The sequence below is a fragment of the Homalodisca vitripennis genome, unplaced genomic scaffold, assembly GCF_021130785.1.
Source record: "Homalodisca vitripennis isolate AUS2020 unplaced genomic scaffold, UT_GWSS_2.1 ScUCBcl_48;HRSCAF=789, whole genome shotgun sequence".
NCBI lineage: Eukaryota > Metazoa > Arthropoda > Insecta > Hemiptera > Cicadellidae > Homalodisca > Homalodisca vitripennis.
In genome coordinates this window covers 15157-159335 of record NW_025776176.1, presented here as the reverse complement: position 1 = coordinate 159335, position 144179 = coordinate 15157, and the positions used below count along the sequence as shown (strand labels likewise).

At 35.9% G+C, this 144179-nt stretch overlaps 3 protein-coding genes across 3 annotated transcripts; 1 reads left to right on the top strand and 2 right to left on the bottom strand.

Moving 5' to 3' along the window:
• Nucleotides 1-67622: 67622 nt before the first annotated feature.
• On the bottom strand, nucleotides 67623-68754 carry LOC124370220 (jerky protein homolog-like). The gene is made up of 2 exons (XM_046828509.1): nucleotides 68043-68754; nucleotides 67623-67841 (listed from the first exon to the last, which is right to left on the bottom strand). Exons 1-2 carry the CDS (start codon nucleotides 68711-68713, stop codon nucleotides 67634-67636), a joined length of 879 nt encoding a protein of 292 aa, XP_046684465.1. The 5' UTR covers nucleotides 68714-68754; the 3' UTR covers nucleotides 67623-67633.
• An 11280-nt stretch (nucleotides 68755-80034) lies between these two features.
• LOC124370221 (U11/U12 small nuclear ribonucleoprotein 65 kDa protein-like) lies at nucleotides 80035-127467 on the top strand. Its single transcript, XM_046828510.1, has 5 exons — nucleotides 80035-80173; nucleotides 98547-98809; nucleotides 109311-109649; nucleotides 117242-117389; nucleotides 127329-127467. The coding sequence occupies exons 2-5, from the start codon at nucleotides 98669-98671 to the stop codon at nucleotides 127421-127423; spliced, it is 723 nt and encodes a 240-aa protein (XP_046684466.1). The 5' UTR covers nucleotides 80035-80173; nucleotides 98547-98668; the 3' UTR covers nucleotides 127424-127467.
• Nucleotides 84028-84362, bottom strand: LOC124370222 (protein ZBED8-like). Its single transcript, XM_046828511.1, has one exon. It carries the CDS (start codon nucleotides 84344-84346, stop codon nucleotides 84119-84121), a length of 228 nt encoding a protein of 75 aa, XP_046684467.1. The 5' UTR covers nucleotides 84347-84362; the 3' UTR covers nucleotides 84028-84118.
• Nucleotides 127468-144179: the final 16712 nt, after the last annotated feature.

Genomic DNA, 144179 nt, shown 5'->3' with positions numbered 1-144179 from the left:
AAGACATATTTGGTCTTCTGGGGTGCCATGCTGCTGAATCCTCATACGGAGATCTGTGTGAATTCCATCCTTTTGAACTCTAGAAGCCATGTAGCCTTAGAGAGATCAAACGCCAGGTCTTTTAAGTATTTTCTGCGTAAATGTTTGCTGTTATTATTGCTACTGAGAATAATCTGAGAGTTGATTCCAGCAATATCTAGTAATGTAAAAAATATTCTCAGTGGCCATCTCTAGCTGATCCTAGACACTGAGTACTAACCTTTCATTTTGTCAGCGGTATCAACTCCACACGTTTATTGTGAACCGATGCTGAATAGATGATTCTCTCATAGCTCTAGGATTTTCTGTAGCCCAAACATGCATGTTATGGGAGTTGAAAACACCCTCTCTTGTAAAACTGGCTTCATCTGTCCACAATATTTTTTGAAAAAGTGATACTCTTCATTGTCTTTGTTTAGGAGCCATCGATAGAACGTTCTTCTCAAAGTCATTTTGTTCAAGTGATTGAACCAGGGTGAAATGGTACGGGTGAAACCTATTAGACTTTAAAACATTAGAAACTTTCCAACGAGAAAGGCCAGTAGCTGTAGCTAGCTGTCTAGTACTTTGTTCGGGATCATCCTCAACCCTCGCTAAAATATCTTCATCTGCATAAACATAATATTAGGACCTACCTCTCTTTTCAACTTATGGACAGATCCTGTTTCTGTTAAGCGCTGGTGGAGTCTGGAGAACACCTGTGAACTAGGAGTAACACGGTCAGGATAGCGAGCCCCGTACTTGCCCTGTAATGCTGATGTCGTTTCTGGACATGACCTACACATTCTAGTTTTTCAATTTGGTAGTCTGGGCCATAAGGTTTCAGCTGTGCAATAGTGGCGAAAGCTGCTGTATCGTCATCTCCAAGGTATTCATTGTATCGTATGTTATGCATTTGTTCAGAGCGCAAGAAAATATTTCGCACGCCAGCCACCTCCATGCCCCCACACGAGCCTGCATAATTTGCAGTACAATTTTGGCCACGTTGATTTTCTAATCTTTTTTGCATCTACAGGACTTGCTCAGAACTTCAACGTCAATAACTTTCCCTGTAGTGATGCTTATGCCTGTGAGCACACCATTCTGCGACGTGTGGCCACGCTTTTGCCAAGATCCATCAAACGCGACAGTCAGATTGCGCTCAACAGTTACTGGAGATTCATTTTCTTGGTTTTTTAAGTCTATAGCATCATTAGCAGCTTTTTTCATGCTAGCTAAACTTACCTCTTTGATTACATTACATAGAATTTTATTGAAGGGCTTGAATTCAGTAGGGCAAGGCAAGTTCATCATTCCGCAAAATAATTTTGAAGCTTGCTCTCCAAGGCCAATGCAGCGAAATGAATATGCCAATCTTACATTTATCTCAGCCTTACCTGTTTCAAGTATTTTACTGTTAGTGCCACATACACTTATACACCACAAACATTACATGTAAGTTCAATGTTTACACTCGGGCCTAAGCGTTTCCTAGCGATAATAGACATTCATCCACCGCACTGTGCACAAACACAAACTTTATTGATTAAATTTTCAATTGTTTGCAACTGTACAGTATTGAAACATTTAGAATCACACTTATATTATGTGTTTTCTGACAGGTTCTCACTTATTTTCTTACTCGATGTACTTGCCTTGGGAGTGTAACTAGTTCCAGGAGTAGGCCTAGGACCACTATCACCAGTTTCGTCATGTTGAACTATAACTATTTTGGGTTACCCCCAATTGTTACGTTTCATCACCACTCTATTCACAAATCTAGGCATATTTATAAACTATTATTATAGATTATAATTATCAAATTTATTAATAGTCAAAGTTTATACCGGTACATAACCTGTTTTCACTTCAATATCAACACACTGTAAACAGTAACACATGTAAACAATAATGAGAAGCTGAAAGCAATAACACATGACAAACAGGTATACCAACCAATCAAACCAGAATATTAATTTTGTACTATTTAAAATGAGTACTATATAAAGTTACAGCGTTGAAGAATGCAACTTAAAAAATGGTCTGGATTTTGGTTGCAGTACTTCACAAAATAATAATTAAAAAAAAAAACTACTCTTCGGAATTGCATAAATTTTGTCTTAAATTAAAGGTCATAAAATTTATATTAATATGCAATCAACATTTAAAAAAGTATTTTTCCCCTCCCAACACCCTTAAAAGATGTCCATGCTGCCTTCTTTTTTGTTTCCATTTTGTAACAAGAATTGGGATCTCTCATGAGTTTTCTAATGTCTGGTCCGACAAAGATTCCTTCCTTTAGCTTTGCCTCGGATAAATTAGGATACTGCTTACAAAGATATTTAAAACACTTCCCTTCTTTTGGCAGTGCCTTAACGAATTGTTTCATCAGCCCCAACGTAACGTGAAGTGGTGGGAGTAATACCTTTTTGGGATCCACAAGGCTTTTCCTCTCAACATTTTTAACCCCTACCTGTAAGGTTTTTCTTAGTGGCCAGACTTTTTTTAAGTAGTGTTATTTTCTGTCTCTACTGTCCTATTCACAGAGAAAGCAAGGTCACTTTGTATAGCCACTTTGTTGCCCAAGTAGCATTGAAATCACTTTTAAATCACCACATAGTGTCCATTTATGGTCCGGATAGCAGAGTTTATTTAAAACCAGTTCAAGGTTTTCATAACATTCTTTTAAGTGCACCGAGTGTCCAACTGGCACAGACGCATACTTTTTGCCATTGTGTAGAAGTACTGCTTTAAGGCTTCTTTTTGAAGAATCAATAAAAAGTCTCCACTCATCAGGAGGATATTCTATTTTGAAACATGCCATGAGGCCAGGAACATCACTGTAAATCACCAGATCACCTTCTTGAGAGAAGAAAGGTACAAACTTCATCTCCCTGGATCTATACCAAGAAAAAGATGTACCCGGAGCCAGCATATTTTTATATTTTAATCTAGATACTAAAATTTCTGCCGAGTTCTTAGGAAGACCTAGGTCTATAACTAAATCATTAAGTTCAGATTGTGAGAATGGAATGGGATCAGATGTGCCGGGATTCATCACTGTCTGCTTCACTATCACCTTGCTGATGCAATGGCTCATGGTCATCTAGAATATCATCCAAAGAATCTGGAGGAGAGGGTATTGGTACTCCAGGTCCATGAGGAACAGGGCGAATGGCGGATAGTATGTAAGGGTAAGAAATGTCCTTTTTGTTTTTCAAATTGAAACCTTGCACGTTACAAGATCAAAAGTAGCATTTATCACCATGATTTTTGGGCTCCCTCCAAACCATTGGTATTCCAAAACGTAAGGACTTTTTTTACCTTGAAACCATTGCCTCAGTTCTTCAGCACACACTGAGCAAACTGTGTGGGGCCCAAGACTTATCTTGATCGCCTAATTTTATACCAAAATAAGCAAAGTATACTTTTTCAACAAAATAATAAATGTTTCTTCGTTGCCTTTTAATAGTATAGTTACCACAAATGTAGCAGAAGCAATTTGGTGAGTTTATACATCCTCTAGTAGTCATTGTTCATAAATCAAAATCACAACACAAGAAAACAGTCACTACTCTAAAGCACTAGCAACAACAAGACGTGAACAGCCTAGAGTGAAAAGGTACTGTGAACTGAAGAACAATAGCAGGAGCTCACTGCTTGGTGATGGAGGGGAAGGGGCAGTGCGACAGACAGGCACTGACATGAAAGATACTCGCTCAATGAGTCAGTAGTAAGTGAATGGGGAGGGGGGAGGCAATGGACAAGCACCGACATGAAAATACTGCTGGTTTCTCCTAATTACTCTTTATTTTACGTATAGTATAACTTATGTAGTATAAAAACTGTTATGTAACTAAAAATACCTCATAGTATTTTTGTTATAATTTTAAAAAGAACTTTATGGGGATTCTAAAATCTCAAATTAAAACTCACTTAAATACTAAAAAAGTATAAAAATAGCTAAAACTAGACAAGCAGTTTGTTGAATAACTGTACGTGATGAAATTTTTCCACTATTTTCCCAAAAATCCGCGTTGAAAATACTATAAAAATCACTTATTGAAATTGATAAAATATTTATGTCGCAGACCTGTGTAGTTAGATAACGATTTATGGCCATGAAATAAATATAAAATTAGTTTTTGATAATCAAAATAGATTATTATGACACTAGTAAATTAATACTACGTTTAGATTACCCCTTTTTTGTTATAAATTGTCTTTTAACTGTTTTTCTGCATCCCGTGTTTTGGACATTTCAAAACACTAAAACGAACATATGCAGATCTAAACCTCAATAGTGTAGTGTATGATTGGAAAGCTTATGTAATGGCGCAGGTTTTTAAATATTTAGCTACCTTCTTGTATACAGGGTGTAGAAAAATAACCATAGACCAATATTTTTTTAAATTTTTAACAGATACTTAAATTTTAACCTTTGGAACTATTAACAATAGAGTTTTTATTATTGATCCTTTAAAATGTTCACTTATTCCTATTCAAAATGTAATGTAGAATACGAAAATTACGTCATTTACTCAAATCCGTTTACAGTTAGTTGAGAAATTGCTGTAATATGTTTAAAAACATGGTTATTTTAGAAAAAATTAAAATAATTCATTTTGAAGCCAATTTTTTTGACTTTAAACTCTTACATACATAATTACACTTCATTTACTTTGTAATTTCACCCAAAAAATTTTGTAACACCGAATGTCTAAAAAAAGCACTGTTTGAACAATTGAATTTTCACATAGAAATTATTTACTTACATATTACTAAGGTTGTTTTGATCTTTAGACCTATAGATTTGAAAAATTACTACTTTAAACGATATGTGATAATAATATGTTTTTATGATTTACAGTATAAAAAAGCCGTTTTACATTATTTTAACTTGGGCCTTCAATCTTTTTGCAGATAGTACATATGATACTTAGGTTTCACGTTTTCAAGAACTTAGAACTGGTAAATTATTATGGGAATATGTTGGAACGATATATATCTGGATATCTATCTGTGCCTTGGTGCAAAAAAGGCCGAAGTCCAACAACCTGATTTTTCACTACGGCTTGCACAAAATTTCTTCATTTGTTCAAACATTTACTGTGAAGTCAAATTGAAATATATTTAAATGAAATTTTCCACCTTAATATTAGTTTTATAACTGATATTTTTTATAATAACTAAGTGCTTGTAATATTTTCTTAAACATTTTTGTTTAGGACATTGGCCTGTCCTAAAAAGTTTTTCCTATATTAAGTTTTTCTTAATTTTGGTAATTATAAGTGTTTACAAAATTTGCGGAGATTGGCCCTGTAATTTTATAAAGATGTAAGATCTTCTACTTTTTCTTTTGACAAAGTAATTGGCGTATTATTGATGGGGACAACCCTACACCTTTGGGTATGCCGTAGCGTTTTTTTTTCTACTTATGTCCACACCTTGAACTCTTCAGATTCCTTAAACGATGATTTGTACAAATTTTGGTAAGAGTTTTCTTTGTTGTTCTCATATTTTAACCAATGAATAGAGTTCCAGTACACCCTTTCACCATCAATATTTTGGTTTCTGTGTACAAATTCAGTTTTAGACAATGACTTGAAATTTAAAAATTCAGTTTGTTCCATCTGAAATACTTCAATCTTTGGGGTGCATTCAATACATCTTATGAAATTGGACCAGTCCATTGGTATCTCTATACAAGTTGCTGTTCTTTTCCTAGATCTTTCAATGAGCGCATGCACACCGTCAGCTTCCATGTGTGTATGGCCCGGTACAAGAAACTTATGGTGGATCACAAGAGGATTGTTTCGTGCTTGTCGTTCCCTAACCGGAAGCAAAAATATTGAGCTCATAATGTTGTTTCTAGTTTGGCCTGGGCAACAATCACTGTAAAAAGATTATCTCTTTTACGTCATCTCCTAAAATCTCTTTTACATATTTGTAAATGCATGATCCAAGTTCCTGGCTGCCACGCATTGCTACAGTTTCATCCCACAAAAAACACATAGGTCTGGAAGGATTCGGGTGTATATTTCTGGTCTCATATAAAGTCAAATTATAGGTCCATAGTTGTCGTTTATAAAACGATACACCATTAACAAGACAAGGTGTCGGTAAACATTGTTCTAAGTCAAAAGATACCACTACAGTGTCAGAGTTTGTCTTTGATATGTCTTTATCAATCTTCTTTTGGTTATAAGCAGAATCAGCCATTTCTAAATGTTCATCTTTTAACTTCTGTGTATTTATTCTTTCTTCCCCTATTACCGATGATTTTATAATCATCTCATATTTCGGCCATTCCATAGTAACGGAGGTTACAGATGGACAGTTGAAAAGTGTGTTAAGTACTACTTACAATATGATGTTTGTATTCAAGTTTACCACACACAAAGAACTAAGTTAAATTTTTAATGCTATCTGATTTTTAATTGTATAGCCATTTTACATTCAGAGAAATCACTTTCCAAATGTGGTAACGGAGGTTACTCAGACAACTGTTCAATGTGTGTTTTGGTCCTTTCTAAGTGTCAACTCTGTGAATTTATAAAAGTTGCAAGCTTGCAAATTTTTTATCATGCTTTTTAAATATCAAGCAGCCCTGTTCAATTGTCAAATACGAGAGTTATTCCATAACTTAATTTTATTTTGATCCAGTTAAAGTAACGGAGGTTACTAGCAAAGGTAACGGAGGTTACTTGTCTGATTAGTGCTTCAATTTTGACCATTTTATGACAAATTTAGGGAAAATAAAAACATTAGACTCAGTAGAACTGACAATATTAATATATTATTTATAAAAACAGCATTTTTGCACCTTCAGTACATTAAATTAATTACAATTTACCTATACTGACCTAAGTACAGTTTGATGATTCTTCATTTCAAATATCTCATTGATTTTTTTATCAAAGGCATATAGAATTCTATTTCCTCTGATTAACATTTTTGGAGGCTTTAGAATTTTTATGATTTGCTCAAATTTAATGTACTTTGTGTCTTCCTCATCCATTATGAACACCTTTTTGTCGTGACCATACATCTTCATAAACATTACTAAAACTTCTCCTTCTTCCTCGCACACATTACTCTGACAAATACCTACATAATTAAAAACTTTACTGGTGATTTCACTCTTTATTTTCACAAGAATATAAGTGCCTGGATGGATATTGAGTGCACTTAGATCAAATTCAGATAAGTGCACTGATGGTCCTGGTTGGGGACCTTCATCAGCTGGTTGGAGTTCTTCATCACTCGAATATACATCTGAATATCTTAAATGTTCAGTCTCTGTATAATATTCATCATCACTTTCTTCAATATTTTCATCTTCAAAAACAGTGATTGCATGTAACTCAGAGTTTGCTGTACGACCAGCAAAAATGGAGGTTTTGTCACATTTTTCAAAAAAATGGAATGAGTTTAAACCTAACTTTGATTTCTTTTTTGCTGTTTGTTGATTTGATTTCGAAACTTAGTTTATCTATGACAGTTTCCCATCTCTCATTTAGTACAGTTTCATTTGTTTGGACATCTTCTTTAGGGACAAACAAAACTATGACATTCTTACAGCATTTAACAGCTTCTTCAAAGTATTCTTTAGCAGAATTTATGTGGAGGTTTTGTGACCTAACTTTATCCCAAATTGTATTCTTTATAACAGCTCCAACTCCATCTACCGCACCTTTACCATGGGATGCAGCAAAAGTAACCCATTCTATTGGGTTAACCAAAAACCCAAATCGTCTTCAAGGTAGCACAGATTTGAAACTGTAAATCTACTACGAAACTGACCTGCAGCATTGTCAGAAAAAAAGATTAGATTATGCACCATAGGGAATTCTTTTTTGATGACTTCTCCAATGACTCTTAAAAAAGTCCAAACAGCATACTTGCTGTGATTTAATTCATCACTGATGACTGCTACTGACTGTACTCTTCCTGCACTCCAAATGACACATGTAAAAATAGTTGCTTGTCTCTGTTTCCAGTGGGCACTTTGTATTTGGTTTTGCTCAATAAGAGTAGCATTTTCTGCAAAGTCAACTTGAACTACTGCTTGGTGGACATCTTCGTGTTTTTTTGCACAATTCAAAGTAGGCATGTTGGGCTCTTTTTATTAATGTATGCTCCTTAAAAACTGGAAGCTGCTTGTTTAGTTCTTTAATTAAACAATCAATTGACGACACCTTCTCACTGACTTGAAGAAAACCTTCAATTTCCTCCCACTTCTTCCATTTAACTTCCAAACTGTAATCTAAATCCTTTGGCAGAAAAATCTTTACATCATAGTTGCATTTCTTACATTGATTAAACATGCAATCTTCTTTTGATTGATCACAACACACTTTCTCTAACAAAGCATTGTAGCTTATTGGAAAATTTGTTGCAACTGATTTAATTGCATTTATTAAAAATGAAAAATTCAAATGTTTCTTACAAATGCAAACATTGTGTGGAGTTTGACTGGCTAGCAGAACAAATTTAGGTCTACAGCTAAAAAACTTTGACAAGCCTATTTCAATGTCTGGAAACTGCTTTGTAAATTCATAATGTGCTTCACGTATGTTCATCAGCATGTGTCGAATAGGAACCTTCCTTTTTCCCCTGTAACTTCGTCTTTAATAGACCTGACGTCTCTTTTTCCTGGGGCCTGTCTACTTATGATATCACTGCAGTAAAACTCTGCAACTTTCTTCTTAAGTCCATCTTCCTTCTTTAACTCTTTTTTGTTTTTGAATAGTTCTTTACATGTGTCTTTTAAGTGTAAACTCCTCTTAATCACTGCTTTAATTACTGCTTGTTGTTTACTTGGGCTTTTTGGTAAAGAACCAACAACTTTCTTTACAGCTTTGCCTAAACTTTGAGGAGTTCTGTAAACTACCTTTTTTGGTGTGTTTGAGCAATTTTGGTTTGTTATAAACTTCTTTTTCATTCTATGTCTTTGAACCTTAACTCTAGTCTTTTCTCGGTTAATTTCTCTTTCCTTTTCAGTCAAAGTTAGTTTATTTTTATGATAAGCCTGCTTTTTCCGTTCCCGATCTTTCAACAAACTTTCATTCCATTTTAACTTATCTTCTTCCTTCCTCTTCTTCCTCAACCTCGCCATTAGTTCCTTTTTTGAAATTGGAGCCATAATCTGAAAATTAAAATGATTAAATAGATTTGGCCAATTATTTTAGAAATGCATACTTCACAACTTTTGTTGCTTATTACAAGTAGGGCACTAACAACAAACAAGTGTTTCATTGTCAACAGTGTTTCGTTGCCACTGAGCTTATGTAGGGTGATGAGAACATTCTTGACAGTTTAAATATTATTTCTAATAAGGCAGACATGACACTATTAAATTTTAAACAGTGTGTAGTTAAGGATAGGCCTACCATAAAGTAGTTTTGTATTGTAAAATCACATTTGTTTAGTAAGAATCGGCTTGAAAACAAGTATAAGTAAAAATTAAATAAATCCCATTAAATGTGTGAGAAATCTATTGTGATGCTTCCCAACAGGCATGGTTTTGTAGTAGGTTTGTCAAGTAACAAGAAACAACATTACAACAATTTATTTTGTTTTGCAGATTACTTCTGAGTATTTTACTTCACTGATACCTGCTTAACCGTAACATAATGTAACCTCTGTTACCGCATTAAAACCATTTTTAATATCTTAAAAAAATATGTTTAAATGGTAACATAACCTCAATGTATATTCTTCTTTGCCCTGACAAAAACACAATAAACTAAATAATTTTAGTCAAGTTACATAAACTTTTCCTTCTTATTGGTAACAGAGGTTACATTAAACATTCAATAAGTTAATAGCTAAAAAATCAAATATGAAGCTTACCTTTTCTTCAAACTTTGAAGAACATACAGTCAAAGAACAGAGCTGCAGAATGAACAAGAACTATTAACAATGAATCAGCTGATTATACCTGTAAAAATATTTTTTACTTACTCATTTTTATAGTGTCTTGGGAGCAGACTTTTAGGAATGAAGTAACCTAAAATTATTTATAAAATCAAACAAAAAATATGTAAAAAATCACATATTCTAATTTTTTGGCTTCTTGACAATGTGTTAAATTAAAGAAAATGTGGGTAAATAAAACTTTTAATAATTTCATGTTGGTTGATGTTTTTATGGAATGGCCGTAATACAGAATTTATATTGATAAGTTATAGTTCTTCCTTTATTCCAGCTGTTGTTTGATTGATGGTATGTCAGATTAGCTACAGGCCTTATTATATCTCTGATTTACTTAATCACATTTTGGACCTTAGAAGTGATAAGTAATGATAAAAACAATGTACTATGTTGCAAACATGAAAATTGTCAATCAGGGACCAAAAATGCAAGTAAATAAAGTACATGATTTAATTGGTGCACACTTGAGATATTAGAGTTCCTAAAAATGTTGACTATTGGGTAACAAACATTATATACCTTAGGATTTGTAAGGAATCCCAGCGAGTTCTTCATTGAAGGATTACTTTTACTGGATGATCTCACTGTAGAGATTATCACAACCAATTTCTCTTTGCCCTGTAACTGGTGGACTGAGCCTACTTCGACTGATTTCCAGCCAAGAGAAGAGAATTTCTCACGGAATGTATTCACCTGTTAGACAAAAAAAGCAAATTTTGATGTTAAAAATAGAAATTTCATCAGTTTATCATACAAATTTTAATTAATATAATATTTTATATAATGTACAGTTCTAACGCCTTTTAAAGAAATAATATTTACGGCTTATTTGCAAGACGCTACAGGCACGGACACCAAGAGCCGACTGGAAGGTATACGGCTCCTCAAGGTCACTCACTAGTGCTGCCAACTTTAACTGGTTCAAAAAAGTAATATCACTGGGGTCCGAGCGGACTCCGCGCGACCACTGGAGTGATAAGTCTGTGGCGAATCACTTTTAAATTTATATTAACTTATTCATAATAGTTTTAAATTACATATAATAAACTATTCAAACAAAACAAGCAATAAATGAAAATTAAATATCCAGCAATAACAATGAAATATAAATATAACAAGAATCAACAATAAATATGTATAATTTACCAGACACCACAAATAATTAAATATATAATAAATACTGTACGCAAATAAATTAAGCACTGAGGTAATATGCACTTCTAACATCTATGGTTTGTGTTTCTAACATCTTCTAACTCCTGTGTGTTTTTAAAATTCTTGATGTCTAACTGCCACTGTTCATTCATAGGTATTATATGTTCAATCTGATATTTGGTAATTTTTATTGTTTTATTTTTATAGTTTAACTCCACGCAGTTCTGAAATAGGAATATGTTTCCTACCAATATTGGGCTGTTTAGATCAGGTGTCACGTAAAACGTGTCTTCAAGTATAACTTTGCCAATTTTTATGGCGATTTTGGTCGAGCCCAAAACTGTTAATGGTATACCGTTAGCCGATATCAACGAGGGTATGTTGCTAGTATTTAATTTTGTTTCACAAACTAGGTCTGCTCTAATAATGTTTATGTTACATCCTGTATCTATAATGCAGGGTACTGGATGTCGAGGGTTTGTGGTCAAGGCTACGTCTATTGTTAGGACAGGTATCTTTTTCGTGGTTTTATTTTCGCAATTAAATATGAGTTCATAAATATCCTCTAATAATAATGTTTTATTTTTCCTCGGTCTGTGTATCCTGTCTTGCGTTATTTCTTGCAAGTTAGTACAATCTATCATATTCTGTTTCTTCTGTTGCTCTATGTGATTTAAAATCTGTATAGTGTCTATCTCAATGGTTTCTTCCAATCCAGTATGTGTGTTTACCTCCCCCATTTTACTACAATCTGGGTCCTGTTTTACGTGCGCTACCCCCTTTAATACGCTAGGTTTTATCTGTCGTGTGAATTTTTCTGAGACTGCAAGGTTTCTTGTAAAGCTGGGTTTATTTATATTTGTTGTCCCCGAGGGGTTTGGTTCGCTTAGGGTTGGGGTTGGATTGAACACAGATTGAAGTTTTATGGTGTGTATAGGCTTTTGCATAATAGGTTGTTCAATTTCTTCCATCTTCTTTAAGGGTGGGAATTTTTGATTATAATCTATGGCTTTAAATATCACTTCTGGACTGGTCTTTCCAGGGGTTGATAGTGGTAGTACTTTGGGGTTAGTTGGAGTAAATGTCATAGACTTTATACATTTGTAAGTTTGTCGATTCCTTTGGTTAAGATCTATAGTGTTATTTGTTTTCGCTTTTAGTAAGGGGTAGTTCGGTAAGGGTTAGTATGACCTCTCCCTATTTCCCGTTTTTTTGTTGATTCTGTTTATAATAATTAGACTTGTAACATGATTCGATATTGTGGTTTGTTCGCTTGCAGTACCTGCAGAACAGCTCTTGTGTATTGTTGGTTTTAGGTGCCAAGCGGTTACTTTGGGGTTGAGAAGTTAATGAACGTTGCTCGAACCAACATTGTTCAGTGTTATGGTTGTCTTTACGGCAAATAGTGCAATACCTATTTTGTCTAGCAGGTTGTATTTGGGAATGGTTTTGTCTTCTCCTATCACTGAAGGTAACGTGTTTAATCATAGGTGGCCTTTGGGTTTGTTTGGGGTAGTTTGGGCTTTTTATATGTCTATTCTGGTGAGGACTAGGTGTTCTATCATATCTTGGCTTATATTTTGAGTTTTCATACGGGGATGGAGACCTTTCGTACCTGTGGTTATGATTTGAAATTTGGTTTGTAGTTAGGGTAGCTACTAAATTGGTTAGGGTGTTAACTTCTGTTTGTAGTTTATGGATGATGTTTTGTTCATATAAGGGTGTACTATAGGGTCTGTTTGCTGCAACCCTATTGTACCTTTCTTTGTTTTTCATTTGTGTTAGAACTAGCTGTTCTGTAATTTTTAAATTAGTCTCTAGATCACTTAAGGTGTCGTTTTTCAGGCCTATCACTCGTTCACAGATTTCTGGTTTTAGTCCCTGTATGATAAAATGTATAATTTGCTTGTCCTGTATTGTAGGGTCATATCTTCGGCATGTTGTTAATATATCTAAAAAAATAGGTTAGTGTTGGCTCGTTCTCTCCCTGTATTTTGTGTTCTAAAATCATTTGTAGACCCTGGGTTTGTGCTAATGGAGTGAAAGCCTCTATAAAACTTTTAGCAAGTTGGTCCCATTGTATGGCTTCCCCTCGTTGTTTTTGCTTGTAGTGTTTGAACCAAGTTAGTGCTGTGCCTGATAAATGCGCTGGGAATAAATTAACTTTAGTGTTATCTGTCCATCTGTTTGAAGTTGCTGCCACTAGGAATTTGTCTAAAAAATCTTGTGGATTTTCGCTTTGGAGACCTGTGTAAGTCCCAGCTGATATTAACGGTATGTTTTCCCCCATGGTTGCTGTGTTAGTCCTGTAAGGTAGTGTGAGTGGCTCGTAATGTTGTGCTAAAGTTGGGGGTGCTTGTGTCTTGATGTCCGCCTCAGGGTTATGTACTGTGTCATATAAATTAGTTCTCTGCGCTAGAAAATCCTCGATTGTAGCTAGATCCTTATAGTTTTCCCTTTCCTCTTCACTAAGGTGAGTCTTTTGTGTAGTTAAATTATTAAAGATGGTTTTAATATTAGGGTGACTTGCGCTTATACGTGTTAAGTTCTTAAGTGCCGCTAGGATAGGTCTGAGGTCCCCTACAGTGTCTGTGTCTCTAGATTGTATTCCATTTTTATTTAATATTTTTACTATGTCACTTTTGGAAGTCCTGTATGTGTCTAATGGTATTAAATCTTCATGTAGTATGGTTTCCATTTAATTATACATGTCCATTGACGTATCTAGTTAGTTTACTTGGCGTTACTCTAATTACGGGTTTGAAAATATTTTTGAGTTATTGGAAATTTAATTTGTCATCTAGGTAAATGAGTGGTTTGTCACTGAAGTAGGCTATTTTAGTTAAATACTTTCTTATGAATATTATTTAGTTCTAATTTATACCTAGCCTATGAAACTATGTGCTTGCCCATGTGAGGAATTTGAATGCCAATCGAGTTTTAGCGCCTCCACCATGTAAGGTTTTGTAGTTTGGTTTAGTTTAAGATTAAGGTTGTGACATATTATGAGCAAGGGTTGCTGTGAGAGGATTTAATAATAGGTTAGATTGGCAGTACAATACCCTCAAATGAACCAACACATATTTTATTTTGTGACAACATCTTATTAAATTGATTAAAAATTTTAATTAACAATTGATTGGGTCAACCGATATATTAAGCACAAATTTTAATACCTTAATACTTTGAAGACATATTTAATATTAAATTACTCATTACAATTTATTTTAAATTTAATTCATTATAACATTTACTAGTAATTTTGTAGTGTTGCAATAATTATGAGTTCATGGACAAACGTGAGAAACTTTCTTTTAAATAGCTAAACATTTACATGAATTTACATTTTCGAAATTGTGAACATTTAAACAGATATGGAATTGAAAATGATTAATGAACCCTAAAATATACTAAGTTCTTAAAATTACTTACATTTTATTCCACTTAACACTTATTACGCCTAGAGATATTTTTCCGCACACGAACACCAACACTAGCACTCCCGAACTTCAGTTTTCGAATTCCTGTCCTCGACTTCCTTGTTCTTCTTGAGATTCCTTCAGAAATCAGGACCAAACCAACCTCATGCTTATTAGTGAAATTATACCTAGTAATGCTATTATAAAATATGCTTATTATCATTTTGTTAGTATGGTTTTTATTTAACTGTATGTGAATGAAATTGTACTAACCTCAAACCGCATCCTAAGATAAGTTTTGGACACCGATAGTTGAAGTGTTCTGTTGACAATAAGTCAACAGTTGATTCCAGCATCGGTCTCTACTCAGTGTGCAGGGGTTCCCCACTACGATTAGCAGGGCTCTAGCACGTGTTACTGCCACATTAAATTGCTGCAACCAGAAAGCAGACATTGTCAGGAATTTTACAAATAATGATATGGAAAACTTACTTAAAACCATCATTCTAAGACATTTATTTAAACAGATTTCAAATATAAAACACAACTATTCGTTTGCAAGTTCAACCAATAATTGATCAAATATATTGTATGCCTTATAGGTGATTTGCATAAGCTATATTGTATTATTATAATTCATTAAAAGTTCACTTTTATGAACCTCATGTGTTTTAAGAGTAACTATCAAAGTTTGATGATTATTTCATCTGGTGCTCTGTAAAATAATACAGAATTTATATTGATAAGTTATAGTTCTTCCTTTATTCCAGCTGTTGTTTGATTGATGGTATGTCAGATTAGCTACAGGCCTTATTATATCTCTGATTTACTTAATCACATTCTGGACCTTAGAAGTGATAAGTAATGATAAAAACAATGTACTATGTTGCAAACATGAAAATTGTCAATCAGGGACCAAAAATGCAAGTAAATAAAGTACATGATTTAATTGGTGCACACTTGAGATATTAGAGTTCCTAAAAATGTTGACTATTGGGTAACAAACATTATATACCTTAGGATTTGTAAGGAATCCCAGCGAGTTCTTCATTGAAGGATTACTTTTACTGGATGATCTCACTGTAGAGATTATCACAACCAATTTCTCTTTGCCCTGGAACTGGTGGACTGAGCCTACTTCGACTGATTTCCAGCCTAAAGAAGAGAATTTCTCACGGAATGTATTCACCTGTTAGCCAAAAAAAGCAAATTTTGATGTTAAAAATAGAAATTTCATCAGTTTAGAGTAAGTTATAGAACTCAAAAGTCACTACACCCAAAAGTTGAAACAAGCTTACACAATTTTAGAGAGAATGTTGAAAAGAAAAATCCAAGGATACAAACAGAATGTTCAGTTGGCAGCACATACATTGTAACTAAGTTGCATGGTGAAAATTTAACTTATAAAATTTAATATCATGGTATATACTTACATTTTGGACTCTAAAGAAAAGAAATCTCAATACTAAATTCTCACACTATTGATAATTAATTAAAACATGTGTATTTGTTATGTTTACACACACACACACACACACGCACACACCCGTGGAATTTTTTCCCGAACTTCAGTTTTCGAATTCCCGTCCTCGACTTCCTTGTTCTTCAGTTTTGATGTTCTTCTCCCGCCAGCTCATGACCACGCCTCTTCCAAATCTCTCCATCATAATTGGTGAGTACCAGTTTTTCATATCAGCATGGCTGCCCCTTACATCGTCGCACGGTTTTTTATATATAAGCATTTCCGCTGCTTAAGCAAGGAATTTATTGCTAATAGACTGTACACTTAATGATTTGTTGATTTTAAAGTGGATACTGGGATGTCCACTTTCGAAATTGAGCGTCTTAGTATTTAGAAAGTGGTCACCCCATTAACTTTTTTAATATAGGTTATTTATAAAAGGAAAATTTTGCTAAAAAAATAATAGAATATAATAACTTATTCCAATAACTTATTTTGGCATTGAATGTAAACATAAACTGATAGTAACATAACATTAAAGTTCTTACCTGATGAAATGAAGAATCTGGTGTAAAGCTTACACTCTTCCACTCAACATCTTTTCCCTCCAAAACTTGCCAGCTGATTAAACTGAGTTTGGTGGATTTTTAAAGAAATCAAAGAATGTTGGAACGATGTTGTTGTTGGAACAACTGCCATATTTCTAAAAATACTTTAACAATAAGGATTAAAGTGTAATCCTGAAAGGTTAGGTGTCCACTTTCAATATACTTACCTTGCTTTAAGTATTAGTTCATATTATTAATTTGATTAATTAATGAATATTGTTTGGTAAATTGCTGAGCAACAACAATGCTTTAAAGTTTATTTATTTTAGTTTAACAAAAGGAACATACTTGAAATCTTATGTTTAACCCTTTTTGTGCCAGTTCAAAATTTATTGTCACTTTCAAGAATGCCGGATTTTTCAAATCGTTCTACTAAAGGATGCCAGGCCTTTTTAGCTATCTTGCTTGGTCTTCGTTAAAAAAGAAAATGGTTAAAATTACAAATATTGAGATATTTATCTAATATTTCTACCTGTTTGCAGAAAAAATAAATTTCCTTCCTAAAAACTATAAAACAAATCTCATTTTTCAATGTACAGTAATTTTAAAAACTAAAAAAATAAAAATATTTACTTGCATTATATAATTTTTTCTTTTCACATGAAAATGGGACTTTGAAAAAATATGTAAAACATTATATCGCTTGAAAGAGAAAATAAAACTAAACACAAACATGTAAAGTTTTTATTAATTTCTTGAAAACTGTATAAGTAACATTAAGTTTTTTAGAAATCTATATTTTAGTATTTTTGTGTGTTTTTTACACTAAATGGATACTCCTAAATAAATCCCTTAACATTTTGCACTGGACAATTAATTATTACTGATTGTCTAAAACAAAAATTTAATTTGAAACATATTTACATTTATTACATATTTGGGTTTAGAATTTTAGACCGTTGTAGACTCAAAATTGCATGCAGTAGTGGGTTGTAGAGTCGCATAGCATCAATAGCTTGACTCCCCAACGGTGATGGTTTTTGGCTGGTATGGGAGTAATTGGCTGTGAGTTTTTGTGACTACTATACTTTCATCAATGCTTATATATTGGTGCGGAATAAAATAATGTCTGGATAGACTGTTATAGTCTTGGAATAGTCAACTAATGGTTGAAACCTTAATGTAGGGTCATAATTTGGCTCCCTTGGACGTGCAAGATTTCTGGTGTCACATACATGGGAAAAAGTCAAAATTGCCTGGAAGCGGTTTTCGAGGCATTACACTCCCAAACCAAGACCTCCGCTGACAAGGGAGCGTTGACCTATAAAGAGCCATTGTGGATTTTTGGGTAATGCCCATATTGAGCAAAATGCCAGAAAAGCAAACATTTCTGCAACAGTAACATTTTTCCACTGTCGTAGCCTACTTGTGTTGGGTAAACAATGTAGATTTGCCTCAACAAACCTTCTGGCATACTTGCTTGTAAATTTAACACCGCAGTTAATCAAACCCAAAGTGAATAAAGTCTAAAGTACATGATAGGTGAAGAGTTTCGGGGGGGGGCAGTGTTTTACATCTGGTTGTTCACTGTATAAGAAGTTATGTGAAAATCCAGGGTCATTTTTCCTCAGTTACAGCTTGCCATACAGGCCTACCAGCATCAGTTTCTTGATCTTCCTCACTATGATGGTGATCAAACCTATCCTGATTTACTGTAGGCCTACCAGCAAGACTGTTCTGTTAGGTTGGGTAACTGACCTACAATCATCTTCGTCACTGCTGTTTGCAAAATCAAACAACGTTGGTCCTGATGTATTCTGACTAGGCCTACCTGTTGAAGTGGAAGACATAGTATCAGATTCATGCCATGGATCTTCATCAGTGTCGTCGATAATTGAGCTTTCAGCGGGCTCATCACGCAAAACACTATAAAAGTTATTGTTTGTTATCACTATGCCCCCCTAAGGTTACTGGACAACGATAATGGAAATATTGTTTGGAAAAATACGAAGCCATCATCAGCAATGTTTTGTAGGCGAATTAAACTTATTTTCATGAAAGAAAATGCTGAGTTAATTAGTCCTGAAGAACTGAAACTAAAATGCGACTTCGTAATTTATCTCGTTTTGAAATGCTTGTGGGTTCATAAAATGTTTCTATTGAATTTTCAATGTTGTTTACTATGTTATATTGTAATGTTATTTGCATTTTATCAGGTACAAATGCAACAGCTAGGTGTTACATTTGCAATGCAAAACCTACGGAGATGAACCATTCTTATATTGCCAAAAAACGTCTGGAAACTGAGAATTTCAACTTCGGTTCGTCAACTCTCCATCTCTGGATTTATTGTTCTGAATGCTTGTTACACATTGCTTACATATTCTCCTTCAAGAAATGGCAAGTAAAACATGAAAATAAAGAGTCTTAAAATTACTAAACGGAAAAATTCAGGTAGAATTTAAAAGTAAAATGGGACTAAATGTGGATAAGTCTAAACCTGGAAACGGCTCTTCCGATGATGTGAATGTCGCTAGGAGGTTATTTTTGGAAATACTGAAGTTCTGATAAAACTGGAATACGCCAAAACTGTCTTCTACTTTCTGGCATGAGAGATAAAGAGTTATTTTACTATGTCAACTTTCTTCTCCTCTTGAATGCCTCTTGCTGCCACCGCTTCAGGAGGGTAAATCTTACCAGACTTGGTAACTTTTGACTTCAAGTAAAATGCAACTCCTTGTAGTTCTCAGATAAATTTGTCTTGTAGTTAAGGTACAAGTTGCTCGTCTTGCTTTCCTTCATGTTTCATAGCTAGTTCGACCTGATGGTGGAATGAATCATCGGACATGAAGGAGTGTCCTTGTTCAAAGTACTTTATACACAGTTTTTCTAGTATTATATCAGGTGAGTTACCAATGTAATTCAAAAAAGTAATAAAGGCCCAACTCTTATTCAGGGCCGAGCAGTTGTCAAGCCACAACACCACATTCTTTACATCACGGTTCAGTTGAATAAAGCATGAAATGCACTTATTATGTCCTCTTTTTTACCTTCAGAAACTCCTTCGTGCCAAATTACAGAATTAGGCCGGTTTTTTGTGCCCTTACCCAAGGGCACAAAACTTTCATTAAACACAACGTCTTGTAAATACAACAACCTTAAATCCATCCAGTCGGGGCAGCTTCACCACTTTTTGGAGATCACCTGAATAATACACAGTAGACGTATCGTTATTACTTAGTTCTGAGTCCTTCTTATACTCCAGACGAGCTTTCTGATACCGATCCTTGTGGTTTTGATAGCTTTCACATTCATTGCAAGTTATGGCATTGTCACCATGACTTGATTTATGAATGCTAAACGACTCGCACTGCTCACATTCTTCGTTTCCTTGCTTTGTAAATGATATTTTCATGCTCTTCAGGATAGATCTGTACAAATCATAGGAAATATTAGTGGAATGCTTAGACTTGAAGTCTTCATGCATTTCCTTTATAGTTTTGTCACTTGGAAGATAACGAACATTTGGTGCATGCTCACGCATGTAGTGCGAAATCGCAGGATTGTAAGTCATAATGATATTGTATTATTAGGATCCGATCAAGCTTTTTTGGGTTTGGGGCACACCCACGCTTGACAATTTTTGATGCAACAACCTCTCTACCATTTAAAACTCCGGACAATTTAAATAAAGAACGTACTTCAAGTTTTCACAGCTTTGATATCGCCTTCATAAACGTGTAATTAACTACCCTTCTTGCCTAGCTGACTGAAAAGTTTGTTTCTATTCCCACCTTTTTTATAGCTAAAATTTGTTGCACAAACATTTCAGTGAATCCTAATAAATGTCTACTAAAATCCAAATCATTGGTTTCGCAGTACTAACGAAAGTGTTTGTTGTCTTGGATTTGTGTTTTTTCTTTGTGTCCTGTGAGTTTTATTCATCAGCAGATGCAGAAATATTCAAATCCCTATCGTTCCCCCTACTGTTCAGAGATACGTTTGTTATACGTTACATTAGGTAGGTTAGAAGATGAGATTGGGATATTGTTTTTTTTTCTTTTGTGACTCATCTTTTGTAAGATTTGGTAACAGTTAAAATGGAGATTCACAACAGTCGGTATTTAATATTGGGCGATTACGTACAAATTGTTTTAAGATATACATAAACTATACAAAATACATAATTATAAATACATAAAGATATTACAGAAAATAAAGCAACATTGTAGACATCATTTTCCATGCCCCCATATATGTGAATTAGTCTTCTATTTTTGGAAATGAGTGAAGTTGTTTCATTTTGTCACTAACTTGTGGATAGGGGCCATCGTGAGGATGACTATCTCTTTTCCTGGTTGTAGTTGTTTGGAATAAGTCGTCGAGCTCTTTGCACATGATGTGCACATCTTTGTCCTGAAACTATTGCTTCAATATTACATGACGCATTTCTGTAATGATGTAAGAACAATGTACAAAACATGCATGATATGGAAGTTTTATTCAATAATGTTACTTTAACAGACTTTAAAAATTGGTTCCTAAACCAGTCCAGATTCATCTGCCTCTTTTGAAACTGTTTACAACTAGATAGTTAGGAGGATTAGTGCAGTACTCTGCCTTTAACCCTTTCACCGCCATGACCTTTTTCAAAAAGTGTACCCAAAACCGCCAAGCATTTTATGTATAGTGTTACCCTAAACCGCCAAGCCCTAAAGGGGAAATTTGCAAGCTTTTGGTAAAATGCTTATTACTATGCACCATAACAAGATATCATTATAATTTTTGTTTTGTTTTGTTGCCAATGAAGTGGAGCACCGAAAAAAGTAAATAACATGGTATATCAGAAATTAAAAATAAAATTATAACCTTATTTTAAAATTTTTTTTTGTTTTTTAATTAGGTAATGTGGGGTTATTTTTTTATCACTATGAGACTGTCATTACCTTATAAAGTATCATTTCAAGAACATTTCCACTAATTTTTATAACAATATGTTTATAAATAAATTTTTAGAAGATTTTATATGTGAAACTGCGTTTTACGAGAAATTGGGAACAGTGAACATACAACAGAGTATTTTTGCTTTATATATGCAATTGTCATAATAGGTGCTTATATTTTTTACTTTAGTAAGACAACAATCAGAAAATACTGTGAATCCACAAAATTTAATTATATACAGGCCTAGTAAAAATATGGTACAGTAGTCTAACAGTGAATAAACAGTGTAATCCTATTTATGAAAAAAATGATCACTTACCAAACACAGAAACTCAGCACTCAGAACATCATGGTAGTTTTGATATTGTTTCAAACATAAGAAAATGATAAGTCCAATAAAAATTTTAGTAATTTTTAAGTAAAAACTAGAAAAAACTTCAAATATATACACTATGTACAAGTTATCACACAGGCTTACACTTTGCACTTGTGTAGAGGGATGCAGTCAAGATGAACTCCTAACTTGCAGTTCACACAAACTGTTTTTGACCGCCTTCTTTTGTTTTCTGGGTTATTCTTCCCACTGCAAACTGAGCATACTTTTTCCCTATTGCCTTCTAATTTTTCAACTCCAATTTTTTTTGCGGTGGGCCATCATCACCTCTTCTATTTTCATTTGCATCTTTTGCTTGTAACCATTCTTTCGCTAATCCTTCAATAACTGATATATTAAATTGGAGTCTTGAGACTGGATGGTCAGTATTAGTTTTATACAGGACATAGGCATTCAACAACATTCTTCCAAATACATTGAAGATGACCTTCTTCCAATGCTTCATTGTCTTCCGCTCATCCAGGTAAGTGTAGAGCATCTGGTCCGTACCGTCTATTCCCTCCATTCCATGGTTATATTGATAAACTATTTGTGGCTTTTTCCTTATAATAATTCTTGCACTTCTTCTGATGGTGTAGGAGACACTTTTAGCTTCAGAGTTGGTTGATAACAAAATAAATTGCTTTTTATTTGAAGCTTTCTCTGTGTAAGCCATCATTAGAATTGGTCCTTTCCTAATATAAGTCTTCTTTCCAACTTTGTATTTGCCCAAAAGTTGTTTAGGCATTCCCTTCCTATCTGTTCTTACTGTCCCAGTAACAAAAGTTAAATTCGAGTAGAGAAATCTGGATAGTTTTTTTGTTGTAAACAGGTTATCTAAATACAGGTGGTATCCTTTATTCAGGTAATTGCCCATCCTCATTAACTTTTCTACGACAGCATATCCTTGTCCAAACCTTTCCATCATCTCTCTGTCTTCTCTTTCCTGATATTTTGCACCTTTATAGCAGTAAAACTGGAGGCACTAATTAGTGGTTGCACAACACAAAACCCACAATTTAATCCCCCAACGATGGTGTTTTTTTTTTTAATGTACTGTGTTAGAGAATTTTTTTTGTACCTACAAGAGATTCATCAACAGATAACTTTTGGTAAGGAGTATAGTCCAATTTAAATAGCCTGTTTGCATGATCAATTATATATTGGAATCTTCCACAAGGATCATATTCAGGAGAGCCATATGGTGCAAGATGTGTAGGGTCTACCAAATGTAGAAACTTCAGAATAATCTCAAACCTGTTTCTACTGAACATTTTTCTAAACCATGAAGATTTTTGTGATGATGAAGAAAACCAATAGCTTTCAATGGTAGGCTTCCTAATGATGCCCATATTTATAATTGTTGCCAAGAATCCTTTTACTTCCTCAACAGTAAGGTTAACCCACTGTCTAAGCCGACTTTTAGGTGAGAGTGAGTTCTGACGGGAGTGAATGTAAGCCTGGGCATATTTGTTGGTTTCTGAAGTTATGGCATTTAAAAGACAATTGGTGAAGAATAAGTAAAAATATTGTAAGGGTGCAGAGTTGCGGGGAGGCCAGTGCCTGGGGCCAGATAATTTTGAAAAATGAAAGCTGTGGTTATATCCTGGATCGTGTTCGTCCTCCACATCATCCCAATCACTACTGTCTGGGCTAGGAGGATTAGGAGTCACATTATGTGCAGGCCTAGGACCACTGTTTGAAGCTCCACCTCTTCCAGGTCTAGGCCTACCCCTTTGGCCACCCCTTTGGCCACCCCTAGGCCTAGGTGTGTGTAACGTAATGTTGGCATTTGCATTAGGCACATCATTTTCACTGTCGGACAAGTCTGTACTAGAACTACTACTTAGTGTACGACCAACACGTTGAAGTGGGGTTTGGGCAAGGCCAGAAGGTCCAGCCACATTGAAATCATTACTACCAAAAGGTCTCTGAACAGGCAAAAATCCAGGACCAAGTCGAGTTTCAGGGGTAGGGTCGTAGTCGGGATCATCGTCTGTGTCATCAACTTCATCAGAGCTAGATCTACTTGATGAACTTTCCCTCAAAGAACACCGCATTTCATTTATAACACCGCAGTCAATCAAACCCAAAGTGAATAAAGTCTAAAGTACATGATAGGTGAAGAGTTTCGGGGGGGGCAGTGTTTTACATCTGGTTGTTCACTGTATAAGAAGTTATGTGAAAATCCAGGGTCATTTTCCTCAGTTACAGCTTGCCATACAGGCCTACCAGCATCAGTTTCTTGATCTTCCTCACTATTATGGTGATCAAACCTATCCTGATTTACTGTAGGCCTACCAGCAAGACTGTTCTGTTAGGTTGGGTAACTGACCTACAATCATCTTCGTCACTGCTGCTTGCAAAATCAAACAACGTTGGTCCTGATGTATTCTGACTAGGCCTACCTGTTGAAGTGGAAGACATAGTATCAGATTCATGCCATGGATCTTCATCAGTGTCATCGATAATTGAGCTTTCAGCGGGCTCATCACGCAAAACACTATAAAAGTTATTGTTTGTTATCACTATGCCCCCCTAAGGTTACTGGACAACGATAATGGAAATATTGTTTGGAAAAGTACGAAGCCATCATCAGCAATGTTTTCTAGGCGAATTAAACTTATTTTCATGAAAGAAAATGCTGACTTAATTAGTCCTGAAGAACTGAAACTAAAAGAGCGTCTTCGTAATTTATTTCGTTTTGAAATGCTTGTGGGTTCATACAATGTTTCTATTGAATTTTCAATGTTGTTTACTATGTTATATTGTAATGTTATTTACATTTTATCAGGTACAAATGCAACAGCTAGGTGTTACATTTGCAATGCAAAACCTACGGAGATGAACCATTCTTATATTGCCAAAAAACGTCTGGAAACTGAGAATTCAACTTCGGTTCGTCAACTCTCCATCTCTGGATTTATTGTTCTGAATGCTTGTTACACATTGCTTACATATTCTCCTTCAAGAAATGGCAAGTAAAACATGAAAATAAAGAGTATTTTGAAATTACTAAACGGAAAATTGAGATGGAATTTAAAAGTAAAATGGGACTAAATGTGGATAAGTCTAAACCTGAAAACGGATCTTATGATGATGTGAATGTCGCTAGGAGGTTTATTTTTGGAAATACTGAAGTTCTGATAAAACTGGAATACGCCAAAACTGTCTTCTACTTTCTGGCATGAGAGGTAAGAGTTTTTTTACTATGTCAAACGGTGCAAATGGTCGTACTCAATGACGGGTCGGCCACCTACATGTGCCCTAGGACCGGCGAAATTGATTTGTCGATATGCAGTCCGTGTTTGGGAACCAGGGTATACTGGTCCGTTCTTCCCGACCTGTCAGGGAGTGATCATGCGCCCATTATCACAGCCTTTCAATCGCTTCCTTCTGCTTTCGACAGGCCTCCAAGGTGGAAAATTCAGAAAGCGGAATGGAATGAATTTAGAAATAGCTTAAATCCTCTAACCAATAATACTCAAAATACTGACATTTTGATACTTCGATTATACAAAATTAAAACTGTCTAAAACATTATTTAAAAAAATTACTTTCAGAAGGGACAATATAAATAGAACTATAAACTAACGTAATTCCTCTACAAATGTGTGAAAATTATGGACACTGTGTCTTTACGGTTAAAATATACTTTATAGGGTATAGAAGATACATTACAGGAGGAAAATAAAAGAACGTAATTTTATTTATAGAATTTGATGAGTCACAAACTGTACGAATCACAATGTATCATATATAATAAGACTACTACATTTCCTGATTTTTATTATTTTGTTGACGAAGATGGCTGTGATTTTGGGCCTGAAGAGCTTGAAGACAGCCGTGAAGAGCTTGACAACGGGTGTGAAGAGGTTGTCGACGGTTGTGATGAGCTGGACCCCTGTAGACCAGTAGAGGGGTCTCCTGTACATGTCGGAGGCAGTGCTGCTGGAGTTTCACAGCCAACTCACATTTTAGTTGACAGTCGGCCATTGTTAGCTTACTGCAAGTGCTCTTACAGACCGTATTATTCACATATTGTGCGTTCTATACATACATATTTTCTTACATCTCTGATTGTAAGGAGTTCTCATGCAACTTACTAATAATAACCTTACTAATTTGTTTTTCATTGATCCTACAATAGTTCCGGTGACAGCGCTAGAACTGGCTCTTCACGGTGCTGAAGGTGCAAAAAACTGAAAATCTGTTACTGTACGTACAAAATTCAAAATTCAAATTATATCCTGCAGACCCCTCCGGCATGGCTTGCGGACCCCTGGGGGTCCGCGGACCACTTGCTGGGAACCACTGGTCTACAGGGGTCCAGCTTATAACAACCGTTGTCAAGCTCTTCACGGCCGTCTCTAAGCTCTTCAGGCCCAAAGTCACAGCCATCTTCATCAACAAAATAATAAAAATCAAGACATGTTATAGTCTTATTATATATCATACATTGTGATTCGTAAGGTTTGTGGCTCTATCATATTGTATTCTATAAATAAAATTACGTTCTTTTATTTTCCTCCTTTAATGTATCTTCTATACCCTATAAAATATATTTTAACCGTAAAGACACTATCCATAAAATATTATTAGTGTCCATAATTTTCACACATTTGTAGAGGAATTACGTTGGTTTATAGTTCTATTTATACTGTCCCTTCTGAAAGTAATTTTTTAAAATGTTTTAACAGTTTTAATTTCGTATAATCGAAGTATCAAAATACTATTTAAAACCTTATTATGAATTATAAATATGCTGATTTGGCAACTGGCAATCAAACAGTACAGTAAAGTTGCCTTATCTGGAGCTCTGTGCTTATGTATATGTATTAATACCCTAACATGTGTGACTGTGCTGGTTGCAATGACACTTTGCCTGAGGTTTTAGAATTTGCATTGTGTTAACATTATAAATCTTCACTACGTTTCGAATGTGGAAATATACTGGAATCGAGTGGAACAGACATGCAGTGAGTAATGGAAGTGTAACTTTTGTACAGGTAGGATCAATGGTTATAAAGAAACTAATTAGAGGTACAAAAAAACTATTTGACTGAAGTTTTACCACGTTTTGTTAACTTGATAACTGTATAATTATTTATATTCTTCTTAATTTTACTAATATAATTATGGTGGGCAGCGTACCAAATCTAAGTACTATTTCATGAAATATCATGATATAAGGTATTTCAAAATAACAGTGTTGAACTCTATAAGGTAAAACTAGGGACGTTAAAACGTTATTACAATGTTTGAACAGGAATTAAGATATCTATAATCAAAAGTAACAAACCCAGGGATTGATTATTAAATAATCATGGATAGTGAACTGTGATGTATAAAAATATGATAGCTAATGTACTTACACACTCCCCTACATACCCACACAAATATGTGAATTATATTTTCAATAATTTAAATTATTTCTTACCTCATTTCATATCTACGCTGATCTTCTTGCTTAGATCTGTTTCCGGATTAATCATTTCCTCCTCTTTCTTTTGATCCTCCACATTCTTTTTCCCCCATGTTTCTTTCTGGAACAGTCATACCAACAGGTAACACCGTATCACACTCAGCAGAACTATTGACCAGAAAATGAAACTTGGGTTCAGGAATGCACCTGGAGTATATACCGTGCAGATAAACTGAGCATATATTGAATGTCTAAAAAACGCACTGTTTTTGAATTATTGTACTATCACCTAGAAATTATTTAGTTACATATTACTTATGTCATTTTGAACTTTACGTAGATTTGAAACACTATTACTTAAAATTAAATGGTATGTGACAATAGTATTTGTACACACACACCCCGGGGGAGAAGCCAAACTCCTACCGGGCGCGTCCCCAGGTGGCGGATCGGGGGATGTCGTAACCGGTCGTAAGATCGGCGGATAAGGGTGAAATAAAATAGCCCTCGTGAACCAAATTAGGCATCGGAGCTGAAGAGTCACAGCTACCGTCCGTGTATCCTTGTGGGTTGGAGAAGGCTCGCTGTTTTTTTGGAGCAGAGGGCAAAAGTGAATTAAAATAGCTCTCGCGGAAAAAACAAAAACTCCCCTTCAGACATGAAGGGTTGGTCACACCATCTGATCATGGGTCACGTACGCAAGCGGATGTGGTGACACTGCTCGAAAGAGATGTGTGGCCGACTCATGTAGCGCAGCATGCGTGGTAACTCCCGGCATCTACGTGCCGCACCCAGGGGAGCAAGAGGGAGCCGATGAAGGATGAAGGTGGTTGGTCGGAGCGGATGCCGACCAATACAAATACAAATCCATATTTGTATTTACCTTTTTCTTTTTAATCACTCGAGTTTGATCCTCAAACCTTCGTTTTCTTCCTTTCTTAGGACGACCCTGTGTATCTCTTTCTGTGGAACTACTATCATTGCATTCCTCTTCCAGTTCATTGAGTAAGTTCACACCAACGTTATCAGAACAAGGGGCACAAATATCAGGCTTATCATTATGGCTTAACGCAGGAGAGCTTTGGACTATGTCATTTACAGAATCATTTAGAGTTGTTGTATTGCTGGACTGTTGGTCATTGTTTCTTAGAGCTTCATTCCACAAAGGAGTATCGTCATTATCAGGACAAGGGGCACAAATATCAGGTTTATCATTATAGTTTAACGCAGAAGAGCTTTGGACTATGTCATTTACAGAATCATTTAGAGTTGTTGTATTGCTGGACTGTTGGTCATTGTTTCCTAGAGCTTCATTCCACAAAGGAGTATCGTCATTATCAGGACAAGGGGCACAAATATCAGGTTTATCATTATGGTTTAACGCAGGAGAGCTTTGGACTATGTCATTTACAGAATCATTTAGAGTTGTTGTATTGCTGGACTGTTGGTCATTGTTTCCTAGAGCTTCATTCCACAAAGGAGTATCGTCATTATCAGGACAAGGGGCACAAATATCAGGTTTATTATTATGGCTTAACGCAGAAGAGCTTTGGACTATGTCATTTACAGAATCATTTAGAGTTGTTATTGCTGGACTGTTGGTCATTGTTTCCTAGAGCTTCATTCCACAAAGGAGTATCGTCATTATCAGGACAAGGGGCACAAATATCAGGTTTATCATTATGGTTTAACGCAGAAGAGCTTTGGACTATGTCATTTACAGAATCATTTAGAGTTGTTATTGCTGGACTGTTGGTCATTGTTTCCTTGTGGTTCATTCCACAAAGGAGTATCGTCATTAAATATAATATACTCATCAAGTACAAAGTATTCCGACTCTACTAGTTTCCTCAGTTCTTGGTCATCTATTTGTATTATAGTTGAGTCGTTTAATATGTTGTTATCACCATCATTACTAATTGAAGGGCTCAGGGAAGAAGGGGGCAAGTCAGTTTTTGTAGATTTTACAGGAAACTGATTTTTAAGTTTTAAGATCGAAATCTCTATATAAAATTTGAGTTTTCTTAATTTTTTTTAGATTCTTTATACAGTTTTATCTTAAATCTACAAAATTTTATAGGTTAGATTGTCTTACCTTCCTTGATTTTTTTAAAAATAACATAAATTGTTTATATAAACTCCATATTTACACGTTATAAAGGGGGTCATAGAAAATAAATGGATGTCCAGGGAAAAAAAGAGTTAAGTCATCTACTACACAAAGTGATTTTTTGTTAACACCTGTTTTAATTGTTAAAAAACTATTACAAACTAAATATTCATGACATTCTGCAACTTTCTCAGCTTCTCTACTTGTATGGCAAGTTTTCTAAGTACTCTCTAGCTTCTCTTTCGCAGAACCTGGACAAGTGCTTCACATCTTCATACTTTGCCTTGGGTATCGGTATCAAATCTATAAATGTAACAAAAACTGTAATGTAGAGATGTAAATTAATTACAATTCAATTTATATAAATGAATACAATTAATTACATTATTTTTATTTTATACAATTTTAATTTAACACTAACCATTTACATTGAAAAATCAAATGAGTGGGTCAGAATGTTTTCTAAATTATCCCTCCCTCTCCATATCCTACTCTTTATTATAATTTCTTATTACAAGAACATAGAAAAAATACAGTTCATAAAAAAAATAAAAATAATACTGTGTTAAATAGAATATTATTGTCGTTTTGTTGATTAAAGCACGATAACATTAGAGCCTTCACTCAACACACTTATTCTAATACTAAGCTTCTTAAATTAATAACGTTATAAGACCTACCTTCATATAGATAATCTGGAAGAATGAATTCGTTGTCTGCCAAGTTCCTTCGTTTTTTTCACTTGTCGGTTACAAACCACTGCAGAATCAAAATGCCCACTGTAGGAGCTTCGATGAAAGATGAAACGAGGATGAGTTCCAGTTATCTTAAGTTCTCTTATTGGCCTGGATTTGAAGGGGGCACTTGTTAACATACATGCTATTGAGAAGTCCAGACCAGTTCCGAAACATTGATTGCTTTACTTCTACAACGTCAAAGGGTCGAGGCTTAACCCTGGCTTGCCTGAACACATCTGCCCATTGGCTTGGTAGCTCGACTCTAGTCTTTTGCTTAATAACTCCCATATTCTTATCTGTCTCCATGTAGGAGTGACCTCTTATGGGGAAACAAAACAATGATTTCATCAAAATCTGTGTTTGCTCATGTACCAGTTGGTGAAGGAATCTAAAAACATTCCAGTTCTTGTTTTGCCCTCCACATGAATCGCAAAAAATGCGCAGTCGTCTAACATTGGGATCTAGAAAGTTATATACAAAATCGTGAATCATGGAGCAAACCTCGTCACTGCCTTTGCTACCAACAGTCTGTGGATACGTATAAAAAACGCTGGTTCCAGTGGATAAAATGTGAATGTTAAAGGTATAAACTGACAGCTGGCGTCTATAGTACACATCATTTTGTCGACAAGTTGGGGACTGGCAGATTTTTTTCTGGAAATCAAAGCAAATTGCCTCAAGGTCTTCATTTTTTCTGCTAATAAGCTTTGCAATCCTTTTTCGTTCATAGAACCTTTCAGCTTTTTTCTTATGAACTGTGTTCTCAATACGCAAGCGTTTTAGTTCAGTATCCTTTTGCTCTATTTGATCGGTGTCTGTATTTACATTTAAATGTAATTTTTCTGCTTCTAAGATTTTTTGATTTTGCAATGTACTCATCGCATGTGCCACAAGTGTCCATGCGGGGATAGCCAAATGATATATTAAATTCTGTGGAGAAAATTGTACGGTATGTTTTCATAGGACACTTTTATATTTTCATGCTTAATACAGAACATATCAAAACATTTTTTTTATGTTTAATTCTTCTGGTAAATATATTTTGTTGGACTGTGACAGGTTGTAGTGGCCTTTTCTGCCCTTGAAAGACCCTATATGTTCTACTATAGCTGTTTTGGCTTCTTCTGAAAGTTTATTAGGCCTTACATTGTGCTTAACCTCGTCCTCGGCCTTACCTTCTTTTTTAAGACCTCTTTGGAGGATTTGTAGTTTTTTTCTTTCCAATTCCGTGAATTGAACGAAATGCTTGCTGGCAAACCTGTACTTCCTTTACTGTTTCATCACACAAAAATCTGACTCTGTAAGAATAGGTTGCATCACGAAAATTAGCTTCATCTTCAGCTAAACGAGGGCGCCTGTTTTGTATTTGTTGCACAGAAATAAGCCCACAAAGATAAGTATTTTGTTCGTCAACAGAATTCATTAAATTAAAATTCAACAAAATACTTTTCCGGCAATGTTGTGGGACATTTTCAAAGCATTTGAGATGTTTTACATTGGCAATCAGGCCCTGGAGTATGGCTCTGAAGGTTCAACTTCTTATTCGCATCACTTAAACGTCCAAATTGTTTTCTCTTCTTCGTATTTTTTTTTCACTTCATTCACTGCACTATGCTCTTCATATTCACTTTCACTCTCCATTATTTCACCACAAAAGATTTTAAAAAACTGCAAAGAACACTATTACAACAGCAGAACATTAAAACATAACCTCAAAATCAACTACACTGACGGATCAATACTGGAGAACAATCAATATTACAGATACGAAAAGCCTGCAGACGATTTCCTGTTTACTTCGCCAGCTGGACTTGCCCCCTTCTTAGCCTGAAGCGCTCAGACTTACCTCCTTTATAACCTGTATGGATATTTTTTAAATACGATTTTAAACTAACTAGCCTCTTTCTTCTCCTGTATAATTTTAACACGAGGTAGCTACTTATCTGACCTATTCCGCTGGTATAGCAAACTAAAAAAAAAAAAAAAAAAAAATTGACTTGCCCCCTTCTTCCCCTGAGCCCTTCAATTATTAAAGAAATTCCATTAGGCCTACCTTCTTTTGATGTTTTTCCACATTACATTCTATGTTAATCACCTTCAGCTTTTCATCTTCAGCTTGATTACCCATAACCATAAATATCCCAAAGAGAGTTTTTATTTCTTCTGTACTGCAGTCTATCCACTGCCGCATCATAGACCTGCGTTTCAATTGGACTGAAGACAAATGCTGATGAGCATAACGGTTGGTTTCCTTTACTATGTGATCTATAATTTCGCCAGATAAAAATTGACTGAAAACGGACATTGGATCTGTTTTGTCTAAGTTAATCTGCAGGTTGGCAAGTCCAGTGAATGGGAATTCATCATTACTGACTTTGATGTCCCCCCAGTTATCAATAGGCCTACCTACTTCGGCTTTGTGCGTTGAGGCTGTTGAGTTGAAGACGATGGAGCAGTTTCTATTTGTCCCGGAATACCAATTATAATAGGATCGGACTCATTTTCAACACTGTGATTAACTAGTGTCAAGTCACTTATTGCATCACCGTCAGCAACACTTTCAAATTGTTCATTATCATTAATGTCTGAAAGTGCATCACCACTATCATCACTATTGTTGTCACTGGAAGGTACGTATTCACTGCCAGAGAACACGAAATCACTCAATTCAGACAAACTGTCATCACCTAAAGCTTCTTCGATATCACTTGAGTCCATTGTGAATGAGATTATGCACTATAACACTTGGTAAATGTCACGGCTAAACGCTCTATAAGCTTTCATGAACCTTTTGTTTACTTAAACATATGTTTCTCCCTCATTTGCCGCTAAAATTTCAAGAAATACAAACATGCATATTGTGCCTGGAGACAGAATAGTGGAGAAAACAAGTGGGTCATTTTAGACCCACTACGCTCTCTGAGAAACAAAGCATTCTTTAGGCGCGTCGTGGGTCAAATGTGACCCGCACAAAAAAACTCTACGTACACTGTACGTAATGCATATTTACGTAAATTAGTCACGGTACAATATTTATCTGTCCTACAACTTACGTTTTATGACATAAAAAAATTACGCATTTTCGACAACTTATAGTCATTTTTGCTACGTCGTTCTAAAAAATAGTCTATTTTTCGGTCGTCGCGAACTTGTTAACAATATCTTTTACAAAAGTTTCCTAACCTAATTTTGTAAGATGTCATTGTTACCTGTGAAGATGCCACTTCAGCTGACAATGCCATACGTAGGAGCTTTTCCCCTCTTGATTCTTCAATATTCATAGTACCTTCACTAAGTAAACTACATTTACAACTTTAAACTTAATATACAGTATTATTTTGATATAAAAACAAAACATAATGTACATAGATCTGTATCAAATGTTTACAAACACGTCCACTGTTTTGCAATGACAGACTAAACGACGACTTTGGTCTATAAATGCAAAATGATGTGGCTCTTGGTCTGCAATTGCTATTCTATACAGTACTTGGTCTATGACTGAAGAATACCGAAAGTGACTTAGAGCCAATGGCGCTTAGGTTAAAAAAAAAAAAAAAAAAAAAAAAAAAAAAAAAAAAAAAAAAAAAAAAAAATTGTTGCCATTGAGATACAAGTATAGTTTTTATATGAGAGAAGAGTTCCAAAATTTCCCCACCAGAATGCGTTCACATCTCAAATCTCCCTATATTGGCGCTTAGTTTACCATTGCATAACTGCATCCAATTATCTGTGAATAGATGATAATTTTTCTTCAATAATCTGCATTTGTTCATAATATGCAATAAAGCTTTTTATGTGAAGGCATCATCACTTCCACCAACCACGTATCCTTTGCAGCTCAGAATCATTTAAGCCTTAGATTATTCGATTTGGATTCAATGCCATTAGCATTATGATAATATAGACATAAATTGGAAGGTCCGCTGGAATAAACTAGTTTTTTGACATTTAACAATTTTGGGAACTCCATTTGTGTACTTTATTGTAAGGTCTTCACCATCCTTCACTCTCTTGTCCAGTTCTTCTCTATAAGTTTGTTGAAGTAGTTTCTCTCCATAAACGTTTTATCGCTGCTAAGAGATATATTTGGGAGGATAGGATCATCATTTGCCGTCCTGAAGTTTCTTAGTAAGTTCATAGCCATTTCACTCGATTTAAGAATTAATTTGATAGGAGGTGGACCACTTTGTGACCCTTTACCAAGGAGAAAATGGTAAAGGCGGAGATGACATTGTCTTGATTCAGAGAAGAGCTAGCTAAGATTTTCTTAATAAAAGCCTTGTCAAGAGACATTTTAGAGTCTCTAAAGCCGCTTTCAGTTATAGGGACATTGAAAACTACGATATTCCTAGCTCTTCTATTACGGTCATTTAATTTGCTCACCGAACAGTAATTCGGGTACCACCGCATCTTGATTAACTTTTTGAGAAAGCTGCTCAAACGAAATCCCCAAACTGGTAATTTTTTTCTTTAGTCTTCGTTATGCGGATTTCAAATTCTGACATTTGCTTAGAAAGCCTATCAACATTTTTTTACTACCTCATTTACCTCCAATTTCAAGTCATCCGTGGTAGGCAATGATGAATCTTTGGCAAGTAGATCAGCAACATTGCTAGACACCAAAGAGGGATTTTAAAGGTTTAATCACAATTCACACGATCACAGTTCCATTTATTTTTTTCATCTCTCTATAGTATTAGATAATCCGTTCTACTTATCTTCATACATTAAGGGTGAAACCAGAGAAAACACGGACCATCACAGTCGATTCCTTCATCAATAACAAGTTTACAGCAACAAGAACAAACCTCAGTCCGGATTCATGGCAATAATGACAGTAGAAAAGTTATACAGGGAGCGGCAAAATGATCTGACGGTTTAATAATGTAAACAACTCAAACGTTTAAAGTGGTACAAAGTGTTTTATTGCAGATTTCAGATTGGTATTTATGAACATTTATAAAAATAGCCAAAAAAGGGCGAGTTGATCCGTTTAAGATTTGATTATAACGTCTTTCAAATGATGTCCGTCTTTGGAGTTGCATTCTTCAATCTTGTACTGAAATTGTCAAACACTTTCAAAACATTAATGGGGAGAGGTTGGCTATTTCTTGGCGTATGGTTTCCTTCAGTTCGTCCAATGTGCGGGGTTTGTTTGTGTATACTCTAGATTTCAGCAGTCCCCACAAGAAGAAGTCACAGATGCTGAGATCCGGGGAGCGAGGTGGCCACGCAATGTCCCCGAAACGCGAGATGACTCGGCCACGAAACTTGCTTCTTAAGAAGTTTATTACCACATTGGCTGTGTGGGCAGTTGCGCCATCCTGCTGGAACCAAATTCTGTGGCGGTTGAAGCGATTTATGCGTATTTTGGGGATCAGGAAGTTTTTCAACATAGTCAGTTATCTTTGTGAATTGACGGTTACAGTTAGACCGTTCTCTTCAAAAATGTATGGGCCTATAACACAATTTTTTGTTACGCCACACCACACAGTGACCTTGGGACTGTGAAGAGGTCGTTCATGCAGTTCTTCTGGATTGTTTTCTGACCAATATCGGAAATTCTGTTTGTTAACATAACCATTCAAATGGAAATGAGTTTCGTCGCTCATAATGAGAATTTTTTCATCTGTAAGCAAATCAATCATTTGCTCTGAAAATTCAATGCGTTTTGCATAATCAGTGTGCTTCAACTGTTGCACGATAGCCATTTTGTACGGATGAAAGTGCAGGTCGTACCTTAATATTCTTCTTACCGAGCGGTCAGACATCTGCAGAGCTGCAGCTTGTTTACGTGCAGGCCGCCGAGGACTGGCTTCCACAGCTCCTCTCACTCTCTCGACGTTCTCTGGCGTCCGGGCTGACCTTGGACGGCCTGTTGATTTTCGTTTTAAAGCTGAACCGGTAGCTCTAAAGTTACCCACCCACAGCAAAATGGTGTTTCGAGTTGGCACTTTCCCTCTTAGAGCCACATTAACCCTCCGTTGGTCGCGCACTACTCCGTAACGCGGTTGGTCGCGGGTGAGCGCTGCGCTCACCAGCTGTATTTTCAGTTTAAATTTGGTAATATTTCGTTTTAATTATTTTTTGTTGTGTTTTTTTTATTTTCATTTGTACTTTATTTCGTATAACAGGTACATGTATTTTAATAATATGATACAATTTATTGCATCTAAACTACAATCTTTGATTACAGTAAAGCCTAGTAGTAACACCAATATTAATTACCCTTTTGTGTATTCTTGTTTCCATAAAAACAAGAACTTGTTTACTTACGTTTTAATTAGTATAAAGCGTAAGGGTGAAAAAAAACTAAATATAAGGTGGTTTCGCAACTTTACTAAAATACATAACTATCTTAGAGTCTACGACAAATGTATATCGTAAATTAAAGTTGACTTTAAAAAACACTTAATTTACTAGATTTAAATCAAAATTTAAAATTGTCCTACTCCATATCCTCCTCATCATCTGCCTCTTGCTCATTTGTGTGGCAGAAGCAACACATTGAAACCGTGTGTTCCCCACATATAGCGTTATGGCATTTCACACACCTCAATGAAGTCTTCCGGTTTTTCTTTTTTGGGCAATATACACACTTGACTCGTCCTGTAGGTTGTGCTTGAGGGGCAAGACGTATTTGGTCTTCTGGGGTGCCATGCTGCTGAATCCTCATACGGAGATCTGTGTGAATTCCATCCTTGAACTCTAGAAGCCATGTAGCCCTTAGAGAGATCAAACGCCAGGTCTTTTAAGTATTTTCTGCGTAAAAGTTTGCTGTTAATATTGCTACTGAAAATAATCTGAGAGTTGATTCCAGCAATATCTAGTAATGTAAAAAGTATTCTCAGTGGCCATCTCTAGCTGATCCTAGACACTGAGTACTAACCTTTCATTTTGTCAACGGTATCAACTCCACACGTTTATTGTGAACCGATGCTGAAAAGATGATTCTCTCATAGCTCTAGGATTTTCTGTAGCCCAAACATGCATGTTATGGGAGTTGAAAACACCCTCTCTTGTAAAACTGGCTTCATCTGTCCACAATGTTTTTTGAAAAAGTGATACTCTTCATTGTCTTTGTTTAGGAGCCATCGATAGAACGTTCTTCTCAAAGTCATTTGGTTCAAGTGATTGAACTAGGGTGAAATGGTACGGGTGAAACGTATTAGACTTTAAAACATTAGAAACTTTTCCAACGAGAAAGGCCAGTAGCTGTAGCTAGCTGTCTAATACTTTGTTCGGGATCATCCTCAACCCTCGCTGTTGTGTTACTAGTTCATTTCCCAAAGGAATGGAAACGAAGTAATTGTCCGTTGTTATATTTCGACCACTGTTTTTGATTTGTGATACTAATCTATGAACAACTGCACTTGGTGTGTTAGGGACTTGAAATGGCCCTTGGGGCTGTTTACACACATACGGCTTCATATTTGAGACATAGAACATACGCGCATCTGTTACTGCAAATATCTTAAGGCCATATATGGCAGGTTTCTTTGGCATGTATTGCCTAAATTTGCATTTCCCACGAAAACTTTCCAACATCTCATCAAGAGTTACGTACTCTCCCACTGAGTAACTATCCTTACATTTCTGTACAAACATATGGAACAAATCTCTGATCGGAGCAAATTTATCCACTGCTTTTTCGTGCCTGCAGAGTCTGAGCATTGTCAAATCTTAGGGCTCTTAGGAGGAAATATAATCTTTTATAGGGCATAATAAGACGAAAGAATTCTGGAGCTGTATTGTATGTTGCCCAAAGCTCTTCAAGAACGCGATGGGATGATGTCATCACTCCTGACATTCCAATAGTCAGCTAGACTGCAAACTGGAATTACTGTTTGAGGTTATCATTATGATTTTCTCAGAAGAAATATAAAGTGAGCGCCGCGCTCACCCCGCGACCAAAGGTGGGTTAAAACGTCTGCGGAACTGCCGCTGAACAGCAACAACACTAACGCCACTTTAAAAAAAAATGCTTCCACAACGAACGCACGGTGCTCAGCCGTCCACCGCTCCATTGCTACGAAAAATGTCCGCACGTAGGCTCTGCCACGCCCCTATCCCCACCACCCCCCACCACTCACTCGCTTGACAGCGCGGCAGCGAAAACCGTCAGATAATTTTGCCGCTCCCTGTATAAATAAACAATAAGATGATAATAACTGGTGTCACAGACTCTTGTCGACAATCTCAACAGGTAACGTGTACAATTTTTTTGTATTTACTTGAGTGAAATATTTTATATAGTACGGTATACCCATTAACAACAGAACTAAACGTATGCACCAGTAGCTACTCCGTGCACAAGTGGTAAACAAGTCGTTGTTATAGTACCAGTTGTATATTCAATATACAATAATGCATAGATATGTGTGATCTTAAAAGCTGTGGCAAGAAAAAAAAAATCGACGTGGTTGGTTGCTAAATGTCAGTCTATTTAAATTGACAGCTAATTTTATTGACGTTCTGAGGGGTAGGCTTCTTAGTGTTCTGGAAAATTACAATTTGTTTGTAAAATAATTGAAACAGAGAGTAAAGGTCAATCACAGTTCGAGCTAAATCCGGCCAGGTATGTTACTTGGATCACATAAGCAAAGTATACAGAAACTAGTTGAAAATGATCAGACGAGACAATCATCCATGCAGACAGCCGACGTGAAACTGGCCATAGATTCCATCCATAAAAAGAACGAGTACCGGGAACTAGTTCCTAAATGAATCCTAACCTAGTTCATCAACTCATACCTTACAAAATATATTTTTAATTAATAACGTGAAGATAAATACTACAAATAAAGATTTTAAATGAACAAACAGTACTTTTATGATAATAATCCCCTTTTATAGCGGCAATTTTCAAGACTATACTCAATTAAAAGGCAAGTTTTGAGAAACCCTATAAAAGGGCCCATACCTTAAAAACGTACGAACCGAATTTTGATAAAACTTTCTATACACACTCACTACATGGTCTACTATACTAAAATACAAGCATCATTCTTAGGCCACGCCTATTTCCGGAGCCACATCGATTTTACAGGCCAAGTGCTGACAAAAACCAATCTATGGACAGCCATATCTCAAAAACGTACGAGCCAATTTTGATAAAACTTTCTGTACACATTCACTACATGGTCTACTATACTAAAATACAAGCCTCATTCTTAGGCCACGCCTATTTCCGGAGGTACATCGATTTTACAACCACATTTGCTCCTCTCACAGGTTTCTTTCCCACAAATTTCACATAGTGGGTTTTTTGGTACGAGTCTAACATGTTAAAGCCACGAAAAACATGTCTTGTGTTCTTTAAAAGCAATGACGTATGGTTTTCCAAAACTGACTGCTATTTAAAATTGTACTTATGTAAAATTGAAATATTACCTTACGTTTAGTCTATTATTTGAAAGTGTTCACAGCTGTTGGTATAGATTATTTGAAATAATTAATTTGTTCAAAATAATTTATCAGTATCGATTGATTATATCGCTTATCGTACCCTACCCTTATTTAGGCTTTCCTACCTTTTATATCTACTGTAATAGTATCCTATACATTTATTTTCTTTGTTTAAGTTGAAATTTTGGCTAAAAGTTTGAAGTGGCTAAAGTAAATAATTACCAAACTTTCTAGTAGGCTAAAAAAAGAATTTCTATTTCCATTAAGCACTTTATATTGGACATGGAGAATATTTAACAAAATTATTAATGCGTTTTTAATTTTAGTGTACATCTTTTATGATTGTTTTAGGTTTGAGATGTAAAGTATAACAATAGACCTGTATCTGGCACAAATCCAACTCAAGTAGGCTACAATTACATTTTTAGTATATTTACAAGTATATCATTACATTGGTAACAAGGTTTATATATATACATATACAAAATGTGGGAGGAACTTAATAATTTACGTAAATCAGTTGCTCGTGTGAGACAAACACCAGTTAATGAGAAAATAAGTGTAATAACTGGAAAACTTGTCTTGAATAATGTTGGCGTAGAAGATATTTGCTCATGTAATGGCAATACTGAGGAAGCGAAAAAATGTGTTGGAGAGATTTTTAATTCTCTGCAAATTGTCAACACAAAAAAACATAGAAATAATTTGATAAGATTCATTAGAAAACATATAGATGAAATAAAGTGTAACATAATCAGACAGAAAAATAACATTTCGTCTAATGTAGAGCCAAATGCAGATGAGCAAGAAAACAAGTTTGCAGGATCATGTAATTCGTATTATGAGATTGAAAAATCAGGTAGTTCTTATGATTGCAATAATTTTACATTGGAAGGCAACGATGTACTACATTTTAGTACCACGTTGCCAGATACTTCAATTCAAAATAGTGTAAATCATTGTGAAGCGAGTCCTAAAAGCACACCTTGTCCTTTTAAATATGAAAATAAGACAAACAACGTTAAGATTAATCCAAACAAAGAGTTAAACAAAGTATGTTTAGAAATTGAAAACAACAAACCTAGATTACTCGACATGAAATCAGATCTAGAAGATAGATTACCGGTAACAGTTAATTTTAAGATTGAAAAAGAGGAAGATTTAAAACTAAACAAATCACTTCCAAAAACAAGACGAATCTTTAAAAACTGTAATAAACTAATTGGAAGTTTCTTGATAGATTCTCAGACTTGGTCAGCCATGAAGGATGATAAAGGAAGATTAATATCAACAGTGTATCCTAGCGTTATTACAAAAAGGTTCTTCCACATTAGTAAGGGCTGTGTAGTACAAATGCGTAATGTTAACTATTGTAAAAGAGAAAACAATACCATTTTATCTATGCTTATTGTGGTCACAATAATGACACAACATTCAAGTTAATGTGTTTGAAAGTTGTAAATTCAGACGATGTTCAATTTAAGGTTTATACATCTGTAGCTTCTTGTATCCACAATCAGAAGAAGACTAGAGAGTTTAGTGGAATTGATAGAGACAAAATAAAAAGTACTCTCTTAATGAAAAACCCAAAATCTGTTCGTTTGGATTGTATACAGAGTTGCAGATGTAGATGGATTGTTATTAAACAACATACAGGATGCCAAGTCTTGCTCTGTATTTAGGAAAGCAAGGTCAGAGGCTCTAGCCGCCAACGATCTAGACAATGATCCACTGATTGATCTAATGAAAATGGCAATGTTGCAAGCTGGGGATCAAGATCAGTATGTTCAGTTTGTTGGTAATCCTTTACATGTCATAATTTACAGTAAACAATTACTAAATTTAGCTATGAGGGCAATGAGACTAAGGAAAAAAAGCAAAAAAAAAAGAATTTGTAATGCATTTAGATGCTACATTTAGATGTACAGTAGTGCGTTATGAGCCCACCAAAGGTGAAAAGAAAAGAGTATTGTACTATGCACTGGTTTTCAGAATTTTAGACAATGTTCTCCCTGCTAGTGAATTTATAAGTAGTTCACACACAGCAGCAAGTATTGGTTTTTGGCTACTGCACTACAAACAGTTCCTTATTAACAATAATCAGTGGCCAATATGTAGTCGTGTAGTAGTAACAGATTTTAGTTGGGCTATAATAAATTCAGTTTTAATACAGTGGAATTGCATGAGTATGGTACCATATTTATTGGTTTGTCATGAGATAGTCAACAGTAAAACTGTTAAAAATACACCAACTGTAACATTGCAAATATGTGTGTCACATTTTGTTAAAATAATTGTTAAGGACATTCATCTTGCTTTATTCACTGTCATTCCTTCTCCGTCCTGGGTATGACGTTAAACTGCCCACACCCACCTAACCATTTCCTTCATTCCTACCCAATCCCCCTTCCAGGGTCTTATTAGTACCCGCTCTGTTCGACCGTTCCAGTACATGGCTCGCTGGGAGTGCTTAAGCCGGCACTAGGTGCCCTATCTGGTGTCGGTGAGAGCTGATGTGAGCTTGTCTCTGCCGAGGCGTAAGTCATGTACTGGTTCAGAAGCCAGCCACTTCGATGTCCTTGGTCAGGAAGTGTGTATTGAGCAGGAGTGTCGGAGCTCCTGCTGCAACGTGCGAGCCCAGGCCGTGCGAGCATACCCAGCCTGGTTAAACGAGTCAACACCGGGCCCCGGGGATCTGGGGTAGATTAACCTGGGCTCCCACGGGACCCAGTTTTATCGAGGGCGTGCCCGTTCCCGGTGTATCTCGGCCTGCACCCTTACACACGATGCGCTGGTTAAAATACCTATGGAAACCGAAACCACCCCAAAACTAGGGCAAAGTGTAGTAGCAAGAGATCAAAGTGATCTAGAGAAGAAACGACAGTTGTCTGACTCAGACTGTGAGCTTGATCAAAACAAGCAAAGAAAAACGGAAAATAAACAAACCGACGATGAGATAAATATGCCTACTCCCTTATTTCTTGTGCTAAGTCATAAGGAAGATGGAAAAACTTTGACTAAGGTGAGCCCGTTCCTTATCCACAAATCTTTAGTAGCCTGTGGAGGGCAACCTAAATCTACAAGGAAGCTGAGGAATGGAACTATCCTGGTGGAGGCTGCAAATTGCATCCAATCCAAGAAGTTCCTTAAAATGACGAGCTTTTTCGACCAGGTAGCGGTTACTGTCCAGCCACATGCCTCTCTGAACTCTTCCAAGGGAATCGTTTTCTGTCGAGACCTTATGGACTGCAGTGAAGAGGAAATAAAGGATGAGCTGCAGTGCGAGATGGTGACAGATGTGGTCAGGATTGTTCGGACCGAAAACGGGGTAAAGGTTCCTACCCCGGGTCTCATTATAAACCTTTGCAAAACCCCATCCACCAGAAACCATCAAAGCCGGATATTTGTCTTTGTCCGTGCGGCCCGTATTTTAAAAATCCCCAGCGGTGTTTCCGCTGCCAGAGGTTCGGGCACTCAAGTAAAGTGTGTTCGAACCCGGAGACGTGTTCCCGCTGTGGTGATGAAGGACACCAAGAGGAGGGGTGCAAAAATGAGACGCGATGCATAAATTGCAAGGGAAAACATCCGGCATATTCAAGAGAGTGTAATATTTTTAAAGAAGAAAGAGAAATATTAAAAATCATGACTATAGAAAAGCTTTCGTTTAACGAGGCGCGTAAAGAGTACAGGAGGAGGGTCGCCCCAACTCCAAAAAAAGGAGTTTCCTACTCTGAAGCTGTATCTGTCCCTGTTCAGGCCGCACAGTGTTCCTCATGTACAGTCTTGGAGGGTATGGTGCGTGCATTGACTGAGCAGGTGGCTGCTCTGGTTCAGCACCTCGCCGCAGGTGCTGGGGAACAGTCTGTGGTCCTGCCCAGTAAATCTCCTCGAGACTTTCAGACCTCATCTAAACCTAATGTACAGTCTTATGTTAAACCTTTATCAGGAGGTCTTACATACAGAGATAAAGTTCAGCAAAATTTGAAACCTGCCTTAAGTTTAGAAGAGAGAAAGAAATTGTCAGAAAAGCTTAAGAAGAATATTCAAAGTAAAGTCGATTAACAGGTCAAAAGCGCCTGTTAAGAATCTTAACACGTCATCATCTAAGTCATCTCAACTGTCCATCAATGATGATGGCACAGCTGAGGATCCTTTGGAGCTCCGGACGGAGTTCCAAACGTTAGGTGGAAACTTTTCGACCTGTAACAAAACAAAGAAAAAAAATCACTATGTAGTAAAGAAGTAAAATATTGCATGCATTATAATAATAAAATAAAATCATGCTTATTCAATGGAATATTAATGGTTTAAGAAGTCATTTAGAGGATTTAAAACTACTTATAAATACAAAAAGTATTGTATTTATTATTATTGACGATCTGCGTGATCTAATCACTCAGCTTCCCTCTCCGTTCTTGATTGTTGGCCGATTTTCAAACGCACATCATCGTTCCTGGGGTTCCAGTCATTGTAGTCAAAGGGGTAACATGCTTTCGGGGTTGTGGGATGAGGTGCAAACGGTCGTACTCAATGACGGGTCGGCCACCTACATGTGTCCTAGGACCGGCGTGTGGTCGGCAATTGATTTGTCGATATGCAGTCCGTGTTTGGGAACCAGGGTCCACTGGTCCGTTCTTCCCGACCTGTCGGGGAGTGACCATGCGCCCCATTACCGTAGCCTTTCAATCGCTTCCTTCTGCAATCGACAGGCCTCCAAGGTGGAAAATTCAGAAAGCGGATTGGAATGAATTTAGAAGTAGCTTAAATCCTCTAACCATTAATACACAAAATACTGACATTGAAATAATAACTGCATCGTTTACATCAGCTCTTCTGTCAGCGGCCGAATTGAGCATTCCCAAGTCCTCAGGGAAACAAAGTCACCACGCAGTTCCGTGGTGGTCAGAGGAATGTTCGAAGGCTCTAAAAGACCGTAGAAAATGTCTTAAGGTATTTAACAGACGTCCTACGGCACAAAATCTTGAAAATTACAGAAGATCGAGAGCAAAGGCAAGGCAAATTTTCAGGTTGAGTCGGCGACAGTCCTGGTTAGACTATATTGATAAAATAAAGAGAACTACTCCTACGTCTGATCTTTGGAAAAACTACGTTCAGTTTGCAGCAGGCCCTCTCCACCTTCCATAATTGGTCTAGAACGTCGTGGCGATATAGTGACAGATCCTCAAACAGTTGCCAACTTGTTTTCGGCTCACTTTGAGCAAGTTTCTAAGACGTCGTCATATTGCCTCGACTTTCAACATTTTAAAGCTGCTCAGGAAAGGTTGCCTATTAATTTAAATCGAAATAACGACTCCCCTTTAAACCTTCCCTTTACTATAAATGAACTCGATTTGTCCCTTAAGGCCACATCAAACTCCGCACCAGGTCCTGACAATATACATTATGCCATGTTGCGGAACCTGACGGAGGAAATTAAGAAAGACCTTTTAACGTTATATAACAGAATTTATTTAGAAAATATATTTCCTACATCTTGGCGTCGTTCACATATTATCGCTCTACATAAACCGGGCCAGGATAGAGCGTCTCCAAGTAGCTATCGGCCTATATCCCTTACTAGTTGCCTCTGCAAAGTCCTTGAAAGAATGGTCAATAGAAGGCTTGTGTGGTATTTGGAAAAAAAACAATCTTCTGGCGACTGCTCAGTGTGGATTTCGGCAGGGTAGGTCTACTGCTGACCATCTGTTGTGTTTGGAGACTTTCATCCTTAACTCTTTTATTCAAGGAAAACACTTAGCTGCTGTTTTCTTTGACCTGTCGAAAGCCTATGACACTGCATGGAGAAGGGGTATTGTAAATAAACTAATATCTTGGGGTGTTGGTAGTCACATGGTGGCATTCATAAATGGCTTTTTGTCTGACAGAACCATTCAAGTAAGACTCGGTAAAAACTCTTTCTGATCCTCTTGTTCAAGAAAATGGAATCCCGCAAGGAAGTGTGTTAAGCTGCACTCTGTTTACCATTGCAATAAATGAAATTGCATCGTACGTTATACCTCCTGTACGCTGTTCTTTGTTTGTAGACGATTTTGCTATTTTTATCTCGGCAAAGAAACTGTCTACATCTGAAAGAACTTTGCAGTTGACTATAAACCGGCTTGAACAGTGGTCTAGAGTAACGGGTTTTTCTTTTTCCCCATCGAAAACTAAGTGCATGGTCTTTTCTAGGCTCCAAACCATGGAGAAGCCAACACTAACTTTGATGGGACAGAGAATACCAAACGTCGAGGAAATAAAATTCCTGGGTCTCACGTTTGATACCCGGCTAACTTGGGTGCCTCACCTGAGAGACCTAAAAGATCGATGCATGAAACGCTTGAATATACTTAGAGCCCTTAGCGGAAACAAAATGGGGGAGCTGACAGGACGTGCATTCTCAGATTTTACAAAGCCACCATCCGTTCCTGTTTAGACTATGGATGTCAAGCATATGGGTCCGCAAGACCCAGTGCTCTAAAAATGCTTGACCCTGTCCATAATTCTGCCTTAAGACTGGCCACTGGAGCTTTTCGATCTTCTCCTATTAACAGTCTTCTTGCAGAAACAGGAGAACCTCCTCTTTCGCATAGACGGCAACAACTGTCCCTGAACTATGTTCACGCTCTTTCAGGGAAGCCAGACAACCCTGCATTTGAACCGGTCCTGCGAAATCCACTCTATAATTCTTTCCTAGCGAGACCAAATCTTCCTTCACCCTTAGGCGTTAGGGCCAAATCCTACGCTTATGAAATAGGGCTAAACAATTACCAGTTTAAAGTCGTTCATCAATGTGATATCCCACCCTGGAGCGTATCAATGCCAAAAATTATTTTAAATCTCTCTAGGTTTAAAAAAGTCTCCACTCCAGAAACTGTCTACCAACAAGAATTCCGTCAAATACTAGGCAGCCTCGCACCTTGCGATGTTGTCTATACTGACGGGTCAAAGGAACGTTGTAGAACTGGATGTGCTTTTGTCACCGGGGTAAGACGATACGGATTTCGTCTCCCCAACGACTCTTCCATTTTCACGGCTGAATTAACAGCCATCCAAAAGGCCCTAAATATAACTTTTCCTATGACAAAAAAATTGGTTATCTGCAGCGACTCCCTTAGTAGTATACAAGCCATCAGCGATATGTATTCCAAACACATTATCATCCGCGAAATATGGCACTCCTTGTCTTCCCTTCAGTCCGAAGGTGTTGCTGTCTTTCTTGTCTGGGTACCTGGACATATTGGAGTATCCGGAAACGAGCTGGCAGATAGAGGAGCTAAGGAAGCATTACAACTCCAGCCTTACACCGCACGGATGATTTCTTCCGACATTATCCCGGTAGTGAAGGGCAAACTGAAAGCCAAATGGAATAGCGAATGGCGGGCAGTCGTCAACAACAAGTTACGGCTTATTAAAGCGTTGGACTCTGGGAAACAGCGAACCGCCCGAGTCGTCGTGAGGAGGTTGTGTTGTGTCGCCTGCGGCTAGGCCACACGCTTCTCACACATGGCTTCCTCATGAGTAGAGATGATCCTCCGGTCTGCGACACATGTGACACTTCATTACTGTCAAACATGTGCTTGTTGACTGCCCTCGCTACTCGGTACATAGGCGCAACTCGAATCTGCCGGCTTCGTTGAACGATATTCTCTGTGATGACGAGACGGCAACTCAAAGACTACTATGTTTTCTAAATACAACGTCGCTGATTAATAAAATATAGTATTGTGTTAAGTTTATTTATTCTGATTATCCATTGTTGTTAATATTTATAAATTTTATTGTTTAATTTTTATCTATTATTACAGCTGCCAAATTAGCCCCTTTACAGCTACCTTGGTGGCAGTAAAATGTGTTAAGTTTTTATAGTTTATTTAATTAATGTTATGTACCTTGTCCTTATTTATGTTCTATTTATATTTTTAGCCTTTATATGGGTTATGACCTCTCTACAGTCTTTCCCTTGTTATATTTATTGTTATCTAGTTTTAAGTTTAAATTATTTACTCACCTAATTGTCGTAATTCGAGTTTTTGTTATCTACAATGTAATCTTTATGTACCTAATTGACACTACCAGATACGAGTAGGTGTCAATTCTTTCTTGAGGGCAATGATAACCTCAGCGTTTTTTGCCCCTTATAAAAAAAAAAAAAAAAAAAAAAAATGTCATTCCTTCTAAGAAAAAACATATTAAGGAATTAGTAATGCATGTTATGTGCTCAATTATAAATTGTTCTAGTTATAAAATTATAAAATCGACAATAAAACATGTACTTATTGTGTTACTAAGCAAAAATATGACACTCGAAGTTGGAAAAATCGTTAGTTGGTTTGTCTAAAGTATGTGACCCCTTACCATCTGTCGGAGACAATGGCTTTGAAGAAACTGATGATGCTGACATACATGAGTCTACTTCTGATGCAATATATCAACAGAGTCCTTTTTACAAAGACATGAAAGCAATTGAAACTGAAGTTCATACATTGCTGAACATCAAAGAGCTACCAAAAGAAGATGAGCCTAATTCTAAAGTTTTTGAAAACTTAGACAGCTCAGATTCCAATAAAAATATGAATAGTGATGATTCTACTACTCATGATAGTGCATCTACGACAGAAAACATATATTACAATTCTAAAATGGCAAATTTAATTATTAATAAATATTCACCGTACTTTCCCTTATGGTCTGGTTTGTTACTTCACACATCTACAGAGAATGTTTGTTCAGAAAGAATGAGCAACGGTCCTGTAGAGAAATGGTTTTTTCAACTAAAGCACATTATTCTGGCAGGGAACAAACGGCTAAGACCAAATAGATTTATTCGCATGTTTAGGGAACATGTTATGTCAATTTATAAAAAAACTATTATGGACATACCCAAAGAAAGATGTGCACGTGGTAAACGGAAACATAACAGTGACAAGAGAGACCCAGAATTGAAAAAGAAACAAAAATTGAAAAGCGAATCTGCTCTTCTATCAGGCACTAATTCAAATGTCATAGATTATCCTGAGAAACATGGATATTGTTGAGGAAACATGGCAAAGACGAGAAAGAAGACAAAAAACATTCTTTAACTCACGATATATTCAGCGAATAGACCAGCAAGAGGTTGTCATGTCTCAGTCACAAATAAACATAATTAAGAACAAAGTTCTGCCAAATGGTTTAATCGATGATCTTAATTTCTATGTGTCTTTGACTAATGGAGTCAACTACGCTGTTTGTATCTTGAAAGGTCCAATAAGTAAACATTATTTATACTTAGAAGATATGCTAATATTAAAATCAAACAAATGGATTACTTCAGATCTAATTGTAGGTGTTAGTTTTATGCTTCAGATTGCTTACCCACATACAAACAGCGTAGTGTTTCATGACAATGTTAGTACTAACGTTCTTGAGAAAAGCACAAATTGTGATAGAGACCACTTTGTTTTACAAAACTCTATAATTACAGAGAATACAACTAAATTGTTTTTTCCCGTTAACATTAGTGGTGTTCACTGGGTACTTGTTTATGCTAATATAAAAGAGAAAACATTTTCATACATAGATCCTATGGATGATACTGAAAATTTAACATTAGGCTTAAAGACTGTAGAAAAAAAGGACATTTGATAGATTAATTACATTTTTTGCGCATTTAACAGAACAAAACGTGGATAATGTAAACAAAGGATGAAGATTTGTCCAGTATACTCATCCAGTACAACACGATGGATATAGCTGTGGCGCATTTGTTATGTATTTTATAGAGCAGTTAATGACCAACGATAGCATTTCTGTTCAATCTTTTTCTCCAAACCGCTATAGAGCTTACCTTTACAAGAAATTGTTGCTCCACTCGGAAAGCATGATAAATATATGCTTGCAATGTAAAATGGAATTTACTTCCATAATACCACATGAGAAGGAAAGTGAAAGTGTTCAATACTCTGCATGTTCTAGATGGTATCACATATTACGACCAGGTTGTTTGTCTGATGATGTACCAAAAGATAGTAATATTTTAAATAAGTCAGATGTGAGAGTTTTCTGTGCCCTGTGTAGACAATACTGGAAAACTTACTTACAAAAATAATACATTGCTTGAAATTAGAAGGTTTTAGTAGTTAAGTACCAACATGTAATGGCTGCTCCTTGATTGCATGAAATCATCTGTGACCAATAATGTCAAGTTAGCGCCAACATGTAATGGCTGCTCCTTGATTGCATGAAATCATCTGTGACCAATAATGTCAAGTTAGCGCCAACATGTAATGGCTGCTCCTTGATTGCATGAAATCATCTGTGACCAATAATGTCAAGTTAGCGCCAACATGTAATGGCTGCTCCTTGATTGCATGAAATCATCTGTGACCAATAATGTCAAGTTAGCGCCAACATGTAATGGCTGCTCCTTGATTGCATGAAATCATATGTGACCAATAATGTCAAGTTAGCGCCAACATGTAATGGCTGCTCCTTGAACCAAGAGTCAAATATTGTAGAAGGTGAGTGACAAATACAAACAACACAGATGATGGGAGGTAAATTTGTTCGCGTCCGTGTAATGGTAAATATTCAGTAAAGGATAATTCATTGTACTTCAAATAAAAAAGTTTTACGTGTTTTACAATATCACTTTAAAGAAAGTAATTCTTAATCTCATTTCAATCATTGCATTTCTTTACCACTACACACGTGCCTCCTGGGTAATGCCAAATGAATAAAAAATACATAAAAGTTCTAAGATACCATATTCATATCCATAGATTGGTTTTTGTCAGCACTTGGCCTATAAAGTTATTGTGGCTCTGGAAATAGGCGCGGCCTAAGAATGAGGCTTGTATTTTAGTATAGTAGACCATGTAGTGAATGTGTACAGAACGTTTTATCAAAATTGGCTCGTACGTTTTTGAGATATGGCTGTCCATAGATTGGTTTTTTGTCAGCACTTGGCCAATAAAGTTATTGTGGCTCCGGAAATAGGCGCGGCCTAAGAATGAGGCTTGTATTTCATTATAGTAGACCATGTAGGGAATGTGTACAGAAAGTTTTATCAAAATTGGCTCGTACGTTTTTGAGATATGACTGTCCATAGATTGGTTTTTGTCAGCACTTGGCCTATAAAGTTATTGTGGCTCCGGAAATAGGCGTGGCCTAAGAATGAGGCTTGTATTTTAGTATGGTAGACCATGTAGTGAATTTGTACAGAAAGTTTGATCAAAATTGGCTCGTACGTTTTTGAGATATGGCCATCTATAGATTGGTATTTGTCCAAAAATAGGAGAGGTCTAAAATGAGGGTAGTAATATAATATAGTAGACCATGTATTGAACGTAATGTATGAAGTATAATCTATAGATATTTTTGTATTTGTTCTTTTTTTAATTATAAAATTTAATTTTAATAATATAATTTAATCCTGTACTGTTTGAACTGGCTCAGGACTAGTAGTTCAGGAACTAGGTCAGGAGTAGTTCATGAACCAGGTTAGGATTCAAGTCAGCGGATTAGTTCTTTTTATGGATGGAATCTATGTAGTGATGTGCCGAGTCGAATACTCTTTCAACTCGAGTAACTCGTATTCGAATACTTTACCTACTCGAGTCGTGACTCGAGTCAGCCGACTCGGATTCGCTATTCACATCCTCGGGTAGCGGACCTCCAGCCGACTCGTATTCACTATAATTAATTGTATTCAGTATTCACCCGACTCCTGCAATTCGTTGACCTGCACTGTTGAATGCGAGTAAAACAGAACTGATTCGCGATATTACTTGATTTTATATTCCATTTTTTAGAACCATTTATCTGAGTTAACACTGTATTATACATAACGTGGAGTTTGTAAAAAATAAAAAATACTTCTAGTTCACACTTGTATTTAATTCCTATAAAATACAATACTATATTAAAACTAACTATTTTAATTTTTATGTAATTTGGTGTAATATTTGGTATTGCATGTAAATTTAAAAATATATATATACACACACATCTTATTATGTCTTTTCCCTATGAATGGTATATGAATAATTAAACACATAAGATTACAATAGTGTAATATATTTAAGTATTACTATATTATACTATACGAGTATGTTGCACAACATTTCAATTGAATATAGACATCGTAAAAAACATATATCTAAGAAATAAAACAGTATCTTTTTATATTTGTAATAATGAATTGGATGAATAATTATAATATATATATATATATATATATATATATATATATATATATATATATATATATATAATATTATAATAATATAATATAAATATAATATAATAATAATATAATATAATACAAATGTAATATAATAATAATATAATATGATAAAAATGTAATATAATAATAATACAATATAATAATTATTTGTCACAGGTTAGTCTGTATTATACACTACACAGTTTAAACAGAATAGGTACATCCTACATTGAATTTGGTACTGTAGGCTTGCTCCAGCTGTTTAAGAATAAAATACTGTCCAATTTTTTAGGCAGTAGTCTGTTCCTGCGTTCATTGGCAACCATCCCAGCCTTAGAAAACAAACGTTCAGAAGGAACAGAAGTTGCAGGAATACACAAATACATTTGGGCTAGTTTATAAAGTGAAGGGAAAATGTGCTTCCTCTCTTCCCAAAACTGGAGTGGATTCGCTTTTTTTCTGTTCTAAATACGGTAGTTCTATATACTGATTTATCAATATTGTTGCTGAAGAAGTTGGCGTTTGAAAGGTGGTCAATTCAGCTACCTTTTTTTCAAAAGTTTCCCACAGATTGTCCTCTTCTGATTGCCTTGGCTCAGGTTGTGGTGGTAGGCTTTGTGTGTGAGGTTGTCTTGATTCGGGTTGGAGTTTGGTCAGTTCTTCAATTACCCACTTCTGAGCGTTTTGGGCATTGGATTCAACACCAAAGGCCTTTTTCTTAAAACGAGGATCCAGGAACGTTGCTTTGGCTGATGTCCTGTTATTTTCATAAACATTCAGTCTTTTGTCAATGACTTCAATTAGTGATGATTTTAGATGTTTACCTGCATCTGTTTGGGGGTTCTTTTTTATTAGTACACTTTGAAGTCCTCTTACTAATGGTATAACACTGGATAGTGTAGGGTAAGCTTCTCCGCACAAAAAATGTTGACATTTTTTCTATAGGCTGGAGTAAAGCAATGCAGTCGTCAATTATATCCCACTCAGAAGCATTTAGAGATGGTACAGGTGACTGTATAAGTGGCAGAGTAGCTGAAAGAGGAATTTTAACTTTGACCAACCGTTCCAACATAAATAAAGTTGCATTCCACCGAGTTGGGACATCTTGCTTCAATTTAAGCGTTTCTAGACCCATTTGATTTTGAATATCTATCAATTTATAGGAAGATTTAGCACTATGGTTGAAATGAGTCACAATTGAACGACATTTGCTGATAATTTTGATCAATTCATCATGTTTTAAATGATCATTTTCATCATTGCCCTTCGATATGCAATCCTTTAACGGCAAGATTTAATGTGTGCGCAACACAGTAGTGATTACGCAAATGTAAAATTTCTCTGACAGCCTTTTTAACATTGCTGGCATTATCAGTAACAACAGCGACAATTTTATGATGTACTTGCCACTCTTCTGCAATGTTTCTTATAGCGTTAGCTATGTTATCATATGTATGATCCAAGGGTAACTCAGAGGTAGATAACACGTTAGAATTTAACTTGGCATCAAGGATGAAATGACATGTTAAAGACATGTAACTTCTATTACTATCTGACGTCCAGATATCTGTTGTCAATGCAATATTTTCAACTGTTGCTAGTTTTTGTTTAAGGGCTTCTGAGCATACCTTATACCGTTCATCGAGTAATTTGGTCGATAACAGTTTTCTGCTTGGAAGAGTGTAGTCCGGGTTAAGTTTCTTAGTGTAGTTTTTGAAACCAACATTCTCTACTATAGGTAAAGGTGGTAATATGAGCCCCTACTTTCTTTTTTGTAAATAATAATTTTATTTTTTTATTTTTACCAAATTATTTGTGTTGGATTTCAACTAGAACATTTGGTGAATATATTTATAAATAATGCAGTCAATTAATTAAACATAAAGTGAAATAAAAAATAAAAAATCAAAACAAGACGTATTGTTAAAAAAAATTTCTGTGCTGGTATTATGAGCCCCTAAAGTAAATACATGGAAAAGAGTGTTAAAAATGACAGTCATACAAAAATATCCTATATGAAAATTGTATTTTATTAACAGAAAATATTTTATGGTCTGCAAAAGTCACAAACATACACATCTTTTTCAGCCCCAGCACAATCATTGTGTGCCCACATTTCACACATCATGCACTGGATCCACAGTTCTCCTCGATGATCGGCTGAGTAAAGTCCTTCACAAAACATACAGGGCGTATGCTCATCTCCGGGATTATCAACTCCCACAGGCATTTCCAAAAACTGACTCTCCGGAATTGACGGAGCAGTCCGATTCATCTGAGTCCTTGTCTCCGAAAATTTTCCGTTTTACAGACTTGACAGTGTTTTTTGTCTTTGTTGCAGACTGGATTTTTTCCTTTTTCCTTTTCTCTGATTCTTCTTTTTTAGCGTCAGTCAATTTCTTTTTTTCCGCTGCTTCTAGCAGAGCATTTTTGTAGGGTGATGATGTGACCAGAGCAGCTTTTGACGGTTTCGGTCCTTTGTTTGAAACTTTTTTCTTAGGTTTGGGTACAGGCCATATATCCTTTGGTGACACAGCAGTTGTCGAATGTTGTTGTTTTCCACATTCACCGGATGGACCTGCAAGGTCTAGGTCTTCAGTGGACGGTCGAAATAAGGTGGATGTGATGGGTTGTAGGTGGGCTTCGGTCTCGGGCGGGTTATCCTCACTTAGACTTTGGATAATCTCTTCAGGATCATCGACGTCCTCCTCTGAGTGTTCAAAGTTGTGTACCATTTGAGGCTGTGTCGGCTTTCTCTTTCTTGCTTGCAGTAGGGTTTCCATGTCGAATGTCTCTTCAGATGATGGTGCAAAGTCTGCAGCAGTGAAGACATTCCTGTTGCATGGATACAATCCGGTTGTTTTAAACCCATTCACAGCTATCGACCCTGTCTGGCAAGCTAGGTACGCTTGTCCTAGAAGCTCTGCAATGTCATAGGGTCCCACTCGTTTTTCGCCATGTCGAATATACCGGCGTATTTGTTCACTGTAGTGGTGTTTTAGTGGCCCCAGGAATGACTTGTCTAACGGTTGTAGCTTATGTGACGTGTGTGGGGGCAAACTAATGATTGATATGAAGTTATCCCTCGCAAGATTCACAATATCTATGTTTTTTGTGTGTGAGAGTTGTGACCATCTAGGATCAGAAGTACAGGATCTTCTTTTGTTGGCTTAGTCTTCTCAATAAAATGGCGTAGCCAGTCTGTAAAACAGGTTTGATTGTATCCACCCTGAAGGGTGGCACCTACCAATCGCCCCTGGTGGAGCACCTTTCATAAGCAGATCTGTCATGTTTTTTCTTGGGAAAATTAACATGGGCGGAATGAAAGTGCCCCCTGCGCTCATGCAACAGATGACAGTCACAAGAGAGCCTCTTTCAGCTGAGCTAAGAGCTCCCACTTGTCTCTTCCCCCGTAAACCAATCACTCTGGGAATTTTACTCTGAACCACAGATATCCCTGTCTCGTCGACATTGAAAACTCTGTCGGCTGGGTATTTGTGTTTCCTATACTCAGCTTCTAAGATGTCGAAGAAATTGTTTACTGCCTCTTCATTGAATCCATTTGCCCTTGAAAATGAAGTTGCTGAAGGTTTCAATACAGATAATACATCCTTGTGCCGCCTCATAAAATGGTCGAACCAAGCCCTACCAGCTAACCCCTCTGTTTTGAACGGATTTTTTATCCCGTTTCTTACACAAAGTTGGTAAGCTATTCTGCGAACATCTTGTCTGGTGAGACCGTAAAACTTGCTCTCCATCTGAAAGCAGGTACTCAACAAGCTCCATTTCCAGCTGGTCTCCCATTATAGTTTTCCTTCCCAGACGAGTGGCAGCTGCTTCTTCTGGTGGCTTGTCACCTCGAGCAAGTCTTTGCAGAGTCGGTCTTGGGACAGAAAATTTCTGAGAAGCCTTTTTCAATCCCATTTCTTTGTTCCTAATCGCATTTATTGCCATGACCATATCATCGGTATTCCAATTTTTTCTTTTAGGTTTAGGTGCCTTGCTTAAACTCTTTCGTGGCATCTGAAACAATAAAAGTAGGAACACAAGGTTGGTAGTGCATGTAATATGAGCCCCTTAAAGATGGGGCTCATATAACAGGCACAGAAGGGGGCTCATATTACCGACATCGCCATATTGAATTTCCTTCATCCATAATCTATCTTTGTTACTGTCTGAATTATTTATCACCCACAATAAATCAAAGCTTAAAACCTACTCTATTAGATTACTTAGCCTATTAGAGTTACTGCAATCGAATAGTAATCATAATTAATGGCTAAAAAGTACCTTTTTAAAGTTTCTTAGTTGAAGAAAATACGAACACCTGTTGCAACCACCAAACTATCATCAATAACTGAACCAGAGTGCTCTAGCGGCCTAAACAGGAACTTAATACAGTGTTTCCATCGATCCCCACTAGATTGCGTGCGCTGTATGACCAGATATATTGGGGGCTCATAATACCTACAGGGCTCATATTACCACCTTTACCTCTATCTGTAAGGGCTGATAATCTAAAACTATCATGTCTAACAAAGCGTCATCAACAGATTTTTGATTTATTTTGGTAGGTGCTACTAGTCTCATTTGTTTATGGCGTTTGCGTGGAGGTTCTGAATCAAAATTATCACAAGATATGTTGGTATCTTGTGTTTGTGTTCCACTAGTAGAAGCATCATTACTTACGGAATCAACCAAGGGACCTGCTGGAAGATTCGTGCTTGACTTCCTTGAAATTCCAGGAGATGGCTGTCTATCAGAGGTGTCCAAATACTGAACTGGATGTTTATTCTTTAGATGTGTTACTAAGTTAGATGTGTTTCCGAAATGTTTATAGGAAGATGAAACACAACTTACATTGCACTCGATTATCTGTAGTTTTCTTGTAAAACTCCCATACCACAGATTTTTTGTTGTACCGAGGCATAGTTAGATAGAATGAAAATTAATAATGGCTACAGATCACTTTCAAAACATCACTTAGGGTTATGAACAAAATGACTTATTCTGTCTGACAAGAGATGGATCGCGCTAAAAGTTCGGAGCGAGTCGGACGAGTTCGTAGCGAGTCGTAAGAGTTCGTAACGAGTCGGAGCGAGTCGGACGAGTTCGTAACGAGTCGGAGCGAGCCGGACGAGTTCGTACCGAGTCGTCCAATCTCGGGTTCCCTTTGGTTTGGGTGGGATAGTGATTAGTGAATAGAATACGAAATGCGAGTTGACTCTACTCGAATAGAACGGAATTGTCACTCGAGTGGAGTCTGACTCGAGTTGACCGAGTAGAACTATTCGACTCGTCACATCACTAAATCTATGGCCAGTTTCACATTGCCTGCAGACAAGCCGCCAAGTTGTATTGTGCTCTATTAACTTTCTTAGTAGTATCATATAGTGTTGAATGGCAAGTTATTATATCTTTCGTTGTAAAAAGTGGGCAATCTAATTGTTGATGGTTCTTACTCTCCTCTGTATCATCTTAGTTAATTAAAGGTAAGGTTTATTTCTTCAATAACCTCAAAAGACTATAAAGAAAGGGTGCCTTTTCCATCTCCAATACCTAAAGTTTATACATAAAGTCTTAAGGAGTGAATATTTATATAAGCTGGATGATGCATCCATTATTTGCTATAATTGTTTTGTAAATATAACAACCTTTGAGTACCAAAACAATCCTAACCTACACAGTACCTTTTGTAGGAGATGAAAATCCACACAAAAATCAAGACAATACTTGAATCACCACAATGTGATTAATCAGTCATAATATTCTTATTTGGTATTATGTAAATCTTTGGGGAAACATTATAAGTATTCAATGGTATGAAATGACAAGGGTGAAATTTCACACAATGACACGATGAGATGACTAAACCTTTGATAATATCAATCATAATTTTAATATATTCTACTCCTTCTGAAGAAAACTATAGATGATGGTCAACACATCATGAACCCTTTGACATGGTACATATTGTACCTGATAACTCCTACGGCGGCATTTTTTGTATAAATCTGGTACGATAACTGGTTCTAGTTTAGCCTACGTTATCTATAACGAAGAATAAGACTATCTCAAATCACTTTTATCAATTTCTCAAGTAGGCTAGTGTGTTTTTATTTGTAGGAAGAATTTTTTTAGGTGGTCATGATACATAATTGCACAATAACTGATGATATATTTTAAATTCTAGGTTAGCCTATATCTCAATAATTTGATCAATCTACAGGACCGAGGGGAATCAGGGTTTCTGCATGGGGTAGATATTTATTTTTTATTTGGGCCTATTTGTTAATTTATATTTTGTTTCTTGTGTAGTCCAGTTAGCCCCCGTGTATACCACTTATCTAACATCAGATAACATGATCTGAGCTCGAATGTAGGCTACTATTTCAATGACATTTTCTTTTTTTTTCCGTAAGTGCGGGTGGTGCCGAAGGCTATTTAAAAGTTTTTTTTAAGTTGAAATGTTGACGAATAATGTGAAGTAGCTAAATTAACCCATTTACCCAATAGGTTAACTTAGATATTTAGAACAAATGCAATGTCTTAGTTAATTTTGTCATATACTCATGATGTTTTAAGCGGCTTCAGTATAATAAGTGGCCACCAACACAATCGGATTGTTTTTTCGATCTTAAATATTGATATTATCGAATACGACATTTGACCTATTAATAGATATTCATAAGTAATCATTGCCAGCTTTCTTTCTTTAGACTAGTGACATCATTACCAAATGTTGCTAGTGATGTCAATACCAGCTGTTGTTATTTTTACTTGGCAGGAGAAGGTCAGTGATGACAGGCACAATGGCGATGAATATGCAGATATTGGCTCAAAATACATTTATGAACACTGATAAATGTTTTTAATGGTTACAAGATGATAACGTTGCTCCTTTAAATCTGAATTATCCAGTTTGTATTGACGAGATGAAAAACTTGAATTAAAGTTGAAAATAGAAGAAAAGTAAGAACAAGCATGACGCATCTAAAAACAATCTTTAGAAGACTTTTTGTTAATATTCTAAATTTGGGGTTATGAATATAATGAAAAATTGTGTAGCTACTATTTTAGTTTAAATCAAATAAACTATGACTATTAATTAATGTACTTTTGATGGCGTCAGTACCTGAAAATACCATTTTAGATTTGCTACAGTAATCATAAGTACTATGTGGCTTACTTAAACATTGTTTAAATATAGTTCAGCCATTCCATTGTGACGGACGGGACAAGCAGAGAGATAAATTTCCTTATAGTATCTATAAAAAAAAGTTATCATGCATTAAAACCTTCTGCAGTTTTTTCAGCATATCTTAAGCATTTTTTAAACTCACTTAAAAAAAATACTTTGAAATATAAATGAGTTACAGCATTTTTAAAGCGTGTGACGGACGGGACGTAATTTGGACACTACAGAAACTACACTAACTTTTACTACATTTTTCTGTGAATTGTACAATAATTATTTTTTTTAAATAATAGTATACGTTTTGTAAAGTTGTTTTTCTGGTAATCATGTGCTTTATATTCCATTTTAAAACTCTGTGTTACAACAACAAAATTCAAATTTAGCAGTTGACGTGTGACGGACGCAGCGACGTAACTAGGTTATTCAGCACCCGGGGCAAACACCTATTTTGGCGCCCCTCCCCCCCACCAATTGAACTGAAACTAATTCCTTATAACTCCTCTTAAAAAGTGTGGTGTGTCCATCGGTACCGGGTACGCTACATTAATACTATCTTGAATCTTGATCTTAAAATACTCAACCTCAAGTTCAAAGTATATAGGCCTAAATATATTTGGTAAATAATAGAATACGTATTTTCAAAAACAAATAGTTTATTTCAAAACAACACCATTTATACTAAAACACTTATGATAGTAAATTATGTAAAATATTGATTTAAACATTTAATTGTTCTTAGAATTTAACTTTTCGGGCTTTTCTTGCAGCAAATGTACTGACAATCTCACTGAAGCATAGTTTTGAGGCTACCTGGTGCTCAATGGAAATAATCCCTAGGTTTGTCAGCCTCTGTTGCCCTGTCAAATTCCGTAAATAATTTTTTATTATTTTAAGTTTACTAAAACTTCTTTCATTCGAAGCCACTGAAACCGGAATTTGCCTCCACTAGAAGGAGGAAAGAGATCCGTAAGGCAGTCATTATGTTTGGATATACATCCTCCATTTTTGTTCACACACAAAAATTTCAGAAGATCAATCGAATTGGCTGTTTGGATATTTGGTACTAAATCCAAACCATGGTATTTGAAACTTTCCACTTCAGTTGCCAATTCGTCTTTGTCCAAGTCTTCTTTATATTTGGAGGCTAATTCAATTGCTTTAGCCTTTAGGTCATCCCCACTCATTGTTCCAAAGCTAGCTCCGTTGAGAAAACCAAACAAATGATTTATGTTTTGAATAGAGTTGAATCTTTCTCTGAGTTCACAAAGAATGCGATCGACGATTTCTAATAGCTGCTGTTTGAAATTTCTTCTCTTCTGAGAATTCAGGTGCTTCATCTTCGGCATTCTCATCAAACATGCGCTTTTTTCTTCTCTTTCGAAACTACTTTGAAATGAGGATCAAGGCCAAGATTTGTTGCCATTTCTTTGGCTTCTTTCATTGCAGCGTTTGAATAGTTTGCCCTTTCCGAGTCTAGTTCAGAGATCAATCGACTGATGTGTTTGGCCGATCTATGTATGGTGATATTCTCCACTTGTAGGAGCTTGTTCACAATGTCAATGCGGGTCAATTGCTTGTACCAAAAACAGGAGAGAACTATAAACTCAAACTGCTTGACATTTTTCAAAAGATTAGCTGCTTCAGTTTTTGTTTCATCTGAGGTAGTTAGGCTGGTTCTGAGGTCATTTAAAGCATTTATAATTTTACCTAGATGCTTGTATATAACTTGTACAGCTTCCCTCTTAGTCGACCATCTGGTGTTACTTTGTAGTTTTAGAGATAGAGGGACATGTTTTAATAAAACCTCCCATCTATTGGTCGAGGAAGCAAAAAAATTGTACAAGCAGTTAAGAGTTCCAAAGTATGACTGTACCTCCCCTGACATACTAGCAGCATTTGCACCTACTAAATTTAAGGAATGAGCCGCGCAAGGCACAAAATAAGCCAGGTTGTTTTCGGCAAGAATCCTAGATTGGACGCCTTTGTATTTGCCAGCCATATTCGAACCATTGTCATAGCACTGGCCCCGGCAGTTCTTCAAATCTAAGCCATCTTTTTTGATTTTCTCTGAAATTTCTTGCGAAAGACCCAATCCAGTTTTTTCACCAACTTTTACAAAATCAATAAAACTCTCCACTACCTCCGGACCCTGTTCGGTGATTTTCACATAACGAAGGACTTGAGACATTTGCTCCAAATGACTTACGTCGGGAGTACAGTCAAACATAATTGAAAAGTATTTTGAAGCCTTGATGTCACAAAATATGTTTTCTCTGACTTTTCCTGCAATAATGTCTAAAAATTCATTCTGGATGAGCGGCGCGAAAAGTAACTGACTTGGCCTTTTTTATGGCGAAGAATGTGCTCTTTCAGAGGTGCATGGTAATGAGATACTAGTTCAATAGTGTTTCAAAAACCTACCGCATCTAGGGTCACTGAAATCCAGGTTTTCATTGGAGCCTCGTAATGGGCTGCCATCTTTTGCTAGGTGTAAGATTACATCAATGATAGCATACAAAACACCCTTCCAGTGTGCCTCTTCAAGTGCAATCATGTCTTGTAGTTCTTTGTCAATGCCAGAACGTTTACTTAAACTAGATTCTAAATTTTTCCAAGCACAAAAGCACTGTTTGTGATTTAAGGAGTTCTCATGCTCAGGAATCCGTTCACTCAATTTCTTCCACTGAGTGAACCCTTCATCTTTGGCTAAAGCAGAAATCTTATGTGGATGTTGATGTTCAGTGTGCGCGAAAAAAGTTTGCATGGGATACAATACAAGGAATTGTTTGATTTGCTATAGACTAGCCATGTTCGATGTACTTTTAAGCCATTAGGCATAATTTTTGTAAACCACTCTTTAGTCAACTGTCTCCCATCTCTTAAAGTATTGTTAAGATCAGGTTCTATTTTCCCTTCATTCAATAATCTCGATACGAGAAAACATCTGTCTGCATCCGAAATGGTATTAGGCCACTTCCCCGGATCTTTTAGATCAATAGATTTAGTAGACTCACCATGGGTTGGATCAGTTGTCAAACTCGTAGACGTACCATTATTATACTTTTGCTCCGGTTGAAACATCTCGATCTCTTCACCCTCGACGTCATCCTGGGTGACCGTTGGTACAACTGGAAGTTCTTCCAGCTGAAGATTTTCCGTACCAAGATTAGCATTAGTTGAAAACACGTCTTGGACTGCATCAGCTGATGACCCTCCATCTTCAAAAGTCGTACTTGTACTACAGCTGATTTCATCTGAAAAAATAAAAAATTCGAGTTACCTTCATTCGATTAAAATAATATTATTGGTATATTTGTCAATTTGTGGTAGAACTTAGCTGTTTAAATTGTGCCGTATTTATCTAAAAGCATAGTTTAACGCTAAATTAAACAATACTGCCGACAAAGCATCTCCTACTATACTATTTTTTTTAAATAAATTATGACGTTCTTAGTTCTTGGTTTAAAGCGAAATGTCGTCTTCAAGTGTGACGATGACTAGATTTGCTGCTTGTTAGCGTTTCTAAGAAATAGCTTAAGAAGAAGAAAGCTTAAACCCTGTGTTCAATTATATATTTTTTAAACACAGATTCATATCAATAGTACGCTGCTACAGTTACAGAAAAGTTAATTATGATATATTTTTAAGGTTTCAATAAGTTAATCATTAATCTGTATTAGTTAATAAATACAAAGTAACAAAGTACTGTATATCTATCTTACCTACCTTTACTGTTTGTTTCATTTAGCCATGATGATAGAAGAGACGAGGATTGATGTGCTTCTTTTTTTCTCTCTTTAGCTCTTTTGCGATTTTCCGCACCAGACAGTTTTTTCGACATGACTAATATTCACAAACACGAAAATAATATTGCTAGTAACACTCAAAGAAACAGCTCCGCAACCACTTTACGTGAACCGAACCACTGATGATGTATATAATGAAGTAGAAGTATGAACTATTGTCAACAATAGTAGTGCACAACTGCACAACATACGCAGTTAGTCTGTTAGTCAAGGTCAGGCCAGCGAGCATCGATGTGTTGTGTTTGTGGCAATGTGGCATGTGTGGTGCGGGTGAGAGGGATGGGGGAGCTGCGGGTGGGAAGCCGGGAGGGGAAGGAAGTGTCTGACGCCGCGCCGTCCTAGTGAGTCATTCCACAGATAACACAGTGTGCCCATACTCGTTCTGTACAAGTTCATGCAGACCGTAAACATGATTCGTAAATAGTCAGATAGCATTCATCATTTCACTTTGCATTTTCTTAGACTTAAATCAAATAAAAATAATAAATATAATGATTTTCTTTTGCAACACACCTCGCATTAAAAAAATATTTTCAACAATTTTTATTAGAAAAATCTGTGGCCGTGTTGGCGCCCCCCCAACAAACTTGCGCCCGGGGCACATGCCCCGCGTGCCCCCCCCTAGTTACGTCGCTGGACGGACGGGACAAAAGGTTACTTGTGTATAAAAACAACAAACAGTTACTTAATACACTTTTTTATTCATGAACACTTTTACTCAACTATTTAACTTAAATTTACTTACAACTAGAACCTGTTATAATTGAAATTAAATATTTACAAGGGTTTTTCATCTTACAGCTCGATTGACTTTGCAAACTTATAATAAATACTATTTCTCAATTCTTTTACTTCTGGCCCCTCAAAAAACTCCTTGTATTTCTGAAACAGACACTATGTATGTTTTAGAAGAGTCTATTTCAAATAGTTGGTCCTTGGTTTTAGTCTTCTGCACTAATCTCATGAACAAGACCTCCACGTTGTTGTCTTCTTCTACGCACCCCTGGGTTGTAGCCAAATACTTATGAGCTCTCTTCTGTTTACCTTCACTTACAAGTTCTACTAATATGTACTGTCCAGCTTCTATTTCATCTTTTTTTAAAGGTTTAGGTCTTAAATATGAGTCCTCATCTTCAGAACTATATACATCTAAATATTGGACCTTTTTATTTTCAGTGAGAAAGTCAGAATCTAAGGAATCTTCATCAGAAAGTTTTTCATTAATTGACTCATCATGACTGTTCCAAGACTCTGAGAGTTGAAGCTCTGATTTCACAGTATTTCCGGCTACAATACTTCCTGGGTAAAGTGTTGATGCCCGTAAATAATGCATTGATTGGACTTTAGGAATAGGTCTGACAGCTGCCCATCGAGACTCCAATAACTCTTGACACTCTTCAATATCTTTAACATCAACATACATCACTTTGATTTTGTTTGCCTCACACTGTTTTTGACAACACTCAAAAAACTCTTCAGCAGAAAGTAACTGTTGTGCGCCTGGATTTGACTTGTTCCCACACCATCCTTTTCACAGTGCCACCTACACCGTCCACTGCCCCCTTCCCATGAGAAGTGGCAAAGAAACACCATTCTCCAGTTACTTGGTAGTCCTTGTCCAGAAATGTCAGATTGGATAATGTATAACGATTTTTAAACTGGCCAGCACAGCCGTCTGAGAAAATCGCTACTTCCTCAATTTTGAACTGTTGTTTTAGATCACTTATTATTTTTTTAAGAAAATACCAAATTGAAAACTTGTCATGTGTAAGGTTATTGCTAATCAAAGCATAACATTGTTTTCCATTGGGAACCCATGCTACACCTGTAAAAATGGTTACAAGAGTGTTACTCCAGTGTGCACTCTGTATTTCGTCTTGTGCAATACAACTGTAGTTTTCAGCAAAGTCTATCTGTAAGACAGCTTCACCTTGTGTTGCATTTTTCTTTTTGTACTCAAAATACTCACTCTGTACGTTTTTTATGTAGCAATGCACTTTGAACTTTCCTAACATATTTTGTACCATTTCCATTGCTTCTCCAATAGTAGTCTCTACATATGTTATAACTGGTCGTTTATTTACCTCTCCCCACTGCTTAGAAAAGAAATTTGAGCCTCTAAATCTATATTCAAACTAAACTTAGTCAAGAAATTTGTATCTTTGCATTTGTTGCAAGACTCGGTCATACAGGCTTCACTTGTTATGTTACAACATATGGCGGCCAACAGTTCTTTACCTGTAGGTGGAAAACCTACAACAGCTTTAGACAATGATTCAGTAAGGAAATTAAAATTTGCATGTAGTTTGCAAACACATACATTATGTGGCATTTCTGAGCTCAAGCGTATATGAATTGGTCTTCTTAGAGAATAAAATTTTACTTTTTTTGATACCAATACCAGGATTTTCCTCAACAAACAAAGCGTACGCTTCTTTTACTGTCATAACCATATGTCGAATTTGCAATTTTTCTTTTTCACCTGAAACTTTGCTTTTGACTGTTTTGTAGTCTCTCTTTCCAGGAGCTTGTCTGCTGACTGTATCACTGCTGTAGAAAGCTATAACTTTTTCTTCAGTTTCCTTAGACAAAACCGTCTTTTTCTCTACATGTTCTTTAATAAAAAAGCGATCACTTTTTGGCAGCTGGAAGTTTTCATAAACTAGTTTTCTTACAACAGCAAGTTTTTTTGAAGGACCTTTTGGTAAAAATTTCTTTGCACGAACTACAGCCTTTCCTAGGCTTTGCCTGTTTGAAAAAGTTCCAAGTTCATTATTTTTATCACATACATGTTCTAGCTTTTCTTTTTGTTTTAACCTGTATTTTCTTTTTCTTTCAGTTTCCTTGCATCTTTTAAGTTTGAGTTCTTTCTTACCTGCACTTGTAGAACTAATTGTAACTAACTTTTCCTTGTCCTTAGCTCTCGATATTCGCTTTCTCTCTGCATCTTTCTTCAAACTCTTCTCCCAGGCTTCTTTATTCGTCTTCTTTTTTTTCTCTGCTTCGTTGTTTTTCGTAGTCTCGCCTTCTCTCTAGATTTTAAAAGCTCATTTGTCTCCATTTCCATAGATATCTGAAATCAACAAAAAACTCGTGTAGTTTTTAGAGTAAATAAATATTACAAGAATCACAATGTTTAGTTGACTGCAATATCGCAACAAGATGTCGCAAATATTCCATGACATTTTTTTGTAAGCCCATGTGCAAGGGCATTATCTGACTCTAAAACCCTTTATTAACATTAATGTTTAATATTTTGACATTTGGTGTGGGATCTTGTAGTTAATCAGCTCTTTTAGAAATTTTTTTAATCAGTCAAATTAATCAGCACAATGTTAATTAAATGCTACAAATAATATTTCACTGCATAAACAGTCTCAAAGCCTAATCAGTACTACAACTACAGTTCTAATTAAAACTAGGTGTAGGTATAACTTACAATCTACAAATAGTAGGGTGTCATAATATTTTGAAATTGGGAGAAATAAACTATTTTACATAAAATTAAAAAATAAGATTAGCCTAGATTCATCTCACAATGGCCTAGATAGGCCTAGTAACTTGTACATTCAAAAAGTAACATTAGTTAATAAATTTAAGTATTAACAACGAATTTAGGGCATGGGGTATAGAGATATTGCTAAAAAGTGTGACGGACGGGACAATTTTCAAAATTCAATAAAAACTAGAAACAGAACTAGAAAAATCTAAAAACTTTGAGGTTAGGCCGGGGTGCTTCAGTGAATAGAAGATTTGTTATTGAATCACACATTTTATTTTTAATAACTTGTAAAAATAAACTTACTTACCTTTATTGTGACGGACGGGACACTCAATCTCTTCTTCAAAACAAGTAAAAATCCATTACTATAAACGATAAAATGAGAATGAAAACTATATTTCTGAAATGTGCAGAAGAGCTGGTTTCCCTCCAAATAGTCAGCAAACTGAAATTGTGTCATATGGTTAGTGATTTTTTTGACTTTATTTCACCAATATCATCACCCTGTAGCAACCACAGAGTAACACCAAGTTTAACCACGGTAAAAACATGTTTAATTTTATTTGATAATGAAAAAAATGATTAGGTGTTGTTCAAATACTATTTTTATTTATTGTTAACTTAATTTAAATGTTGAAAAAAATTATTTTAGTTTTTACACTTATGTCTCTGTATTTGTGGAATGGCTGAGTTATTTTATACAATCAGAAACAAATACATTTATTTTACATATTAAAGTATAGCTTCGCCATAATATGTTTTTAAAAAGCATATAAAACTTAATTCAGTTTGCTTAAAATTAATGAATAAATATGAATAAATGAATAAATGATTTATTTCCATCAATAAAATAATTTTTAAAGTAACACTTTTATAACCCAGGAAATAATGCTGGTCAGTATCAAGTAAGCGACCAGCATGAAAAAAATATACATCTATTTAAAAAGAAATTAACAAATTTGTTATTTTCTAAGTACAGTAGAACCTCGGTTAACCGAGGTAATTGGGGACCCGAGGGTGGTACCTCGGATACGGCGAACCTCGGATAACACGGAACGTAACCTAAAAATCGTTACCGGGGCTAAAAATAGCTCAAGATATACTAAAACATGAACAAAAGTTATTAACTGAACTGTTGTTTAGTTTATTAGTACAAGAAATGTTATTAGTACGCAATAAAACGTGAGAGGAAACGGTAACACTCACAATACTAAACACTGTTTTAATATAACACTCAATTTATTGCACAACTGAATACGTATGATATAGGCTACACAATGTACAGAAGTTTAGTTACAGTACAGTATTCCTGTTTACAAAATTAAATCAAAGAAATGAAAATTAATTTACTGTACATTGTACAAAAAATAAACAAAGTAAGCTAATCTTTTTTCCCAAAGAAATCAGTTATTGTTTTTTGACTTAGATTAGAGGATCTTAGGCTAGCCGCCCTGTTGCGCCAGCGTCGCAGCCAAACTAAATCGTTTGTTGTTGCGGTTTCTTGTTGTTCAATGTATGCCAGTGCTCCCTCGATCGTTCTTAGACCTTCTGTATGTGATATTTTCTCAGTCGCCCCATCAGGTTCATCGCTGTAAAAAAAACTTTTGTTTTACGTAACCGTAACGCAATCAAAAGGCAGCAGTTGGAATTGGTATGAAATTAGTTTTGGATTGATGAATGGGCAACATTTAACTAAAGTGTAACAAATATACTGTAGTTGTGTTAAAAAATTGATGTTGGATTATGTTTTTATGTTAAAATTTTGCATAAATAAAAAATCAAAAACTTACTTGTCATCATCTTCTGGTTGGTTGAGCATCTGGATAATCACGTCATCAGTTAGGGCCTGATCCTCATCTCCATTGATCCATTCACTGATGTCCTCTGCACTGATGGGCTCAGCCACTGGAAGGTGGTTACAAAGATTCACAAGCTCTTCATTTTCAGGAGGACATGCTCTTGGCTGGTTTTCAGGAGCAGCTGTCTCTTGGCGGCTTGCCTTTTCAATTCCGAAAAGTTTGCGCCATGACCTTCTTATAGTGTCCTCCCTAACGTTATCCCAAGCTTCTGACACCCAGTAGACAACATCTTTCATTGTGATTAACTTGAGAGCATCAGTGACACCCAGCCCGTCCTCTAGCTTCTCCAGTAGATTTCTAAGCAGCCTCTTTTTGTAGTTTCGCTTAAAAGTTTCTAGAACTCCCTGGTCTAGAGGCTGGATGAGGGCAGTAACGTTTGGAGGCAAAAATAAGGCTCTAATGCCATCGCTGACTAGCTCATCAGCATCTGGATGGGACGAAGCGTTGTCAAGAATAAGAAGGGCCTTGCGAGGGAGTTTTTTTGTTCTCCAAGAAAGCTTCAACGACTGGAACGAATTCCTCAAAAAACCATTGTTTGAAAATCCGCGAGTCCATCCATGCGTTTTTCTGGTTTGTGTATGTGCTGGGAAATGTGTCCACATTAGTATTTTTAAAAGCACGTGGCTTTTTATACTTGCCTATTACAACTGGTTTGAGTTTCAAACTTCCTGCAGCATTGGCACATCCTAAAACTGTAACTCGATCTTTAGATTTCTTATACCCAGGAGCTGATGTTTCCTGCTGACTGGCTAAAGTTTTTGAGGGCAAACATTCTGAAGTTAAGGCCTGTCTCATCACAGTTGAATATTTGATCGGATGTAAGACCCTCACTCAAAATCAATTTTCTTATTTTTTCTTCAAAAACTGTCACATCAGTTTCATTACCTGAAAGTTTTTTCCCCCAGATATATTAAGTTGCCGCACTCCATAACGGTTCTTCCATCGCATTAACCACCCGGAACTAGCGGTAAAAGGTTCATCGCCATCGCCAAAAGATTTATGGAAATCTAGCGCTTTTGCCTGCAAAATAGGCCCACTTATTGGACTTCCCCTTGCTCTCATTTCCGAAAACCATAAGAATAAAGCCTCGGAAGTTTTTTCATACTCACACTTTTTAAACGTTTTTCTCTCTGAATTGCAATTGGAATTTAAGCTCTGAGCACCCCATTTTTCTAACTCAGCCCTCTTCCTCCTCCAATCTCCGACGGTAACCTCACCAACACCCAAGTCTTTAGCGACTGTTCTTATTGACTCACCATTGTCCAGACGACGAATCGCATTTAGTTTAGTCTCTAAGGACACAACGACACGTTTGCGTTTAGCACTCATTTACACCTACTGTAACTGCACTTAAACACACAATAAAAAAAACAGTGATAGACACTTGACTTGTAAAAGTAAACAAAGGACTGCCACTGAGACGAAATGGCGTCTTCGGGCAGACCGATGATGCACGAACACATCCGAGCTGAAGCTGTACACCAGGACAGCCCACTAGATGCGCAATAAGCTACGGAGTCGAATCGGGGTGGTGGGGAGAGCGAGTGGCTCAGTCGCGTCTCGGCATTGAAACAGTTCGCATTGGTCCGGCGGCGAGCGGTGGTGTCGGGTTACAACACCTGCAGCTGCTCTGGCGAGCGGTGTCGGGTGACAGTGCCGTATGCATTCGGCAAAGATAAGCGCTAAGCTACGCAAATATTTGGCCGAGGAAACACAACAGTTGCCAACAATTTACTGTACAGTAGTTTTAACGCATTGCAGGCTAGCGTGCGTATTGCGATAAAAGGAGCACCCAAACGCTCATTACTGTACGTAGTTTGTGCGTGTTTCTTTTGCTTTTTAAATAAAAAAAATCGTCCGAGGACGGCCTCGGTTAACCCGGAGTCTCGGTTAAGCGAGGCTCGGTTAACCGAGGTTCTACTGTATATTCTATTCTAAATTCTAAGTATAAAATTCTATTAAAAATTCTAAGTATATTTGTGTTTTGAAATACATTTAAAATTAAAATCATGTATTTCGTTACTAATTCTTTGTTTCACAAGCAGTTACGTTTATCCTTGAAAATTCGTCAGATAATTAAATGTTATTGTTTTTTTGTAATTATGTGAATGATATATTATATTTTAATTTGTAAGTTATATTAATATTTATACGTTAACTTCTAAGATTGAAAACAAGAAAAACCATATTGTTCTATGAAATATCTATACATTATTTTGTCCGACATTTTGTTTTTAGTCTTTTGACAGTTTGCTTTCAGTCTTTTGGGTAGTCATAAATATCGATGATTCGAATCATTGATAATCATAATTCAATTGTGTTGGTGACCGCTTATTTTACTGCAGCCTAATTTTTTCATATACTCATGATTTTTACACAAAAATACGTATAAAGAATTGCATAATGCATTCCTAGTAATTATTTTATTGTCAAATTATTTTACATGCATAGGCCCTACTAACATATTTGGAGGGGTTGGGACCATAGTGGTTTAAGTAAAAAATTGAAACTTTTCACGATGAAGAAGTTTGCGTTTACTGCAGTGTAAAATCCTGTGGGTATATTTTTTAAATTTTGTGGTATGAAACTCATACAATTATTACTAAATTTATTTTTTGTATTCATCACTTCTTATTTACTTTGGCTATGTTTAAAAATACGGATATATATTTAAAATATGACTTACGCCACTATGGCTTTTAATATTTTTGTAGTTTAGTTGTTTGACAAAAACAAATCTGATGTAAATATAGTATATTTTATTTACATTGTTAGAAAAATAGTTAAATACAAATACAAATTGGTATGGATAACTGTCTGAAGTCATTTTAATGGTTTTTTTTAGTTGTGTAATACAGTACACTATCAACATGGTTTCAGAATCTTTATACACTATCCGCTTCATCTTGATGGTCGTCTTCCTCATCATTAGGATTAGGCAATGGTCCAATGTCTTCCACCTCTTGTGAGGACTTGATGTTTCTAATAAAGAGGTGATGGATGGTGGGATGTACCTCAACAGGTACAGCATGTCCCTTTTCTTCAAATGATTTATTATTCGAGGACCATTGTACAACTTGTTTTGCACAATACTTTTCAAGTGAGCTGGGCGTCCAGCTTTTTGACTCTTCAAATTTAATTCATAAAAGAGCTCATCTTCCATTAGAGAATATTTGTAAAATATTGTCATTGGTTGGATTTTTCCTATACTGTTACAACCACTGCATCTTCATCCAATTTACATTGTCACCCTTGATATTTTTTTTTTTGTCTTGCAATATTTTTGACAAGAGCCTTACTGCTTTTAAAGTCATTCTCTTGCATTTTAAACAAGCATAAACTTGTTTTTTTTTCTTGCTGTCTGTATTGCCAAAGTCAGCATCATTCGGCAGGTAAGAATGGCCTGACACCATGAACATTTGATCTATTATGTCAACTTGGGTTCTCCTCTGTAATTTTCAACAATGTTAAGGCAACTGTTATATTCTTATTTTGTCCTGTGCAGTTGTCACTGTACAGCGTAACATGTTTTTCTTTGGTTAAGTCTAATGTGCTTATCAAGGCAAGAAGCTATCTCTTGGGAACCTCGGGAAGCGACTGTCTCATCCCACACATACATGTATGCTTGGTTAGAGGCTACTTAATTTATTCCCAAGTTGAAACAATACATATTTCTTCTATAGTATGCCTCAGATACAGTAAGTATGGGAAACAGGAGGGCTTTTTGTAAATAAAATGTAGCTGTTAAGATCTCAACATTGTTTTTTGATTTTTCTCTATCATCTCTGAGACTTTGACGTGCAATTTCTGCATCTTGTAAGTGTTTCGAGTGTTCATTTTGTAATCTAATTTTCTCATCTTCGACTGTTTCTATTGAGATCCTCTGTTTGAACCCATCACAAATTCTGCAAGTATCTTTTTCTTGTGGCATGAAAGTGCAAATTAAACTCTGTATTAAATACTAATCTGTAATAATGCTCTTTTTCAGGCTTAGTTTGGTTTGTTGTACACCATTTCACGTAAGCTGCATACATCTTACTAACATTGAGTTCTGGATTTAGATAATATCTGTTAGGGTTGTCTCGTATTCTATAATGACTTTGAAATTTTGGGAAAATATTCATGTGATCCATGATTAACTGTTTTTGAGCATTGGAAATTTTTGTACTAGGTTCATGTTTGCCTCTCAAATCTCCACCTGGAGAGAGAGACCTAATTTCACTTTTTTGAGTGCTCTAGCAAGTTTTCCCTCACTAATTTTGAAAAGTACCTAAAAAGAACTTCTTACACACTTTAACAGTGAGATCTTTTTTCTGCAAATGATACAAATTGGTAGTTCCTTTTCCTTCTCTTGAACTGTCCCTAGGACGTCTACTCTTGACAGCAACTTGATGAACTAAGCCACAAATGTATGCATTTTTGCTTCCCAAAGTCTGCAATTTCATAGAAAATATCAAATATATTCTTTCGCTCTTCTTCTGTCATCAACTTTGTGCACTCTTTTTTACATTTGCAATCAGTATGTCTAAAACATCTTACCTTGAACAATTTTCCCTTTTACATTAATGTAACACTTCCCTGAGTTACGGTTTCCTTTGGCAAGAGCTCTGTGTGATTCGTTCCGTTTCCTTTTTCTTGTTTTTGGACGCTGATGTGGTCCGTATTCTAGTACTGGTTCCTCTTCACCAATATTTTCAATCTTCTCTTCCCCATTCGAACTGCTCCCTGCAACAAGGTAATTCTTAGCACCCATACAATAAAATTATGTATGTGTTGTATTCCTGAAAACATTGTATGTAGATTGAAAAATAAATAGGCTAATCGTATGATGATTAAGTAGGCCTACATTAAGTTTTGAGTTAATTTGAGTTTGATTGCTGCTTTGAAATGCAAATATTGAAAACGTTCAGGTGGACATCAGTAGTAGATGCAAGTGTTAGGCTAATGCATAAACAAAAATGAACCTGGTTATAGGCTAAAGCCTTCAAATACTGACTACCTTATTAGAGGTTTTTGTGAAAAAACTCTTGTGTTGATAAATCACCTGGAGCTAAGTAGCATGCTAACTAGTTAGATATAGTTAACTAGTAAATATGTGAAATAAGCTTAACCCTTTTTAAAGTAATAGTATTTATATTATATTTAACATAACCTTAAAGTTTGGAATTCAGTAAACATTGTGTATTAAAGTGTTGTTGTGTACTTACCTGCATTGTTAATTTCCTCTTCTGGTGGAATATAATCAGAATCTGAATCACTGTTGTCACTATTCAGTATGTACTCAATGTCTTCTTCAGATATTACAGCCATCATCAAAAGTAAGACAACACAACCATTACATTAGACAACAAGAAATGTATCACCTGTTTAGATGCATAGTGGCACAAGTCAGACACACCACTATGTTTCTGAACGTTTATCATCTGTTTAGATTCATAGTGGCACACGTCAGACTTACACTACTATGTTTCTGAACGTTTATCATCTGTTTAGATTCATAGTGGCACACGTCAGACTTACACCACTATGTTTCTGAACGTTTATCATCTGTTTAGATTCATAGTGGCACACGTCAGACTTACACTACTATGTTTCTGAACGTTTATCATCTGTTTAGATTCATAGTGGCACACGTCAGACTTACACTACTATGTTTCTGAACGTTTATCATCTGTTTAGATTCATAGTGGCACACGTCAGACTTACACTACTATGTTTCTGAACGTTTATCATCTGTTTAGATTCATAGTGGCACACGTCAGACTTACACTACTATGTTTCTGAACGTTTATCATCTGTTTAGATTCATAGTGGCACAAGTCAGACACACCACTATGTTTCTGAACGTTTATCATCTGTTTAGATTCATAGTGGCACACGTCAGACTTACACTACTATGTTTCTGAACGTTTATCATCTGTTTAGATTCATAGTGGCACACGTCAGACTTACACTACTATGTTTCTGAACGTTTATCATCTGTTTAGATTCATAGTGGCACACGTCAGACTTACACTACTATGTTTCTGAACATTTTCATTATACGGGGTGTCTATAAAAGAACTCCGGGGTTTTAAGACAAAATATTTTAATAAAGTAAAAAACGTACATACATGTTTTATACATGATTAGAAAGCTTACATTTTCAAGATTTTTTAACAACTTAGTAAAGTTCAATGTGAGCTCCGTTAGTGGCACGGCACACGTCGAAACGGTATTCTACCTCTTCCCATGTCCTGGCGAGCATGTCTGGGGGAACGAACGCCACGCAATTCACTATTCGTTCCCTGAGATGGCGAACATTTCGAATTTTCTCCGCATAAACAAGATTCTTGATATGCCCCCAGAAGAAAAAGTCCAACGGAGTCATATCAGGGCTCCTTGGTGGCCATGGAATAGTTCCTTCCCTTCCAATCCACCTGTTACCGAAACGAGCGTCCAGTGACTCACGCACACGCAAACTGAAGTGTGGCGACGCCCCATCTTGTTGGAAGTAAACTAAACCTTTCTCCGCCTCAATGTCATCCAACTGAGGATAAACATACTCCTCTAACATGTCACAATAGACATCACCATTGATATTCCTTTCGGCAAAAATGAAGGGACCTATGACTCTGTCATGCATAAGAGCACACCAAACATTCACTTTGGGCGTGTCACGTTCGTACTCAATAAACTCATGGGGCGGCTGTGAACCCCAAATTCTGCAATTATGCCTGTTTACAGTTCCGTTCACATAAAAAGTAGCTTCATCACTAAAAACCACACTTTAAAAAAATCATTATCTTCATCAATTTTAGCCAGCATGGAAACAGAAAAGTCGAATCTCTTAACCTTGTCTGCTGGTTTGATATGGTGTAAAAGTTGAATCTTATAGGCAGTTAAACGAAGTCTTTTATGAATTACCTTATGGACTGTTGATCTTGGTAACCCCAATTCCAGACTGCGTCTTGTTACCGATTTCTTAGGGCTTCGAGTGCATGAAGCTCGGATTCTGTCTACATTCTCTTGAGACACACGCGGCCTACCCGGTGACTTTTGCTTCAAAACACTTCCTGTTTCCTTGAACGCACTTAACCACTGACGAATTGTTTTGTCTGTAGGCGGATCAACACCATAGCTACGTCGAAAGTTTCTTTGTACAGTAACAACAGAATTAGTTTCTATGAGCCAAATAACACACTGAGCCTTTTGTTGAGGGGTCGCCATAGCGCGGCAGTCCAGACGACACTGACTGCCTGCCGCAGCCGCTACGTCATTTCAAGGTCAACGCTCCGCAGTGCTGCCAACTGTTGAGAGAAACATTCCCAATTGGTATGAGTAAAACTCTTTGAGCTGCTTGTTTCAAAGGAATTGATCAAATGTTGCTATCTTTTATAGTTTTAAAAATATTAATTTTTTAAACCCCGGAGTTCTTTTATAGACACCCTGTATTGTTTAGAGCTAAAAAAAGGTACTGCTCTCTACTTTTAAATATTGCAACTATGACATAAACCACTATTGCACTAAGTAATTTAGCAGTTTCTTAACAGGAATCTGACTCTAACTCCAAACCACAAAAAAATTGACTTACACCACTATGGTTCCAACCCCTTCATTATCAACTGTAAAAACTCGTTTTGAGTAGGCCTAGGTAATAAAAAGTCATGTTCACTTATGTTGCAGGTTCTAACTTCCACTCAAGTAAGGTCTGTCTTCAAGCACCTTTTAAAGGCCTAAAAAAGGCTACACCAAGTGGCTGCAACAAATGCGTTGCATTTGGAGGCAAGCAGACGAATTTTATGTTGTGTTCTGCACACAATCTCAACACTTCACATGAAAAGTGGGTTGACAAGTTGTCACCTAACATGATCTTTGTCCCCTCCTTATTCTTTGCCCATGGCAAAACTATGGTTTTAAACCAATCGCTAAATGTGGCCTCGTCAATCCACCCGGTCTTCGATCGGTTGTGTCTTGCTCCAGGTGGACCTCCCATGACCCAAGTGTTATAAAGCCTCCATAAACACCTGTCCTCCATAAAGCCTGTCATAAACGTATGGAGGCAGTAGCTCACCAGAAGCAGTGCCAGCAAACATGATTGATACAGCACTTTTGGACGAATTCATGATTCTTTCGGGGTATTTTGTGCCCCTTTTAAAAATACATTTCTCCAAGCCCGGATCATCACTAAGGTTGGTCTCATCATAGTTCAGGATATGAGAGGCAGGTATGCCATCAGTAGTGGATTTTAAGTTATCAAAAAATGTTGATATGTCATCGTGGTTCACTTTCGCCCTCCTGAATGTGATATTCCGGCTCATCCGGAGTCTTAGTTCTGGATGTCTGCTCAAAAACCCATTTACCCATTCTTTGCCAGGAATGTTGTTTTTGAACAATGGGATAATATACGTCCTTCTTTTTCTAAATATAACCTAACATCTAATCTTAAATCTAACCTAGAGAACGGAAATCCCCATTCCGCAACCTTTTCGATGTGAGCACATATTACATCCTCCTCAGTATCATTGAACACTGGTTTTTACCGTGAGATCCAGTATATTTCCCGGATGAGTGGTCACTTAATGTGGATTTAGGGAGATTGTACTTTTTAGCAGCAGCTCTCACTGAAAGTTTTTTTTTGTCTTTTATTTCCTGTACGGCTTTGTTAATTAGTTCTAGTCTTTCTTTAGCGGCACTCATATTCACTAATTCACTTTAAAACTGAATTAAGTTAACTTATATAGCATAATAATAATAACTGAAAACTAAAAATAAATAGGATAAACACCAGTACGGGAAGCATATACTGTGCAAACGAAAATGTTAGGTTAACACAATGAAGTACTGAAGTGGAGAATTGGCGGTTAAAGTCGAGACAGTGAAATTGGCACTAAGAATATCGGCAAAGTCGATGTGTCCGAGTTAACCCTTAGCGAGCAACAAATAAATAACCAAAACTACTCCTAAGAGCCATACACCTTAAAAATAAAAAAATTTCCACATACCAAAACCAATTTTTTTTTATAATTCTTATAACATAAGAGGTAAAAAAACGACAAAATATATTTTTTTCACTCTTTATTGTTAATTTACAGCCAAAAAATGGTTAAAATCATAATTTCACTGAAAAAATTTAATTTTGGCATTCTATGTTTTCATATATAAAATTAACAATAGTTGAACACAATTATTGTTATATTTTACAAAAAACAAGGATATAGTTACTTGTATTTAGAGAAAATATAAAGAATATAGTAAAAAATGTATATATACAAATTAAATAAAAGCAATGAACTAAAAAAAAAAAACTTGACAATAAAGCCCTACATCACGATAGTAATACATAAACTACACTGCACATTGATCAAAAACATTGATTAACATCAAAATTGAAAAGATAAATACGCGGATCGAAAATGGAAGGGCGAATAAACATCTAACCTCACGGAAGACTACAGGCGGACTGAGTGCGCGTCAGTAGACGTCGTTGGCTCTGCGAGAGACTATGAACATCCGGCCGCCCGCTATTTTGTCGATCGAACAAGAGCCGTGACCTTCAAAATAGACACGAACGGTTGTCTCTTGTTTAGATAAACCTTGTTTAACAGTTTTTACTATGTTTGTTACCCAGAAATGCTTTTAAATAATATTAAAATAAAAAATTGATTTTGCGTCAATGGACGTCGTTGGCTTTTAGCGCTAGTTTAGGCATGACGTCTAGTAACGTCATTGGCTCGGTAAGGGTTAAGAATGGAATTTGTTTAAGTCCAATATTTTTTTTCTGTAATGAATTAAATCATAAAACCATCGATATGTTGGCTGTGATAAAGTAGGGAATCGAATAACATCATTCAGTTTCGATTAAATATCTTACTTTCGATGTTATAAGTTTTAGCCAGACAAAATTTTTTTTGCTGTCAAAACATTATGTTGGTCATACTAGTAGAGAATAATAACTAAACCAATGACAGCTACAGTGATTATACAGTTCTTTTGTACATTTCATAACAATTCAAGTGTGATATGTTGTAAAATGTTATGTTGACTAGTGATTTCACAAGAATTATTTTTAACGATCGTGGCAGGGCCGTCTGGGTGAACCACCCCTGTCCGGGTCAAGACGGTTTTACGGTATATCATTTTTCAAATTACAACTGCTTTTATGTCATGAGTGTTACCACATCACCAAAAATGAAGTTTTATTTCAAAACATTTTAGAGAATTTTTTATAAAATTCCACAAAGTATTTTTGGTACTTTCTGATTAAGCAGATGCCACCTGTTTAACGATTAAAAAAGTAGGTATATAAGTAAAATTGGATTATGAACACAAAAACTATACCTTTATTAAGTATTTTACAAAATTATAAACACTTGTTTATATTTGAGTATTCCAAAACTTGACAAGGTCAGTGAAAAGTGTGATAATAGCATTGGTGCTCACACCATAATATGGATTGGCACACCAGCAGAGTGTGCCAAAGTATTGGAGATAAGGAAGATAAAATGGAATCAAGAGTATACCTTGACGAAAGAGTTAAATTCCAAGAATTCATATCTACTGAATTTTTCTGAGAGTGTGAATTTATTTTCATATTAAATAACTAATGATTAATAATATTTCCACAGAGTAAAAGCAACGTAAAACCAAACGTTGGCAGTGAAAGTGTTAATCAATGTATGGGTAATCAAATATAAATGTTCCACATTGTACTTATTGGTGAAAAACCTTTAAGATACATAGTACAAATCTTTTATAATACTGAGATTTAAGAATTTGATGTTCACAGGTGAGATGGCATCGGTCCAGAGCTCTAAGGCTGGCAAGTATGCTCGACGAGGCATGCCTGAAGATGAGGCACCTGAGCATGTGGAATCTACGGGAGAACTCCTCATCAAACAGCTTGTGCAGAAACAAACCAACACTAATGTTACCTTACGGCAGTGAGTTTATATTAGTACTTCTTCTTCTAAGGGCCGGCCTATTGCCATGGACTTAAGTCTTAAGGGCCTTTTGTGCACCATATTAGTACTTGCTTAACTTAATACAAAAATAGTATGTTTTTTTGTTGATTTTAAATTAGAACCTTGATTTCCTGGTAGTGACACGCTGGCTATCATCTCGGATAGTAAGATATTAAGGTAATAGAAATAATGACACATACCAGCAATGAAACATTGCCAAAAGACAAGCTTCGTGGAACCAAAACTGAAGATGCTGAATATGTCACAGTCCAAATGTTAAATAGAGTACATAACTGATAATTCCTTAATGCACTCTTACACCTGATCTCGGAGACTTAAGTTCTTTTTCTTCTGTATTTTGTTGAATTTGTAAATAAAAAAAAACGTTTGGAAAGGTTTTATTAAAAAAAATTATTTATTATTTCATTACTATAAAATTTGAAGTACTTTGAGAATAAAAAAGCTTTTTAAAAACTTGTTCAAAAACATTTATCCTTTGGCGGCCTCTAAATCGTACACCTCTTCTACTTTTCTTTTTGAAAATCTAGATTTGGGTTTGTAAGAACTAATTGTGTGTTCTTTTAGGTTTGCAGAAAGCAACAGTACACAATAAAGCTACAATATTAAATCTTGAGACACATTTCTTTTCATAAATCAAACTAGTTTTGTATGAACACTGCACTCTGCACATGGTTACAAGTGTTACAGTTACTAGATTGAGCTACCTATTTCACTGACATGGTCCCTTTAAATATGCATGTGGATGGGCCCCAGTAAAACTGTCCAAAAAATCCGTTCTGAGTACGGGCCTCGCTGTAGCCATTAACAAATTAGTTCTCCAATAAAAATATTTTTTGTTTTAAGGCTAGTTGGAAACTGTACCGTTTTAATTTCAGACAATTACAACAGAAAAAGGAGTTTGAGCGAGGTGTTGGATTTGTGACATTGGATGAAATGGGTCTGGGTACGAGCAGTTTGCAAGAGTTTGAAGAGAAGCAGCGGAAGATCGAGAAGATGTTGGAGATGGAGAGGAGGGGGCAGGGCGAGGGAAAAGATGCGATCCTCACAGATTGAAGAACAACTGATTAAGGCATCTGGTGACTCACAATTTTCTCTTCAGTAAGTATGAATCCACTAAAAATAACTTTTTATGTGTTGAAGTTACTCACATTCGGTTGTTGAATATTTATCTTTTCACAACATCCTTTTAAATACAAAAATTTGTAATGCCAGTGAATGCTTGTGGTCTTTTTAACCTTTTGCACTCGAGAGTAAAATTTTTTGGTCACTACCAAAAACTCGGGCCTCTATTGAACAAGTACTGGCGAAAACCTCGGAGCCCTTTTTATCAATTTTGTAGTCTAAAAACATAAATTGTCCATACTACAACGTAACATTTCATCAACAGAGTAAAAAGCCTTTTCTTTGAGCCATTTTAACATAACTGTCTTAAAATGTTTACAGGAAATGTCTCTAACAATCAATGGTAATTTATTGAACAGCTTTACGCCAGTAAGGCTTAAGGCAGCTAAGGTGGTGTGGGTGGTGTGGTTGTCCATAATTAACAAAACAGGACCCAGAATATTCCCAGGTTTCTGAACAGTTGATATGCCCGTTTCGTCAAAGTTATACACGTTTGCAGAAGAAAAGGCATGTTTATCCATAACAGACTTCAAGTTTGAATAAAACAACTTTACATTACTGCTTCTTCATTAGCATTACTGGACTCTTCAACGTTAAAAGCTGATATTCTGTCCAAGCTGGTAGCCTCCGGTTTTCTAACGCTAACAGTTGGATTTCTTTTGAGAAACCCTTGCAACCAGTCCCACCCAGCCATTTTACATGAGATATTAAAGTTGTGTTTTATTTTGTTCACTTATGCATATTCAAACACTAGTCTACGAAGCTCAGTTGGAGTCAGCCTGTAGAATACTTTAGCTAAAGTTAATACCTGCTGTGCTATATCGTTTTCTTGTTCTTTGGTGAACGTGGGTTTTCGTCCTAACTGTGCCTCACTCGAATTATTTGTTTGTAGTCGATCACTGAGTGTCATCACAGGAATGTTGTAAAATCGAGCAGTCTCTCAAAGTTTCTTGCCATCTTCTTTCACAGCCTTGATAGCAGCTTTCATCATCTCATTAGTCCAGCTTGCTTTCTGCGTCAGCCATGGACGGTTTCTCACCATCTGTTGAAAAAGTATTTTTTATAGACATTTAAATATTGAAGAATTTAGAATTAGATATTAAGATAAATGTTTTAAGAACAATTTTTATCATAACATTGCATTATGGGTAATCTCGTACACTTGTTGGGGCAATACCGTACACTTTGTACGGCATTGCCCCGATCTGTCTTGTGTAGCATTAAAATTCATAACCTAAAAAATACACAGACTAGGAAGGTCGTAGTTATACTAATTTATGATCTTATATGTAAAGATTATAATACCAATATTGTAAAGACTGTAACTGGAGCAGAGTTTTACTTACCTCTGATGAAGCAAGAATTCAAAATAAGAAGAAAACTATATAAACTTTGATTTGTTAAACAACGCGGTGCAGCTTGCCGGCGGTTTCCCTCCAGATGTGTTTCGTATTGTTGCCGCGAGGTAGCAGCACTAGTTCCAGGGCTGTAGTCGCCTTTTAGACGTCACAAACCTTGTGTACGGTATTACCTCAATGTACGGTATTGCCTCGATCTCCCCTAAACATCGTAAACAAGAAAGGACCCAGTACAGAGCCCTGGGAAACCCCACTTGTTACCTGCTAACTAGATTGACTGTCATTCAATTTTACATATTGGAACCTGCTAGAGAGATAAGAAATAAGTAGTGACAATTCATTACCTCTTATTCCATAATATTCCAGCTTTTCAATTAAAACTCTATGAGTTACAGTGTCAAAAGCTTTACTTAGATCTAGAAGCAGAGCACTGACTTCCTCTTTAATCTCAAACCCATTAATGACATAAGAAACAACACTTTCAACTGCCTTAGTCGTAGAAAGACCTTGTCGGAAGCCAAACTGTGCTGGTACAAGTAGATGATTTTTTTCAAAATAATAATCAATCTGAGATTTAATTATACTTTCAGCTATCTTAGATATTACAGGTACAAGTGCAATAGGGCGGTAATTGTTGACATTTGATTTATCACCTTTTTTTATATACAGTTACAGTTAATGTTAAACATTGAGGATAAATACCAACATTGAGCATCCAGTTTATAAGACAAGTTAAGGGGCACATAAATCACAACAATAATATTCTTTAAAACATAATTAGACAAACCATAGACATCTTCAGACTTAGAGTTACTTAGCCTATTAACAATATAGTATACATCAGCAGGACTAACCTCATACCACTTAAAAGACTGTAGGCCTATAGTAGAATTATTTATACCAGAGGAATTCAGAATATCAATGGCACTAGCTGCATTTAAATTAACATTCATACTATTACTATTTACAACATTAGAGACATTTTGCATAGCTTATGTCTAGAAAATGTCTAATTTTCCAAAGAAAAGGCGTATACTAGTTTTTAGGCTTATGGGTTCTGTTATCACTAGTTTTAGTTTTCAAAGGACAACAGTCATCAAAGTGTTGCGACAAAATCTGCATAAAACTATCAAAAGCCACATCAAGACTACCAGCACAAATGGCTTCAGACCAGTCAATATTCCTTAATCCAACCTTAATGTACTAATACCGATGTCATTTATCACTCTATAGCAATAAGTTTGTGGGAGATCCGCAGTTATAGAAGAACTCGAGGGCAGACATAAGTTCTTTACCACCAACACCAAACCAAGGTGATCAGAAAGATGTGGTTGCACTGTTTTACATATGTATGTAGAAGGATGTAGGTTGGAAATAAAATTGTCTAAACCAGGGGTTCCCAAACTTTTTTGTACCACGCCCCCTCTGGTTATTTGGAGACCCCCCACGCCCCCCTACACATATCAATAATTGTACGTATGGTGAAAATTTAAACAAGTATTACATGAAAAATGAATATAATAACTGATACAAAATTTAACATTGTAACACAGATACATTTTCAATTTAAGGAAGGTGAAACAATAGGCCTACCTACTTACAAAAACAAAACATAAAATGTAATTTAGTGAAATGGGTGCGCTTGCATGTTCTGGATAAGCTGACAGATCCTGGGTTGAGTTTCAGACAAAGCACAGCGTAGGTCACTTTCGACATCAAGTTTGTTGCGGTACTTGGTTTTGATCGCCACAAGAGTTGAAAACGCTTTTTTTGCACATGTATGTTGTTGAAAAAGGCAAGTACATCCGAACAGCTTTCCCTGAAACACTGGGGTAAACTTTTAAGTACTTTAACCAAAATGAGGGCTTGTCCATTTTGTCAAAATCGTATCTTGCAGCAGAGTCATTTTTTATTTCTATTCCCTCCTCTTGCAACTCTTCTGGCAGCAACTGTATGTCCATGTTGAACGGGTCAGTTGATAGTTTGTACAACTCCTCTGACAAGTTAGGAAAGTACCTGCTGAACTCCTCCTTGAGGTTCTTCAAATGGTCAATTATCAAGTTTTTCAAAAGCGGTCCTTCAAAAACGTCCTCAAAACATACTTCTTCTGAGACTGACACTACTTTGCGGAAACTTGAATAGTTGCTGGGGTTCATTGACACTTTACGTATCCAAAGTTGTAGTTTCTCAACGTACATCTTGATGGCATCCCGATGTGTTTATATTTGAGTCTGCACCTTGCAGTCTCAAGTTTAGGTTATTTAACGTGTCAAAAAAGTCTGATAAATAGGCCAAAATCACTTGGTTCCAGGGTTTTTTGAACTCTGCACTAAGCTCGTTTTGTTTCTGCTGTGCCAAAAACGTTATCACTTCATCACGGAGTTCAAATAGTCTTCCCAACATATTGCCTTTTGATATCCATCGTACTTCTGTATGAAATAGCAGCGTTTTGTGATCACTTCCTAAATCTTCACACAGAATTTTAAACAGTCGAGTATTTAATGCACTGTTCTTAACGTAGTTGACTACTTTAATACAAAGCTTTAAAACAGCATTGAGTTCGTTAGGAAGAGTTTTTGCTGATCCCAACCACATCAGCATTCTTCTCTTTGACCAACTGCACAAAGCCTGAACGAGAACCCAGCATTGAAGGAGCACCATCTGTGCATACACCAATAAGTTTTTGCCAAGAAAGTTCGTGTTTCTTAAAAAAGTCTGATACTGCTTCCATCACATCTACAGCTTTAGTAGTGGTCAACAGCTCAGTAGAAAACATCAGTTCATCCTTCATTCTTTCATTTTCAATGTAACGAACATATAGAAGCAAATGAGAGCATTGTGCTATGTCTGTACTCTTGTCAAGCTGGATAGCAAAAAACGGTGATTTTTTTTATTGCATCAACCACCTGGTTTTTAATGTCCTTGGCCATATCATCAATGCGGCGTTTTACGGTGTTGTCTGAAAGTGGTATTTGTGATAGCTTTTGCCTACTATCAGTTCCAAGGACAACATCGGCTGCTTTTAAAATGCACGGTTTAACAAGCGTTTCACAATAGTGTGACTTTTCTTTTCCTTAGCAATAATAAGAGATAATTCATATGAAGCTTCAAGCACTTTTAGAGATGACTGAGCAGCAGATCCAGTGCTATCTAACTTCATGCGCTTTAAATTCTTAGATTTTGCAGCGAAAAACTCTTTAGGTTTGTCCTTTAAAGAGGCATGTTTGGTTGACAAATGTCTCAGAAGACGATTAGGCCTCATCGGGTCATTGCTCTCATAGCAAATAACGCACTGAGGGTGATCAACATTATCTTTAAGCAAGGAAACAAACCCATATTGAATATAATCGTCAATATACTTGCGTTTCTTTGCCGTGTTCATCTTCTCTGATTCAGCTTCACACAGAACTCACACAACACAAAAACAATTACTACAATTCAAACGTCGCAGCAATTACAGAACACCCACAATACAGCAAACACGCTGACGATAATTCACGGAAAGCACTGTTGGCACAACGGACTGGCGAACGGACTAGTTACAACGCAAGCACTGAACAAAGTGCAAGGTTATTGACATTGGATTGAAGATGCGGTGGGGGTAGTGGTAGGCGGGCGTGGTAGGGGTGGAGGGACACTCGCACTCACGCCAAGGCCAAATGGAGATAATGGGTGGTGGGGGTCATGGATGGCGGGAGGGGAGTATTATTATGAGGAAATTATTTTTGTAATTTTTTTTTATTTATTTCATTTGGGTGTCACGCCCCCCCCTGGACTTTCTCCACGCCCCCCCAAGGGGGCGCGCCCCCCAGTTTGGGAACCGCTGGTCTAAACAGACTAAAGATCTCGTAGGTTGCAAATTAAGACAAAAGCAGTCATAAGACTTTAAAATGTTAAGAAACTTAACTATCAGAGGGCTGGTTACTCTGGGATCAATGTTAAGATCACCCACAAAAATCACTTTTGTAGGTTCTATACTTAGAATGGCTATTTACAAAGTCAAGGAGTCCAGTTAACCTATCAATAAATATCTCCACAGAGGAGTCAGGGGTGCGGTACACAGATACAATTAACAACTTTTAAGGAACTAAAGGCTATCATTGCAGCCTCAAACTGTTGAGTTCAATAAAAGATACAATATTTACAACCATAAATGAGTGCTGATAGGAGTCACGAACGAAGATCGCAGAACTACCATACGGTGTAGGCCTACAAAAGCTAGCAGCAAGTAGAAAACCATCAGGTCTATACAGACCTAACTCTTCCTCAGTACACCAGTGTTCATTGACACAGAGAATGTCACACATTGTATCCCTACCAAGTATTACAAGAGAGTTCAGTTTATTTTCGATTGACTGCACATTAATATGCACTATCACTGTCTCACAAGGGGAAATATAGCTCTTAATAACATCTAAACCATGCCTCTTACCATGAGGATTAGCTGATAGATTCAGGCTTAAGTCCCACGAACTGTCTCTTGGCCGGGTTCAAAAAAAGATGACCCAAAGAAACTCTTGCAAGAATACCTAAATCTACTTATATATTATATAATATACAACTGTAGGCCAAATGTTGGGGTCGAATACCTTGCTCCAAAGAGACAGAGAAACTCCAATTTTGAACAAGCTATATCCAGGATACCTGTTTTTTAACTTTGTAATTTCAAAATTTCCATCCACACTTTCAGTTAAATATTGCTTCAAAACTTCACATTCAACACCTTCTGCAAATCTAGAGACGAAAATATGTCTATGCTTTTCCACAACTTTCAGTTTATTATTATGTAAAGGTGCACAGCCAGTAAGAAACTTAGGCTTTTTGCCAGCACTATGTTGCATCGATACCGATTTTCTCTTTTTATAGGTTACCATTGTAAAATCATTATTTACATTTTCACTTTCACTTTCCTGTCTTTTGGTTCACGTTCCACAGTTTAAGACATCTCATCTGAAACATCGGTAGCAGAACCAGAGTCAGAAACAGCAGAAGTCCCTTGCGGAGAGCCAGGCACTGCACTACTTTCATGCAGCCTTAAGAACTGCTTCTTATTTCTGCGGTCGTTGTTCGGCAGTGGTGTCTTGATTTCCCCATTTTTCCCACACTTTTTGACAGGGATTTTTTTGCTTAATTCAGAGTTGGATGGCAGCACTGAGCCTTTGCCTTGACCGGCAGACTGAAGTCTGCTGGAGTCAAAATACGTTTGTCATTAACCTTCAAATTATTAGGATTAAAATTTCCTTTTACACCACCATAGGGCAATGAAAAACAGTCAACGGGATTTTTATTATATTTTAAGACACTTGAATACAAAACTTTATCACTGTTACCTGTTAAGATATCACCAATAGCTTCGGTATGGCTATCCATAGTTGCGGTAAGATGAGCATTTTCTCCTTTTAATATGTCCAACTGCTTACGCAGCTCTCATTGACTTTCAGTTATTTCATAAATCTGATCAGTCAAGATTTTTATACGAACAAAACAGTCACAAGATCTATTATTTAAGTCTTCTGTAACAGATACAATAGCAGGAGTACTCACTTCTGATTCACTTTGACTAGCACTACAACTGTCACATACAAAATTTGACTGTTCACCTTTCGAATAAGAATAGTCTTTTTTAGACTTCCCTGCACATTCAAAATGGAACCAATTTTTACATACGCCTTCGCACAAAACACCTCCAGAACTGTTACTTACTCTTTTAGGACAAGATCCACAAACAGGGTTCCTATTCATAGGCGCCATGTTACTTACCTATTGAAGTTATGGTCCCAGAATAGAACTGAAGTACACCCGATCTACTAACCTAAGACTACAATACACATTTTTATAATTCACAAGTTGAAATCTGTCTGCAAGATATGACTATGAGAATTATTGAATTTTTATGGCAGCTTAGTGCCTTGAATTGTAGGTGACAGTCAAGTGTTACCCACTGAATTCTGCTGTACTAGATTATGTGGCCAAAAACACAATAAAAAATGTCATAAAACATAACAAAGCATAAAAAAGAATAACAATAAAGTGTTACTATTTACAAAAATGGTCCATTTATTTTAGCAAACACATTTAATTATGCACAGGCCATGAAGTCCCTTGGCACACCTTGTACATATTGTTCTGCTTTTTTTTCTCTTCCCTCCTGCTTTAGTGCTGATTGGGCTGCATACACAACAGTTCCTCTCTTGTTTCCCTGGTAAACTTCGTATGCCAATAGGAAGATTAGCATTTGGTCCATCACCACCATCTGCATGAAGATGACCAGCATTTTTTTCTGCGAGCCATTGCTTAGCCAAGTCTTCAACAATTGCTACTGTAAAGTTATATCTAGGGAGGACTTTTCCTGAAGTATTCTCGGAATATATAGTGTATGCATTCAATACCATTCTAGCAAAAATATTGAATGTAACTTTTTTCCAATACTTCAATGTTCGCCTCTCATTTAGATAGCAGTATATCATCTGGTCAGAACCGTCGACACCACCCATAAAGTGGTTATACGAGTCTTATCATTTCTAGGACTTCCTTCACACGATCATCCTCATTTCTCCTTTTTCCTACCTTTTGGATTGAATTGGCTGTGTGTTTAGTCGACAGCAGAAGTACAGGGTTTTTTGTACTCTTCTTTTCTCTGTAGCCTAAGAATAGAAGGCTATAATTTCTAATGTACTTTTTTTCCCCTACATTGAACTTATCTTTCAATTAAGGAGGAATGCCTTTTCTGTTTTTCCTTACAGTCCCAGTAACAAAAGTTGATTTGTCATACAAGTAGGTTGCCAGTGGTATACTTGTGAAGAAGTTATCTATGAACAAATGATAACCTTTGTTCAAGTATTGACCAATTTTCAGCAGTTTTTTTACAACCTTGAACGCCAAACCTGTGGTTTTCTTGCCAGTAACTTTTGACCCTTTGTAGCAAGAAACGGCCAGGCAATATCTACTTACTGAATCACAGAGCATCCATAATTTCACACCCCACTTATGGTGGTGTTTGTTTGGTAAATATTGCAATAACTGTGATCGTGATTTTGTTCCCACCAAACTCTCATCCACTGACAACTCACGGTGCGGGTTGTAATGTAATCTAACCAATCTGTTCACTGTGTCAAGTAAGGGTGAAATTTTGGCACACGGATCATATCCTGGTTCTCCAGCCTTAGCCAATTTGCTGTTGTCCACCATGTGGAAAAATTGTACTATACTTTCAAATTGTGACCTACCATTCATTTTCCCGTACCAAGGAGAGTGTTGTGAATCAGAAGTTGCCCGGTAGCTCTGAATATTAGGCTTTCTATTGAGCCCTATATTCAATATGACTGTTATGAAAGCTCTCATTTCAGGTACAGTGACAGGTCTCCACTCTCGAGCTCTAGAACAAGGAGAAAACAAGTGTGCATGTGAGGCAATAAACTGATGGGCATACCTATTTGTCTCAAATACAAATTTTGTCAAAAGGTTTATTGAAAAAAATAAGAAAAAATATTCTATTGGCTTAGCATCATGAGGTGGACAGTGCTTTGGTCCAGGTTCTTCAAAAAACCCTAAATTATGGTCAAAACCAGGATCATTCTCCTCATTGACAGCAGTCCACCGGTGTATCATCAAGAATATTTGGATACAGGTCTAGTGGGATGTCGGGATCTGGATCGGGTATTTCAAAGTCATCAGAGTTTCTTATGACATGTTCTATGGTTTCTTCAATAGTGTTCAAAAGAGGCATATCTACATCAGCATTATCAAGCCATATTTCTTGCTGGTCATTAGTTGTATTCACATTTACTTCTGGCTGGTTATTGAAGGCTTGAACTACAAAACTACTAGTAGAAGGTAAATTAGGCCTACCTGAGCCTGAGATGACATCATCAATGGTTTCGTCAATGTGTGCATTTGTAGGCCTAGGCCTAGGCTTTGAACAAATTTTCTTTGAGACAGGGCATTCATCGTCTGAGCTCGGTTCCCCTGATTGCTCCCAGTCAGGATCATTGTCTGTATCGTCGTCAAAGCCCGTAATACCTCCCTCACTTTCACTTTTGGCATCGTCAGATGATTTCGAATCTGATATGTTACTGACAAAACTATCACTCAGATCGTCAACATAACCCACACCACTTTCAATAATATTTCCAAACAGTATATTTTAGCTAACAGGCGAAGCTCGGCGAATAGGCCGTTCTTCATCAGATGATTGGTCACTCATTTTTGACACATAGTACTAGTTACAAACCAATAATTTTAATATTTAGCTTGAAAACATTTTGGAAATAACCTTATTGACTGAAATAACTTCTCGAACTAAACAAAGCAATGAAGAGATCAGCTGTTGAAGTTGGGATCAAATCATCTGACAAAAAAAGGTGAAGTTGACAAACCTCTACAACACAATGTAAAACTGCAAAATCACCGCCATAGAGTTTAAAGGTTTACTACGTTTTTACATCCAACAACTATCCAGCTTGCGTATATCGCAAATTTACTGCATTTGGATAATTTATAAAGCCAGTACAAAGGATTTACCAAACGTTCGAAATGTCAGACGTCCGAGGTTTTGACCAAAACAACGATGTCCGATATTTCGGACGTCGGAGTGCAAAGGCTTAACAGCGCTTCAGAAAACAATTCAAAATAACAAAGAACCGTTACTTTATATTAATAAAAATATTTTTCCCTTGCTTTTTAATATACAGTATTTGACTATATACAATACAATATTTTTACAATTTGAAATATATTATAATCAAACATTATAAATAAATCAAATATTTGAGACAGAAAAACAGATATAACTTTGGCCTGTAACGAATTATGAATTGTTGAGTTAAAACATATTAGTTATAATCGGACATTATAAAAATAGTTAGAAAAAAACACAGTAATGGTATTAATGTATATTGCAATAAAATGTGAATGAAAAACAAGTTTTAGAGCTAAGATATTTCACACTCATTGTACTTAGTTCACATAACATTCAATATTTGTTATAATAAATACCATGTTTTAATTGCTTTACCCGTCACTGTCTAATTGATCGTTTTCATCATCTTCACAACAGTTTACACACAGAGTTTTTGTATGTTTATGACAGCTAAACATCACAGGTATGCGTTTTACTTATCCTGTTATTTTTTGGTCACAAAACCAACAGCGGCAAATTACATTTCCTGCAGCTTGTCTTGGGTTCTCTGTTTTTGAAAGATCTTTACCTCTCGCTTTTAAAATCTGTTTTGTAATAATTTTAGTGGCTCCTAGGCATCTTGTTTCTAAGAGGCTCCTGATCTCATTTGGTCAACATACAAACTCTGTGAGGTAGTTCCTCCTTTCCATGTTGTCTTGTGTTAATTCCCGTGATGATGAGTAAAGAAAAGAAAATCGTCAATGGCCATCGCCAACTTATTCGAGAAACATTTCGTCGACCACATCCACACCACCTTTGGTCATGTTGTAAAATGTTAGAATGTCTAGCTCTGGTGCATCTCCAGTATTGAATTTTTGTTCTTTCTTGCCTTGTAGCACACTGTTGTGAGCTGTGGTCGAAATGCAAATATGCTGCTGGTTACGGATATTTCTGTTGTGTTACTGAAAATCAAAGACAGTTCCCTCTTATTCTTCCTAACAGTCCCTACAATTATCAATCTGTGATCTTTTCTCAAGTGTTCTGCTGCAGGATCTCACGTAAACCAATTGTCCATGGTGACATACATCCTGTCCTGTCAAGTGGTTCTACCATTCTCACTGCAATGTCAGCAACTCTATAACTGATTTCACATGGTCCTGGAGGCTGTTTATTGACACCAACCTCAAGTTTCACTGTATAGTACGTTCTTGTACCGCACATAGCAAACATTTTTATCTTGTACTTTGCCTGTTCAGATGGCATATATTGTCTGAAGGGACAGTTCCCTCTTAACCCATCCAGCATTTCGTCTAGAGTGACATATTCACTAGGTGAATATACATTTTTGCATCTCTCAACAAAAGAATCTAGAATAAAAGGTATTTTTGCCAATTTGTCTATGTCTTCATGCTATTCACAATCTTTATTGTCATCAAAACGTAAAGCTCTAAGTAAAAATATAAATAATTTACTAGTCATTGCACATCGGAAAAATCTATACCTGTGCTATCTTGAGACCACAAATCTAAAATGTACTGGTGGGAGGATTTGCAAACCCCGGAAAAAATTTTCAATAATCGCTTTTATTTCAGTTATATTTTAAGAATCAAGAATTTTTATTGTCTTAAAAACAACACATTGTGCAACTGACAAAGTTAGATTTACAACTAACTATTTTATATAAATCTGTCTAAAGGGCAGTTGTCAAATTCTCAATAGTTGTTTCTAAGGTAATAACAGGTAACAATTAAGTAAAATAATTAAATAAATATATAAATAATACTAAAACTATGATAACAATAACACATACATAAGCTTAATACACAATCAGGAGTAAATAAAATAAAAAATAATACAACAATGTAGTTAAACATATATAGTGCTAGTATCACAGGCTAAAAAACTATCAATAGTATAAAATACATTTTCTTTAACCACCTTTCCACTTCTATTTTAAATCTATTTATAGGGACAGACCATGCTGTTTCCGGTAATTTGTTAAATACGAGGTGTGTCCAAAAAGTATCCGACCTTGACTTCTGGCATGAACTAACGTTACTTGGCGGCAACGGCAATCTGGTCCCCTACAAAGTACTCCCCTCCACAAGCCACTATCTTAACCCTTTTGATCCCGGGAGTTTTCGCATGGGCGTCTGCCCACGCCCCGGCGTCTGGCGCTCGGGTATCTGCCCCAGTCCCGGCCAAGATTTATTGAAAATGTAGTGCTTCGGCAAAAGTTACACAAACTTTTTATTAATCAATGGATTTTATTGATTCTTTTTTTAATATACTTCTCTAAGACTCTACTACAACATAAGCCCAACTAGAATTATAATAAAAATGCACACACAATTTTTTGAAAAAAAAAATGACACTTACCAAAAAATGTTTTTTCAAAATTTTCTGTTTTCATTTGATATAGAAGGCATAAAATGAAATTTCTGCTCAAAAATGAAAGCATTATGTCCTTGTACATATAAACATGAGTTGTATTCTAAATTTTGACTTAGTTATATTCACAAATAACTGAGATACAGGTTTACAACTAAATAATGCACATTTAGTTCCACAGGCACAACATTACGAAAAAACACATGAAAAATGTATGTTCAGATAAAATTAAGTATTGTCACTTGCTAAGTTACAAATTATAACAAAAGAACATGAATAGTTATATTTTAGCTTTCATCAATTGCTTTTATGATGATCTTATTGTTACAAAAAATGTTTTTCTGGTGTGTTCATTAACACTTGTGCAGTGGAAAACACTTTGTGTGTAGTCCTTTTTTACATTTTTTACAAATGTAGCTCGATTTCTTCCTCTTGCCACCCAGTCTGGTGCTGGCTGCACTGCAAACACAGCAATTTCTTTCCTTTTTATTAGGAAGTTTTTCAAAAGAACGGGGTAGTATTCCAGCATCGCCTCCACCTTGATTTTCATCATCACTGACATCAGTGTCTGGAATCGGGTGTCTCTGTTCTTTGAAATCAAAACCATTCAGCAGATAAACTGTCAACTAGAGTCACTAAAAATTTTAGTCTAGTCATAGGATTTGTGGTATTTTGTTTATACAAAATATATGAATTGAAAATCATCCTGGATAACAAATTGAAAGTTAATTTTTTCCAAAATTTGGCCGACCTGCGATCACCCATGTATCATTTGTATCATGTAACATTTGGTCATGGCCATCCACACCGCCCATAAAGTTATTGTACTCTCTTATTATTTTAGGTTTAGTAGTAATGTATACTTTATTTCCTCGTTTTTTTGATTTTTGTTGTTCTCCAGCTTTATACACAGTTGATAACAACATTACAGGTTTTTTTGTGTTTTCCTTTGTCTAAAACCAAGTAACAGCATTGAATTTTTCCTTTTGTATTTTCTTTCCCCAATTGTGTAATTTGTTTTTATTTCTTGAGGCGCACCCTTCCTGTTCATTCTAATTGTTCCAGTCAAATGGGTACACTTAGTGTACAAAGCTTTGGCCAATCTAACAGAAGTAAAAAAAAATTATCAACAAATATATGAAAACCTTTGTATAAACATCCAGCTACATCAAGAAGTTTCATAACTACATTGTAGGCCAGGCCTGTTTCCCTTACATGTTGTCTATCGGTATTTTTTGCTCCTTTATAGACAAAAAAAATGCACACAGTAGTGGGTTACTGCATCACACAGTACCCACAACTTGATTCCAAATCTATGGTGCTTTTTAGGGAGATACTGCATCAAGGGGTTTTGGCATTTAGTCGGTATAATACTTTCATCAATAGAAAGGCACATATTGGGGCTATAATGGTGCTTAGATATCCTATTCATATGATCTATTAGGGGTTGCACACGGGCACAAGGGTCATAATTTGGCTCCTTAGGTTTAGGAAGGTTCCGTGTATCAACCATATGGAAATATGCCAAAATTTCTTGAAATCTATTCCTACTCATCATTCTCCCGAACCAACTACAATTCTGACTGTTAGATTTCCACCAGTAACTTGCATAGGTAGGTTTGTGATTTAGACCCATATTTATTAGGATACAAATAAAAGCCTGAATTTCTGCAGTTGTAACTTTGACCCATGTTCTCAAACTATTATTCGGTCCCAAATTAGAATTGTACTTTCTGACAACTTCTTCAGCGTACATATTTGTATATTTTACAAAACATTTCCATCAATGTAACTGTGAAAAACAGCCTAAAGTAAGCAATTGATGGTGTATTCATGGGAGGACAATGTTTCAAGCCGGGCAATTCTAAAAATGAAAATGAATGACTATAACCTGGATCATTTTCTGCAGTAACATCAATCCATCCTTCATTATTTTCTCCACTGGAATCATCAGTTGAATTACCATTAGTATGTCTAGGCCTAGGCCTAGAAGGTTGTCTAGGTTGCTGATTTATAGTAGTAAGCCTACTCCTTACATTTTCACCATCAATACTACTGTCAGATTCACTTTCCGATAAAATCCTAGGCCTACTTACAATTGGAAGAATGTTTGATGATGGTCCTGGTTGATCTGGATCATATGTGGGATCATTATCCGTGTCATCCACTTCAGAGGAACTACTGTCAACTTCACTGCCAAAATTATTCAAGAAACTCTCATCACTAGAAAAGTTTTCTTCTTCATTTATCACTCGACTAATCGTATTGTCACTAAGAGGTGAATTTGCCCGTTTCATTGTAAATAACTACAAAGAATCATAAACTCATTGTAAATAACGTAACCAATAAACTTCCAAAAAATAAGGTTAACTACAGCTCAAAACAAAACAGACGAAACACTCACGACTGACGACAATGAGAGCAGACAGCACATGGCACCGAGCAGCCACAGCCTTCTAGTTTGAATGAAAACAATCATTGCCAAATTGAACTAAAAGTTCCTTTACATACTATAACTTTGTAAAGGTGTTCATTACAAATGGTTTAATATAACATAAGAAGTATTCAACCGATTATATTGTATTAAAAAAAACATTTTTGTGAACGTCCGGAAAATCGGACGTTGGGATCGAACGTGATTTTTTAAAACGTCCGAAAATTTGGACGTTGGGATCGAACACGATCTTACAACACGTCCGAAAAATCGGACGCTGGGATCAAAAGGGTTAATCCAACACTCCTCCCACTTCCGGAAACACTTCTTAAATTTATTTTGCGGAATGGCTAACAGGTCCTTCGTCGCATTTTGTTTTATTTGTTTCAACATCGTCTCAAATCCTTTTCCTTTCAAAGGAACTTTTAATTTCGGTAATAGCCAAAAGTCACAAGGAGCTATGTCAGGACTGTAGGGGAGGCTGTCGTAGTTAGTACACATGTTTCTCTTTCAGGTACATTCTTAATAGCTCTCAATGCCCTTTTCCCTGCCATTTAAAAGCTTTTTGTACACCACTACAATTGCCCCACAATGTTATTCCATATCTTAAATGTGAGTGAAAAAAAGTATAATAATTCGAAACTAGCACGTCTAAGGTAATACATTTTCTTAATTTACATAATTAAGTAAACAGTTTTTTAATGAGCAAATCGTGACATATGCAATCAAATGCTTTACTCAAGTCTATCAAACACTGCAGAAGACATACATTGCTTTTCAAAATTCATCAAAATACTATCAACTATATTTACATCCTTGACAGTATTTTTGCCTGTATTCGTAAACATGGGCATCTCGCTCTTGAACTAATGTCTCTCTTGCGGCTTCAATCTTCATGTGATGGAAAAGACTGTGCCCTTACTTCTAAGAACACAGAGAAAGCCATACTGCACGTGGGACATCTCCACCCCTACACCATCCTTCCATAGAGCCACCCCAACAAGTGCAGTAAAGGAGAAAGTACAATGGATAAGAACAATAAAAACAAATTAGATCATGTGCGGTCTAAAAGACCACCATGTGTCCACTGATGGGTTAAGTCCCTACTATAGTTAAATCTTAAGTTTTTTTCTAGTATTAAAGTGATCTCTTCGGCACAGAGATAAATCAGTTATCTGTAGTGATATTCTGATTTTAACCATGATAAAAAGTTTTAAAAAAGTGTAATGTACTATCTGTGTACAGTATAGTATCAGCGATATACTTGTTTTGTCACTTACGAACACTTTAACGCCATATTTGGCTGGTTTGTTTGGAATATACATTCTAAACATGCTATGACCTCTATGCAAGTAGTTGTTTGCCTATTATTAGATATGATGGGCTTTTAAGAGCTGCGGCTAGCTGTAATGAAAGAATCTATTCGTCTTGAATCAGTACAGAAACTAACTTCCTTCTATCAGCTGTTAGTCTAGCATCGTAAAAACGCAAAAACCCTTGTAACAGAATCAAAACTGTCGCAGATTATTGATTGTAAAGTGATATCTCTCCATACAGAATTCTTGATTGAATAGTTCTTTTGGGAATATGTGATTGTCTTTAAGTGAGTCTATTGCTTCTCACTTTAGGGGAGGGAACTATAATACAATTATTGCTTTCTAGACTTAAAAACAAAATATCCAGTCATATGAAGGACAGTGCAATTTTCAAGTCATGCATTAAAAAACTATTAATGCAAACATTTAAACGTTTTTATTGTTTTTAACTACACAATTTTCAACTTGTGTCAACATTGCAGTAGTCAACAATAATAAAAGGGTAAATGTAGAATAGGCCAACTATCGTATTAGATTTGGGTAAATTTGTACTTTTGGTAATAAGGGTGTCTATTCACTATTTTAGGTATTATCCCAAAAAACACCAGTTTTGAATTGAATTAATAAATAAATTGGTCCAAATTGGAAACGATTAATGGAAACATAGATTAGTTGGGTCGTATCAAAGCTAAAATACTTATATAGTTTATTGTTAAAATCCACAGGTAAATAGAAAATTTTTTGCTATTTTGGGTATTTTATCAACTACAGAGAAATTCAGAGAAAGTGGTGTAAAATGAACCAAATGCTGCTCTTTGAACCTCATCAAAGCATTTTTGGGTTCTTATAAAACTAATCTTTTGTCAGTTTTTTATAGAATTATAGGATCAAGAGAAAGTACGCTATGCATCTTGTACCAAGATATTCCATGGTTTATATATACCAAGATAGATTCTGACCTAATCTTTACTAAAATTGTCAATTACATTGAAAAATGGGATTTGTCATATGAATCCAAACTATCTAAAGCAAAGTCCCTTGGTTTGAAGCCATCTTGAATATGCTATTGCTGTTTGGAGTGCATAGTATGAGACATCTTAGTTGACAACTTCCAAAATGTATAACTATTATCGTAGCATAAACCATTTGTATTATTAGAATGTATGTAGCTACAATGTGTATTCTTCAAGAAAGATTGCCTTGCATAACAGTAGATAATGGAGTGAAAACAATCTCGTAATATTTTGACTGAAGTTAAATCATATTCAAAAAGTTATTACTTACGGTAGATTTAATACCTCTCTGCCAGAACGTAAATGAGGTACAGAATAAATCAACAAATTTTGAGGTAGTAGATGGTTCTGAGTTCAAAAGCTTTAGTAATTTACCTGAGGGAGACACTTTTCACTGCTTGAGGTAAAGAACTGAAACGGCTCAAACCTCTCCTAGTGGTAGAGTCCTTGATTATCCCACAGGCACTTCCACATGGTTTCTACCTACAGGATCTCAGCTGGAAGTTGAAAGAAGCTGAAAGACAACAATTGTATGTTGGAATTTTTTTGATTTATTACCAATTCCACCATCTCATTATACCTTTTTTCTTAGCTTCTTTCCCTACTGAACTATAAGAGCAAGTCATCAGTGGTGAAAACTGAAGATGCTATAGATGAGCTGCATTGAAAGCGACCTGTACAAAGATTTCTTGTGCATAGGGGAGGGAGGAGCAGAAGCTTGACCACGCCCTCTTTAACTGCTTGATCTATTTCTTGCTGGTGCTTTGCTTCCCTGTTTTGGAGCATCGCGCTATGTTTTGTTATTCTTGTTGTTACGTAATAACAAATATTATTTATGTTGAGAATAGTGCATTGCATCTATTGAATATGTTAGTATAATTAAGAAGTATTTTAACAAATGTTTATTGTCAACAGCTGTTATTATTACCGGGTTTGTTAAACAGCTGTTATGTAACACATACCCTACGAGTGGTAAAGTTGGTAAGGAATGTGGATGGGAGAGCGAGTCCGCGCTTCTTCTCCCTCTCCACATCTCTCTCTCTCTCTGTCTCACCCCCCCCCCCCGCACTGCTCACTTAATATGCTGCTTACAAAGCGGCTCATCTATAGTATCATTCTATATATTGTAGTTGTGATAATTTATGTGAAATTTATATATTTATGTGGTTGTGGTCGTTATTCCTTGAATGAATAAAACATTTCACGATTGGATGCAACAGAGGTCGTGCAGTGAGGAGGCAGGAGTTGGAGCTGGCTCTGAGTGTGAAGCCTGACTCCTTAGAGACTCGGCTTGTACCAGTTTGCGTTGAGAGGAGAGAGAGTGTGTGAGACAGAGACTATAATGAGACTGCCAGGTCACCCCATACATCAGCTGGCGGCCATGGAGAAGAATCTGGTTGAAAGTGCCGATCCTCAAGCTCTTGCCAGGACCTACCGCAGGAAACGCCGCCAACTCGTGACATCTCAGGCCCAGCCTCAGGGGGTTAGTAGTTATTGTTGTGTGGGGAATTCTGAAGTAAATAAAACTATAAGATTATCAGAAGCATTGAAGCAAGAGTAAACAACTTTTGAATTTAAACTGTAATTCTGTTGAAACATTTACTCCAATTTATACCGAATCAAAGTAAATATAAGCCTTCCCGTGGCTAGTACAATATCATTTGTCTTGTCATGTAGTTATTTATTGTTAGAGCAGTCTATATACAGTTTTAAAAAAACAAGTCTAAAATGTGTAATAAAAACATTAGATGTAATTCCTCATCCAGGATATCGGCTTATTAGTCAATTGCTTTAACCATTTGAGGATGAGAAGAAATTGTGTTTGCCAAAACAGCATCATGTTTTTTCAAGTACTTTAAAACAAAAATCGTGCACAGTACTCATTGAGGGTAATTTACATTGTACTTGGGGAAAACTATCATATCTTGATTAGTATTCAACATATTTTGTTTTTTTGTACCGTTTTGTTCTAAATTAAATTCTGCATTTAATGTTGTACCAAAATAAAATTAATACTTACTGAAATATTTATTGAAAATAACTACATTTTTTAAATCAAATTTTACAGTGATTTTGAAGAAAACCAAAAACACTAAATATTTTAATTGTGGGAAACACTTTATTTTCTTTCCCACTACATAATAATGAGTAAGATCACAAAACATTATTTTCTTTGGATAATAAAGAACATAAATACATTTTTGCAAAACGAAAAGAATTGCTTATTTATGACATATAGGCATCTACGAGATATGTCCACAAAGTTCCATTTGTATATAAAAAAAGTGTACGGATACAGAAAAAATATTTATTGTACAAAAATCTATAACTACTTTTTTACATAACTTCTGGAAGTTTTTAAACAAACAAATAACAAAACTGGAAGTTTTAGGTACGTATCATAGCATGGCACAAGTTTTGTATGCCTTCTTCATAGAAGGTTGATGCCTGTGTTTTCAACCATGACATGTTACGACCAACAACTTGAAGTACTTTGTTTATCAAATTACCGTCTTCTTGTTTCCATATCTTCTTTTTATTTTATCAAAGATTGGGGCTTGCTTTATGTTGACAATAATAGTACTGGATATTTTGTTTCTTTTCTTTCATTCCAAGCAAAAGCAATTCATTTTGGCGCATATATATATGTATATATATAATATATATATATATCTTTTGTCCCACTTAACATTTCTGTTTTCGTTTTAATAGAGATACCTTTTAATAGGGTCTCTGCAATGTTGTGACATTGCTATATAAATATATAGCAATTGGTATTTACATAAAAAAATGATCAACAAAAAGATGAGAGCCGTCCTCAATGTGGAAAAATTGCTATAGCCTCAAAACGATTACCACTGAACATTTGACCAAACTACGTATTGAATTGAGTCACTTCTATTCCAGTAGCCTTGTAGTTAGGCCCATTTTTTTTTTCTCTTAGGACAAGAAGCTTATAAAGAAGCTTATAAATTGCACTTAGTCCTGTAAGAACCTTTGCGCTGCTTCCGGAGTGATATGATATTCAGGATGGTTAAGGTTAGGGAGTAGGGGCCGCCTCCTATCGAGATCCGTGAGAAAGATTAGGGCACTACATCTCAAAGTCATCCCGGAAGAAGGGGAGGCCTGCTCTGAAACAGCCTCTCCAGTCAAAGTAGGCAGGGGGTGGCACACCCTTGTTGAAGTTAACAAGAACCTCTGAGGTAAGGGAACAAACCCCACCAACTCCAACAGTCATCTTCCACAGTAGACTAGACCTATCGAATTGCCCATGAACCCCAGAATCTCAACATTTGCGGTTAGTGATGTGCCGCTACTGGACATCCATAAGGTTGCCCAGATTGAAGTGGCACATCGATTTTTGCTGTGCCCAGTGGTGGGTTCAACTGGTAAGTATAAACTAGCCAGAAGTGATCCCCGCTGGGTAATCCCATGATTAGTTATACAGCGATAAAAACTTTCATTTCTCTAAGTGTAATATTTGTTCTAATCTGGATTTTAGATTGAGGTGTGTTATTTAGGCCTGCGTGAGTTTAAATATATATTTTGGCATACTCGTTGGTCATTTAAAAAAAAATTTGTCTACAAATTTAAAGTAAAAAAGACATTAAAATAGTCAACTGGCTATGCTTATGCCCAAGGTCTTCAAAATAAGGAACTGAGCACTGCTTCCATGATCATTTGATTCGTCAACTGTTTTCCATAAGACATTTGGGTCTTGATCAGGTGGTTGTACTAGGCCTACTTCTGGGAGTAGGTCTCAGTAGAACAGTAGGCTTACCAGATGAAGCTCCTGGTTGAGCAATGTAAGGACAAAGGGAGTTGATGAACTTACAAAGGGTTCATAAGTTTGATCTTCATCCACGTCCAAGTCTCATCTAATTAACTTTAACTTCCCTCCTCTAATTATCCATCTTATTCATAGAAATGTTGTCATCTGATAGCCATCATTCAAATCACTGCCCACATCCATATCACTTACAGCTGACATACTAAGTATTTTCGCTTACGGGAGACTTTGAACTATTTCTTTTAAATTAAAAACATGAAGCAAGATGTGCTATATTCACAAAGTGGTGAAATACAGCTGTCTGCAACAATCAGTGAGCAGTTAGCTGAGACAAATGGCAATTTCTCAATCATAGACTGCCAAAATACGAAGTCAAACTTTTACAAACTAATATGTTTCAATATATCTTTGTACACAACTGTGGAATTTCAAAGTGTTTTTGTTAAATAGGTGGACAGTAAAATAATAAAAAGTGCATATCCTCACAATATGATAATCAGGAGTTCACACCATTTTTTACAACGTCCATATAATATGGACGTCGGGGTTAAAAGGGCTAAATTAAACTAAAACCATGCATTATGAGTAAATATTTTTGGTAGACTTTACTGTCAATATCATAACCGAAAAACTTTAAAATAAATTGGAAAAAAATTTGCTAAAGCCTAAGACATGTAGTATTTCATAAATTTAGAATATTTTACAATGTAAAACAATAAAAAAATACCACTAGGTATTCTTAGAAACATTATCTTCGTAAAGAGTTTGCAAGTGAAGGAAGTAAAGGATTTTTAAATCTCCACTGAGATTTGAAAATAAAAAAATATATTGTTCTATTTCTTGTAAGTATAACTATGTTTATTCCTTTAACTTTGTATAATAATAGTATATTTGGTTGAGTAAACAATGTAATGTTTAACTTACTTTAATCATCCTCTAAAGCAAGTCACTTGGTTGTATTTTATGCAAACAGGAATGCTGCACAATGCACTCTTATTGAAAGTTTTTGCCAGTGCGGTTACACAATCTAGATAGCTTCTATGTTTGGGCCTAAATCTTATTTTTGCAAAACATCTTCCTTTTTTTTAGAATATTTCATGTACTCATTTTGATACGATTTGGCGGTGGACCCAGTGATACCCAGTGGACCTCACGCAGGGTGATACCATTTCCTTGGCTACAGCTCTTCATCCAATATGTTTTTACAGGTTTGTCTTCGCATTCATTTTATCATTTCAAGCAAGTTCAATCCAACTACGTTGAGAACATTGTAAAAAGATGTCAGAAACCATGAATTAGTTTTTCTTGAGACGGAGTTCTATGAACAGATTTCATCTACTACATCATTGTCCATTTCATACGCCAGAAGGACAATCTTATTCTTATATAGAACATAAGAAACAAGAGTTATTTGGTTTTTTAATAAAACCAAAAAGTGAGGAATCAACATCTCGACTATTAGTAATAAAAAACTTTCTAATTTTCAGTCTCGGTTTTCTTTATTCTTTGTTCCAACTAATGTAATCTCGTGAGATTGTAAAAGTGTATTAGATATTGGTATGCTAGTAAACCAATTATCACAGGTAACTTACTGTACTTGGTTCCATTGTAACCATTTCCGGTTTTGCTAGAGGCAAGGAGCTCTGATTTCTAATCAGGAGTTAGTGCATGGTCGATTTGATTTTTTTTAAGTCTCAAGTGGTACATGTGTCAGTGTTGGATTTCTTAAAACTGTAATTGAATGAGGTGTTTTCGATAAAAGCTTTATTTCACTGGCGATGTATTTGTTTGTTGGTACTATTCTTTATACAGCACTAACTCTGCTTATCCGTGGTAATCAACGACAAGCTTCCCGCGGTTAACCCCAAAAACAGGCTTAAACAAAGGGAGCCATTAACAATGTTAAAACTAGTAATTAATTGCTAAATAAAATGGATTTCGGTTTGAACTTACATAATAACATTTTTAATCCATTTATATTGCCTGTTTAGTTCAGAAAAAAACAAGTTAGACAATTTAATATTCACAAAAATCAAATAACCATGTACAATATTTGTAATTGATTTAGTGTGTTTTTGCAGAAGCTTATTTCCTTATTATTGTCGAACGTAACATCCGCAAAACTGGTTTGTCACAAATTAAAGTCTGACTTTGTGCCCTCCAAATACTCTAGCAAACAACGTGATTTATTACTGCTTCATGCGTGGTGACCTTGGGCTCAGCCAGCAAACCCTCCTCACGCCCTTCTCCATCACTTTCATTATCAACAATTCCCTGTACAGGTCTTACAATTTCATCATCTTCAAAACTTGCAAAGGCCGGCAAGTTTTGTGTCAATTCGTTTACATTTGCTTTGTCAACATTCTCTCTACCTGGAAATCTATTAGCTAACTGAGCCAAAGATGCTGAGGATGTTATTTCATTGTTATCAAAGCCAGCAAGTTCGTCATCTTTTGAAATATTTTTTCCCTCAATTTCGTCAGCTTTTACGGACATGTATGTGGGACACAAATCAAGGGGATCAGGTCTACCTGGCCTAAAGAACTGTCTTTGATTCCCTGAAGGTCCAGGGCGACCATATTCAACAGGATCAAAAGTAGGGTCCTCATCAGTATCATCTATGAAATCATCTGTATCAGTCTCGTCTGAACTTGAATCTGAGATTTCATTGTCAATAACATTGTTACCTGCCACGATTAGACTGGTTAGTATAGTATTTTCACTGGCAGGTGAACACATCTTTGTTTTTTACTCATTTTACAAACAAAACATGCAAATAAAGTAAACAAAACATCCAAATAAAGCAAACAAAACTACCAACAACACCTTACGTCTTTCTGACACTCAGAAATAATGGTTAACACAAGCCAACTCACTACAGAAGTAGGGTTAAACATCTATTTCGTCTTCGTTATGTAAACAGTCTTCTTCACTCACGTAACTTTAGATAACTCGTATCACAATATAATCGGCACAATATATTCATATACATATATAGAATAACAAACTCAGAAAACTATTACTTGATTGCCGTTCTTACAGCAGACGTCAACAGACAGAACTGAAAATAGCGCGGCAACTCAGGCCTTATAAGGGTTAACTGGCGATAGATTCTCATCCAAAACAAATTTATTTAACTCCACTGACAACGATACTAACAGCAATCTAAATGGATTACAAACGTTATTATGTAAGTTCAACCAAAACCTATTTCTTTAGAAATTAATTACTAGTTTAACATTGTTAATGGCTCCCTTTGTTTAACCGTGTGTTTGCTCCAGCCTAATCCCCACTAAGTCCGTTCCCCCCCCCTATGTCAAGCTTGTGTATGCCGTGACATTGTTTAAACTTGTGAGTCATCCAGATGATGCATAAACCTAAGTCTAGGGCACTAAAAAATAATATTGCTTTTTCTGTGCATATTGATCCATTAATCGGATGACCGAGAGCACGTTGCATTCAATCATGGCTTTGTCTAGATCATCATCTGTTGATTTCTTTATGGTTGAAAAAAAATATCATTACGGCAGAGATGAATCAGACAAACATGCAAATTGTAGAAGATCATCTTTTTTCTTTTTAGACTCTATCAGTATATTTACCAGTTCCAGATCAAATGGTGAACCAAAAACAAAAATCGAAAAGTTATTGTTAACACACTCTTATAGAAACGATTCACTTGATGGAAACAATTGATCACCGGTTTGTTTCATTCACCCATGAAAGACTAACAGCATCAGTTTCACATGTAAGTTGAATAATAGGTGGGGTGAAGGTTGTTTTTGGGAAAACAAAGAGGGAGTCTAAAAATAGATGCAACCAAAACTACTAGTGAATAGGCAGACAATACAGCAGCTGTGCATACTGCATGTGTCTGTATTTTGTTATACAACTGCTCTCTTTTAGTCACATAATACAGTATTGATGATGATACTCAATCTTTCATCAATAATTTTTTATTTCTGAAAACAGTCAATTTCACGTTCAAAATTCCTGTAATAAAAAGTTTGGTCAGCCCTCAATATATAGTAACATGGTAACGTTGAGCCTATGAGTAAAGCACCTGGTTGAGCAATGTAAGGACAAAGGGAGTTGATGAACTTACAAAGGGTTCATAAGTTTGATCTTCATCCACGTCCAAGTCTCATCTAATTAACTTTAACTTCCCTCCTCTAATTATCCATCTTATTCATAGAAATGTTGTCATCTGATAGCCATCATTCAAATCACTGCCCACATCCATATCACTTACAGCTGACATACTAAGTATTTTCGCTTACGGGAGACTTTGAACTATTTCTTTTAAATTAAAAACATGAAGCAAGATGTGCTATATTCACAAAGTGGTGAAATACAGCTGTCTGCAACAATCAGTGAGCAGTTAGCTGAGACAAATGGCAATTTCTCAATCATAGACTGCCAAAATACGAAGTCAAACTTTTACAAACTAATATGTTTCAATATATCTTTGTACACAACTGTGGAATTTCAAAGTGTTTTGTTAAATAGGTGGACAGTAAAATAATAAAAAGTGCATATCCTCACAATATGATAATCAGGAGTTCACACCATTTTTTACAACGTCCATATAATATGGACGTCGGGGTTAAAAGGGCTAAATTAAACTAAAAACCATGCATTATGAGTAAATATTTTTGGTAGACTTTACTGTCAATATCATAACCGAAAAACTTTAAAATAAATTGGAAAAAAAATTTGCTAAAGCCTAAGACATGTAGTATTTCATAAATTTAGAATATTTACAATGTAAAACAATAAAAAAATACCACTAGGTATTCTTAGAAACATTATCTTCGTAAAGAGTTTGCAAGTGAAGGAAGTAAAGGATTTTTAAATCTCCACTGAGATTTGAAAATAAAAAAATATATTGTTCTATTTCTTGTAAGTATAACTATGTTATTCCTTTAACTTTGTATAATAATAGTATATTTGGTTGAGTAAACAATGTAATGTTTAACTTACTTTAATCATCCTCTAAAGCAAGTCACTTGGTTGTATTTTATGCAAACAGGAATGCTGCACAATGCACTCTTATTGAAAGTTTTTGCCAGTGCGGTTACACAATCTAGATAGCTTCTATGTTTGGCCTAAATCTTATTTTTGCAAAACATCTTCCTTTTTTTTAGAATATTTCATGTACTCATTTTGATACGATTTGGCGGTGGACCCAGTGATACCCAGTGGACCTCACGCAGGGTGATACCATTTCCTTGGCTACAGCTCTTCATCCAATATGTTTTTTACAGGTTTGTCTTCGCATTCATTTTATCATTTCAAGCAAGTTCAATCCAACTACGTTGAGAACATTGTAAAAAGATGTCAGAAACCATGAATTAGTTTTTCTTGAGACGGAGTTCTATGAAACAGATTTCATCTACTACATCATTGTCCATTTCATACGCCAGAAGGACAATCTTATTCTTATATAGAACATAAGAAACAAGAGTTATTTGGTTTTTTAATAAAACCAAAAAGTGAGGAATCAACATCTCGACTATTAGTAATAAAAAACTTTCTAATTTTCAGTCTCGGTTTTCTTTATTCTTTGTTCCAACTAATGTAATCTCGTGAGATTGTAAAAGTGTATTAGATATTGGTATGCTAGTAAACCAATTATCACAGGTAACTTACTGTACTTGGTTCCATTGTAACCATTTCCGGTTGCTAGAGGCAAGGAGCTCTGATTTCTAATCAGGAGTTAGTGCATGGTCGATTTGATTTTTTTTAAGTCTCAAGTGGTACATGTGTCAGTGTTGGATTTCTTAAAACTGTAATTGAATGAGGTGTTTTCGATAAAAGCTTTATTTCACTGGCGATGTATTTGTTTGTTGGTACTATTCTTTATACAGCACTAACTCTGCTTATCCGTGGTAATCAACGACAAGCTTCCCGCGGTTAACCCCAAAAACAGGCTTAAACAAAGGGAGCCATTAACAATGTTAAAACTAGTAATTAATTGCTAAATAAAATGGATTTCGGTTGAACTTACATAATAACATTTTTTAATCCATTTATATTGCCTGTTTAGTTCAGAAAAAAACAAGTTAGACAATTTAATATTCACAAAAATCAAATAACCATGTACAATATTTGTAATTGATTTAGTGTGTTTTTGCAGAAGCTTATTTCCTTATTATTGTCGAACGTAACATCCGCAAAACTGGTTTGTCACAAATTAAAGTCTGACTTTGTGCCCCTCCAAATACTCTAGCAAACAACGTGATTTATTACTGCTTCATGCGTGGTGACCTTGGGCTCAGCCAGCAAACCCTCCTCACGCCCTTCTCCATCACTTTCATTATCAACAATTCCCTGTACAGGTCTTACAATTTCATCATCTTCAAAACTTGCAAAGGCCGGCAAGTTTTGTGTCAATTCGTTTACATTTGCTTCGTCAACATTCTCTCTACCTGGAAATCTATTAGCTAACTGAGCCAAAGATGCTGAGGATGTTATTTCATTGTTATCAAAGCCAGCAAGTTCGTCATCTTTTGAAATATTTTTTCCCTCAATTTCGTCAGCTTTTACGGACATGTATGTGGGACACAAATCAAGGGGATCAGGTCTACCTGGCCTAAAGAACTGTCTTTGATTCCCTGAAGGTCCAGGGCGACCATATTCAACAGGATCAAAAGTAGGGTCCTCATCAGTATCATCTATGAAATCATCTGTATCAGTCTCGTCTGAACTTGAATCTGAGATTTCATTGTCAATAACATTGTTACCTGCCACGATTAGACTGGTTAGTATAGTATTTTCACTGGCAGGTGAACACATCTTTGTTTTTTACTCATTTTACAAAACAAAACATGCAAATAAAGTAAACAAAACATCCAAATAAAGCAAACAAAACTACCAACAACACCTTACGTCTTTCTGACACTCAGAAATAATGGTTAACACAAGCCAACTCACTACAGAAGTAGGGTTAAACATCTATTTCGTCTTCGTTATGTAAACAGTCTTCTTCACTCACGTAACTTTAGATAACTCGTATCACAATATAATCGGCACAATATATTCATATACATATATAGAATAACAAACTCAGAAAAACTATTACTTGATTGCCGTTCTTACAGCAGACGTCAACAGACAGAACTGAAAATAGCGCGGCAACTCAGGCCTTATAAGGGTTAACTGGCGATAGATTCTCATCCAAAACAAATTTATTTAACTCCACTGACAACGATACTAACAGCAATCTAAATGGATTACAAACGTTATTATGTAAGTTCAACCAAAACCTATTTCTTTAGAAATTAATTACTAGTTTAACATTGTTAATGGCTCCCTTTGTTTAACCGTGTGTTTGCTCCAGCCTAATCCCCACTAAGTCCGTTCCCCCCCCCTATGTCAAGCTTGTGTATGCCGTGACATTGTTTAAACTTGTGAGTCATCCAGATGATGCATAAACCTAAGTCTAGGGCACTAAAAAATAATATTGCTTTTTCTGTGCATATTGATCCATTAATCGGATGACCGAGAGCACGTTGCATTCAATCATGGCTTTGTCTAGATCATCATCTGTTGATTTCTTTATGGTTGAAAAAAAATATCATTACGGCAGAGATGAATCAGACAAACATGCAAATTGTAGAAGATCATCTTTTTTCTTTTTAGACTCTATCAGTATATTTACCAGTTCCAGATCAAATGGTGAACCAAAAACAAAAATCGAAAAGTTATTGTTAACACACTCTTATAGAAACGATTCACTTGATGGAAACAATTGATCACCGGTTTGTTTCATTCACCCATGAAAGACTAACAGCATCAGTTTCACATGTAAGTTGAATAATAGGTGGGGTGAAGGTTGTTTTTGGGGAAAACAAAGAGGGAGTCTAAAAATAGATGCAACCAAAACTACTAGTGAATAGGCAGACAATACAGCAGCTGTGCATACTGCATGTGTCTGTATTTTGTTATACAACTGCTCTCTTTTAGTCACATAATACAGTATTGATGATGATACTCAATCTTTCATCAATAATTTTTTATTTCTGAAAACAGTCAATTTCACGTTCAAAATTCCTGTAATAAAAAGTTTGGTCAGCCCTCAATATATAGTAACATGGTAACGTTGAGCCTATGAGTAAAGCACCCATCCATTTTAATGGTTGTTTTAAACCCTATATATTTTGGCGTGTCTAACTTTGAAATGTTTTTAAAGGTTCACAATAAGGCTCCAGACAGGCAACAGTCCCTGTGGGATGCCACGGAGAGCCCAGTTGTTGTGGAGAAGAGACCCCGCCTGCCACAGAAGGTTGTCTCTTGTAAGAAACAAGCCATGTATACAGTCAGAGATGGTAAAATCGTGCAGCTCAGTGCGGAACATGGGAGTGGTGTTGACAAGCCTGTGAGCACAGCAGCCGAGGACAGCTTCAGTGGTCAAGTTTTTGTGGCACTGCAGCCTTCAGTAGAGAAGCCACAAGTCTGTGATAGACTTACAGAAGAGGAAATACGTAAACTGCCGAGATTTCACAACTACAAACAAGGGGAAGTCTCTAAGGTAATTCCGTTGTAATATTACTCGAATAATCCAAAGTGAATTATTCAAACAAATTTCGTAAGTTTTCCAAAATGATAAAGTTCAGGAAAAAATCAAATTAGAAAAATTAAAAGTGCCTCGTTAAGATTTTTAAACAACGGATTAGAGCTTTGGCCATATCTCACCAGGTTTCGTTAACCAAGTCCTCTTTAATAGGCTTATATTTTTTATGGTTTTAAAAGAAGATATTAAAAATTTTTCTTTGAGAGCCTATTATATAAAAAAAATAGTCATAGGTACCTTAAACACTTTTTAAAATGGAGGAATGTTAGTTTTGATGTTTCCCAAAATTTAAAATGTTTCTTTATTTGTCACTGCACATTATATAAATGTAGGATAAGCGTAAAATACTAAAACTATTACTAATCCATAAACCCGATGTTATAAACCTCTTGTTAGAAACATTTATAAATCAGAGGATAAGTAATTTTTGGACATTTGCTTCCTGCTGTAATGACTTTCTTGGTGACAAAAAGGATACAGTGTGTTCCTAAATGATACATTTTCAGTTTGCTGCTTTTGTTCCCTAAGATTTTTTTCAATCTGTCCTAAATCTCTATCGGGATCTAAAAAAGTATGGGATACTTCTGGATATTTGTGATTGATTGTTTAAAAACTTTTTTTACAAATAGATATTGATACAGCAAAATAAAGGAAATATTTTGGTTCTAGCCAGAACACGAATCTGACCAAATACTCTAGTGATCAATATCATTGAAAGCAGCATCTATTACAAAATTGATTAGCAAGGAATTCGCTACTTTGTTGCTTCCTCTATTGGCCATGTCCTCTGTCCATGAGCAAAAAATCTGCTGTCTCACCCTTAGCAATATGCTCACCTAGGTTGTAGAACCATAGTTGCCTCAAATAAAATTCTCATGATGTTAATCTTGGCCAAGGCAGTTTGTTTCACATCTACTGTTTTATAATGGATTTTATCATTTGTTCGTGCCTTCTCCATATTTTCGCCATCATCGCAGGTTGAACATGTATCACTTCGAGGACAAGTTTAAAACGTTAAATATGTTGCTGTGTGTGTACTTGAAATATTTAAGTTTGTCTTCCATGTCACGTAGATCAACGTATTAGCAATACAGTTTACAAGATTTAACAAGGGGGATAAATAGTGTTTGTGTGAGTTTTTATTTCTAGAATAGTGAGAAGATTCAGCTTGATTAGATTTGATATGATCGTGGACATATTTTCTAACTTCCTGTGTAATCTTATGAGGTCCTTGACATGTGGTCTCTTATAAACACCCAGTATAATCAGTTTGGACTTATTAGGTATACTTACTAAGCTAAAAGAAAGCTGTTAAAACACTACTGTAATGAATTTGGTGCAAAAAATTAGAATTTTAGATTTTTTCAGAAAAAATTTACTTAACACATTCCTTGCCGAAAAAACATTTTTAAACGTACCTTAGGGGCTGAAAATTGTTTTTTGTTGTGGATAAACTTACCATATGGCGTGTGGGTGCTGAAAATGACATTGCAAGTTGTCCTGGGTCATCTGGCCACTCCCAAGATGGCGTCCAAGTTTCTGGGACCGATGGGTCCCGTCCCCTCGGCCACCCGCGAACGTTCACTCACTTCAAGTCATTTGTTTAGCGCACAGAACCACACTAGGTAAAAGTTTTACTGATGAAATGTGATTGTAACACATATACAAGTAATATATATGGTAATAAAAATTATAAAAAATATAAATAAGTTTATGGGACCTATAGGTCCCGGCAGCCACCCGTAAAAGTTCACTCACCTCAAGTCATTTTTTGGCGCACAAAACCGCACTTTGAAACAAAACTTGTAATGTAAATACAGTTTTTACAAGTAATAAAAGTGTCTACATAAAATACATGATATTTACAAATATATACAAGTTTTCTATGGTGGCTTTATGCGTGCCACTTATCAAAGCAGGCCAACGCACACAGACCTGGTTCGCCTTCACACTGCGCACAAAAGTATATTGTGCGTGTCTCGTTCCCTTCTTTTGCGCATTGTCTGCAACGCTTCCTCGTTACTCGGGTCTTGTTGGTCTGCTTCATGATTTTTGACAGTACATGCCTGCTTGCATTCCGCTGAACAGGACGCAATTGCAAGTTTTCCTTTGGAGGCAACAGAGCCCGAATTACATTCAGCCTGAAATCGTACAAAGATTTCTTTGAAGTAGGGTTGGCCTTCCTGTACAGCCGAAACGCGTTTATCATGCCCATCTGCAAGATGTGCACAAACACCTTCTTATACCACCTGAGCGACTTGTGTTCACAGGGGTAGTACGCCATCATCTGGTCATGGCGATCGACCCCAGACATTTCGGCGTTGTAGTGAACAATGGCCAAGGGTTTCTGCCCCGGAACTCCTCTTCTGTTGTTGGAGACAGCCATGGTGTTTTGAAATTCGGTGGAAATGTACATAACAGTCCTTTTGTCTTTCCACTTACCGACTGCTATGCCCTCTGCGTATCTCTCTACAGTCTCTTCAGTCCTGAGCACAGCTGTAGTAACTTCTCGAGGCAGGTACTTGCGGTCAGCTCTGAGCGTTCCTGTGCAATATGTTGACTCCCTCAATAGCTCTGCCGCAAGTGGAACACTATTGTAGTAATTATCCATATAAAGCGAGTGCCCTACACCCAATCGATGCCTCATTAGGTACATCACCACTTTGTTGCCATGGCCAACACCGCTCAGTTCTCCTCCTTTCCCCGAGTAGATTGTAAATTTCAGACATAGGCCATCTGGCTCACATAAGGAGTAAATCTTAAGACCGTACTTGTGCCTTTTATTTTTAATGTACTGACGGAAATACAACCGTCCCCGCCACAACATAATACTCTCATCAATAGAGAGTTCCTTTCCAGGCTGGTACACATTACTCATGACGCTGTTGAAGCTGCTAATCAAAAGGTTAACTTTTTCTAACCTGTTTTCATCCTGTGGATTCACATTTTGTGGCTTGTTTTTGGAAAAGTGCAGGCATCGCATGATCAATTGCCACCTGTTGCGACTCATTTGTTCTCGGACTACCGGGAAATTGAAAAATGGATTTGTGTTCCAATAGTCGGTGATTCGATTAGTTCGCACAGTACCCATATGTAGCAATATTCCAATGAATACTTTCAACTCAGGCACTGTTACTTCAGTCCAGTGGTTGATTCGTGACTTGGGAGTCAAATTTGGAAGTGAAAAAACTTCCCAAGCGTATGCATTGGTACAACTGCAAATATTCTGCAACAAAACTTCATCAAATAACACAGAAAACCAATCGATTGGTTCATTGTTCCCTGGCTCTGGTATGAGGATTTTGTTTTCTTTAGTGAAAGGTATATCTCTCATACCTATTGTATTAGGACTCCAATCAAGGTTATAGTTATAAACTACCTCCTCACCATCACTATCGAGGTCCTCTATGTCGTCCGGTAAAGGGATCTGGTGCGCCTGCGCAGCGTCAAGGTCACTGTCTCCTGACTCGTCCGACGCGCCACTGTCAAGGTCACTATCACCCATACTGACATCACGTGAAGTTCCTGGCAATTCTGCCATAGTCAACTGACAATACACCTCAAATCCACTCAGATACACTAAAAGTACACTACCGACTAGTCAAACACACGAGTATACTGACAAGTCAAACAATAATGGCGGAACATCTCATCCAAGTTGACAGGCACTGCTCAAGGACGTTCGCTACACGCCACGACTCGGCAAATAACCTCACCGCCCGGCCGCCGATCTCATACTGGCTTGGCAACGAAATAGGCCAGGCGGGACCGAAGGGTCCCGAAGGCCACTCGGGAAAGTTCGGCGCGGGACCCATGGGTCCCATCGGCAATCAATGGGTAACACTTTTTCAAGTTTTTTACCTTCAAAAAGTCTTTATTTTCATAAATTTCCATAACGTCATCGATTACATTTTTGGGGTTAAAATTTTTTCTGATGTATTTCTTCACTTGGCTGTGTATCTTCCTTATATTTTATTTGGTTGTTCTCACTTTTCAATGTTTTTAATATCTACTGCCCTCTGGATAACATTTTAATTTCAATAGATCACTCTATTACTGGTAAAGTGAATACACAACTCTCAGCTCATAGCATTCAAGTTAGAATGCAACAGCTTAGTGATGATCTCAACTGATGTAAATGGATGAAGGTGGTAAGTAAGAATGGGATTGCGCTAGTGAAGTGGATGATATAAATAAGTGATAGATGGTTCAGTGAGTGAGGAGGGGAAGTACATCATTGAGTGATTGAAGGATGTAAGTGAGCATAACATTGGCCTTCATCCCTTAACCCTCCGAGTGTCCATCATATTTTATGAAATGCACACCTGTTTTGTGAGGTTTTGCAGGCTCTCCTTGTAAAATCTATAATAAATCTAAATATAAAGTGTTATATACCATTTTTTCTGCAAAGAACTGAGCTTTCAGACTGTGTAACTATAAAGTTAGAAAGATAATTCTCTTACCTTAGAAGTAAAGAAATTAAAATAAAAAAAAACTTTTCAAAAAGTATGGACATGTATTTAAAATATCAAATATATTGAAATTTCAGAATTAATAGCCAAATTATGGGAAATTTTGTCCTGAAGACAGAAATGTATAATGTTAAACCGTTTTATACATATATAGTTTTTATTTTTATACATATTTTTATGAAAAAGCGCACATTTGACTATTTTCCTAATTGCAGTAGTTATATAACACATTGATATAACAAAGTTCTTAGCCTTTTGCTATCAAATGTTATATATTTTTCATATACAAATCAGAGAATTCATATTCATTACTATCTAATTTGATATTATATATCTAAAAGTATACTTTGAAGAAAGTAAACAGAACATTTTTACAAAAAATATTAAAATATAGCACAAATATACATTGCTGTAAGATTATTTAGTAATTAATAATATATATATATATATATATATATAGAGAGAGAGAGAGAGAGTGAGAGAGGAAAGCGCAAATTAGTGAATATCTTTTACAAAAAACAAACAATATTTACATCCAATAATACGAGTTTCTTACCCTTCTATTGAAAACGCATTGTAGAAATATCATATGTGTATCCAAGAAACAAGTCACAATAAAACACACACACACACACAAATGCTATTTACACCATTTACTATTTACACAAAAAAATACTATTGACAACTTTTAGTTTTCATTCCGAGTCGTTGGATTCTCCAGCTGGGTGTTGCCTCTTGACTCCTTTCAGAGACCTCCTGAAGTACGTCAGCTGATGGAAGCACTTGGGATGCACACCACAGTTACATCCAACACACCACCAAGAGCTTCGTTTGGTACAAATAGGACATACCCTAACCTGTCTTCCTGGTAAGTGCTCGAGTTTGTGTTCTGCACGCGGTTCAGCAGGAGGCGGGAGCTGCTGTGGGAGAATTTCTTCAGTTGGTTGCTTTGTCAATTCTTCAATTAATAGCAAGACAAATTTTCGCCTGGGCAAGGGTTTATCTGTATTTTTGGAGTACAATATATATGCATCTAATATGGCCATGTCGAGAACATTATAAAAAATCTTTTTCCAGTAACGGGTAGTTGTGCGAGTGCAGGAAATGTGGTAGAGTGACTTTTCCTTCATGTCTACTCCACCCATGTACTGGTTGTACTGCTGTATCATATAAGGTTTGATAGCCTCCTTTTGACTTTTCTTGCTACGAACCACTTGGTCTTGGGCGTGGCAGGCGGTTGATAATAAATACATAGGTTTCCGAGATTTTGGTTGTTTGTATCCCACAGCCAAAATGAAACCCCTCCTAAAGTATACACTCTCTTGCTCTCCCAATTCCCTTGCCAATATACTTTTAGACAGATCCTTCGTCCTTTTGTTAACAGTACCTGTGAGATATGTGTCCTCAAACAAAGCCTCAGCCAGTGGTAATTTAGTGTAGTAGTTGTCCATAAATAAGTGGTAGAATTGGTTTAGGAGCCTGGTTTTTGTCATCAGTTCAAGTACTACTTTTTGTGTGAATGGGTCATTACCATCTTCAAGAAAGTTCTTGCCACTATATAGAGCTGTATGTAAGACATAACCACTTTCGCTGTCGCAAACCTCAAATTTTTTTTATTCCAAATCTGGCATGCCTTTTATTTGGCATGTAATGAATAAATACTACTCTGTTTTTCATGCCAATCAAACTTTCATCAATGGCGATGTTCTGAGATGGCACAAAATAAGTGGTAAAAGCCTGGTTAATCGAGTCCATAAATTCTCTGACTTTGATCCATGGATCATACATAGCCAGCCTGCCCCTTCTCTAGAGTTTCTGCCGAGGTTAAATGAAACAGAGAAGAAATTGGACAGAACCGATTGTACGACATTGTCTGGCCAAACCAGGGAATGCTCTGATTACTAATAGTTGACCAGTAATCTTTAACATTTTGCTTGCGAGTCGTGCCCATACTTATGATTATGGCGATGAACCGCCGCATCTCAGCAACGGTTACATCGACCCATCGCTTTATGCGTGATTGTTGTTTTATTTTTCCCTTACTTATTTTCCCCTCAGTCTTCCTTATCCCAGGGTAGGCCTAGAAATATTCGGCATAATTGGGATCTCAGGGCGTACCAAGTGTTCAGCATTATCTGAAGATTCATCACTTGCCCTAGGTCTACTTCTGGCCCTGATTTCCCTGTCACTGGTTTCAAGGTCTGATGAATCTGACTCATAGTTGTCATCAGAGCCAGATGAAAAATCAGTCAGTTGAGAATCACTGTCAGATAACATACCACCTAAGGACTGTACATCATCCTCTTGACTAGGCCTAGCTCTGGATGTGCTGGGAACTGCTTCTACTTCAGAGTCAACAAAGTCACTCACATCCGTTTGAAAGAGTATTTCTCTTATGTCACTTGTTCTACACGGATCACTCATACTCATTCTAACAATTAGTAACTATATAACTACGAATTCATAACTATATAGCAAAGAAAACAGCACAAAATACACTGTAAATGGTGAAATTTACACTTTCGTATCTCAGCAACAACAAACAAGGCATACACGCTTCACTGGAAACAACAGCTGATGAAAACGATGTAGACTAATGTTCAATACAGACTACAAGAAATCCAAAGACCACTAAACACAAAGTAAAACTCACGGGCTTTCGAACTGTATAGGTTATACGGCGGTTTGACCGGTATTAGTGTTGTAAAATAAATTTAAAGAGATGAACGTTCATAGTCGAAATTTTCGACGATGACGTTTAGTGAAAGTCCGAGTCGTCGAAAATATCGACGATGGACGCTCAGAGGGTTAAATACTGGCTGAACTTACCAACAAAACAAAACAAAAATAAGGCTGTTATTGCATTTATAGCCAAACTGACCAAATACCCAGGTAGAGCTTCCTTCACCTACATCTTTCATCCATCCAATAAACTAAAATGTTGAAAAATGTTACTTACCTCCTTCATCCACTTGCGTCTTCAATTGCAACCATGAAGTATTATAGATTCAAACTACAATGCATATATAAGATGTTTATATTACTAAACTAATAAGAGATTTGTTCCTTTTGTTTCAGACACTCTATGTCAAAAATTTATCTTATAATGTGACAGAAGCAGACTTAGCAGCTGTTTTTGGTCACTTTCAAGAACAAAATGAATGCATGATCACTTTTCGGTTAATGACTGGAAAAATGAGGGGACAAGCTTTTGTAACATTTTCCAGTAAGTACAATACATAATTTTAAAATGTGTTGAGACAAAGTTTTTGGTAATTTTTAAACTTGTATTTTTAGTGATTTAATTTTACATTAAAATGAGAGTTTTTGTTATCTAGTTACTCATATGGAAACTATTTCCATAATCAAAGATGTGCCTTTGTAATGTTTATTACTCCTTTACTGGAGTTTTATGTTTGTGTTTTATATTTTTTTAACCTCTTCAAAGACAATTTTTTTCAAAACTATCAAAATGTGCCAATATTTTTTTATATGGTAGATTTAACCTTACAAAATCAATATAAAATGATATTTTTATATAAATACTAATTTTTAACATTTTTTGCAGGTTTTAAGTTAATGTACTCATACGTGCCAATGCCCAAATGTAGTACCTACCTAAATGGGGGTTGGCGCTGAAAGAGTCTAGACATGAGAATCAACTACTTATACTTAGTACAAATCAACTACACTAGCTGATTTTAACATCTAAACACACTTTAATAACCTATACAGTAAATTAACTCACCATTAGAAGTAAATTCCTAGTTTATTTTCTCCACATAAAAATTTTATTTCACTCAATTTACTACTAAATATTTCAAAAATTCAAATCTGTTGCACACAAATGTCTATTTACCCCATTATATACACATCTGTTAATCTACTTTCTTATAGGTGAAAGTCTTTCATGGACTCTGGGCACATAGGCACATCACACTTCAGACAAAAGTAACGGATTCTCTTTCTACATTGTTTCAATCTACACCTCAAAGCGTTAGCAAGTTCTCGTTTCTCTGGAAAGTGCCCTCCAACATCAAGCCTAACTTCGTCACTGCATCCTGGTCTTGCCGTTTCTTTTACTTCGATCTCTTGTTGCTGAGATGGACGACCTCTCTTTTTCTTTTCTCTAGATTCAAAAATGGCACAGCAAAACTCAAGTTTGAAGTCAACAAATGAGATTTTGCTATTTTCAATCGCTTTGAACATAACCCATGCATTTACAAGTGCTACATTCAGTAAATGGGAAAAAATCCTGAGGTAACACTTTTTATTTTTCAGTGCATGAGGATTATGCTGATAAAGTGAATATTTCGTTTGATTCTTTCAAATCTCTTTAAGGGCATAGCGTCAGCAATGAGAGGTAGTCTCATTAAATTGTCTGATGACCAGTACAAGAATCAAGAATCAAAGCTTTATTGCCGTTACTACAATACACAGCATGGCATCGTCAAATTTGTTCACAGCATGAATACTTATTTCATAACACAGCCTTCATTATTGTTGAATACATTCTACAAACTCATCAACACTGTATACAGCTAGATTGACTAGCAAGTTTTTCAAATAATTCTTAAAACTAACTAGGTTTAGACTTTTTACATTATCTGGCAGTAGGTTATATAATTTTATACCTAATTCTACATAGCTGTTTTTAGTTGTCTGATAATTACAATGGTTGGTTCTGAGATGTAAACAATTTCTAGTAGAATAGCTATGTATGGATCTATTGTTAGGAATTTCATTCGATCTATATTGTATATAATTTAAAACATTAAGAATATACAAAGAAGGAACGGTCAGAATCTTGAGTTTTTTGAACAAATGTTTACAATGTGTTCTACTGTTCACATTACAAATAATCCTAATAGCTCTCTTCTGCAATATTAGTAATCTCTTAGTGTTACAATCATTCCCCCAGACAACTACACCATATGACAAGTGGCTATGTATATGAGCAAAGTAAACTGCAGTCAATATTTCAGTACTTACAACTAATTTCAGCCTTAACAACATAAAAATACCTTTAGATATTTTTTTTACGTACAGATTCAATGTGAATATTCCATTTCATATTTTCTTGAAGGTAAATATCTAAAAACTTAACACATTCATTGTTAGGGTTGTATCTTAAGCTAAAGTCAAGATTCTGGGTCTTTTCATGATTCAAACAAAGATAATTTGCAGCACACCAGTCCCTTACAATTGAGTCTGCTCTGAGTAAATTGTCATGTGTTAAGATTTTATTTTTATCATTGACTAAAACAGCAAGGTCATCTGCAAACATATACATGCTAATTGAGTTATTAAGACGTAAAGAAGCTGGAAGGTCATTTACATAAATAATAAACATTAAAGGGCCCAATATTGAGCCTTAAGGGACACCCACTTTGACTTGGGTGTGCTCTGAATAACTCCCATCATAGGCTACCATTTGATGTCTGTCATTAAGATAAGATTTAAAAAACTGTAAACTCAAATCATTAAAGCCATAGAACTTAAGCTTATCCAACAAAATGTCATGTTTTACAGTGTCGAAAGCTTTGGACATATCAAAAAACTTACCAACTACAACGTTCTTATCATCTAAACCATAAACATAATTTTTCACAAAGTTTACAACTGCATTAAGTGTGCCTCTCTTAGGCCTAAAACCATACTGGCTAACCGATAAGAGAGAATTACTTTCAAAGTAATCAATAACTTGCCTATTTATCAAGATCTCAAACACTTTTGATATTACAGGTACTATGGACACTGGCCGAAAATGTTTATAATCTAACCTTACACCTTTCTTAAACAAAGGAACAACTTTTATCAGTTTCAAACACTGTGGAAAACACCACAATCAATACAACCGTTATTAAGTAGGCTAAAATCTCATCAATAAAAGGTGCAGCAAGCTTTAACAATCTGGAATTGAAACCATACACATCTAAACTGAGCTGTTACTTAAAGAATGTATAGCTTTGTAGATTTCTTCCACTGTTACATTAGAAATAAAAAAAATTAAAATTAGACATATCAAAGTTTAACTTGCTTAAATAGTATATCACAGACTGACTAGAATTTGGCACATTACTTAAAATTTAATTTACACTATTTACAAAGAAGTTGTTAAAAGCACACGGTGTTAGTCTACATTCATTATCGGCAGACCTTACTGGTTTATCATTTTTACCCAAGTTCTCTTTTACAATGGACCATATAATCTTAGGTTTGTTGTTTGCAGATATAACTCTTTCACAATTAAAATTAAACTTACATGTTTTCACATCATTTTTATATTTCTTCTTTAATTTAAAATAACAGTCCTTAAAATATGGTATTCCTGTTGATTTATACAATTCATACATAGATAAACAGTTCTCTTTTAGTTCTCTAAGATCAGTGTTATACCATTTAGGAGGACGTTTATCTTTTAAAACAGAAATAAACTTTACAGGAAAAACTACGTCAACAATATTTTGAAACACACTAAAAAAATAATCAAATTTTTTATCTATACTATTTAATGTATACAAATTGAGCCAGTTTACCTTACTAATCAAAGAAACAAAATAGTATGATTTGATGTCATCAGTTGGCCTTACCATTCTCAACAAACTTTGATTAGGTTTTTTTGGCCTGTTGACCTCATCATTTGAAAGTTCACATTTTACAACAATTGGATGATGGTCTGATACCACTGTGTGCTTAACATAAGCATTATAGTGCAGTCATTCAAGCGAAAAATACGGTCTTACCTCCGAATTTTTTTACTGTGAACCGATTTGCATGAAATTTTGGAATTAGGCTCATCTTACCCTTAACTTCAAAAGTGAAAATGATCTGAACTCCGTATATTATTTTTAAGGGGTGTAAACAACCCCTTAATAGAAAAATTGACATTGAGCCATTTTATCGCTAGAAAACATGTCTAATAGTAAGTGGTGAAATTTTAAAGTGTTTTCTAACACAATTACCTCATATTTAAATAATTTTCAACCCCTTGAAAATCTTACAACCCTTGCAAACAACCCCTAAATTAAAAAAAATCACAAAAACATACTTTGGTATGACACAAAAAGATGTAAGTATGGAGTAAATAATATTTTATATTCTCTATAATAATTATCAAATTTTTAGCCCCCTTTCAACCCTTGAAAACTACCCCTTGATAAAAAATTGTTAAAAAATGTTTTTTGATAAAATGAAAAGGATTTAAATATTATCCCACACTCTCGAATATGATTATCATATTTTTAAGTTTCTCTACCCTTAAAACTACCCCTAAATTAAAACAGTAAATATATATGATTACATATTTAAAAATAATTAATTTAGAGTAAAAAATTGCCATTTGTTGAATAAAATATTTATAAATTATATAAAATTCACTCAAATGTGTTATATATAATTGCTAGCCTACATATATAACGTTGGTATGTATTCATGCCTACGTTTCCAAAATATATGAGCCATATTATGTATATAGATACACATTACAATAGTTTTGGGTCTCTATTATACTGCGTACTTTCACATTGCTCCAAATATTCACATTCCGAAATGTTCAGTTACTAAGTAGAAAAAAATATAAGTTTTTGGACCATAACTCCTTCAATTTTCATGCTATCACAATTTATAAAAAACCATTGTAAAGGTAATTAAGAGAGCTACAACATCATATATTGCAATATATAGTAAAAAACCTTTTTCTAAACCGGTGAAGGGTTAAAAGGCTTAAGAGAGGCTGTGATTGCGCTGCCATGCGCTCTTTAAACAATCATATCTCCGTCAATTTTTGTTTGACATAAAAAACAAAAAGACCAAATTGTTTGTCAGAAAAATACCAAAATGTGTCACCCCTACACTTTTATACGTATCTGTCGTCATTTTTTAGATATTATGAAAAAAGGTGGTTTTTTTAAAAATTTGAATTTTTTTAATCGTGACTTTTTTGAAAAATATGTGTCCTGAAGCAGCCAAACTGATAAAATCCATCAAACTCTTCATAATAAAGTTAATTCTAGGCGGAATACGATTACTTTTAATTTTGGCGGAAATTGAACTTATGAAACCCATTGATTTAAAAGAAAAAACATTAGATGGTCCTCTTATTTGCAATACAGCTCACTTATTTTACGTGCAAAAGACTTTTAATAGTGCTCATTTTAAAGCTTATTTCAAGCACTACAAAACCCTTTTTTATTAGAATGCCTAAAATGCATCTGCTCGCCGCTAGATGGCATTGACCACATCGATCAAATTTCAGACAAAATAAAAATCTGCTTTGATCTTTAATATCTAGCTTAATATTGCACTTAGAATCTTTATAAAAAAACCAAATTGTTCATTTTTTAACCTACTAAACTTTTGTTCTTTATAAAATTTTCGATAAAACGTTTATTTTTGGAGATATTTGCAAAAACCCGATGAATAACGTGAAAAAATTGCGAATTTTCAATTGCCAATAACTTGAAAAGTATTAAATTTTTTGAAAAACTTTGTAGATGATTTTATGCTTAAAATTAGACCTTCTATCGATATCCGAGGTTATTTTAAAAAAGAAAAAATTCACCCATGAGAAGGGGTGGTAACCACCCCCAGGGTGGTTGCGGAGTTCAAATCATTTTCACTTTTGAAGTTAAGGGTAGGATGAACCTAATTCCAAAATTGTATGCAATTCGGTTCACAGTAAAAAAATTCGGAGCAATAATGCTTCAATGACTGCACTATTAACAATTCTGTCAGAGTGCACTGATGTAGCAATGTTATCAATGCATGTACCCATATTAAGTGTGCTCTTACTTGGTCTAGTTACTTCATTTATAGTTGTCAAGATGTTAACACTTAAAAGTAAATCATAAAATCTAGCACTTTTGGCATCATTAACTAATAGGTCAACATTAAAATCACCACATAACATAATAGATGCACTGAACGTATTTCTAACAGTTAAACTGTGCAATAAAGTGTTCAAGTGCTCAATGAGACCCTCAAAATTATTATCATCAGGCACACGATAAACCTCAATACAAATTAGGTTAAATTCCTTAAAGACTACAGCTGATATTTCACATATATACTGACTAGATAATTCAACTAGAAAAGACAGTTCTTCACCATTTAGTCCTGTTTTTGAAAATATCGCAGTACCTCCTCTGCGGTGGGATGGCCTACAGAAAGCGCTGAGCAACAAGAAACCAGGAATTGTAACTTCAGCCAGTTCATCACAGCTCAACCAGTGTTCACTAATACACAATATGTCCGCATGCGTTTCCATGACTAACAAGTTCACTTCGTCAATTTTGTTTAAAATACCTTGAACATTCCAATGAACAACAGTTAATTGATTAAAATTTTTCCACTGTGGCAAATGACTAGATTGGTTCCCATTAAGATTACAGTTTGTGTTCATATGTGTAGGCAGAAGGCCTGAGTTAGGCTCTTGGTTTATGACCCCCTGATCAATTCTTTGTCTTGTGTTAAAAAAATCACTTTTACCCACCATCTTATTCCTAGGGGACCTGTATTTCTTAACAACACAACCTTGGTACCATAGATTAGGGTGCATCAGTTCTTCACTTAATTCATGTGGAACTCCAACTTTAAAAGAACTATAACTATTGTATCTCGTAGCTAGCCTATCACAAACATATGAGTCAGACTCATGTAACTCCTTAAGATAGGTTATAATGTCATCAGTACTAACGGAAACATCAAGTCCTGATAGAAAGATCCAAAATAGCCTCTGTGCAGGTTTTAGGGCGTTGTTGCAACTAACAGCCTTTGTTCCATACACTACTATATAATTAGGCCTAACATTTGATTTTAGTGCATCTCTGTAAGTGTTATCGGGTTTAGGCCTATTAACACTGTTGAAAAGAGAACCTCCACTATACATAGGCCTATTACTAGGTTTTGTATTTGTTAGATCACACTACTATTGTTCGACACTGCAGATTGTAACCCCCGTTTTCCCTGGTAATTAACAACCTTCCACTCAGAAGTAGAGTTCGTAAAAGTTCGATTTCTGTTCATCTTGTTTCCTTTAGACTTACCATCACTAATATTGACAGAAAGCCTACTGCTTACTTTAGGAAACCGGTCTGCACCTAAGCCATTGTCCAATTTAGTAATAGGGTTAGTTGCTGCAACGACATCGTCAACCGCATTCGTCACAGTGTTCGCATTTCTGACATTTGGTAGAGAATTTGAACCATTTAAGCCAGAAAATGTAGTAGATGCAACTAAGAGTTTGTCAATGTCTTGTTTCACTAATGTGATTTCGTTACATAACCTAGAATTTTCAGATGAAACTTCACTCAGTTTCTCACCAACACAAATATTGTCATTACAAACACCCTTTACCATCTCAACTAGCTGTTGAACTGTATTATTCAAACCAAGAAAGTCATCAACATTGCCTATTTTTGATATCATACGTTCAACCTTCTCTGAACAAGAATCACAATACCACTTTACCTTAGATGCCAGTACGTTAATTTTGTCGTATTCATCGCTCGAGATCTTCACACATGATCCATGATACCATTCTTTACAAAAACCATCACAGTTTAAAGCAATGTCACTCTCGTTTACAATTAATTTACAGCACGGACAGTTCTCAACTTCATCACCACCTGCCATCTTGATGTTAATCAAGTATCAAGGCTGCAAGATGTCGATTCTCCTTGTGATTTACTGTAGTATCTTCTACTTCGTTATCACGAATCCAAGGACGCTACTAAAACAAGATGTTGATTCGAGACATCCGATAGGAGGGGTAGTGTAAAACCGTCATTGCTATATTTGTAGTTAGGAACAGCAATATTTCATCAGCAGAAGTACTGAAATTGTGGTCATGGTTTTGGATACCATATCTTGTTGTTTCCTTAGCAATCGAGTCTAAAAGATTTTCAGGAAAAATATTTACAATGGAGATGTAGGTCCATTACTTTGAGACAAATTATAAATTTGTACTCCTTTGAACTGCGGTTTTCCACTGGAAAATGTATTATCCTTTTTGGAGTCCCACACAATCTAATTCGTTTCTTTAGACGAAACATTTTGTTTGGCTTTATTTGATTTTTGTCCTACTTTGGGATTTGAAATGAGCACTGTTTTTATATCCTTTTTAAACCTTTTATTAGCTGGGATATCTAATCCATTACATTGGATTTTAACTTTACGTATGGGCCTAACTTTTGCCTTAGGCCTAGGCAATATACTATTTTACTAGGGCTAGCCCTAACAAGATCATTCGATTCTGACATATTATCCATAAAGCCTGCTTCACTCTTTTGCATATTAGGCCTACAGACAGAACGTCTAGAAAAACTACAGTTAGCATTAACAGTGTTTCCATTTTCATAACTATCTATGTCTGTGTTGATAGCTGCTTGGACTGAGTCTAAGCTTTGATTGAGACTACTTGTAATTGACGTGGTTGGCAATTCATTGTCCTCACTGATACCACTTTCAATATTATCAGGCCAGCCCAATTGACGCAGATCTATTGTTATGTTAGACTGCTTATCTTCTAGAATCTCACTAAATTTACAGTCTAATACATCTAAATTGTTATTTGTAATAACTATGTCTGTGGCAGAATCTAATCCTAGGCTATCACCTATTGCCCCAGAAGATCCATTGGTTTCAGTTTCTATGTTTATACAATGTGCATCAATATTTTCATGTGGTAGATTTTCTTCCTCCTTACTTTTCACAGCCATCAAATCAAATTTGCCTACCTCCTCTAGAAATTCAGCATGATTTTATTCATCAGATGGATACACTATATCACTATCCTCAAAATCAGTCATCAGTAATTATGTCTAATTCTGAATCATTTGGATCATTTAAATCACTCAGAATTGCTATAATTCTTGTCAGGTTCAGATCTCAAATTATCATTTACATCACCCATTGCACTAATTTACTCACATAACCATCTAAAATAACCACTAGCCAAACCTTCACAAACACAAACAACCACGTAACTAATCAATCAAAATAGGCAACTGGACTGCTGGTAGGTAAGAGTTACCACAAATGAGCAATGGCACACATGTGCCAGCAACAAAATACTATATTTGGGTAATGGCACAAGTGTGGACGTTTGAAAATAACATTTTTCTTAGTGTAAACTCCATATTTGGTATAAGTATTTTATAATCAATAACAGATAAAGTAACTATAAAAATAAAAAATTTTAAATATGTACTTTATAAGGATGAGTAAGAAAATACTGTCGAATTTTCTTGATTAGGATTTTGACACAAACATGACAGAGGCTGAAAAAAACATTATTTCAGCTAATTTGTTATTGAAATAAGTTTTGGAAACATAACAACTAACATTACAGATGTTAAAGACATCATATGTTCCATTGCTCTTAGTGGATAAAGAAAACTGTAATTTATATTGGTTTTTAACTTAATGTCCACAAGTGTGCCAGTATCCTTGAAGAGGTTAAGAACAGGAGAGGTTGATCCTCTTTTAACCCTTATTCTACCGAGCTACATGGGCCACCGGCCTCTGCAAGGAGTCAATACACTAGAAGGTCAATGGTAGTGAAAAAAATGCAATGGTCACAGACAGGATTTGAACCTGCACTATCATTAACTCAGATACAAATTCCGATGTCTTAAACCACTCCATCAATCACACTGAGTCTAAATTCTAACAATGACACATTTTTGCAAACATTGGATTTTTTTGTAAAGTGGATGAGTGTTCATTAGGCTTTTGTTTTGCAAAATATGGATCAACAACTTTTTTATATCGCTTGATGACCTTTTTACACAAGAGTAGTAACTTAGGAGTTGACCTTCTCGGTCAATACCACTTGTGTTTATTATATCTTACAACTGGAAATAGTTTTTGTATCTCGTCTCCTTTTTTAGTAATAACGCTCGTCATCTCATTTACGTATTGGTTTGAAATGTACAAAACATCCCTAGAGTCTCTCAATCTCTTATGAGTGTACTGAGATTGTTTGGAAATTTATTGATTTTCCTATTTTCTCACTGCCATCATGGTTACCAATAAGACCAATTTTAAAATATTCCCTAACACTCAGCCAAATCCCATGGTGTCACATGCACCATTATCGAACTCAGTGTTCTTTGTAACTTTTTATTGTAGGCCAAGTACTGAAATTGTACCTCTGTTTCAGGCTGTGAGACTGCGACAGATGCGTTGCAGACGATAAATGGTACCATATTGAAAGGTAAACCTATGGTCATCCAGTACGGTAGACAGCAAGATTAGCTCTTATTGGAAATACCTCTCCCGGTCACAAGCCATTAATCGCCCACACACTGTTCCGAGCCACTGCAGGTCAAACGCCACGATCTACATTACCAACTGTATCCGTCTGGTGCTGCCTCCCATCGGCATTAATTTTAATTATTACAGTTTCTAGCCTTTTTGGAGTCCTACTTCTTACTTTTGAAACCATTACAACAAATTATTATCTGTTATTTTGGCAGTAATTGAGTGGTAAATATGGCTGATTTTAGGTGTTCGCTTTGCAACAGCAAGATTGATCGGGAGGTGTGTAGTAATAGTGATGCTAGTGATGCATCAAGTGTTGGTGATTTAAATGATGTTGACGATAATATAATACTGACTGAACAAAGTAATTCGGAGAGTGCTGGTGAGTCAAATGATGTTGCTGACCTTGAGCCTGGCGAGCCGACAACTAGTTGTCGCCGACAAACATGCGGCCATGTGCCCCCCTCCCTGGTCTCGCACAATAACTTACACAGAACCAAATTTATTTTACAGTGATTTTGGGCCATCTCACACTTTGCCTGTCGGTTCTGATGTTGTAGAATATTTTTATTTATTATTGGGAGGTGATGCCTTTTTTGACAACATAGTCAAGTGTACGAATGCGTATGCTGCTAATAAACAAGATGCTGTTAATAAACAAGATGCTGTAAACAAACTTGACCCACATTGGGCCCCAGTTTCTAGAGATTAAATCAAAGATTTTGTAGGAATAGAATTTTTATGGACTTATATGATCTACCAAACGTTGATGAATATTTATAGTTCAATAGTTCAGCAATGTATGAACTCTTATATGGAAATACCACTGTGCTAAGTAGCTAAGACATTGTCTGTCGGGATGGAATTCATCAACTAAAAAGTAACCTCTGGTATTGTGCTCTAGCAAAGCTGGAGGCTAATAACTCTCTTGCCAGCACACAAATTGGCATTTTTGCACTGTATTCTTTGAATATTATAATTTGAGGTGCAGTTTACAAGTACAACTTAGCATAAGAATGACTGTGATAAATTTCGTTAGTTAAGTATCTCTAAGGAGATTAATTGTGATTGTTCTAAGAGACTGAAATATTTTATAATTTCTGCATTGTTAAAGTAAATTCTTATTTGGAAAATAAAAAATATTTTAAGACGTGTATCGATTTCATTTTATCACCATTGGCTACAATACTGCTATGTCAACAAGCTCCCTGACACTATCTTTAATACATTCCAGATGTTTATTGGTCGGTGTGAGAAGTAAACTGAATGTATTGCCTTTTGAATATAAAAAAATACAATAGACAATAGACAGACAATAGACAATATTCTTTATTTGTGGATTCTTAGAGAATTACATTAGCGTCAATAAAAAATAATAAGATTTTCATAATGGTTTATGTAGTCCATTGAGTTCTCCAGCTCAGAAATTCTTCAATGGTGTAGAAGGGATGACTCAGCAGCCATCTTTTTAGTTCCTTCTTAAAGTTCAGGCTTCCTTCTTGAGATTTGATGTTATCAGGCAGCATGTTGAATAACTTTGCTCCCATGTAGGAAGGTTTTTCTTCAAACAATGCTAGCCTGTGAGCTGGCAAATTGAAGTTTGCAGCGTGACGAGTGTTGTGACTGTGGAGATTACTGCCTCTTGTCAAGTTTTTGTCTATTGCATACATTATCACTTGAAGAATGTAGAGTGCTACTACGGTAAGGATACCATACTCGACAAAAGCTGTTCGACAGCTCTCTCTTGGTTGCATTCCAGCCAAAATTCGCAGGCACCTCTTTTGTAAAACAAGAGGTCTTTGTAAATTCTGTAAACTAGAATTTCCCCATAAACAAAGACCATATCGGAGATGTGAGTCGAACACTGCATAATATGCAACAGTTGCTGTTTTCTTGTCACTAATTTCTTTTATTCTTTTCACCACATACAGTCCAGTACTTAGTTTTTTACATAGGTTGTCTATGTGCTGAGTCCAACTTAGGTCATTGTCAATAACCACTCCTAGGTACTTGGCTACATCCACAGGAACAATATTGGGTAATAGCCCTACTTCGTGTTTCCTTCTACCCATAACTAGTTGTTTCGATTTAGCCTCATTTACCACCAGGTTGTTATTGTGGCAGTATTGAATTGCCATCTCCATGGCAATGTGTGATGAAACCTCTAATCTACTAGGCATTTTGTCACTTAGTAGGAGCACCGTATCATCAGCATACATGATGGTAGTTGAATATTGTTCCAGAAATCCAGGAAGGTCACTGGTGAAAAGAATAAACAGTACAGGGCCAAGAACGGACCCCTGTGGTACCCCTCTTGTGACTGTTAAGGGCTTTGATCTCACTAATCTTGTACACCCCTTATCCATGTGTTTCAGCTCAACCATCTGTTGTCTGCCTTCTAAGTAGCTTCGAAACCAACTAGCCGTAATTCCTCTTATCCCAAAATGTGCCATCTTCATTAATAATTGGTGATGGTCAAGGCAATCGAATGCCTTACTGAAGTCTAGTAGAATTGAAGTGGTGGTGTCTCCAGCTTCAAGCTTGTCAATAATACATTCTACTAGACTTACTATTGCTGTTGTTGTAGATCTGCCCTTTATAAAGCCATGTTGCTGTGCTGTTAGTAGATCGTAGTATTTCAAATGTTCCAAGAGGCGGCACAGCACAATTTTTTCAAAAACTTTGGACAATGTTGATATTAAAGATATTGGGCGATAATTACAAATTTCAGCAGAGTTGCCTTCCTTGAACAAAGGCATTACTTTGGCTAATTTTAGGTAACATGGGAATTTACCCTCCTTAAGTGACAAATTTATGAGAAGAGTCAGTGGCTGTGCAAGCTCATTACAGCAGGCCTTGAGAAGTTTGGAGGATATGTCGTCTATTCCTGCAGATGTCTTGCTTTTTAAGGACATTATAATATGTTTTACTTCCCTAACTGTAGTAGGTTGTAGGTAGAGGTCTGGAGTGTTGGAACTACTAGTTGCTACAACTTGATTTGATTGGGGATTAGCTGCAAGTGCTTTATCAGCCAGCTTTATAAAAGTGATATTCATCAAATCTGCCATCTTCTGAGGATCAGTAATCACTTCTCCTGTTGGGCCTATAAGTTTATGGAGACCGGGTGAATTTTTGGATTTTCTTTCTCTGTTTATTACTGTCCATACAGCTTTAGATTTGTTTTCAGAGAGGGCAATTTGTTCAGCTGTTGCATGTCGCCTTAAGGCCTTCAACTTGATATCGTAGTCTTTCTTTTTAAGAGCAGCTTCTTGCTTATGTTCTAACAATCCCGTGAGTATGTATTGTGACTGCGCCCTTAGAAATTCATTCTTCAAGTTGTCAGCCTCCGCGTCAAACACTCTAATTCCTTTTTTCCTTTTCGGTTTTGTATACTTGTAAGGACAGGCATGGTTTAAAATCAAATTGACTGTTCTATTAAAAAAGTTGTAGGCAAAATCTGTATTTGTATTAGTCTTTAAATCATTCCACGATTCCTGAGCTAATTTATGCTTGATCTCTGCAATATTTCTATCTGTAAAATTTCGTTTTTTTATGAAAGACGAAGAGGCGTTTTCAGGATGAGAGTTCACAGCAGCAAGCTGAGCAGAATGATCAGAGATGGCTTCATGCAGCACCTGTACAGTAAGTTCCTCGTCTCTCAAATTGGAGCATACACAATCAATAGATGTTCGCGATGTGGGTGTTATTCTTGTAGCAGGAAGCATTATTCTGGTAATATTATAACTCAATAGCATTTCCTCAAGCATATTCTGTTCACGACCTGAGTCCAGGCAATTGATGTTGATATCGCCCATAAGAATGGTAGGGCTCCTCCAGGTTGGCACTAATTGTAGAGCTTGAGTTACAATGTTAAGGGACACTTCTAAATTTCCATGTGTTCTGTAAATCCCCATAACGTATATATGCTGCTGCTCCAATTTAACATTAATCATCGCAACTTCACACACCATTTCTACACTTAAGTGTGTGATCTGTTCTGGTTCAACAGAGAGTGCCATAGATTCCTTGCAAAATATGGCCACACCACCCTTTCTGTGATTTTTTCGACTGAACTCTGCCACCAATGTATACCCAACCAGCACAGTGTTTTGAAGTTGGTCAGTTTGTAAACCATGTTCCGTCAATATTAAAATGTGAGGGTCAATTTTAGCTAGTAGATGATTTACCCTGTCAATTTTATTAGATAGGCGGTCAACATTTTGGTGAAGGATGGTCAGCTTCTTTAAATCAGTTTTTTTTTGTATTTTCAGTTTTGAAGAGCTGAGTTCCAGAAAGTCCTCTGCTTGTATTTGTGCTCCTTCCGATGGCGTAGGGCTAAAAAATTCTCATTTTCTTTATCTTAACCCTTTGCACTCTTAGCGAATTTGCCTGATTTGTCCATACACTCTTGTATCCAGCATTACTGGCTACATATTATTACGTGTACAGCTCTTGTAAACAAATTCGTTATCCCCGCCTTCAGCTCTCGTATCCAGTATAGCTGGCTCACGCCGAAATGCTCGAACGCTCTCGTATCCAGTATAACTGGATACTGCTGTGATATTTATTTTGTTGTTTTTGTTGAATTCAAGTGTGTATGGAAGGTGCTGCAACCTATATTTATTGTTCAGAACCTTCTCAAGAATCAAATCAAGCACGTTGTATAGCCCACAGTTTTGAGAAAATGTTAAATTAAAAAATAGCTTTTCTAGCCCAACATCCTCGTTTCATGACAATGTAATCAATAAACGCAGTTTAAAAGATTTACTGCCTTATTTCCGTCTCTCAACCAATTAAATTAAAGATAAAAGCTTCCTTGAGTTGTGTCTGGAATGTAGCATTGTTGAAGCTTATCTTACCTGATAAACAAACCGGATAAAATGATGACTCATTGTCGATAACCACATGACTGGTTGTTATTGAGTGCAGTGAACGCTTTTCATATCTGTGTAGCTACTGTCTGATTATTGTAAGTATTTTTTTAAATTAGGTACTGTAGTAAATTATTAAAAAAGTGATTTTAAATTGTATTACTTATAATTTACATTGTTAAAACCTTAGATGGCTATAACCTCCAAATATGAGTGATGATATTGAGAAAGTATTAAGATCCGATTCTATAAGGGACTTGATTTATGCAGATAGTTCGGAAGGTGAGGATGTGGACGATCCTGGGTGCTTAAGTTTGGAAGCAGATTCAATCGTAGCTTCAACTAGTGATGACGTGGTCAATGATGGTCCCAATTTTGAAAGCGATCATGAAAGCGACTTGCCAGAAGAAGAAGACGATGATGATGATTTGTTAGAAAGTGGGGATGAAGAAAATCTTCAAGCATTTCCAGACACACAATGGCGTGAATGGAACGAAAATGACATGCCTTTCCCAACATTTAAATTTTCACTAGAAAAAAATAGTGGATTCAAACCACCTGAGAACTTTGAAAGGTCATCGGAGATAAGTTTTTTAAATCTTTTTTTACCGATGAGCTACTACTAGAAATAATTAAAGAAAGTAATCGCTATGCACAGGAGAAAATATTAAAAAGTACTCCGCTTCAAAAGAACTCCACATGGCACAAGTGGTATGACATTTCTCTGCCTGAAATGAAGGCTTTCATTGGCGTAATTTTGAATATGTCAATGAACTCCAAGCCAGAAATTGAAGATTACTTCTCTTCTAACTGGTTAGACTTTTCAGCCATTTTTTTAAAAGACATCTTTAGCAAAGAGAGGTTCTTTCAAATCTTTTGGACTCTCCACCTGTCACCGGTCCCTTGTTGGGTACACTAACGAGATCGGGAAAAGTAAAAAGAGTGATAAAGTATTTGGAGAACAAATTCACTTCCCATTTTTGTCCCTCAAATACGTTCAGTATTGATGAAAGTACAATTGGTTTCAAGAGTCGTGTTTCTTTTAAAATTTACAATAAAGATAAACCAACTAAATGGGGTATAAAAGTATTTGTAGTATGTGATGCAGGTACTGGATACATCTGTTTAATGGAGCCTTACATGGGATCAGCTACCTCAACTACTCTGGTTAGGCCAGATTTATTGGCAACAAGTAGGATTGTGTTGACACTTGTAAACAAACTGGAAAACGCCTATGGAAATGTTCAAGGGTTCCATATATTTACGGACAGATACTATACAAGTGTTGAACTTGCCAAAGAACTGTACTTAAAAAAAATACATCTAACAGGGACTGTTAATCGTCAAAGGAAGGGACTACCAAGTGAAATTTAAAAAAAACCTAAGCTAAAAAAAGGTGATGTAATTTCTCTGAGGAAAGACCAAAGCGTAAATGACCCAACATTTATGCATGTACTTGAATGGAAAGACAAGAGACCAGTCACCATGCTCACAACGTTGTATGATAACAAAAGTGAGGAACTGAAACGAACAGTGAAAGGTGGATTATCAGAGACTATTCAGAAACCGACAGTAGTATGCCGCTATAACGATTATATGGGAGGGGTTGATTTAGCCAACCACTACATCGCATCTTATGCTTTCACCAGAAAATCTGTTAAGTGGTGGCGAAAAGTGTTCTTCTGGCTGTTGGAAGTAGCAGTTGTGAACTCATTTATTTTATGTAATACAAACAGACCTCCTGGAAGGAAAAAAATGAGACAAAGAAATTTTAGGAAAAAACTGATTGTATCATTGGTTGGTGATTTTAGAAACCCTAAGAAGCATAAATTGCCATCTGCGAGCCAAGATAAAGAAAGGCTTAACGGAAGACTCCATGTACCAAATTTTCTAGATGCAAGTAAGAGCAAGGACTGTTTGGTGTGCAGTAAGCAAAAGACTGGCAATAAAGGAGACAGGAAAAGAACCAGGATGTTTTGTGATTCTTGCCCAAACAAACCTGGGCTCCACCCAGGACTCTGTTTCACAAGGTATCATACGATGAAAAAATTTAAGTTAGAATAATGTAACATCATGGGTTACATTTTACAATTCTCTAATCATTACTTTTTGTACTTAACAATACTTGTTTATCTCATTCTCAATGGTGTGTTATGTAATAAGGTGTTTGTTTTATTAAATATTTACACGCATATAAGATAGGAACACGTATATTTTATTTTTTATATTGTATATTTCCCTTTTTTGTCCTTAGGAGTACTTATTTATCTTAATTACAATGGGTTTTGCTGTGTTATACGGTATTCATTTTGTCATATGATAAAATATAACAATATACATTTTAGACTACTAGTTTGGCACTTGTTTTCTGTGTTATTTTAGGATTTTTTTAAGTTAAGGAGACTTGTTTTTATTATATTTTGTATCTGATTTGAATAAAAAATAATTATCAAAAATGAGCAAATTTATTTAATCTTCTATACCTTTTATTTTATAAAAACATAAAACACATAAAAACACATTACACTTTGGTATGTGTTTACTTACAAATTATTTAATAATATAAAACTATTTTCTAGAATAATGATTTTCATACACTATAAACTAGATAGTTTAAATAATGTGCAAAAGTAAAAACAAACTATGTAGCATAAATAAAAGATTTAAATATCTGGACCTTTAAATGGCCATTTAAACATCTCTACAATGTAGTAGTAAACAAATACCAGAGCGCTAGCGTCATCTGAGTTGTCCTTGCAACAGAGCTGGACGAGACAAAGTTGTAAGCCAGCGATGCTGGACATAAGAGCTAAGGGACAGGCAGCTGTCATTTCTAACCAGAGTAGTAGGGGGGAGTGCTGTATCCAGGTATACTGGATATGAGAGGGCAAAGGGTTAACAATTAAAATGTACTATTGTTAGCAAATACAAGGTGTGACTGAAAGAACATCAGTATCTTTTATTGTGGAGGTTTGATTGTATATTTACAGAAATAAGGACTTTTGTCATTACCGCATTATAATTAATAAAAATATCAACGCATTCAAACTTCATCACATTTTAACAGTTAGTATTAAAATGGATTTCATGGATCTTTTCTCAATAACACTCTAATAAAATCACATACCTTTACAATAGTAACTGGGTGTGTAAAGGCCAATGTCACTAGTCGATATTAAAAGTATATCGACACCAACACGTGGCAAAGCCAGTCCCAGCGTGTATACCAAAACAAACACTACATTTAAAAGCTACCATCATGCTTAATTTACAAACTTCTACATGGTAAATACAGCTTTTTTCCAACATTTGTTTTATGTTTATCTTGAACAAATTGACTGGCATAGTTTGAATGAAATTAGGTATTACATTATAAAATTTAATCCCTTGGTATTGGAAACTTTTCTGAGTGAAACTAAACACTTGCTAGATTCAGATTCAGATTTTATTCACCGTTAAATAATATCTCGTATTACAATAGGTTTCGTCATTGGTACACAAAAGTACTAAAACTATGTTAAAATATCTAAACAATCAGAAATTAAAAAATTCATCAGTAGTGTAAAAATCTTTAGAGATAGCCACTTAGAAATAGAAATTTTAAACTTATTAATAAGCTGATTCTTAACTAACATTGGTAACTTGTTAAACATCTTTAACTGGGAGCTAAAGCTCTTATGGCTTTTATCAAGTCTTATTCTAGGAAAGGCCAAGTTAGACTTATACCTAGTGTCATATTCATGTATTGAACTCTGACTGTCAAATGTATTTATATTTTCTCTAACATGAATTACATTGTTATAAATATATAGGGAAGCAAGGGTCATAATATTCAAGTTTGTAAAACTGACTCGACAGGAATCATTGTAACCAAGTCCAGCTATAATTCTTACTGCTTTTTTCTGCCATAAAAAGTGTACAGTATCATTTCACATTCTTTTATTTTCTTGTTAATAAGAGAGATAGTTTTTTTGCAGGACTTGAATTACCACATAGTCTTATTCCATAAATTAAATGAGTATTAAAAAGGCCAAAATATGTCATTAACAGTACGTCTAGACTTACAGTAGGTTTTAACTTACGCAACAGGTAGTTTATTCTTTCTAATTTCTTACAAATATTATTTACATGTACATCCCACGTTAATGTGGTGTCAATATGTATACCTAAAGGTTTGACACGTTTGGCAAAGTAACTATCAATAGACAGACTTTTATTTAAAGAAAAAATTATGTTTTCTGTTTTGCTTTCATTAATAACTAAACTATTAGCTAAAAACCAAGTTTTTGACAATTCAATTGCATTAGATAATTTACCTTTAACCTTATCTGCATTGTTGCCTAAACAGACAAACGTTGTGTCATCAGCGTATAAATACAGAAAAGGTAGGTACATTAAAACTAAAATCATTCACAAAGACTAGAAAAAGGAAGGTCCAAATACTGAGCCCTGAGGTACACCAGCAGAGACATTTAGAAATTCAGATTTACATTTATTTACTACTACTATCTGTTTTCTATTGGAGAGGTAGCTTTGGATTAGTTGCAGTTCTGAGCCCATAACTCCATAGAATTTTAACTTATGAAATAAAATAGTATAATTGACTGGATCAAAGGCTATCTAATAAACTAGATCCAACAGTTTTTTATTTTATAACTCACTTAAAATATACTCAACAATAGTTTCCAGAGCAAGAGAGGTGGAATGCTTAGGCCTAAAACCATACTGATGTCTGTACATTAGATTATTGGCAATAAAATAATCATACAGTTGAGTCATTAAACATGATTCTATTATTTTACTAAACAGGAATGATGGCAATGGGGCAATAATTTTCTGCAAAACGATTATCCCCCTTCTTAAAAATAGATGTTATCTTAGCAAATTTTAAACAAGTTTGAAACTGACCCTGGAACATAACTAGATTAATTAAAAATGTAAGTGGTTCTATAATTGATTCAATGATGTTCTTAATTAAAAAATTTGAAAACCCATAGACATCCTCACTACGAGAATTACTAAGTTTAACAACAATATTTTTAACAGTTTTATCAGCTACCATTTCCACCTAAAACTATGAGAAACATTTGCATTAGACAAATTACGCACTAAAATCCATATAATGTATTTTTATTTACATTAGTTTGGTTACAGGAATTCATATTAACAGGTACATTGACAAAATAATTATTTAACTCGGTCGGGGAAGTAGGTATTTTACATTTTTCATTGACTAGGTTCCCATTATTTACTGTGTTGTGGACAATTTTCCAGGCAGCTTTGCATTTATTATGCGAGTTCTTAATAAATAAATTGTTTGCAGCTAATTTAGCATCATGTATTGATTGGTAATACTATTTTCGAAACTTCTTAAAAACTACTTTGTCCACAATGGACAAGGGGTTGATTTTCCACTTATCATACAACACTAATATATAAGAATGCACTAATTTTAATTCCTGTGTGTACCAATTAGTCGACATCTTAGATTTAGCATTATTTTTACAAGTAACAATAGAACAATACATATTAAAATAATTAGACAAAACATGAACGAACACTGAAAAGGCAGTATGTACATCAGTTAAACTATATATATACCTACAGTTCCAATCAATAAAACTAAGGCTTTGGCTTAAATCACTAATACTGTCATTATTCATTACACGTTTATCACAAGAATGCATATCATTATCTTTTATATTATTTAAAGTAGGCTTACTATTACAAGATGTGGTTAAAAAAATCCACCCACATGCCAGCATGGTGAAAAATAATATCCTGACCTAATAAGAAACATATCGTCCACTCTTTATTAACATTTGTGAAAACTTTATCCAGGCATGCCTGATTACGTGTAGGTTTTGTATTTACAGGATACAGTTCCACAGATCTAAGAATATTTAAGAAATAATTAACTTCTGGATTTTCTGATTTAGATAGATTGAAGTCACCTGAAAGCCCAAAGTATTTAAAAGATGGATAGATAAGAGATGGATAAGTATTTTTTCTAGGCATTCAATAACATTATTAAAATCTGTGTTGGGTGTGCGATACACACTTAAGACAATAAAACTATAACCTATTAATATTTAATAATTCAAAAGAAATGCCAGTTCTGACTAAAACTGAAGTACCGCCATGCACCCTAGGAGGCCGTCGGCAGTAGCTCGCACCAACGACAAATCCCTCTGGAACATACAATGATACTTCATCATCTGCAAGCCAATATTCCGTAGACATATAACATGTGTTTGACTGTCTTTTTAGATTAACTCCAGATGATCAACTTTATTTCTTAATGATTGAATATTTATTGAGAAAACTGCAAGTGGGCCTAGGCCTTGTCCCTCATTATGTTTACTATAATTAGGTTTATGGAAAGCTACAGTATCACTTATGAGACTCCTATGAGTTGAGGGTTGGAGTTTAAAACTTCCTTGTGGGAGTTTAAGTTTCTCTTGGTCACAAATTTAGACACAAACACTGTACTGGGCCAAAAGTCAGGTGAAAAAATATCTTTAAACTTGCAGGTACACCTACCTTGAAGTCCTGCACACACCAGAGCGATACTCCGCGCGATACCATGGTGGCTTATGGAGCCGCACACACCAGAACGAACTGCGATACCGAAACGATTGCGATACTGTAGCGATATTATCGCAGTAACGCTGCATGCACTGTTCGCAGCGCTTTATCGCAGCAATACAATGCGGCCAAACCTGAACTACTCAGTTTTGTCTGTCCATTGCACCTGTAAACAACATGTCGTGTATCACTGAACACTTACTTGAAGTTGTGTATATATACCCGGTGCTCTATGATTTAAATCACAAGGATTATAAGAACATACGGAAGAAGGACAAGATCTGGGAGGACATCAGAAAGACACTGAATACCTCTGGTAAGTATCAAAATTGCTGGTACCAAGAAGAACTTTAAACTTTCTTCCAGGATAGAGGTACTGCAAAATATTTAATGAACCAAGCCTACGTAATTATGTTTCGTGTGCATATAATTGTAGCCATTTTATTGTTTAGTACCACCACGTGGTAAATGATGGTAAGGATGTTTGGTACAGTGATGAGGAAGCAGCTTGAGCTACAGGAAGTAGTGACGCCGTCTACCGTGGGAACGTCTGCCCTTGTTAAATTCCCGAGTCAACTCGCAGGACTCGTAGCCAGTAATCCTAGTAGTCCTACCAATTACGCTTACTTTTTACATATTTTACATTGGTTCTTATGGCTGGGAGTCGTTTTACATACTGTAGCTAACATATAAAGCTGAGTTGTACAACCCATTATTCAATGATTATATTATGTAAATATGAGGCTGAGAGGGGAGGTGGTATGGCGTAGCATTATGCTGCGTTATATGGGGGGGGGTTGGCTCAACGTTACGTAACTCACACATTTTATCCCTCTTTAAAAATTAAAAAATACGTAATATGTGTATGGCTCCTAAATTATATCAAATCACACAGTTGCAGAAAAAGGTGTAGTTTATTTAGTAATAAGAAAAGTAAATACAAATAAAAAGGTAATTAATAATAATAAATAATTCTTAATACAGCTAATTTCTTTAATTTTGAACAACTATTAATGGTTATTTATACATAACTATAATTGTTCATGCTTGAGAAAAATTAGCTTTTGTCATTTAAAAAGTCTGCAACCATCTCACTTAGGTCGGGTTGTTTGTCTTGTCAAAAAATCGACAAACCTCTCGCGCACAATCACTGCATAACGAGGACTTCTCTTGAATTCTGGATTGAATCGAGAAAAAGCACCCCCTCGTGGCTCAGCAGCATATTCTTCAAGGCAGTCGAAGAAATCCTTATCAGAGTTCTTCGATCGTATGAAGTTGTGCAAAACGCACGTAGCTAGCACAATAACTTTAGCCAATTCCACTTTAACTTCCAATGGTCTATTGTAAATTCTCCACTTTTGTGAAAGTATGCCAAACGTATTTTCAACCACACCACGTGCTCTGCAAACATGGTAGTTGTACCTCCTCTTTCTTCGGTCTCGTCCAGCTTCTCTTCGTGGGAAGGGTTTCATAACATTTTGTTTCAGTGCAAATGCCTCATCACCTACTAAACAGTACGGGGTCTCCTGTTTTTGTCCAGGAAGAGGTGTGTCTTCAGTTAAATTGAGTTGATCTGTGTTGAACTTTTTTCCCATAACAGATTCTTCAAATATACCCTATCACCGTTTTTTCCATATCCTCCCACATCAATGCAAATGAAATTACAATCTGGATCAACAATACTCAACAAAACAATTGAAAACCTGTACTTGTAACAAAAGTACGTCGAACCTGAATTGGATGGACACTTGATAGTGACATGCTTTCCGTCAATGCTTCCCACGCAATACGGAAATTGCCATCTCTCGTAGAATACAACAGCAGACTTTCCCCATACTTCTTTAGAGGGTTCAGGCAGATACAGAGGTTGTAGTCATTGTATAATAGCATTGCAAACTTCCTCTACAATAAGACTCACCGTTGAAAACCCAACTCTGAAGCTGTGGCCAATGGTTTTTAATGAGTCTCCTGGGGCCAAGAACCTGAAACAAAGTTATGATTTTTTATAGTATTTGTAAGTTAAAACCCTTAACACAAAAACAACTCTAATAACATAAATTAATTAAATAAATTTTAAAACTCATTAAATGAAATAAATATTTTTTTTGTAATACAATAAATTATTACATCTATTAAAAAAGTTCCAATTTTTTCTCTATTCAAGAATGTTGCAATATAATTTTTTTTGCAATTTTATTTCAACAGTTATTTTATTTGCAGATGACGAAATGAAAAAGAAATGGAAAGATATGCGTGATTGCTACATGAAATATCTTTGGGATTGCAAAACAACAACTGGTAAGGCAAAGAGAAACATAAAAAATGGACTTGGGCCACTCAGATGGAAAGGTTTAAGCTATTTATTGGAATGGCCTAAACTATGTCTAACGTGACAGCACCTGAAATTGAAGGCGACAACACAAACCATGATAAGCTTGTTGACGAACCCGATCAACTGGTTAACGATGGAGGTGACTATCAAGAAATGCCAGCACGCAGAGAAATAAATATCCATCCAAGAAGAACCGATCAACATGAATCTTGTTAGAAACTATCCTACGGCTAGTCCATCTGAACCAGCTGCCAAAAGAAGGAAACCTAAGTCACCTGGGAGCAACGTAGATAAGGTGATTCAGTACTTAGAGTAGGAAAAATAAACCTGTTCTATATGCAACAGATCACCTGATGCTTGGATATTCGGAAACTATAGACTTTCACTCAGGCAAGGCAAACAGACGTCAAGTTCAAAATAGCACAAATAATAAATCAGGCTGAATTAGAGCAGATCCAGGAAGAAAACCTCTCCAGACCATGTAGCTCTTCTACGGGATCTTGGGTTGACTTGGGACTCAACTGCCTTACTTAGGCAGTACAGTGCAATCTCGCTAATCCGGCAGTATATCGGGATTGGTAGTGTCGGATTACCGGAATTGCCGGATTAATGGATGTATGGGTAAAAACGTACGAAAAACATACAAATGTACATTGAAATTTATTAGGAACCAGTTAAAGTATAGTTTAACATAAGTAGAACGCAAAAGTACAATTGAGGAGCTGGGTGCAAAAACGACCTGAGCAGCATCGGGTCGTTTTTGCGTAAAACATCTTAAATACACGGCCTTTTAATTCCTAACATTTTGGTGTTTGTTTCATTCCAATATCTTTGAAATTGGCTGAACCGTGGATTTTTTTTGCAGCAGTGTTTGACTTGTTGATCACCTGTTGGACGTAAACACTAACACTTTGCTGTCTGCTGTGTTATTGTGAAGATTGTTTGGTTATGCGTCCATCGTTTTATTGGCGTAGTTAATAAGTGTCTTTTATTAGTGAATAATTAAGTGTCTTTACAGTTCTCATCCATGGAAACTGACAATGAAATGTCTGATGAAGAAAAGTCTGATGCTGAAATGTCTAATGACTCAAGTGAACTTTCAGAACATAGTGATCCTGGACCTTCGCGTAAGAGAGGGAGACGAAAGGAACGTGATAGCAGTACGTGGAAAAGAAATGTAAATAAAAAAGAGGCGAGCTGAAGGTAAATCATTTGTTAAAAATACAATAAGGGGAAATGTTAAAGTTAAGGGTAAACAGTTTTCTGTCGTAACAACATGTTGCCCAAAGAAATGTTGTGATCGAGTTTTGAGAGCCCAACAAAATAAGATATTTGAACATTTTTATGCATTGGGTGACAAAGCAAACCAAAACTTGTATTTATCAGGATGTATGTTGAATAAGGACATTTTGACTCGGAGTACTAATGCAACAAAACCTATTGAAGCATTGTGGGAGTACAACATAAATGTACCAGAACTTAACGTAAGACATGCAACATGTCGAGAGTTTTTGCTTAAACTATTTCAAATATCTTCTAGAAGAATACGTACTGTTCAGGATACTCTAAAGAAAGGGAGCCTAGATTTTAAAGAAAAAAGAGGTACTCGTAACAACAGGCCTACCAAAATAGATGACTCTGTGTGGAATTTGGTAGAAGAGCATTGGGTCTCATTACCCAATACCCCTTCACACCACGCTGCAAAAAAAAGCAAGCGACTCTATTTTGATAATTCCTCACTCACTGTTACAGCGCTTTTCCACTTGTTCAAAAAATATTTTCAAGAAAAAACAAACACACCTCTCTCCAAGATGAAATACAACACTTACTTTCAATACTTCAAAAAGAACTCTCCCTACTCATTTAGAAAACCTAGGTCAGATACTTGTGACATGTGTGAAAAGCTCAACTTTAAGTTAAAAGAAAATCCTAGTGACATGAACACAAAGACTATGTTGCAATTACATGAAAAAAAGGTTGCTGCTTATAAAGATTTAAAAAATAAAATGGTAGAAAAAGCAAAATCTAATGACACTCACAGTCTATTGTTGGAGTTTGACTACGGTCAAAATTTGCCACTGCCAAAATTGACAGTAAATTCTGTATTTTATAAAAGACAGCTGTGGTATTACGTGTTTAATATTCACTGCCATAACAATAACTCTAGCACTATGTATACCTACCTAGAGACTGAGTGTACTAAAGATCCAGACACTGTAGTTTCTTTTTTGTACCACTACATAGACAACAGACTAAAAGAGAATAAAAACTTCAAAGAAATCATTTTGATGTCAGACAATGCTGGAGGTCAAAATTAAAATCATAAAATGCTTATGTTTTGTTCATTTCTGGCTGTAAAGTTCAAAATTAAAGTTAGCCAGTTATTTCCTGTAAGAGGCCACTCTTACTGCCAGTGTGACCGCAACTTTGGGGCCTATTCAAACGTTTTAAGAAAAACTGCGAGAATGGCCACAACTCAAGAGTATGACAAAATAATTTCCAGTAAGTCTGAGCTGGTTCATGGATATCAACATTTGAAAAACTGGAGTGCTTCGTTACTTGACTACTTCTTAGAATACAAGAATATAGTTTCAAAAAAAAACTTCTTTCAAAATCCACCAATACTGCAGGCTCCAGTATAACCCATCAGGGACCATCTCAGCCTCCTCCAGCTACCTCGGTTCATTCATCCCATTCAACTTCCTTGTAAAGGGGGCCAACCTGAACCTTTTTATCCCTGAAGATATTCCTGGTATGCCAAGAAAACAGTTAAAACCAGCAAAAGAGAAAGACTTAACAAGACCGCCAAATACGGTCTTAAAATATTTGCTTTGTGTGATGCTAAGATGTACTACACAAACAATGTTGAGGTTTACTGTGGGCGGCAGCAACCAGGACCCTACTTATGCGGAAACTCGTCACATGAAATCGTAAAACGTCTTGTGCGCCCAATCTCTAA

Bases quoted from the DNA above. Each gene is read 5' to 3' on its own strand.
- LOC124370222 (XM_046828511.1), bottom strand. From the start codon at position 84,346: ATGAAGGATGAACTGATGTTTTCTACTGAGCTGTTGACCACTACTAAA.
- LOC124370220 (XM_046828509.1), bottom strand. From the start codon at position 68,713: ATGTGGACACATTTCCCAGCACATACACAAACCAGAAAAACGCATGGA. The intron at 67,842-68,042 runs GTAAGTTTTTGA...TTTTTTTTACAG, and splicing joins CAACCAGAAGATGATGACAA to CGATGAACCTGATGGGGCGA.
- LOC124370221 (XM_046828510.1), top strand. From the start codon at position 98,669: ATGAGACTGCCAGGTCACCCCATACATCAGCTGGCGGCCATGGAGAAG. The intron at 98,810-109,310 runs GTTAGTAGTTAT...ATGTTTTTAAAG, and splicing joins CTCAGGCCCAGCCTCAGGGG to GTTCACAATAAGGCTCCAGA. The intron at 117,390-127,328 runs GTAAGTACAATA...CCTCTGTTTCAG, and splicing joins AGCTTTTGTAACATTTTCCA to GCTGTGAGACTGCGACAGAT.